The sequence below is a fragment of the Sarcophilus harrisii genome, chromosome 2, assembly GCF_902635505.1.
Source record: "Sarcophilus harrisii chromosome 2, mSarHar1.11, whole genome shotgun sequence".
In the NCBI taxonomy this organism is placed as follows: domain Eukaryota; kingdom Metazoa; phylum Chordata; class Mammalia; order Dasyuromorphia; family Dasyuridae; genus Sarcophilus; species Sarcophilus harrisii.
The window spans coordinates 347147430-347291608 of NC_045427.1; the positions used below are offsets into that span (position 1 = coordinate 347147430).

General features: G+C 34.7%; 1 protein-coding gene across 12 annotated transcripts; it reads left to right on the forward strand.

Annotated features, from left to right (window-relative positions):
- The first annotated feature begins 5837 nt into the window (after positions 1–5837).
- CDKL3 (cyclin dependent kinase like 3) lies at positions 5838–115121 on the forward strand. Of its 12 annotated transcripts, XR_004232071.1 has the most exons (14): positions 6447–6648; positions 7324–7620; positions 11523–11717; positions 31161–31339; positions 37205–37317; positions 41357–41496; positions 43703–43791; positions 56457–56610; positions 56747–57054; positions 58336–58432; positions 59356–59518; positions 60350–60447; positions 105200–105352; positions 114845–115121. XR_004232071.1 is itself a non-coding variant. In XM_031953045.1 (13 exons), exons 2-13 carry the CDS (start codon positions 7456–7458, stop codon positions 65423–65425), a joined length of 1899 nt encoding a protein of 632 aa, XP_031808905.1. In that variant the 5' UTR covers positions 5839–6399; positions 7324–7455; the 3' UTR covers positions 65426–65693. The 12 variants fall into 12 exon arrangements, 11 of the variants coding, with proteins under 11 accessions (XP_031808913.1, XP_031808905.1, XP_031808907.1 ...); XM_031953045.1 differs by lacking the exons at positions 6447–6648; positions 105200–105352; positions 114845–115121 and adding exons at positions 5839–6399; positions 65228–65693; XM_031953047.1 differs by lacking the exons at positions 6447–6648; positions 105200–105352; positions 114845–115121 and adding exons at positions 5839–6399; positions 65228–65693 and having other exon boundaries at positions 7435–7620.
- The last annotated feature ends 29058 nt before the right edge of the window (positions 115122–144179 follow it).

Sequence of the window (144179 nt, forward strand, 5' to 3'; positions counted from 1 at the left end):
GTATACGGGGTGGTGTTGCACAGAGAACAAATTCAGAAGCAAGCAAAAATCGTGTGGCTCAGATTCCAGAAGCAGAGCAGGGTTTCACTTCCAACATCTAGCTCAATCTGCAGAGGAATAACCAGGACAGGAATCCCTGACCAGAGAGAATCATACAGTTCTCTCACTGAACCAGCAGTATTTCCCAGCTGTCTGATAGGGGCTGAGTCCAGCAACAATCTATTGTTATTCCGAACAAAACACAGGTGAGGAACTTCCAGAGCTCAGACTGGAAGGGCAGTGATTAGACTTTGCCATAGATCAGACAACTCTGGAGAGCACTAAACTAAAAGCTTTCAATTTAGCAGTCTTGAACTGTTTTTGAGATCCTGAAATAAAACAATGCTTGATACCTTCTATAAGCAGAACCAGCCAGATCCTCCTTCCTGAAGAGCACAGAAGCCTGTCCAACATTAAATCTGGAAGCAGGAAATAAGCTGAACAACTGAACAAACAAAAAAGAATCCTAACATAAAAATCTAATATGGTAACAAAGACATGAGACAAAAACCCATAAGAGAATGACTTCAAAACTTCTACAAATACTCAAAAAAAAAAATATGATCTATCTACAAATACAACTAGAATTCCTAAAAGAGATGAAGCAAAAATTTTAAAAAGTTTAAAATGTGTTTAATGAGAGTCCTAGAAGAAAAAATTTGGAAAAGAAATGAGAGGTATTGAAAAAATTAGAATGAGCAATTTGTTCCAAGAGGTATATCTTACTTAAGCAATAAACTATCTAAAATTTAGAATGGACTAAATGGAAGCCAATGAGTATATGACAAGAAATATTAAAGTCTAAAGACCAAAAAGAGAAAATGTAAAACAACTTGATCCAAAAAACATGAAAGAGAAAAAAAAAAAAATAAGAATCACTGTACTACCTGAAAGCCACGTCTAAAAAGAACAGGAAATTTTGTTTTGTTTTGCTTTTTTTAATTTAGCTTTTCTGAATTGTCCCTCCAAAAAAACTGCTACAAATCTTTTTTTGTACATATGGCTCTTTTCCTACTTTTTTGATCTCTTTGGAGTATAGATATAGTAGCAATATTTCTTGTCAAAGAATATATACTATTTAAAAGTTTTGGAGTCAATAGTTCCAAATTATTTTTTCAGAATGGTTGGAGTTCACAGCTCTACCAAAAAAAAAACCCTGTTTTTCTATAGCCCCCTCATCCAATATGTCAAGTTTCCTTTTCTACATCTTAACCAATCTGATAAATATGAAATAGTACTTCAGGGTTGTTTTAATTCTTGTGTCTATGATTTGCAGCATTTTTTATTTGACTATTAAAAGCCTATTCATATCTTTTGACCATTTGTGAACTGGCTCTATTATAAATTTGAAATAGTTGCCTTTATGTCTTTATGTCTTAGAAATGAGGACTTTATCAGAGATGGATTTTTCCCAGCTTCCTACTTTAATTATCATTTTATCAAATTCATTTGTGCAAAAATAATTTTATATAATAAAAATATCCATTGAATCTTCTCTTGTTTGTTCATGAACTTTCCTCCCCTTCTATAGATCTGATAGGCAATTTCATAAAGACTTAAAGGAAAACTGCCTAGATCTCTTAGAAGCAGAGGATAAAGTATACATAGAAAATATCCATTGACTATTTCCTGAAAGAAATCTACAAATGAAAACTCCCAGAAGCAGCATGGTAAAGAGCTTCCACATCAAAGAAAAAATGCTGCCATCAGCCAGAAAAAAAATACTTCTGAAAATGAGGAGCTACAGTCAGATGATTGTATTTATTCATCACTATAAGGGTCCAGAGACTTTATATAACAGGTGAAAAATTATATGGGTTTGCAACAAGAATAAATTACCCAGCAAAACTAAATATAATCCTGTTGGGAGGGAAATGGATCTTTAACAAAATAGAAAACTTTCAAGTACTGCTGAAAAGTACATAATTGCATGAAAAATTTGAAATTGAAACATAGGAATTTAGAGAAAAAGTTGTACAAACAACAATGAACTCAATGAACCAAATAAGAATCTGTTAATTTACTTACAAATGTACAGAAATATGAGTTCTCTTTGAACCTTATCAGGGATCATGGCATCTAATTAGACAAAACCTTTCTTAAGACTGTAAGAATTAAAAGTAAGGGGAGGAGAGGAGGAAGGAAAGTTAGGGATAATCTCATTTAAGTGTGAGCAAATAGACATGTTTTATTTTCATCTGCACCATCAAAGGAGGGAAGAATACATACACACAGAATTGAGCACAAAAATATACTTCACTCAACAGGGAAATTGAAAAAGGAAAGAAAGAAAAGGGAGTTTTGAAGAAAGGGCAGATTAAAGGAAGGAAGATTCCTAAGCAAAACAAATTCTACCAACATAAAGTTTTTTTGAGGTTTCAAAGAATAGGAATCTGAAGGAGTTCCCATAAGCTGGGAACAAACAAGTTGGGCTAAACAAATTATAGGATGTAAATGTGAAGAAATAATATTGTATTATAAGAAATGATGAAGGGGCTGGTTTTAGAGAAACCTGAAAGATTTGTATGAACTGACAGAAAACAAAGTGAACAGAACCTGAGACCAATGACAATATGGTAACAACACACATCTTTGAAAGAATATTTTGATCACTGTAATGAACAGCTGTTTTTCAGAGGACTAATGATGAGATAATGCAGAATGACCACTTTGAACATTTGGACATGCCCAATGCAGAAATTTGTTTTACCTGACTGTATTTGTAACGGGTTTTGTTTTTCTTTCATTTTCAGTTAGAGGGAGACAAATGGAGGCTGTAAGGAAAGGTGGTAGAAAATTTTAATAATTAAATTTATTTTTTAAAAAGAGGTAGTTATTTTAAAAAAGTATGAGTGAGATTATCTTTTTTATTTGGAATGTAGAATACATATCTTTTTGAAAGAAGCTTTGTAAATAAAGTTGGACTCAGTTTATTTTATTAGAGCCCAGTAAAGAAAGAGATTTTCAGTCCAAAACTTTTTTCTTTCTTTCTTTTTTTTTCCTGGGTAGGACTTGAAGGTATATTTTTAGTATTCTTCACACAAGTATTCTCCCCTCTTGATATTTTATGTCTGGTAAAGTTGCAAAGCACCCAGAAATAAGAGTCATACATGAGGAAGCAGGAAAAGGGTGTGTCTTCAGGGTTTTATGTAAGCTGTAAAATGATTAAATGTTACTCCAGATGGCTCAGTGTTGGAAAGTAGTTGGAAAGTCCTGGAATCAGGAAGACCTGAGTTCAAATTCAACCTTAGATACTTGTTAGTTGTGTGGCCCCGAGCAAGTTTTTTAACCTCTGCTTTTGGAGAAGTACATGGCAAATAACTCGTGTGCTTGCCAAGAAAACTCCATGGACAGCATTGGTTTGCTCCATAGAGTCACAAAGAATCAGATACAACTAAATCACTAAACACTATCACAATTGTATGACTTTATGAAAGTATCACAAAGAATACATTAAAATTAATTTGGTGAGTACCATGAATAGTACTAGGTGAAAGTTTAGATCTGATGCAATTCAAATATTTATTATCTGCTTGGACATCTGTGCTGGGCAGGAAAGATATAAAGATTATTTTAAAAGACCAGTCCTTACCCTCAAGTAGTTTACTATGAACTTGTAATATATAACAAACAGTTAATAAAAAGTATATATAAATAGTACAAATTATTTGGGGAGCGAGGAGGTGGAGAACACTAACAAATGGAGGAGATGAGGAAGGGCCTTGAAAAGCATTAAAGATTCCAAGAGGAGGAGGTCAGGAGGCGTAGCATTCCAATCATTAAAAAAACAAAAACAACAACAAAAAAAACTCTTGCAAAGGCATAAAGGTAGAAGGTGGAATGTCAAGTACAAGAAACAAATAAACCGGTTTGGCCGGAATGTAATGTTTGTATAGTGATGTGAATTCCAGAAACCAATTAGGAGGACCTGAAATGGGAAAGTAGGCATATGAATAAAAAGAAAGAGATAAATGCGAAGATGTGAGGTAATTTCCTATTGCATTATTTTAAATGCTTCTAAATGCAATTTTGTGTCAGAGAATAGTTTGGGATTGTAAAGAGATGTCATTTTGCCATAAATCCAGGACACATAATCTTCAGTTCTGGTCCTATCTTTTTTTTTTTTTTTTTAACATTGTTTCCCTATGACATGTAAGTAATGGACTAACTCAAAGGGCTGCCCATCCAACTACAACAGCGATTGATAATCTGAGCAATAAATAGTCTCCATACAATTAGTTTTTCTTGTAGGGTTTGTTAATGTTGTTCATAATATTTTTACCAGTATGGAAATGATTGTGACTAATAGAGAGGAAACCCACATTTGTCTAAAAGCTTTCTAACCATATCTCTGACTAGCAGCTATAGAAAACAAACTTGAAGTGTGCAGTTAAAATAATTCCTCTAGAAAAAATAGGACGTTTTATTCACAAATGCACTCCATACTTCCCATCCCTAGGACACAGTAGATAACAATCATTTACCCTTATCAAAATGCCACTTAAAACAATGATCCAGAAAGTTTTTTTTCTCTCTTGTTTTGGTTTAGAACTGTGACTTCATCCACTTGGGGAGATTCCAGAGTGGAAACTACTTCCAGTGCCGGACTAAGCAATTTCTAGTACCCGGTAAATTAATTTTAAGAGTTGCCTGGGGGACCAAGATTAAATAATTTGCCTATGATCACAACTTGTCTTTGGCAGAGGCAGGATTTGAGCCCAGATCTTCTTGACTCTATAACCATTTTTCTTTCAATTTCTCCACTCTGCTTGGTTCCATCTAACTGCTCCTCAGTCTCCTTTACTGATTTTTCATACCTACTAATGTGGGTGTTTCCCAAAAGTCCAATCTGAACCTTCTTTTTGCTCTATAGATTTTCACTTGGTGATTCATCAGTTCCCATGACTTTAATTATTTTCTCTATGCAGATGATTTCCAAATCTAGATATCCTGCCCAAGGTCTCTTGAACTAGCCACTCACCTCCAGCTATTTCGTGGGCAATTTGAACGATAGATATCTCAAATTTAATATATTCAAAATAAAATCCATTACTTTAATTAATCCCCTCCCAAATTTTTGTTTGAGGATGCTATTATCCCATCACCTATGATCACAACTTTGGAATCATTCTAGACTCCTCAATCACCCAAACATTTCATACCAAATCTTGTTTTTAAAACACCTGTCCTATATATCTCCTTCTCTTGCTCTCATACAGCCAGCCACAAGTCTAGTTCAGGTCCTCATTAATTTTGGATTACTCCTCTAGGCTTTTAATTACTTGAAGCCTCTGTACATCAATATAATCTTAAACTGATGCCCAAGTTGATTTTCCTAAAGCACAAATCTGATCACTATCACTGTCCTGCTCAGTGAACTCCGGTGGCTTCTTATCTCCAATTTCTCCACATAAATTCCTCTTTAGCATTTGAAACTCTTCATAACTTAGCTTCTTCCTACCTTTTCCTGTCTTCTCACACTTTTCCTTCCCTCCACCACATTCTACATTGGCCTGATTGCTGTTAACTCTAGATCTACAAACTTCCTCTTCTTTGTATTGGCTGTCCCCCATTCCTGGGGATTTCGGACTCCATTTCCCTGGCTTCCCTCAAGTCTCAGCTCAAATTCCACCTTCTGCAGGAGTCATTTCTTTCCTCCTATCACTAGGTATTGGCGTGTTGTTTCCCCCATTCGGATGTGAGCTCCTGGAAGGCAGAGACCACGTTTTGGTTTTGGGTAGTTCTCCCTCCCCCACACCTCCACCCTTTCGTTCTATTCTCAGCGCTAATTACATGTATGTCTAACAAATTCTAATGGGCTGCGAGGTGCTTAATAAAGGCTTGCTGAGCAATGACCAGGCAGGCTTCCGGAGGCCGTGTCCACGCTACGCACCTCTGAGAGAGGGGGCTGCTTTTCCTTCTTTTGCAATGAGGGGAGGGGAAAGGAGGCAGGAGGAGGGCGGGAGAGAAAATAACTTTCTGGTGATTGAGGAGACTGCGACAACAGCCGGGGACAGGATGCTAAGCGCCTGAACGGGGAGCGCGGGAGTCAGGAGCGTCGCGAGCCTAGCTGCCCTGGCCCCGCCGCGCTCCTCCCCAGCTCTCCTGCCGCCGCCTCCAGGTTTTTCGTTTCGGATTCTCAGGCCCGAATCCTCACATTTCTGTCGACATTATCCAGGCACCGAGCCCTAGAAGCTCCATTCTGGCTCCAACGACCCCGGGCGAAAAAGCAGCATTTCCTCAGTCTATTGCGCTTTCCCCCCGGCTACTGCTACTGCCGTCCCCAGGGCCAGGGCCAGACCAGGCCGCGGCCCACCTTCTTTCCTCTTCTGTCCCTCTCGGCTTGCCGTTCCGAACCAGGTGAGCTCAAGAAGCTTCCGGTCCTGCGCGCGTCGCGTCCTATCCCCGCCCTGCCGGGGTTGCCATGGTAGCGGGTGGTGGGGCGGGCCGGCAGGGCGAGGCCGGATCGGCGAGGCCACAACCCTGGGGCCGGGTTGGGGCTGGGGCTGGGGCTGGGGCTGGGGCTGGGGCTGCGGCTGCGGCTGCGACTGCTCGGAGCCGGGCCCGCGGGGCCGCAGGATGGGCTGAGGCGGTGGAGGCCCTGACCAGGTCAACGGCGGGGGGAGCGGAGGGGGTGCTGCCGCCGGGCCGCGCCCGGCCGGGGCCGGGGAGCCGCGGGTTTGAGGAGGGGGATGGAGGATTGAGGCAATGTGGGAGCCTAGGTAATGGGAGATGACTCTGGCTGGGCGCGGGGGTGGAGATTTGGGACTCTGATTCGGGAGGGGACGGAGGCCTTTGGAAACTTGTGGGAAGAGGTTCTTACCCAAGGTGGGGGAGTGATGGGGGGTGCGGAGTCTCTGAGGACCTCATCTTGGAGGAACCGCCCGCCCTGGGGATGGGTCAGGTAGTGAGACTTGGAGGGGGGATGTGAGGGGCGTCTGGAGGATTTAGACTGCCCTAGGCCTGGGTGAAGAAACTGAGACCTGGCCCACCTTCTAGATTGGGCAGGGAGGTTCGAAGTGATGGGGGATGGGGTCCCCAGGTATTAGGGGATTATTTCTGAAGTTGTGGGAGAAGCCAGAGTTTGATGGTAGTGGTTGAAACTCTGTAAATATAGTTAGGAATTATATGTGTAATGGGAATAGAACCATAAGGTTATGAGGAGTGCCTGTGCCCCAAAAGAAAGAAGGGGGAAGAAGAAAACTTGCATTTTCCTTTACTCATCTTATATTGGGACTAAGTTCACGGATTCCGAAATATTCAAAATCCTTTGTTTTCTTTTAGGAAGAACTTCCGGTGCAAATAAATTTGTTCTAGAGATAGATTTCCAGCCTGGAGCAAGTGCAAATATAAACATTTATCTTTTTTTTTTTTTTTTTTTTTTTTTTAATGAAGAACTAGAAACCAGTCTTGAAAATGGAGATGTATGAAACCCTTGGAAAAGTGGGAGAGGGAAGTTATGGAACGGTCATGAAGTGTAAACATAAGGATACTGGGCAGATAGTAGCCATTAAGATATTTTATGAAAAACCGGAAAAATCTGTCAACAAAATTGCAATGAGAGAAATAAAGTTTCTAAAGGTTTGCTTCTTTTGCCTTAATTGCTATTGTAAGTCAAGAGAAATGACTAGAAAATAAGTCATTTCCATATTAGGATATTTTGATAAATTATGTGCTCTGTGTCATTAATTTTGTTTGCTCTTCATGATTCATGGAAAAAGTTCAGTAGAGAAGTTACAGAAAGTATTTTGAAATTTTAGCAAATAAAACTTAAAATGCATGCACAAAAATTCAAGATTTTAAAGCCCTACTTTATGAAAGAATCATTCAGATTAAGCAATTGAAAGTGTACAATTCTGTCTTACAATAATAGTGAAGGAAGATTCAATCTTTATTCTCCAGGAATTTGCAGTTAAAGGAAAACATACTTAAATAGTTAAGATTAATAGAGTATAAATGCCAAGTAAGTTGTACAATAAGCATTATAGGAAGGGGTTATTATTATAGGAAGCCTGTGGTTTGAGAAAGGTTCAGTTGGAATTTGAGTTTCATATGACAGATTGAGTAAGTTTCAGATAAGTTTCTGACCATGGTATTTCTGACCATGGTAACCATATGAGAGAAGGTGGGAAGGAAAGGAAATGTGTAGAGAGTACATGATTTTCTGTAGGTAAGTCATAGAAGATATAGTTGGAGAGTTAGATTGAGGCCAGATTGTGGAAGACGTTGAAATTTCATGCTAAGGTTCTTTTGAGTAGGAACAAAAACATATAAAGTAATAGTCGTGGAATTTAAACCAGACTTGCTCACTGCCTAAAATAATAGTATGCCATTCTTAAAAGTTTTTAAAAAGTGCTTTACATTCTTTAGGTAGTACAAGTGCCACTTACCCCCATTTTAGAGAAGAGGAAACAAACTAAGTGGCTTTCACCAAAGTCATACAAGGAGGTAATGACAGAACTGGGACTTTAATCCAAATCTTTTGACCCCAAGTCCATTGTTCCAAAGTTTCTAGCCTAAGTGACTAGGGGAATTGTGGTATCACTGCTGTCTAAGCACAGCTTAGTCTAAGGACAGCTACTTTGAAAGGGAAAATGAAATTTCCTTATCCAGTTTTGAGGTTGGAAGAAATGTACATTTGCATAGAAATGATCTTTTCAGTGGTAAAAGTAGATGGAATCTGGAGGAAAAAATTAGATGAGTATAATTGTAAAAATCAGGTGAGAACCTGATTATGAACCTTAACTATACATAATAATTAAACTACCCATGTATTTCATTTAGTAGGATATGAAGTGGAAAGATGAAGCAACACTTAAGAATACAATTATCTAGATATTTGTTTTAATTTGAACTATATACAAAACATTGATAGTTGATTACCACTTTTTTAGGGAAGCAGCTTTTTCTTTAATACAAAAATATTTTTTACCTCTTCTGGATTTACATTGTTACTCAGTTGTTTTTCAGTCTGTCCAACTCTTAATGACCCCATTTGAGGTTTTTCTTGGCAAAGATACTGAGATGGTCTGCCTTTTCCTTGAAAGGGAGATCATGCTGATATCATTTTGTAGAGAATACAAAAGGCTGTCAAAAAGATCTAGGTTCAAATATTATCAATAAAATTAACTGTATGACCTTGAGCAAATCACTTAAAATTTTTAACCTAAGATTTCTTTAATAAGTCATCTAACTCTAGATTCTTACAATGAAAAAATCATGTTCTTTGTATATTTTTAAGACCACTTTTGTAATCATAATATGTGCCTTATTACTGTTATATTTCGGTAGAAATAGAACTTTTCCCATAGAAAATACCTTTGTCTCTAGTTTTTCTTTGGGGTAGTGGAGCTGGTTATTTTTTCTGTTAAATTGCTTTGGAAAAAATGATCATTTTTCACAAGATATTTGTGATAATGTGTATTGTTAAGGCATTTGTAAAATTGTGTATAAATGTCATCATGGCTGTTAAATAAAACTTATTTTGAGACACTTCAAATGTGTTATCTCTGATTTGCTTACTTCTAGCATGACTTTGGGTTGACGGCATTGAATTTGAGTGCTTTTTCGTTTGAACTAGATAGAATCCTTACTTTAAATTTAAAGCCTTAACTGCTGATGACAATTTGAACTAAATCTAGTTTCTTCCAAGAGATATGATTTCTATAAAAGCTCTGTGAAACATCATTAGTGGGTATGCTTCTATGGAACACAACTCTACCATTTGCAGGAAAAAAAATAATAGAACTAGAATCAAAAAAGGAAGTTGGGCATGGTTTTGATTTCATTGTAACGTTTAAAGAAAATGTGACCACTTGTTCTGGATAATTTACTTATAGTATATCTATTTGCCCTTTCAAAACATACTTTATTTTCATTACCTTTGTCTTTTCCACAGAATGGCCCAAAAGTCTGAGTGGTTTTAATAAAACAGCAATCAGATTTGTGGACCACCTGGTACAATAAAAACCAAACCAGAAACTATATTCTTTTTTTTGATTTAGTGGTTTATGTTGCAGAGATCAGAAGTAATTATTCTTTTTACTGCTATCCTTGTGTTACCAGACATTATCTACTTGGGGAGCTGGGATAAAAAATTTAAAACTTTTTTTAAAATTTATGAATTAAAAGAACTAAAGAGTAATATTACATAATTTAGTTTTTAAAAATCCACCAAAAGGAGGCTTTAAAAAGCCCCTTGGAATAAATGTAAATATTTTGCCACAAATTGCTTAATAATTTAATAAATAGCATTAAAATGTACCTTTTTCAACTACTGTTTCAACTACAGTAGTTTTCAAAACTACAGTTTTGGTAAAATTGGGAAAGAATATTACCACCTAAATTTTTTCTTTTTTAGAGAATTGGTAATTTAACATATATAAACTTAGGATTTATAGTCAAAAGATAGTATTTGTTGTACGTGAAAAGCCAGTAAAAAAAAAAAAAAGACTTTCTGTACTTTAATGCTGGAAATGATAGAATGTTTGCTACAATGTAGGTGGTTTTTGTTTTTGGTTTTGGTTTTTTTTGGAAATTGATGAATAGCTCAGCAGTTTTTACCTCTATAAGAGTGTCCTTGAATATATGAATTGAGTTGAAATATACTTATCTCAGATGACTGAGTATTGAATGGATTATCCTTATTTTTGTTTTTTAAACAGTAAAAGATTTGAGAAATAACATTTTTGGCACCTTGAAAAACTTGTAACAGTGAAAGATATAATTATTTTAAGAAATTTTGGTGCAAAATCAAGATGGTTCTTATCATGGGAAATATTTTGTACATTTAACTGAGCAATGTGGACATATATATGGCACTATACTACCCACAGATAGCTTCACAAATTCCTATTAAATTGCTGTAGATAAGTTTAAATTATAGGCACACATCTAAAGGAAAAGTTTCATATGAGAAGTTTTTAAGTATTTTAAAGATTCTCTTGCATTTTGATAATTTGGATGACCACCCCCTACTTCTTACATTCTTTTTTAGTGTTCAGCATCTAAGTGAGGTTACAATAACTGGTAGTTCTTTGACATATAGACATCAAGCAGTAAAATTGTCTTTATAACATCTACTATATCACTGAAATCAATTAAAAATTTTAAGCTCTGTTGAAATAAAAGCTCTTATTTACTACCATTTAGTAAAGATGTTGGATTGGCCTCCAAGTGGAATTTAAAAGTTCACATTGATAATTCTTTAGCACTTTGCCAAATATCAATATCAGCTTACTTCTGCCTATAGTTATCCTGGAATAAGCAGATATGAAAAAATGAAGGGTCATATTGACAAGGAGACATTGCCTTTACTTAAAGAAGATCCTTCAATGGACCAAAATTCCCTTAATTTATGACTCAATTTGAAATACTAGAGGTAAAGTGATAATTTAATCTCAATTCAATATTATGTAGGAATTGTATACAAGTTAGAGTGTTTAGGATGATTTCTGAAAACCTTTTTTTTCTTTTGTTAATAGCAGTTTCGCCATGAAAATCTGGTCAATCTAATTGAAGTATTCAGACAAAAAAAGAAAATTCATTTGGTATTTGAATTTATTGATCACACAGTTTTAGATGAGTTACAGCATTGCTGTCATGGACTTGAAAGTAAACGACTAAGAAAATATCTTTTCCAAATCCTTCGGGCCATAGAATATCTTCACAACAATAATGTAAGTGCTTCATGGTAAACTGATATAATTTTGGGCTTACTATCTATACCCTCATGCTATTTAAAAGTTAATTTGTTATTAGGTTGCTAATGTTTACTTCCATAATGATCATAATAAGATTAAATGACTGTGGAAGTACTATTGGAAACCATATACAGATAAGCGGAAGGCTATAATCAAGGGGCCATAATTGGGGATCTAGAATATTTAACCAAGAAAAAATACTGAAACAATTAAGAATTAAGAAAAGGAAGTGGAAACTGTGAGCTTTCATGGTTTCAAGAAGAACAGGTCAGAACAAAATAACATTTTCATTTTTTGACAGATGAATCAGACTTGATGGGTCAGAATGCCTGAATTTTAGCAAAGCATTTGACTAGCTATCCTAGTGGACAAAATAGAAAGATGAAAAGTAGATATAGTTAAGTTAGATGGAATTGTAAGTGATCAAATTATGGAATCAAAAGACAAGTGAATAAAGAAATGTCATCAGAGAGGGAAATGTCTACAGGGGATAATTAAACCTTCTAGACCTATGTTAATTCTATCAGTGATTTGGGTGAAGGTATAGATAGGATACTTAAAATATCTCCAGATATTTTAGAGATTTGGTTAACATGTCAATTGATAGAATTGGGATTCAGAAAGCTCTAAATAGTATCTGATAATATGAAAGTATATTTCAACCTCAATTCAATAATTTTAGGGTTTGTAATACAAATTACTATGTTTCAATTAGTTCCTCAAAACCTTCAAAAATGAAACCAAGTTTTAAAAAGTGAGCTAATTCAAAATCCTCCACTTGTAGAACTAATTTTTTGAATCAAAGTACAAAATGGAAGAAGTGTGACTGTCAACAAGCATTTTTTAAAGCCTTTATCATGGGCCATGCAGAGTGATAAGCTTTAGAGATACAAATTTTGATATGAAGATGTGGGAGGTTAATAGATTTAGAAGGCATTATGAATCAGTAGTGTAATATCAACTCAAACTAACACTGTCACAGGTTACATTTATGGAATTATAGTGTCCAGAATATGAGAGCCTATAATCCCACCATATTCTGCCCTTGTCAAATTGAATCTGAAATATTTTGTTTGGTTCTAAGTGCCAGTTTAGGAAATATATTACCAAACTTTAGATGCATCCAGAGGAGGGTGAGTAATCATGATGGGTGAAGAGATGAGTAAAGACCTTGACATTTCATATGACATCAGTTAAAGGAACTTTCAGTATTTAGGCTTAGAGAAGAGAGGACTTGGGGGAGGGAGCACAATAATTTCTTTCAAGTATTTAGAAACCTGTCCTGTGAAAGAGAGAGGGTATTTTTTTCTGCTTGGTCTTAGAGGGCAGATTAGGGACCAGTGGGTAGAAAATCCCCAAAGCAGAGATCTTCTTCCTTGCATATAAAGAAAAGCTTCCTGACAATTAGAGCTATCCAAAAGTGGAATGGGTTGCCTCTCTAATTACTGAGTTCTCTATCACTGTAGGTCTTCATATGGAGACTGGATAACCACTTTTGGAAGGTGTTATAGAGGGGAATTCCTATTCAGTTACAAATTGGATTAGGTGATCTCTGAGGTCTTTTCTAATTCTGATTCTGATTACATGTTAATATGGTTCAAAATGAAGACATGGGGAACTAAGGTGTTCCTAATATAAGAATGAACAGTAAGGTCAATCCTAGAAGATTTTCTGAAGGAAGTAAGTGTTGAGCTATTGCAATAGATTTGAAGATCCAGAAATGTGGGTTATAGAGGGGTGGGTGTAAAGCATGGGGATATGGATTTTGGAGATGGCATCCTGTTTACCTTGACTTCCTGGAGTCTTCTTTTGAAAGAATTGAGAAAGAAATTACTTTGATGATATGTGGAAGCTTACTTAGGGAAAAATATATATATTTTATATATATATATATATATATATATATATATATAAAGAAATGTAGTGGTGTCTTGTATCCTATTTAGGACCTTTCAGTTCAGCAACATTTTATTAAATAACTTTTGTGTGTAGAATTACAAAGTGTAGATAAGGATGGAAATTATCCTCATTAGAGCTCATGATATAATAGGAAATGACACATAACTAATCATTAATAAAATAGCACAGAGAAAGTATCTTAGAGAGGTACAAAAGGAGGTATAGTATGAAATCCCATTGAAAGAAAAGTCATTGCTTTATTACTCACTATAGTGATCAGAGGAGGCTTTAGAGAAGAATTAACTAATATTAGGTTTTGAAGTATAGGAATGATTTTAATAGGCAGTTGGAGGAGTACAGCTAGTCCAGATATGGAGCTAAGTGAGCATAAGCAAAGAAACAGGAAAGTGCATAGCATGGTTAGTAGGGACAGCAGTCTAGTTTGTCTATGACAGACTAAATAGGAGAAAATAGTGTGTGATAAATTTGGAAAGAATACCAGGTTAGCAGTAGATTGTGGGCTATTGGATGCTAGTTAAACTCGGTAGATTATTAAGAAACTATTGAAATTTTTTGAGCAAAAAAATGGCATAATCCAATTTGTACATAATGGATATTGCAATAGAATGAATAACAGATTGGAGGAGAAAAAGATTGGAGGCAAAAAAGGTGTAATTTTGCAATAATGAAAGCAGATGGCAGTGAGGGTTTCTACTAATGTAGTAAGATTGGGAATATAGAAGAGGGAACAAATGTGATGTGAAGTAGAGATAGAATGAATGAAACTTGGTCACTGATTGTGGTGTGGGGAAAAATTGATGACATTAAGTTGTCAGATATTGGAGACTGAGTGAATGGCGTTACCACTGACAGTGAATTCAATGGGAGAGAGAAAGAGAAATTGTTGACTTGTTCAAATTTTTAGTTGGAGATAGGGGTCTGGCTGGAGCTTAAAAGAAAGGTTAGAATCGTAGATATAACTCTGGGAGATATCTGCAGAGGTGATAATTGAGTCCTAAAAAGTAAATAGGTTTCCAAAGAAGAATGTGCTTGAAGAAAGAGAGGCGAGCCAGAAATAAAACCTCTGGAATATCCATTAAGGTATTGGGAAGAGAATAAGGAGTTGGTGAAAGTGATGTAGGAGCAATTAGAGAAACAAGAAAATCAAAAAGTGTATAATTTCTAAATTTAAAGCAGGGTTAATCTAGGAGGGAAATGTAAGATATTGTGAAAAAGTCAAGAAGGACTGGAAAAAAATTTGCCATGTTAATTATTGTTAACTTTGAAAAACGTTAGTGAGGAAGAGAAGAATAAAATTTTCAGAGAAGAGCAAAGAAAAAGTGGGTGGGGAGGAAATAAAGATATTGTGTGTTAAATAACCTTCTAAACAGATTATTAGGATGTGATGGCCACTGGATTGGAGTAAATAGGAGGGAAGAGGGTGGAGATAATGGAATGGAAGTTGAATTGGGAGGAGGAGGAAGGAAGGGTACAAGAGATTACTTGAATAATTTGTAGACAGTTGAGAAAAAGCAGGTTGAAAGACTAAGGTTGAAGATGCATTAGATAGTATGTTTATTTGTCAAAGGATGATTAGAAGATCAGGAAGATTTGGGATCAAGAGCACATATGGAGGGGATTAACTTTACAAGAGATAACTTCATCTGAGACTGGGGTGAAGAAGAATAAATGATGCTGAGTAGTTGAGATTGGGAAGAAAAAAAATTGAAGTTTTACTTCAGATCTAATTTCATCGAATTGTATCACAGTGACACTGTCATTTGATCTAAATATGAAGTTAAGGAGTCACTGCAAAAAATGAAGGAAAGTCAATAATAGTAGAGTAAAAGTTATTAAGCAACATTAAAGAGCTAGTTGGTTGCACTTACCATAAATCATAGTGAGCAAATTCACATTTTTTATTTGCCACCATCTAAACCATTTCTGCTCAAAGCCTGCCACAATGTTTTGTACATATTATGTGCTTAATGTTTGTTCATTTGGTATTGATTTATGTGATCTATTATTTTAAAAATTTGAGTACTGTGTGCTGTGCTCTGACGTAGTTTATAACTGAGTTGGAAAGGACATTATGAGGAATATGGAATAAATAACAATAAAAGATAATATACAAATAAGTGATATAGACAGTAAGGATTATAGATGATGAGAAAAGGGGGAATCATTTTGATTAGTTAGTTGGAGCAGGCTTCAAAAAAGAACTAAGAACTAAACTTGGACCTGGAAACATGGGTAAAATTTGAATCTGTGGAAAGGAGGGAAAAAAAACTTACCAGGAAACTTTGTACCCAACTCTTATCTCTATCCTTTTGTATTTGGCCAAGGGCCTTCCTAAGGAGCTGTAATTCAATCCTTGATCTAAACCTCCTGCCTTTGGCCTCTAAGCTATGAAGACTTTACCACAAACTTTGAGTCAATTTCTGATCCAAGCCACCCATGACTGGCTTCTTTGCCTCAGAAACTTCTTTTTTGAAATTTATTCAATTTGAACTATAGTTTTTGTTTCCTGGCTGGTTGTTTGCCTGTTTCTGCTTCTTGCAACTGGCATTCTGGGACACATGCTATGAATTTGGATCTTGAGAGAAGGCTTTGAAGTATCCTCAGTAGACATCTCCCTAGAAACAGATATTCTGCCAGAACTCATTCTTTAATGATGAGCATATTCTCTCCCCTCATACCCTCCTTATCCTGGTACTTCTGAACACTGACTGCTAAGTACAAGCCTCATTTATCTTCTCCAACTAAATGTTCCCGCTCATCTTGCTCAGTTGTTGTATCTACCCCTTACTATGTCCTCCTTTAGATCTATACACCCCTTATACTGTGCTGCCTTGAATTCCTGCTCCATACTTAAGAAACATGCTTTCATCTTTTTAAAATATTTTTTCCAATTACATAAAAAGACAATTTTTAATACTAATTTTTTTCAAATTTTGAGTTCCAAATTTCTTCCTTCTCCTTCATCCCCTCCCTCCCTTATAGATTATATTTGTATATTCGTGTAAAAACATTTTCATATTAATCATGTTATTAAAGAATAGACCAAAAGAATAAAAATTTTAGAAAGTGAAAGTAGTATGTTTCATCTGCATTCAGACTCAATCAGTTCTTTCTCTGGAAGTGGATAATATTTTGCATCATGAGTCCTTTGGAATTGTCTTGGATCATTGAAATGCTGAAAATAGTTAAAAGTCATTCATGGTTGATCACAGTACAATATTGCTGTTACTGTATACTTTGTTCCTTGGTTCTACTCACTTCATTTTACATTAGTTCATGCAAGTCTTTCCAACCTTTTTTTCCAAAAGAATTCTGAGTGTCTCCATTTCTTATGCTTTTACTCAATTCTTAAGTTTCTGTAATATAGCATCTCATCTTTAACTTGACACTGCTCTTTCAAAGTCAGTTGTGATCTCTTAATTACCAAATCTAATACATTTCATCAGCCTTCATCTTTCTTCATATCTCTGCAAACTTTTAGCACTGTCCATTATCTCCCCTTGTGAATGCTTTCTCATCTATAAATTTTCATGATAGTCTCTCCTTATTCTCTTCCTAGGTTTTTGATAGTTCCTCCATTTCCTTTACTAGATGTTAATCTGAATCAGAACCACTAATTGGGTTGGGAGGGAGGAGGAGATATGCCCCAAGCTATGTCTTTGGCTCTTCTTTTCCCCTTAATAATATTTTATTTTTTCAAATACACATAGTTTCCAACATTTTGTGTTCCAAATTTTCCTCTTCCCTCTCTTGCCACTCCTCTTTCCAAGATAGCAAGCAATCTTATATAGATTAAATAAAGGCATGGCATTATCTTAAACATTTTCCTTTTTCACTCTTTCTATCTTCTGGCACTCACTGAAATCCTCCTCCTCCTGACACCATCCTTGACAGGATCCCTGACCACCCTTCCTGTATTATTTTCTTTTATTAACAGTTATTTTAAACTTAAATTCAAAATAGAAAAAGAAAAAAATTATTACCATGTGCAAAGCAGAACATAACAGAGAATTTAAAATATAAAACAATAAATTTTCCATTTCAAAAAAGCTTATATAATAAATACTACACATTGTGTTCAAAGAGAAATACTACACATCTTTGCTTCCTTGTAGATTTTTTTCTGTTCTCTGTTGTGTACTTTTTACTTTTATTTTTTTTACTCCTTTCCCTCTCCCCACAAAAAGGCTACAATTAATTGGATACATACACAGACACAGACACATACACATATACCCACACATACACATATATCTTCATAAATAATTATAATCATACACATATATTACACTTATATTCATGTATATAAGATATACTATGCTTGTTTGTCCTCTGTTTCTCTGAAGGTGGATAACATCTTCCTTTATAAGTGTAAATCCTATATTTTTCTTAATCCACCTGCTCATTTCCTATACTATAGCAATATTCCAACCTTATACTGTAGTTTCTCTCTCTATTTTATCTTTAACTTTGACATCATGATTACTACCTCTACATTTTTTACATAGTAAATTCTACTCCTAATCTTTTTTTTTGTTTGTGTGTATCTCTTACTTCCTCTCCCTTCTGACTCCTCGGTTTTATTTCTACCCACTACTTGCCCTCCTATTATTTAACTTACTCCAAGGATCCCTCCTTTGTCCTCTGCCCTTACCCTTTCTCCTTGCCTTCTTCTTTCTGTCTGAATTTAGTAGACTTTATAGTTTTCCAAATATATCTTTATCCCATTCCTGTTAACCTGCATTCTATTCTTTACCCTATCCTTATCCTATTTTCTCATCCCCTTATTTCATTATAAATTTATAAGATTTTTACTCCCTTCTAAATGTATGTTTTTCTCTCTTTAACCCATATCTGATATGAATAAGGTTCCTTTTTAAAATCCCTCCCTTATCCCCTTCTTCTCCTTGTTATCTTACCCTCTTATTTCTTTCTAAATTTAGAAGATTTTTATACCGTCAGGATTTATATGTATTGTTCCCATTCCCCATGAAAGTAGGGTTCTAGAATTACTAGCCTTCCTTCCCCATATAATTCATCTGCATCAGTTCTGCCTCTCACACCTCATCTGTAAAAGATAATTATTCTTTTTATCTTCTGTTTCTCTTGGATCTTTTATGTCAAATTTTCTATTAAGTTCAAATCTTTTTGCCACAAAATCCTGAAAATCTAGCAATTCATTAAATGTCCAATTATTTTTTTCTATTCAAGATTATGTTTAACTTTGCTGGTATGATATTTACAGCCACAACTCGAATTGTTTTGCTCTTTGATATATAATGTTCCAAGACCTATGGTCTCTTAAAATAGCCACTGTTAGGTCTTGTGTGATTCTAATTGTTTTTTGCCGTAATTAAATTGTTTTTTGTTGTTGCTTATAATATTTTCAACTTGAACTGGGAGTTTTGGGATTTGGCTATGACATTCCTGTAGGTTTTCCTTATAGGATCTCTTTCATGTGGTAATTAGTGGATTTTTTTTTTTTCTATTTTTACTTTCTGTTCTTGTTCTAACACTTGGGAAAATTTTTCTTTTATAAAGAATATATATGAATATATATATGTATATAATTTTTATTTCTTGTATTATTGCATCAGGATTCTTTTTCTGATCATAGTTTATTCCAGTCCAGTTATTCTTATGTTTTCTCTTCTTGATCTGTTCTCCATATCAATTGTTTTTCTTATGAAATATTTCACATTCCTTGGTTGAATAAATTGTGGTATATGAATATTATGGAATATTACTGTTCTGTAAGAAATGACCAACAGGATAATTTCAGAAAGGCCTGGAGAGACTTACATGAACTGATGCTGAGTGAAATGAGCAGGACCAGGAGATCATTATATACTTCAACAACAATACTATATGATGACCAGTTCTGATGGACCAGGCCATCCTCAGCAACGAGATCAACCAAATCATTTCTAATGGAGCAGTAATGAACTGAACTAGCTATGCCCAGAAAAAGAACTCTGGGAGATGACTAAAAACCATTACATTGAATTCCCAATCCCTATATTTATGCACACCTGCATTTTTGATTTCCTTCACAAGCTAATTGTACAATATTTCAGAGTCTGATTCTTTTTCTACAACAAAATAACGTTTTGGTCATGTATACTTATTGTGTATCTAATTTATATTTTAATATATTTAACATCTACTGGTCATCCTGCCATCTAGGGGAGGGGGTGGGGGGGGTAAGAGGCGAAAAATTGGAACAAGAGGTTTGGCAATTGTTAATCCTGTAAAGTTACCCATGTATATATCCTGTAAATAAAAGGCTATTAAATAAAAAAAAAAAGAAGAAATATTTCACATTCTTTTCATTTTATATATATATATTTTTGTTTCTGACTTCTTGCCCACTTTTAATTTTCTTTTTTTAACTAAAGTTTTTTATTCTCAAAATATATGCATGGATAATTTTCACCATTCACCCTTGCAAAAACCTTGTGTTCCAAATTTTTTCCCTCTTTTTCCCCAACCTGTCCCCTAGATCGCAAGAGTAATCCAATATATGTTAAACATGTGCAATTTCTCTATACATATTTCTACAGTTATTATTCTGCACAAGAAAAATCAGATCAAAAAGAAAAAAATTAGAAAAAAAGCAAAATGCAAGCACACAATAACAAAAAGAGTGAAAATATCATGCTGTGATCCACATTCAGTTCCTACAGTCCTCTCTCTGGGTGTAGATGGCTCTCTTCATCACAAGATCATTGGAACTTGCCTGAATCATCTCATTGTTGAATGTCTATCAGAATTGATCATTATATAATCTTGCTATTGCCATGTAATGAAGAACTATTTACCTTCTCATACCTTGTTTAAGATGTCTGATGTATTACTTCACATGAATGATCTGGATCCCTAAAGATCATGGCCATTTCTCTTGGCCAATTGTCTGGCTTATCACTAGTCATCCATGTTCAGATTGTAGAAAGAGAATAGCCTCAGGCTACAAAATTATTTCTATTAATGGTACACTCTCCAGATAAAATCATGGTTTCTGATACATGGTGTTTGCTGGTTAGAACATAATTCACATTTAACTCATACTTGGTCAGAGATATTTATCTCTGATTAGCACTTTTCAAATTGTAAGTCAATGGGTTATCTATCCATACTCAAATTTGTCTGAATCTATCCATGCCTTCACATGAATCCAGGCAAACTTTTCAGTGATAACACATCAACACATAAAACTTCAGTTTGTGGTTGAGATAAATGATCTCAGTATTAGTGAACCACTTACTGGCAACTGAAATAGCTATTGTAGCCATTTTCCTCCAGTACAAAACTGCCTTCAGACCATCTAGGCTGATGTCACTGTGTAACAATTGTTGTATGTTGTTGTATGTTAAAGGACACCCTTAAGAAAGTCAAAAGCCCATAGTGATGCATGTGAAAGACTATTAACATACTTCTTTAAGGTCTGTCTGATCATATTTGTACTAATATCCTCAAAAGGTATATCAAAACATTAATTCAGTATTAACTTTTCAAATTGTTTCTGATTCTTTTTAGTAATATATCCATAGAGCATTCATTAAGGAGCTTTGTAATCATGGCATAATCATTCATAAATTTTACATTAGACATTAAATCCAGAAATGTCTTTATTTCCTATAGTTCCTGACAGTTCTTAGTATGTGACCAAGTATTGTGTTCTGTCTTCTCAAAGTCAGTACTGTCTTAGTTCTTGACAGAAGTGATGCACACTAGTATTTGTCAATTTAAAGCTTTAGATTATCAACTTTTTGATGATCTAGTAGCTATAGTAGTATCCCTGTAGAAGGAACTTGGACAAATCAGTTGTTATCCCTGGGCCTTAATTTCTTCATCTGTAAAATAAGATAGCCTTCAAAGCTATGATCCTGTGATCCAGATAAATCATTGTCTTTAATTCATGTCATTCACCACCTTTTCTATGATATGTGGGAAAGTGCCAGAAATTCCTAAAGAGTATATACTCAAACTGGTAGAATCTCATTGAACAAATAAAAAGCTGGTTTGTTCTCTTTGTCTACCACAAGGATCTTATAATAGTTACTGTGCAGGTTCAACACAGAAACTGATTAGCAGACAATTAATGACATCCTTAATTCATAGTACAGTACAATCCATCTTAGTTCTCAAGAACCTTTAGAATTCAAGTTTAAATAGTTTAAGCATAACCAGGTTTTTTCTAAATTTTTTTAGACCACCAGTTCTGGTGAAGCATAGGGACTTTGAGATTCCATGATGCTATTGATTAATAGGTCTTTCAGATGTTTCCTAAACTCCTCCATTTCTAGAAGAGTGATTTTTCAAGACCCATCATAAAGACCAGGAATCATATAAGTAGAGGATGATGAAATCCCTCCTTATGCATATCATGTCTCCTATTCATGCAATAAAAAGATATCACCCCTGGAATTGCATTTATTCCTGAGATAGACCTTCTGTTTCTTGGATACTAGAGAATCTTTGAAATACTTTTCCCTTATCCATTCTTGGGATGGTGTATTCAGTGCTCATCATAGTGGTACTATATTGTCATGAAGCTTGGTGCCCTTTAATAGCTCTGTCTTTTCTCTTTCTGTACCATTTTACATAGAAAGCAGGTGGTCAAAGTATTCAGACATTCAGGTCTAGATTGCTGCCTGTAGTGTTTCATTGTCCCTATGTATAGACTGGAGTTGGTCCCAGTCAAAACAGAAAGCCCAGAAAAAGTGGCTGCACCTAGACATACCACATCTTCAGTGTCTGATCTATCTCTGATGCCCATAACTTTCCCAGGAAACTCCCAAATGTTTTAAACTATAACCCTATTAGGAGTAATCTTCACTCAGGCCACAGAGATTAAGCCTTCATTGACTATAGAGGTATATGACCCATAGTTTCTTCATGAAATGACTAGAACATAATTGTTACTGGATTCTACAGTCTAGAACAGCAAAGTATGACACATCTTAATCATCACTGTCTCTCAGTGGATCCAGGAAAGGTTGCTAAGCCAGGGATTACTTTCTTAGTTTCTTCAGGTATCTGTATCCACAGTATTCCCTGCAATTTGTGAAGTTAGTCTGGTAGACAGATTCTTGGAAGATCAATACTAGATTTCTTTCTGAGTTGTGTACATATTGTCAGTAGTTGCATCAAAATATTGTTCAGCCTCTATGGGTATGCTATTTCCATATAGTGTGGGGAAGAAATGTGCTGCCTTCTGCTTGGACAACTCCTAGGTTAGGGAACTTCAAGACTGTAGATATTCCCTTTGAATCTCTATCCTCTATCCTCTTCCAAAAGTACTTCCAAAAAGCAGGTTGATTTAGTAAAAACCAAAGAAGAAAAAGAAAGCCAAAGGAGGAAATAGGGCAGGAAGCCTCTATGGGTGCAAATGGACCTAAAAGAAGAGGTCCTATTACTCATCTGGGGTCATTTCTGTACATTCTGTACATAAAACTATTTAGGGCAGGAAGTCAGGTTAGTTACTAAATCCTACATAAAAATTCTAATTCAGTGTCTGGTTTGTAGAGGTAATGCTGGCTTATACTGGTAATGTACAAACTCTGGCAGATTCTACCAAGCTGGAAAAAAAAATGATCCTTATTTTTGTACAGCCCGTTTGAACACTCAATTTCAGTGATTGTAGCCAAGTAGTGGCAACAGCTAGCAAAATATAATAAGAATTGGATAGTTTTTGCAGCACCTACAAATATGGACTTTATTGTTTTACTCTAAATGTGAGATCATTGTTTAATCACTAACAAGTTGACATATCACTGAATTATATCAGTATTGGTGAATTTTTACTAATGAAACCAGAAGCCTAGGAAGTTAAAACCAAATGGAAGGATGGTTCACAGATTCTTCTTGGATAGGCAAATAAAGGAGTTGCTGCACTAAGTCTTATGTCTCTATTGGCAGCAAGAAATATTTTAGTCAACTGCAAAATCATCATGATGCAGTAGTGTGATGTGGTAGCCATAAAAACCAATGGAATCTTGGCCTATATTGACAAGCATAATTTTCAAAAATAGGGATGTGATGATCGCATTGTATTCTTGCTTGTCAGACCTCTGTTTAAGTTCATTGATAAACTAGACAGTGTCCAGAGGAGGGCAACTTATATGGTGAAGGGCCTTGAGTCCACATTGTTGTTGACTCATTTTACAGGAATATGACCCCATTTGGGGTTTTCTTGACAGAGATGCTACAATGTTTTCCATTTCCTTCTCCAGCTCATTTTACAGATTAGAAAACTGAGGCACATAGAGTTAAATGACTTGCCCAGGTTACACAGCTATTAAGTGACTGAGGTCAGAATTGAATGGATGTGTTCTTGATTCCAGGCCCAGCTCTGTATCACTGTGCCACCTACCTGCCCCATAATATGTCCAAAACACATGGTTGATGAATGACTGAGAGAAAAGAAGATTCAGTATCATATAGAGGAGATATATTAGACTTATTCTGTTTGACTCCTGGGAGCAATGCCTGAAAGTTTCAATGAGTTTAATTTAAACTTGATGTCGGGAAAAATTTCCAAACAATTTGAACCATCCAGCAGATAGCATTGGATTCCCTTTTCAGAGAAATTGCTCTGCCTCAAAGGTATTTTCCCTTCTTGGAGGTCTTCAAGCAGAGGCTGGACAAGCATTTGTCAAATCATTTATACAATTATATGGTAGGGTTCCTTTTGTGTAAGAATTGGATTAGATGGCTGTGGTAGCCATTGTGAACATTTGCAAAAAAGACCACCATGAAGATAATTGCAGCTTATGATATACCAGTTTCTGAACTGTTTTTCAGTTGAAGAAAATAAAAAGCTGGAGAAACTCTTCAAGAACTGGATAAGACACTCTAAATTAAATAAATATGTATATATATGTATGTATATATGTACATTTATTTAATTAAAATATATATAGTGACCTAAATGCAAAAGTAGGCATAGAAAGAATGAAATGAAAATAGTGAAAAATGTTGGAAAATGTAGTTTAGGATAAAGAAATGAAAAAATTTAAACCTCTTTCATGCCTATAATTTTATGTATGTTTCTTGAAGAGAGTTGGGAGGCCTTTGATGTGATGGCATCACCCAAAAGTGACTATAACTTAAGAAATGGCTGATTACCACTGTGAAAACTAGTTGTGTTTAGTTAGAATTGATTTATAAGAATAAAGATCAAAATATCAAATTAAATAGCAATAAGATAATGACAAATAGATAAAATATATCATAAAGATGACCACCATTTCCTAATAATATTTACCAATCTAAATTTGTCATTTTGTTAAGGGGGTCAGAAGAACCTGCTTCATTTTACAAATACTTGATTACCAGTCAGAAATAATACTAGTTTACAATATAAACTTGGCTAGAACATCATGAAATAAATTGACTCATAATGAGAAATAGCGAAGTAAAAAAAAGTTTACCAAAAAACTTGGCAAGAAATTCAGTTAAGCCATATCATTTCACAAAAGAATAAAAATGGAAGGACAAGAAACAAGCAAAATGAAGATCTGTCAAGATTTCTATAACTATTTTCCCAATAGAACATCCTTATTTGTAGTCAATACATAGAAAAGGTTCATGCTAAGTCAACATAATTTTGTAGGTGTTGGTATGATTTACAAGATATCTGAAAGAATGTAGGATACAAAACAAAAAGTAAATTAAGAAAATACATTTACATCTTTATAAAATTTTTATGATTATATATATAGAGAGAGCATCTTTATTGAAGATATGATAAAGGAACAGATGGGAAGTTTCAAACTTCTACATATTCTTACAGTCACACAGTTTACTAAAAAGTACAGATAATACAAAATAAAAACATTTTAATTTGGTAAAGGAAAATGCTTCCTTAAAGGTTCTTTTCCCACAAATTATCTTTCATATTATATATCAAAATCATTTAATAGTCATTGAAAAATGTAACAATGGAGAGGACTTTATTTAAACTCCTGATTACATCATTTGAGTAAGAAAACAGCAGAAAAATCATCCATGGAAAGTGATGTCCTCCAGATGCTTCTGTTTGTGGGTGACTTTATACTTATTGGAATATTGTAGAACATCCTAAATGAATTCATAGTCACTCAAAAGTATTAGACCTAACTTCACACAGGAAAAAACAAATAGGTGAAGGCTGCCTATTGTCTCAGACTATGATAGGCAAGTGGATGGAAGGTCCATAGAATTGATGCATCGTACATATATATTAGACAGGTGTGGAAGATGGACTAGGAATGGAATCTACAACTGAATAATAGAAACTAGCAGAATGAATTGCCTTTGGGAAATCACACAATGCTTTTAATCCAAGTTTGCCATTGAACAAAAACCTAATTTAGGAATTAAAATTTCAGGCCAGTGGCACCTAGAAGGCACAGTAGATAGAGCACTGGCCCTGAAGCCAGGAGAACCCGAGTTCAAATGTGACCTCAAACACTTAACACATCCTAGCTCTGTGACCCTGGGCAAGTCATTTAAGCTTCATCAAAAAAAAGTTTCGGGACGCATGAAGGACAATGGAGAGATGTCACTGGGCATAAATATGCTATAGCACATTACCAATGAATAATATGCCAAAAGTAGCATGAAATATAATTGATAAGATGGTGTAAAAGCAGAAAAGGAGGTGGGTTGGCCATGTAACAAAGCCAAAAGATAACAGATAAGCAACCCAAAAGCTATACTTGTATCTATTCAAGGATCTAAAAGATCTAGAAGGAAGATCCTCAGCATACTGGGGTAGACTCTGGAGTAGGGATTAATGAGATGATATGCACAAGAGTTGGACAGGTAGGTGGCACAGTAGGTAAGAGTGCCAGGTGTGGAGTCAGGAAGACTTATCTTTATTGGTTCAAGCCATACACTAGCTGTGTGACCTTGGGCATGCCACTTGATCGTGTTTGCCTCAGTCCCTCATTTGTAAAATAAACTGAAGCGGGAAATGGCAAACCTTTGCCAAGAAAACCCCAAATGGGGTCACAAAGAATTGAACATTACTGAAACCACTGAACAATAATAATATGCATCAGAATCACATAGGATGGAAAAGTATGAATGCAATCTGCACTTGTTAATAGAAGATGAGATCCCAGATCTATTTCAGTATCCAGAACTATAATATGTATATTGTCAGGATATCATAGTTTGAGCCTGGACCATATTAATTTCATCAAGTTGGCATTTTATAAATAAAGATCTTATTTTACTATCTCAAAATTTTCCAACAAATATTTCCAAAAAGTAATTGTTTCCATTGTAGTTACTTAGAAATTATTCTTTGGGATTATAGAATTAGTTGAATTTTTCTAAAACATATAGTGGAAATATTTCCAAAATTTAATACAATATGTCTTTGTCTTCCTTATATCCCTCTTCCCCACAAATAGATTATTCAAACAAAAGATCCTCAAAATGAAGCTATTGTGAATATAGACATGGCCTTAGAGTATGGAGGAAAAAACCTGAAGATACAATCCATATCTCCCTAATTTTATAATCCTTTTCTGAGTACTTGGTCATTCTTTTTGGAGTTTCATTTCATTCATTTTAATCTTCCATCATCTTCCATATGAAAGAAAGCAAAGTGCTCTGTTCAATAAAAGATTGACCATAAAATTGATAGGTGTTTTTTATTTTTGTTTTTGTTTTTATATTACTGTTTTTTTAATAGCTTTTTATTTGCAAGTTTTATGCACGGGTAATTTTACAGCATTGACAATTGCCAAACCTTTTGTTCCAATTTTTCTCCTCCTTCCCCCCATCCCCTTCCCTAGATGGCAGGATGACCAATACGTGTTAAATATATTAAAGTATAAATTAAATACAAAATAAGTATACATGACCAAACCATTATTTTGCTGTATAAAAAGTAGACTCTGAAATATTGTACAATTAGCCTGTGAAGGAAATCCAAAATGCAGGCAGGCAAAAATATAAGGATTGGCATTATTAATCAGAGAAATGCAAATTAAGATAACTCTGAGATACCACTACACACCTGTCAGATTGGCTAGAATGACAGGGAAAGATGATGCAGAATGTTGGAGGGGATGTAGGAAAACAGGGACACTGATAACATTGTTGGTGGAATTGTGAACACATCTAGCCATTCGGGAGAGCAATTTGGAGCTATGCCCAAAAAGTTATCAAACTGTGCATACCCTTTGATCCAGCAGTGTTTCTCCTAGGCTTATACCCCAAAGAGATACTAAAGAAGTGAAAGGGACCTGTATGTGCCAAAATGTTTGTGGCAGCCCTGTTTGTAGTGTCTAGAATCTGGAAAATGAATGGATGCCCATCAATTGGAGAATGGTTGAGTAAATTGTGGTATATGAATGTTATGGAATATTATTGTTCTGTAAGAAATGAACAGCAGGACGAATACAGAGAGGCTTGGAGAGAATTACATGAACTGATGTTGAGTGAAATGAGCAGAGCCAGGAGATCATTATATACCTCAACAACGATACTGTATGAGGATGTATTCTGATGGAAGTAGATTTCTTCGACAAAGAGAAGCTCTAACTCAGTTTCAGTTGATCAAGGATGGACAGAAGCAGCTACACCCAAAGAAAGAACACTAGGAAATGAATGTAAACTGCTTGCATTTTTGTTTTCCCTCCCAGCTTATTTATACCTTCTGAATCCAATTCTCCCTGAGCAACAAGAGAACTGTTCTGTTCTGCACACATATATTGTATCTAAGATCTACTGTAACCTATTTAACATGTATAGGACTGCTTGCCATCTTGGGGAGGGGGTGGAGGAAGGGAGGGGGAAAATTGGAACAGAAGTGAGTGCAAGGATAATGTTGTAAAAAATTACCCTGGCATGGGTTCTGGCAATAAAAAGTTATTAAAATATATATATATATATATATATATATATGGATATATATGGATTGAGAATTAAATGTAATGGTTCTTAGTCATCTCCCAGAGTTCTTGCACTGGGCATAGCTGGTTCAGTTCATTACTGCTCCATTGGAACTGATTTTGGTTCATCTCATTGCTGAAGATGGCCAGGTCCATCAGAATTGATCATCATATAGTATTGTTGTTGAAGTATATAATAATCTCCTGGCCCTGCTTGTTTCACTCAGCATCAGTTCGTGTAAGTCTCTCCAGGCATTTCTGAAATCATCCTGTTGGTCATTTCTTACTGAACAATAATATTCCATATTATTCATATATCACAGTTTATTCAGCCATTCTCCAATTGATGGGCATCCACTCAGTTTCCAGTTTCTGACCACTACAAAGAGGGCTGCCACAAACATTCTTGCACATAACAGGTCCCTTTCCCTTCTTTTAGATCTCTTTGGGATATAAGCCCAAAGCTATATCTTTGGGATATAGTAACACTGCTGAATAAAAGGGTATGCTTGATCGGTATTTTTTGCAAACATCCTCATTCAGCGCATCTCTGTCTGTCTGGGTATTATTAGCTTATCACTGTTTGCTCCACATTAACATCTAATTATTTCCAATTGTGCTGAATATAAAGATCTGACAAATAGATGGAAAATTTAGTTAATAGACTCTTTAACATGATTTAGACTCCAGATCTTCCCAAGATTGTCAGAAAGTTGAAACTTTCCATATTTTGAAGGAGGTTTAAATTCAAGGATATAAACTTGTATGGAATAGTGGTGGTGTAGATGAAAATGTAGTATTGATTTGCATATGCTTTCACCATATGGTTCTATAAAACTAAAGTTCAAAATATGACATAATGTCATTTTTTGTTTAATTAATCTTCACATGCATGTATGAATTTGGTATTAGATTTGGGGTGTGACCTAATAGGGGCAGAAATTGGGATCATATTTGTGATTCTCCTGATATAGGGAACTCCTTTTAAGGAACTTTGCCTGCCATGCAGTTTGTCTCCTTCTCTGCAACTTAGAGATCTGCCTAGAGTAGGGGGAATTTGTAACTTGTCCAGGGTCACATAGCTAGAATATGTCAGAGTCAATACTTTAATTTAGACCTTTAATATCTCATCTTATGTTATTTTTCATATATATATATACATATATGTATTGCATATATATTGTGTGTATATATGTTTAAACTAGAATTTAATTGGCATACATCATAAAGTTTTTGAATATTTCAGAGATATTTTGTGGATGGAGGTGAGTAATTAATAAAGTCTAGATCTTATTTGACAACTTCTCTAAGTTATTTACTCATCATAAAATGAGACAACTACCAGGTAGTTAGAAATGAGACTCCTTACCACTAGTCTATCCTTGCTCCAAAAGGGAGCCAAGCATAGTATACATACTTGAAACAACGTTAATCTTCTTGTAATGATAGCTCACACTTCCATAGCTCTTTAAGGTTTTTGAAGCACCTTGCTCAAAACAACCCTGTGAGATATAGTATCATTTTACAGATAAAGAAGAATGTTACAACCAGGATTCAAAGCCAGGACTCATAATTGGTGTTTATTCCACTTTATTATGCTGCCTTACTATATATTGTGGCCAAATTAGACTTTTCAGTGACTTTACTCATGCTGATCTTCTGAAATGTCACCCTTCTGTCTCTACCTATCAAAAAATCCTACCTGTCCTTAAAATGCCTTTATTAGATATTCTGAATGCTAACCACTGGAATTTACAAGGAGGCATTTGATAAATATTTACTTAATGAATGAATGTAGAATTTCTATATCCTTAATTCCCTTGTTTCTCAGATACTGAAAACAAATTCAAAATATGTTGATTTGATATAAAACTAACTTTAATCAGATCTTACCTAATTTCTTATATTAAAAAAAGAACAAAAATGTTAAATATATTGTAAAGTTTTAAATTTCAGCTTTTTCTGGTGTGTTAGAATACAAGAAAAATAACAGTTTAACATCAGTGATTTGGAAAAGAATCAAAAAGCTATGAGAAAAGGTAATACTTTCAAAACTGAAAGTACTACAAAGTTCAAGCTGAAGTGATATTTTAGTTTTCTTCTCAATAACACAGTGTTCTATAAACAAAGCTTTTCATTTCCTTTTAAGTAGGTTTGTATAATACATTTTTTCAAATGGCACTACTCACTGAAAATAAATCTGCCCTGTGTTATTATTTTTCTCATCTTTTAGAGAGAGACTAAGATGTAGGTTAAGTTACAGCAAGTTAATTGTACATCTAAGGAATGACTCTAGATTTCTGACTTTGAATAAATTTTCCTGTTTATTTCATGATATTTTACAGTAAATTGGAATGCTTAATTGTTTTCCTTTTTAGTGAATGTCACTTTTTGTGATAGTATATCTTTCACAAAATCCTTTTGAATGTGGGTAAATGGGATAGGGCACCAGGAACTAGAAACCTTATGTATAACATAGATGTTGAGTATCCTTTACATCTGCAGTGAAAAAACTCTTGTTTTATCAATATTTGCCCTCTAAGTTAGAGAATATCCCTAGATATTGAAGCTTAGTTTATTTAAATTGGTTCTTATTTGTTTTTAGATTATTCATCGGGATATAAAACCTGAGAATATTTTAGTATCTCAGTCTGGAATTACTAAACTCTGTGATTTTGGTTTTGCTCGGACATTAGCAGCCCCTGGAGACATTTATACAGACTATGTGGCTACCCGCTGGTATAGAGCGCCTGAATTAGTATTAAAAGATACTACTTACGGAAAGTAAGTATGTTTTAGTATATGATTCACTTTTCTTCCCTTCTGCATTTTCCCATAATATACTTTTCTTATCTCCATTGTATCCTTCCAATAAGATATATTTAACATGGTCAGGACTGGGAAGCATTTCTGGTCTTGTTACCATTTCTTCTGAATGGTTATAGCAGGAATGATGATAGCCACCTAGCTCAGATTTTCCTTAGAAGACATCAGTGCATACAGTAAACCTTTTAGTCAGTCTCTCTAATGTATACATTAAGCCTTTTATTTGATTGCTCTACTGTGTGTCTACTAATAACTTCTGTCATTATATTCTTGGGAAATTTGTATAACTAATTTACTTTATCACCAATTTAGAAATAAATTTCCTATTACATGTATTAAGTGCTTGATTAACAAATTATTGGTCTAATACATGACATCTCTTTGAAATATATATGTATATACATATATATATATGTTTAGATATAACAGAAGTAAGTAGGAGAAGCCCTGATTTGAAGGACTGAGGTATCTTTTATGGAATTGTACATGCATTCTTGTTATTCCATATGAGACTGCTTTATTCTCTGGCCTCAACCTCCTTTTCCCTTTCTGGGGTGTCGGATTCTACTTACTAGATCATCTCCCAGTAGACCTGCCTCTGTATTAACTGTAGATCCAAAAAAGTTTAATTCTTCTGACTCCCTAATGCCTACGTTAACAGAACAATCATTTGAAGCAAAATGTCAGTGCTATAATGTACTCACTGCCTAAGTGGAGTGTGGAGTTTGCCTGAGACATAGAACAGAGAATTCAGCTCAGTGACTTCTAAGCCTTTCAAGAGTGACCTCAGAACAGAGCCTTCTTAGATATGTAAAATTTCCCCCAAATGTTTGAAAGAACTGTTTAGTCAGTCATCATCCCTGAATCTTGCAGTACCCCTACACACAAAACATACACACACGCATACATTGTCTGTTGTCTGTCTATCTATCTATCTCTATATTTATAGAGAGAGAAAAGGAGAAAGGGAAGGAAAGAAAGGAGAAAAGGAGAGAGAGACTAGACAGAAAAAGAGAGAAAGAGCTGGATACTAAATAAGATAACTAAAATGGACCAGTACATTATGCCATGAATTCAAGATACCTTGGACTGTTTGGGGATCCAGTAGTTTTTAATATTGTACTTAAACATAGGAGATACAAACAGATACCATCAGATTCAAATGAGAGAAAACACTGAAAAAGAATCCTAAAAGTCAGTGGAGCTGTTTCTTCTCATTCTTCTTGTAGACCATGCACATGAACCATACCAGGTTGTCTCAAGTTCCCTGGGGGATATAATTGTGGCTGAATGAGCAAAAGGAACAGTCTCCCAGGTTACTTTAAACTGGTACAGTTGGTCTGGCAGAAAAGACTCTTTGAGCATGGAGAACATGCTAATGAAACAGAAAATGGCTTTGTGGGGTTCCAAGACATCTCTCAGGTATGGACTATTGAGGTCAAATGAGAGGCTACTCTGAATTATTCAAACTCTACTGCAGAAGATCAAGATAGGTCTGCTGTGAGATGGCAATCTCTCTTCATGGAGAAAGGGGCTTTGGAGTAGAGGCCAGAACAGCCTCATTCCATAAAAAGAAAGGGCCAGAGCATCTATCCTGCTCTGTGTGCCTTAGCACAGAAACCCAGAGGTTCCCCATTTCAACTCTGCTGCCTTGGAAAAGTAATTCTCAGTATAGGTTATACTCATATTTAATATAATCCAGATTTGGAAAGGAAAGTATAGCCCTTTATTTTGTATTGATATTTTGATCTGTGCAAGTTGTGCCCTTCTAAGAGCTTTAGAAAATGGCCTGATCTCTGTCTAACGTATTTAAAATTTGAGGCAATTATAAAATTTGAGAGCTAGATAAGAAATATAGAAAAACATGAAGGGAACAAGTTATATATTACATATTACATACAAATGCAAAGAAAAAAAAAGTTAAATAGAATCATCTTCTGTATTCTTCCTAGGAACAATTACTCTGATTGGGGAAGCTCTCCAGACTTTGTTTTGCTCCATAACTTGTTTTGAATTTGAACAAATTTAAATTTTTTCTGAAATCATTTGTCAGGTTAATGCTTAAAGAAAACTATTCATGGCATTCATGACTCTAATGCTCCTCAGAATGACATTGGTTTTTTTTATATCTAAAATGAAGCAGAAGTAATATGGATATTGGTGAATATTATAGTTATTGTGGCTTATTTCACTAGCCAAACAAGAACATCTTAATTAAGTCGAATATTATGAAAGCCTTCAACAACAATTAACTAACTTGATGATAACCATGCCTTAAAGTTATGTCAGATCAGTCAGCAAGCACTTATTAATCATTTACTATCTGTTTAGCACTGCTAAGATGATATGCCTTCCTTTCCTTCAATTGTTATGTAATGGGGCACCAATATCAATTACAAATATATATTTAGAGAATGTTCAGGGAGAAAAATACAATTCCCAGTGGCCCCTGGCTATTCATCTGTGAATGAGCAAATCAGAATAAATTTGGGGAGATGTCTCAGAAGAGGATGATGAGTTTTATGCATGGCATTCTGTAGAGTTACTTCAAGTTTTAAGGATAAAATTATTTTAGTTGTGAATTTTCACGAAAAGTAACAAGCTACTATTTGCTTCTTAAAAATAATAAGAAGTAATTTTCTTCTAACTTTACATTTCATCATTAAATAACGTGCATAATGTTTAGGCTTGCAGAGTTGTACAAACTGATGTTAACCTCTTTATTCCTAAATTTATTGTTATCTGAATTTAATTGTGTTGCTTCTATGGCAGGGGTCAGTGTAACATGATATAGAATAATTTTATGGGTGGTGTAAGTTCCTTGATTTTTCTATACTTTAAAAAATTGCTTATAAAAAAATCAAACAAACCTAGATCCTATTTCATGTTATTGGGAGTAATGTCTAGTGCTTACCTCATATTAAAAATGAATTAAGATTAACAAATTATATAGATATTACAAAGTATTTGGGAATGAGGTACTATGGTAATTATTGTTCTGTCCTTAAGTACATGATGAGTTACAGAACACAATTGTGTAAATTCAACTATATACATTAATATTGCAATTATTTTAATATAAAAATTTATTATATATATATATATAAAGATAATATAAAGATAAAGAAATAAAGTCTCCAGAGTTGCTACAGGACTTCCCAGGCAATTTAAATCAAAGCAAATTGATTTATATTTAAACAAAGCAATGATTACATTTAAATATAACCTGAAATTTTTATATTTAAAAATCATGTTGTGATTTGTTAAAATTATAACTTTTATCTCTTTATCTTGGTAAATTAAAAATTGTCATTTCTTTTTCTTTTTTTTCTTTTTTTTTGCTGAGACAATTGGGGCTAAGTGACTTGCCCAGGGTCACACAGCTAGGAAGTTTTGTCTGAGGTCAGATTTGAACTCAGGTCCTCCTGACTTCAGGGATAATACTCTATCTACTCTGACACCTAGCTGCCCAAAAATTGTCATTTCTTAAATGAAAATTTCTTGTTTAGTTCTTCTTTGAAAAGCTAATTAAGTATATCAAGAGAACTAATGAAAAAATGCATAGGAAGGTGACCTAGCAATATCACACCTAAAACTCTATTATAAAATGGTAGTCATCAAGACCATCTGGTACTGGCTAAGAAATAGAGTGGTAGAATGGTGGAATAGGTTAGATACAATGACACAGTAATCAATGACTATAGTAATCTAGTGTTTAATAAATAAACCCAAATGGTCCAGCTTCTGGGATGAGAATTCACTATTGACAAAAATTGCTGGGAAAACTGGAAAATAATATGTCAGAAACTTGGCATAGAACTATATTTCCCACCGCATTCCAAAATAAGGTCAAAATGGGTTTAGATTAAAAGGTGATACTATAAACAATTAGAGCAAGGCATAGTCTGTCTGTCAGATTTTTGGAGAAGGATGGAATTTATGATCAAAGAAGAACTAGAGAACATTATGAATTGCAAAATGGATAATTTTGATTACATTAATTTAAAAAGCTTTTTCACAAACAAAACCAATGCAGCCAAGATTAGAAGGGAAACAGGAAGCTAGAGGAAAAATTTTTACAGCCAGTGTTTCTGGCTTTATTAAAGTCCTCATTGCTAAACTATATAGAGAATTGACTCAAATTTATAAGAATATAAGTTATTCCTCAGTTGATAAGTGGTCAAAGGATATGAACAGACACTTTTCAAATGAAGAAATTAAAGCCATCTAAAGTCATAAGAAAAAAATTCTCTAAGGAACTAGAGGCTGAGTGGATACCCATCATTTGCAGAATGACTGAATAAGTTTTGGTATATGAATGTTATGGAATATTGTTTTTTAATAAGAAATGATCATCAGGATGATTTCAGAAAGGTCTGAAGAGATTTGCATGAACTGATGCTAAGTGAAGTGAGTAAAACCAGGAGAACATTGTTTACAGCAACAACAAAAATATGCGATGATCAGTTCTGATGGACACGGTTCTTTTTAACAATGAAGTGATTCAGGTCAATTCCAATAGACTTGTGATGGTAAGAGCCATCTGCATCCAGAAAGAGGACTGTGGGGTCTGAATGTGGATCACAGCATAGTATTTTTACTTTTTTGATGTTTGCTTGCTTTTTGTTTTCTTTCTCATTTTTTCCCTTTTTTGATTTGATTTTTCTTTTGCAGCATGATGATTGTGAAGGTATGTATAGAAGAGTTGCACATGTTTAACATATATTGTACTGTTTGCTGTCTGGGGGGGAAGAGAGGGAGAAAAAATTTGAAACGTGGGGTTTTGCAAGGATGAATATTGAGGACTATCTCTGCATATATTTTGAGTGAAGAACTATTATTTTAATGCTCTTAAATCACTTTTAATTAGAAAAATACAAATTAACACAACTCAAAGGTAACACATGTTACCTCATCTCTCACCTCTCAGATTGGCTAAGATAATAGTAAATGATAACAATAAATGTTGGAGGGCATATAGGAAAACTGGAACGCTAATGTATTGTTGGTGGAGTTGTGAATTTGATCCAACTATTCTGTAGAGTAGTTTGGAACTACACCCAAAGGACTATCAAACTGGACATACCCTTTCATCCAGGAGTGTTACTACTTGGTCAATATCCCAAAGAGATTATAAAAGAAGGAAAAGGACTCATATGTGCAAAAATATTTGTTTTTATAGTGGCAAGGAACTGGAAATTGAATGGATTGTCCATTCAGTTGGAATGGAAAAATGACTAAATAAGTTATAGTCTATAAATGCAATGGAATATTATTGTTCTATAAGAAATGATGAGCAGGCTGAATTCAGAAAAGCCTGGAAAGACTAGATTGATTGAAGTGAGCAGAATGAAGAGAGCATTGTATACAGTAACAACAAGATTATGTGATGATCAATTGCGATGGACTTGGCTCTTCCCAATAATGCAGTGATTCAAGGCAATTCCAATTAACATTTGATGGAAAATGCCATTCGCATCCAGAGAGAGAACTATTGGAGACTGAATGTGGATTGAAGCAAAGTATTTTCTTCATCTTTGGTTTTGTTTATTTGTTTGTTTTTTCTTTCTTATGTTTTTTCCCTTTTTGGTCTGATATTCTTATACAACATGACAAATATAGAAATGTTTAAAGGAATTGCACATATTTAACCTATATCAGATTACTTGCTGTCTTGGGGAAGAGGGAGGAAAGGAAAAAAATTTGGAGCATGAAGTCTTACAAAAATGAATGTTGAAAACTATTTTACTTATAACTTAGAAAAATAAAATATTATTGGGAAAAAAGAAATAGTAAAGTTATTTTCTCTTTTTCTGCTTTTAGACCTGTGGATATTTGGGCTTTAGGTTGCATGATCGTTGAGATGGCCACAGGGAACCCATATCTTCCTAGTAGTTCTGACTTGGATTTGCTCCACAAAATTGTGATAAAAGTAGGTAGGTATTACTGAAATTTTCTGTTATACTAAAAAATGAAAATGAAACAAACCACATTAATTTGTTTTTCACAATGTCTTAAAATGCAAAGTGTTCATCCTAGTTCTGTTCATAAAGAATAACAAATTTTTTATACTATAGCAGCAAATTATATTGTTCACAAAAATATCAGCAAATTTGTTCCCAGGCTTATGTATATTATAGGGGTATATATAAGATGCCAAATTATCTACTGTTGCAAATAACTTTATGCCAGAAAAGAAGCTATGTTTTTGGCCTAATTTGTTGCTAGTTGGTCCCATGAAAATGGTCCATTAAGAACTCTTTATATTTTGGAGGAAAGACATTACTTAAAACAACCTCAGTTTAAAAAAAATATTTGTGTGCCCTAAAGGCATTTTGTTGCCTAAAGGCATACAGACACATACATATATACCTATCTCTACTAATGGAATATACATACACACATTATTATTCATTCTTTCCAAAATATTGTCCTTTAAATTTAAGTAGCCAGATACTGGGGATATAGTGGGAATAGAAGTCATTAAATAAGATCTCATTTGAAAGGTAGCTTGAAGTATATAATTAAATTATTGTGTTAAACAAAATTACCTAGTTGTATAATTAAAATTAATATGTTTCAAATTCTTAAAGATTAAAGACTTATCTTTTTCAATTTATAAAAGTTTTAAAAACCGTTTTAAAGGCTGAGTTCATAAACTTTAATGTTAATTATTTTCATTCATGGTGCAAGTGTAACCTCTTATTTTGTAAAAGTGCATGAAATAATTATTGTACTGAAGATTCTAGACACTGAATTTTAATATGTAGATTTATTCTATTTATATAGGAGCACTAGAAGTTTTCAATTTTACCAAAAAATTATGTAGAGGCATCTAGATGGTACAATGGAGAGAGCACCAGCCCAGGGAGTCAGGAGGAGCTGAGTTCAAATGTGGCCTTAGATACTTAATACTTCCTAGTTGTGTGACCTTAGGCAAGTCATTTGACCACAATTACCTAAAAATAAATAAATAAAATAAAATAAAATAAATGTGTGATGATTTTCCTATTTTGGAAGGTTACTTAAAAAAATCATCTAAACATTTTCTAGCTGGCTACTAAAAGCTTTCTTAAAATAGGGAGTAACTTTTTTATTTTATTGTGATGCATTTTTGAAAACTGTCAGAATGGATTGAAAGTGAACTAAAATTTCTCATGTAGTTATTAAAAAGTTGTATTATTGAGCAAAAGCTCAAGTATCAAAGAAGCATCATTATAACTTTCATTATAACTAAAAATAGCCATCATCCTTTGTAATGCCTGAATATAGTAACATTTTCCTCCAAGTCATCATATTTAAATCTAGAGGGGACCTTAGAATTCCAATCCAGTTTTGTAGATGAAAAAAAAACAAGGCCTAGAGAGGTGAACTGATTTGCTCAAAAATATGTAACACATCATGGACATGGGTAGTCTAAAAGTAAAAACTACTAAGTTCCAGTCAAAGGCTCTTTCCACTGGATCACATTTTACTCCCTTATAACAAGTTTTATAAAAATGGGCACTACTTTGCTGTATCAAAAACTCTACTTATAACTAATATTTTAGTTATATTTTGATAATTGTGATCTTATTAATATGAGTACTATCTTCATCATTGCAGATCACCACTCATTCAAACCTTTTCATCCTATATGACTCTTGTGCATGTCCTCCCATTAATCCATCCCATACAATCTACCCCATATACTGAGGGTGTACTCATATACTCTCTTTTTAAATCATTGAATGGATACCAGCGTAACATTTAGGTTAGGTTGTCTTACTGTTATCTCTTGATTTTGTTACATGATCAACCTACCTTCTTTTCTGCTCTTCTCATCAGTTATATCTTTTATGCCACTTTTAGTATATAATTAATTGGTAATGCTCTGTAGCATATTTATGCCTACTAAACATCTCTTGTCCTTGTCCTAAGAGACTGGAGATATTTAATAATTTATAGCCACATTCACCAGAAGAATGAATACTGGTGTTAAAAATTTAGGCTTTTGTTTCAATGAGAAACTTGAGGTCATTAAAAGCATTGTGTGTGTTCCTCGAGGCAATCCAGCCAGCTAGCTTCCTATTATTCAATTGTAGACCCCGTTCCTTGTCCCTTTGCCATGTCTGTCTAAAATATAAATACTGATGGACCAACTCTATGGGTTTTTCATCCAGTTGCCTATCATAGTCTGAAACAATAGGCAGTCCTCATCTACTTGTTTTTTCCTGTGTGAATAATTAGGCCAAAAACTTTTGAGTGGCTATGTATTTCATTTAGGATGCTCTGCAGTATTCCAAGGTTTCATATAATCAGCATAAAGTTCTCCCCAAATACAAGCATTTGGAGGATATTGCCATCTAAAGGTAATTCCTCTCTATCATTTGGACAGTACACTGAACACCCTCTGTAATAATAGTAACATATTTGATAACTGTCTCCTGGTATTATGCCAGAATGAAATTCAGCAAGTTGAACAGAATTCTCTTTTGTAGCATTTTTTAAAATGATATATTTTATTAATATAATATATTATTTTACGTAATAATATATTAATATAACATTAATATATGTATAAGGGTATCTTTGAGAGAAGAACCTTCATTATGTCATTTTGCCTTTCCTAATAACAGTATTAGTACCAATAAAAGTCAGTGGAGAAAATATAAAGAAAAATAAAAAGAACTCCTGATTCTATGTCTGCCTTCCCATTGCTATAAAATCTTTATGAAAATAATATGCAAAAGCATCAAGCCATCTTTGATTAACTTTTGGGATGGAACAAGTTACTTTTCACAATACGGTGAACTTTTACCATTATCACATTTGGCTAAAAGGAGGAAAGAATGCAAGATTCCATTGTCCTTATTATTTGTTTAACTTAACATTTATTTATTTAATCATTATATAATTACCTTAAAATTTAAAAAGAATTTTGGAAATCATTTAGATGGTTCCTGTCTCTTTAAAAAGATATTTAGGGAAATTTGAATTGATAGCTTTCTTTTTTCTGAATGAGTTTTCTCTTTATCCAAGCAGAGGTATTCAAAATCATTCCACTGATTATCCTTATAATGTATATTTGCAGCATTTACATCTGTGGATTTTCATTGTAGGGACTTGGAGAAGAGGAGTTTCTGTAACCCGATCTTTTCTCTTTTCTTATGATCAGGGTTTTCTTAACACCAACTGAGTTCAATCTCTTTCTCCTCTTTCCTGTTTCCCTGAGTAATCATTCAGGAAAGAGTCACTGCTGCAGGTAGAGTCGCTGTGCAAGAATTAACAATTAAAAATAATCTGATCTGTAAGAGGTACAAAGCATCTAGAAGTGAGCAGTATGTACCGTCATCTATGCTAATGTGTTTCAATACTTGAAGACATCCTTTTTTTTCCCTTACCCATCTCTAGCTGTACAGTTATAAAATCTTAAAATTGGAAGAGACCTTAGCAGTCATCTAGTCCAAACTCCTTATTTTACAAATGAGGAAAATGAGGCCCAGAGAAAGTGAAGTGACTTACCCAAAATTAAATGTTAGCTTGTTAGTGGCAGACCTGAGGAATTATCTTGGTCCTCTGTCTAGTTTTCTTTCTATTACTCCATACTGCAGTCTTCTTTCCCTCATTTCATCTATTCATTTGGTAAATAATAATGAAGTTAAGATTTCCACATATAAATACTTCCAAGTTTTAATGTTTAATTTTTTTTTCTTTTAGTATCAAATCTATAACCTCCCCCCCTCAGAGAAGGAAAAAGAAGGTGGTTTTACATTAAATGATGTTATAACCTGTTGACAAATTAATTAGAAAACCTGAGATATTTATGCAATAAATTATTTCTTTGTCTCTAAAAATCAAATACATTTAAGCCTTATTTTTTACATTTATAATTCTAATTATTATTGCTTTATGTAGAAATTTAGCATTTTGATATTTAGTTATTTTGACTGTTGGCTGTTTTTTCAACTCTTTAAATTTTTTTTCTTCTTTCAGGTAATTTGACACCTCACTTGCAGAATGTTTTTTCCAGGAGTCCTATTTTTGTTGGGGTAGTTCTTCCTCAAGTTCAGCACCCTAAAAATGCAAGAAAAAAGTATCCGAAGCTAAATGGATTATTGGCAGACATAGTCCATGTATGTTAGAAGAGAGCATGAGCTTATTTCCCAGAACTGTTTGTAAATTTTAAAGCATTTTAAAAATCTTACTTTAATAGAAATGGAAGTATTCTAACAAGTAAAAATGTTATTGCAAAAAGTGAATATATCTACAAATGTATTTCTTAGATATAGCAGAGGAATTATACCTAATCCAATCCCTCTCTTTTGGCAGAGCTTAGACTCTTATTAAGGTCCTTTCAGCTCAGTATTTCTTTCTCTGCACCATGATGATTCTGTTGTAATTAGGACAAATCTATATAGCGAAAGATAAAAAGGTCTTCCATTCTGCTAGAGGAAGCAGGAAAGGAAAGGCTTCTGAGAACTCCAATGTTCAAATCTTCCTAAAAACTGGATGTTCCATACTTCATGTTTCTGGTTTCAGGTAGTCTGAATTATCTCCGTTTGTCACTGTAATGTCCTATTGTATCCTGTGAGGATGGCATATGGACATACATTGATGTCAAGTTTTTAACTTGAAATGAATTTAAATAAAAGCATTATAAAGATCTTTTAAAAAGCAGTTATTTTGAACTTATTTGGTATTTTTGGATTTCTATTGATTCCAAAACGTGGAAATGTAAAGTATAATTTAGAAAAGTTAGTAAACTTTGTAATAGAAGATAGCTTTTTTCAGAAATTATTGATTGATTACTGGAGAATATTGTTGGTTTTAAGATCATAGGTGCCAAAATATCTTTTTCTACTTGATTAATTCACTGAATTATGTTACTCAGATAATATCTGATAGGTAATGGTTTCTTAACTCTATTTTATGATTTATTATGCCTTTGAAGGGAAGAGTAAAATATTGCATGACTTGTAATTTTAAAAGAAACTTTGAAATGTAAATCATTTAAGAACATTTATTAAATTTTTATCCCTTTTTGTTATTTTTATTTATAAAATAGTTTTATTTGTAAACTATTATTTTTAGTTATTTAAAAATTTGTGGTCTCATATGTTATCCAGATACCTTGTTTATTCTTTCTATTGCCCATTTTTTGAACTATTTCTTTGATCTGTGTTATTTCTCCTAAAAATAGAGAAAAGAGTAGGACTGCCCTGCTAAAGATTATGTGGAAGAGGCCGAAACCTTACTAAAATGGAATTGCATGGTACTATATTGTCTAAGACTAAAAAGATTTGGGTTTTGGGTCCAGACTTGCCTTGCCATGTCACTAAATCTCCATTGCAGTTTTCTCAACTATAAGGTGGAACCATCAGTATTGCCCTACTTATTTATGAGTAGAGCACATGATAAGCAGCTGGTATAGTCGAAGAAGCCCTGGCTTTAGACTTAGGTTTGAATCTTGATTCTATTTACTGCCTATCTGCTCTTGGGCAAGTTTCCTCTCCCTGGGTTTCAATTGCTTCATATATAAAATTAAGGGTTGGGCTAAATGATTTCTAAGGCCCCTTTCAGCTCTAAATTCTATAGTTCTCTGTCATAGAATCTTTTACATTTGTAAGTTATTTTGTGGGTATCAACTAGCTTTCATATGTATTGTCTCATTATCATACTGGCTCACAATATCTTTGTGTTATATAAAAATAGCCTTAAGAATAACCTTTTAGGCCCATTTTATATATGAGGAAACTAAGCCTCCCAGATTTGAAAGTATCTTGTCTACAATAACATAGCTATTGTAGATTTAGGACTTAAATTCAGATTTTTTAACTTACAATAAAATGTTCTTTCCAGTATAATTTAAGACTGGAAATTTACTGTTTATACATACTTAATCTTGATCATTTTAGCCAAAACTAGTAATTCAGTCCCCAGAGTCTTTTTTACTAGATACAACTCTCCATATTTTTTTTTTTACTAATGACTTTAGCAGTGGCATTAGTGTTTTATGTTACCATGTTAGTTACATGCTTGACCTGTACAAATCTATCTTTATACCCTGTAGCACAGAACCTGTGATAATAGGCTTACTTAGTGTAAATTAGGTAGCTTGTCAGGAGTTGAGAGGGGAGAAGAGAATTCAGACCTATAAATTACTGAACCCTAATTTTATCTTTTTAATAACTCAGACCTGGGTAACCCCTTTCTTTCTCAGTTATTAAAAAAGAATATATATATATGTACATTTACATGTACATGTACAGGCCCATTGCCTGTGTTCTGTAAAGAAATTTGTAATTTTAATCTTATTATTTAACCTTCATTATTTTCCAGGCTTGTTTACAAATTGATCCTGCTGAAAGGGTGTCATCCACAGATCTTCTGAATCATGACTATTTTACTAGAGATGGGTTTATTGAAAGGTAGGCATTTAAAGGTTTTAATATTTTTTAAAAATTAAGGCTTTTCAGAAAACTGGGGAAAATTTTTACATTTAAGGGTTCTGATAAAGGTCTCATTTATAAAATATATAGAGAGAATTGACTCAAATTTATAAGAATACAAACCATTCTCTAGTTGATAAATGGTCAAAGGGTATGAACAGGCAATTTTCAGATAAAGAAATTAAAACCATTTCTAGTCACATAAAAAAGTTCTAAATCACAATTGATTAGAGAAATGTAAATTAAGACAACTCTGAGGTACCACTTACACACCTCTCAGATTGGCTAAGATGACAGGAAAAGACAATGATAAATGGTGAAGGGATGAGGGAATACATTGTTGGTGGAGTTGTGAACTGTTCCAACCATTCTGGAGGGTAATTTGAACTATGCTCTGCAGACCCTTTGATCCATCATTGTCTCTACTGGATCCGTATCCCAAAGAGATCATAAAAAAGGGAAAAGTATCCACATGCGTAAAAATGTTTTAGCAGCCCTTTCTGTGGTGGTAAGGAACTGGAAAATGAGTGGATGCCCATCAGTGGGGAAATAGCTGAATAAGTTATGGTATATGAATGGAATGGAATATTTTTGTTCTGTAAGAAACATTTTCAGCAGAATGATTTCAGAGAGACCTGGAAAGAATTACATGAACTGATGATAAATAAAGTGAGTAGAACTAAGAGAACATTGTATACAGCAACAGCAAGATTATATGAGAATCATCTCTGATGGACTTTGCTCTTCTCAACAAGGAGGTGATTCAGGCCAATTCCAAAAGACTTGTGATGGAGAGCGCCATCTACATCCAGAAAAAAAGGACTATGGGAACTGAATGTGGATCATAACATATTATTTGCACCATTTTTGTTGTTGTTTGCTTTTTTTCTTTCTCATTTTTTTCCCTTTTTGATCTGATTTTTCTTGTGCAGCATGATAAATGTGGAAATAGGTATAGAAGAATTGCACATTTTAACATATATTGGATTGCTGTCTAGGGGAAAGGGTGAGGGGAAAGGAGGGAGAAAAACTTGGAGCATAGGGTTTTGCAAGGGTGAATATCTTTGCATGTATTTTGAAAATAAAAAGGTATTATAAAAATAGTAAAATAAAAAATTAAAGATTTTATGTTGTGTTGACAGGTTTCTTTAGGGTATTGTGTATTGCAAATATCTATAATGTGGCATAGCTATATGGATGGTAATGTGTATTAGAGAAGAAAATGAAAAAAAAAATGAGTCCATACATATAAACTTTAGAGATCATAAACTAGTGGTAGTCAGTTGGATCACCAGAAATTTCTGTCTTTAGTCTCACTGGAAACATAGAGTTATTTTCCAATTCTGACTAATTAAGAACAATGATACTGCCAAAGTACATTGATGATTCCTTCTATACTTTTGTAGCACTGATTGTCCTCATACTGTGCAAAATAGCATCTCATTATTGTATCACAGGAACATAGCTTTAAAACTTAAAGGGATCTTTTGGATCATCTATTCTAAGCTTTTAACTTTAGAGAGGAGGAAACTGAGACCTAGAGACAGGAAGTGGTTTTTATTCAAGGTTACCTAAGTAGAAACATGCAAAGCTGAGATGTTAACCTATGTGTATGGGGTGGTAGGATAGCTAGAGTGCTGGGTGTAGAGTCCAGAAAACCTGAAGTCAAATTCAGCCTTAGACTCTTAGTAGCTGTGTGATGCTAGTATATCCCCTCTGTATGGTTCAGTTTCCTCATCTGTCTATAAAATGGAGGTGATAATAAGTCCTATCTCCCACAGTTGCCTTAGGGAGTCAAATGATACAATATTTGTAAAATGCTTAACACACTGCCTGACACATAGTAGGTGGTTAATAAATGCTTGTTCCTGGCCCCTTCATCTCTAAAATGAGGAAGTCAATGGTCTCTAAATCTTGGATCCTATGACTAAATTATTGTATAACTTTTATATATTCTCTATTCATTTGTTTGTTTCTTCATGAATAAACATTTAGTAATTGCACATTGTATGTTGAACACTGCTAGGTACTAGCCCAGGGAGACTTAGAATTTAGGCAAAACACAGCCTTGTCCTCTTGAAGCCTATAATTTAAATAAGGGAGGTTGATAAGGGGAGGAGTAAGGGAAGGAACAGCCAAGTGCTGTGAAATTTGAAGGAAAAGATACTTATCAATACAGAGTGGTACTCATGAAAGAAGAATGGAATTCAACAAAAAGGTAAAACTCAGGCATATAACATTTTATTAACAGGGATACCACTTGCTATTAGAGTGGGTCTAATGATCACCTTATTTAGCCAAAAAATAAAGAATTGAAGATAGGACTCATAAAAATGAGTATAAGTATAAGTATAGAATGAAGAATAGAACAGAGGAGGTGAGAAAATCATACCCTTAGTTTTAGGGATGACAACATCATAAGAGTGAGGAATCATTATTAGTTATATTAAAGAAAGTGAACATAACATAACATACACGTTGGATCAGGGCCAGCCCTCTCTATTTTTTTTAATAGCTTTTTATTTACAGGTTATATGTATGGGTAATTTTACAGCATTGACAATTGCCAAACCTCTTGTTCCAATTTTTCCCCTCCATCCCCCTACCCCCTACCCCAGATGGCAGGATGACCAGTAGATGTTAAATATATTAAAATATAATTAGATACACAATAAGTATACATCACCAAACCGTTATTTTGCTGTACAAAAAGAATCGGACTCTGAAATATTGTACAATTAGCCTGTAAAGGAAATCCAAAATGCAGGTGGACAAAAATATAGGGATTGGGAATTCAATGTAATGGTTTTTAGTCATCTCCCAGAATTCTTTCGCTGGGCGTAGCTGGTTCAGTTCATTACTGCTCCATTGGAACTGATTTGGTTGATCTCATCGCTGAGGATGGCCAGGTTCATCAGAATTGGTCATCATATAGTATTGTTGTTGAAGTATATAATGATCTTTTGGCCCTGCTCGTTTCACTCAGCATCAGTTCATGTAAGTCTCTCCAGGCCTTTCTGAAATCATCCTGTTGGTCATTTCTTACAGAACAATAATATTCCATAATATTCATATACCACAATTTATTCAGCCATTCTCCAATTGATGGGCATCCACTCAGTTTCCAGTTTCTAGCCACTACAAAGAGTAGCCCTCTCTGTTTTGAAAGGAATGCTTTGTGAATTTATTTATATTTAAGTCCAGATTCATCCCTAGGTCAATGATTTTAAGACTAGATGACTCATGGGTGCTTGGGAAAGAAATAAAAATTATCTTTAGTTGGTAAGGACGAGGTTTAGGTCAGATGAGGTCAGCTTGTCTGCCCTCAAGGATAGTATACAGATGTCATGGAGTTTCTCAGAATCTGGAAAACAAACTTCGTTGGCAGGTGGTGCTGGAGTAACAATTCCTTTGGAGTTAGAATGCAAGAGTGTTTTATTGAACCTCTTCAACTTAGCTCAGAGTTTTTTTGTTTTTTTTTAAACCAATGATTATGGGAAAATTTAAACCTTTGCATCTAACTTGAGAAAGGAGACTAAAATTTTAAATTTCTGAGCTTCTGTACTCAGAGATAGAGAAAAGGGATTAGGTTTCTATATGTAATATAGAATAGTTAGAGAATAGGATTAATTACAGAATATAAAATGCAGGATCAATGTCTAGTTTTCATAGAAAGTAACATTTGAGTTGAGCTTTAAAAGATGAGTAGTAGGGATTCAACAGGTGAAAGTAAGAGAGAAAAAGACAGAGAAACAGAGAATCAGACATTATACTATGAATAAAGGCCAAAGCAAGCAAAGGTCAGAAAAGAAGCGAACGTATTCTAGTGTGCCTGGAATAGAGTTTGTATGGATGATGAGAAGGCTGAAAATGTTGGGTAAGTTAAATTGTGATGAACAGACAAGTTTTCAATTTACTGAATTTATCCTGATATTAATTAATCAGAGACAATGCTACCTGTTGATTGCTTGGCTCCTTGCCATTATTATTTTGTTCTTTTAATTGTTTTCTCTTTTTATTATGAATGTAATAAAATCCAAATATTTTTATATACAGAAATGAATAAAAAATGAAATTATACACATAAGGAGGATTATAATACATACTTTTAAAAAACACTTTTGAATTCTTATTTTTTTGTTTCCTCTGAACTTCTTTTTATTTTTATTTTTATAAATTTAGTGTTTTATTGATATGCTTTTGTTCTTTTTACCCCTATTATTCCCTCTGACTCCCATTATATCTCAGGCAGAACCATAATAAATTAGTATGATTAAGTTAAATCAACACGTTGGCAATGTTATGAAAATGTATATTTCATTTTGTACATCTAGTCCATCTCCCTTCCAATAGGTTATCAGTCTTCTAAAATCATATTTGACACTACTCAAAAGTTCTGAAGTTTTTCAGAGTTGTTTTTCTTTACATTTTTTGTAGTCCTTATGTAAATTACTTTTATAGCATTTCTCTTCTTTTTTTTTTTTTTTTTTTTTTTTTTTGAGACAATTAGGGTTCAGTGACTTGTCTAAGGTCACACAGCTAGGAAGGGTTACGGGTCTGAGGCCACATTTAAACTGGGGTCCTCCTGACTTCAGGGTTGGTGCTTTATCCACTGTACCACCTAGCTGCCCCTTCTCGTTTCTTTTGAATTGATACTCATTCAAGTCTTCCCAAGTTTCTCTAAATCTATCCCTTTCATAATTTCTTATGGTGCAATATAATTTTTTTAATCAAACAATTTTAATTGTTTATTTTTAATTCAATTTTTTGAACAAATATCTGCCTTTTCTCTCTTCTGCCTTTCCCCTCCCACTTGAGAAAGCAAAAAATACCCAAACTATCTATCAACATGTATAATTAAGCAAAACAAATCCCCACATTGGCCATATTTTAAAAAAATCTCATTCTGAACTCTTGAGTCCATCATATCTCTATCCGGAGGTGATTAGACTTCATCTTGAGTTTTGTAGATTTATGGTTTGTCATTGTGTTGATCAGAGTTCCTAAAACTTTGAGTTTATTGTCTTGACTATATTGTTGTTATTGTATATGTTGTTGTTCTAAAACTGTTCACTTTACGCTGCAATGTATAAGTTTTCCTGGATTTTTCTTAAACCACCCCTTTTTAATTTCTTTACAGTACAATAGTATTCCATCATATTTTATACATATGAATGTATATATTGTGGCAATAATATTTGACTTATGTGCTACAGTTTGTTCAACAATTCCTCAATTGATGGATACTCACTTTCTTTCCAATTTCTTGCTGAAATCAAAAATTATCCTTCTGTCTTTGACCTTGTTTAGCTATAATGACATCACTGGGTCAAACAATATATACTGTTTAGCATCCTTTTGGGTATAATTCCAAATTGTTTTTCTTAATGGTTAGACAAATAAATAGCTCCACCTACTACACATCAGTGTGCCTGTCTTCCCATAATCCTTCCAACAATAGCATTTTTTATCTTTGCCAATATGAAAAATGAGGAAAACTATCAGAGCTGTTTTAATTTACATTTCCTTTGTTATAAGTTATTTGTACCATTTTTTCACATAGTAACTTTTCTTGTTCATATCTTTGGATCATATATCTGTTGGAGAATGGCTTTTGTTCATATATGTTTGTATTAGTTTTCTATCTCTATATTTCAGATTTGAATGCATTGTCAGAGAAATTTGCTGCAAGCATGATCATTAGAGAAATAAGGATAGAAGAACTGCACATGTTTAACATATATTGGATTACTTACTGTCTAGGGGAAAGGGTGGGAGGAAGGGAGGTGAAAAAAAGTCAGAACACAAGATTTTGCACGAATGAATGTTGAAAATTATCTATGCATGTGTTTTGAAAATTAAAAGCTTTAATAAGAAAGATAATAATAATGAATAAAAAAGAAATTTGCTGCAATAATTTTTATCTTATTCACTGTTTTCCTTTAAATTCTAGCTATGTTGATTTTTGAGTTTTAAAACCTTTAAAAATTTATGAAACAAAATTGATCATTTTATTCCACCATCCATTCTATCCATTGTTTGATCGATTTGGTCAGTAATTCTTTTCCTACACAAAGTTATGAATGGTATATCTTTTCCTACTTTATATAGTTTATATAGTTTCCTACTTTATATAGTTATATAGTTTATATAGCTAATATAACAAATATTGTAAGATATCAATCTAAAACTAATGTCTGCCAGAAAACAGTTTTCCAGTTTTTGTATCATTTTTGTTGATGTCCTTAAGTTGGCAATTGAACAGTTGGCATCCTTGAAATTATGTAAGCATATGCTGCCATGTGTAACTGCTTATGAGAACTGTTTATCTGTTATACTGATCACCTTTTCTAATTTTTTTAATCAGTAAGATAATTTTAAAACTTAAAGACATAATAAAGTTTGAGATCTAGTACTGCTAAGTTGCTTTTAGTCCTAAATTTTTTTTTATTATTGTCCTTGACCTTTCTTTTTCCAGTTGAATTTTACTACTATTTTATCTAGTTCTCTGAAGTATTACTAGTTTGGCATGAAACTAAATCAGTAAATTGTTTTAGAAAGTATTCTCATTTTAATATATTGGCAGGATCTAATTATGGAAATCAATTTTCCTCCAATTATCCATGTCTTATTCTGTTCCTGTATAGCCTAAAGCATGTTTATATTCATGTAAATCCAGAGTATGTCTTTGTAAATTGACTCCCATATATTTTATATATTTTGTAGTTACTGAAATGAATTTTCTTCTTTATATTTTCCTATTGGATTTTGTTAATATGGCTAACAATTTGGGGGGAGTTTATTTTATTTCCTGTTACTTTCCTAATGTTATTGTTTCAGTTAAATGTTAGTTGGATCCCTAGAGTGCTTTAAGTAAATGATCATATTTTCATCATCTTCCTTATCCTTTTACAGTACTTAGAGTCAGCCAAATAATAGCACCTTATATATTATCTCTCTCTTTTGTATCAGGTATATGTTTCTCCTTCTCCAGCTCCTGAAGATTTTTGAACAGAGGAGGGCATGACTAGATTTATATAGAAGGAATATTCCCCCAGCACTAGGAGAAAGGCTAGATTAGGGATTGAAGCGGATGGAGGCAGGAAGATATTGCAATACTGAAGGTGATAATGAGTGTCTAATGTAGGATAGTAATGGTGGGAATAGAGGGAAGTTGAAAGGATGTAACAGATATTGCTGAGGAAGCAATACCTGGTTGATTATACATCAGTGGTAAGGGAGAATGAAAAGTAAAAATATGTCCAAAATTTCAAACATGAATGACTGGGTGAATGGTAATTCCATTCCCCCAAAAGTAAGGTCAAAAAGAGAAGTGGATTTAGGAAGCGTCATTATGTTTATATTGTCTTTGAAAATGTGGACATGGAGCTCAGGAACCACAATAAGCCATGAAATAAGGATATGAACATTAATTATCATAGAACTGATAATGAAATATAGGAGTAAATGAGATTGCCAGGGGAAAGCAAAGGGACATGAAGGCAATAAAAAAGAATGAGATGGGAAGAAAATTAGCCAATCAACTAGCACTTATTAGTAATTGATTGTGTGCTAACCACTGTGCTGTGTGCTGGGGATACAAAAAAATGCAAAAAAGACAGTCCCTACTCTCAAGAAGGTCTAATGGAGGAGACAAAATGCAAATAATCATGTATAAATAAGATATATACAGAATAAATTGGAGATAGTAATAGAGAAGACACTTATTCTGAGGAGGACTGGAAAAGTCTTCTTAAAAAGGTGGGACTGTAGCTGATACTTGAAGAAACCCAGGAAAACTAAGAGGGAAAAATGAGGGACAGTATTCCAGGCATGGGAGGGCAGCTTGGGGAAAATGCTTGAAGCTGGGAGATGTGGGTGGTAATGTGCAAAGAAAGCAATGAGGCCAGCGTCTCTGGATTGCTTAGTATTTAGAAGAAAGGTAGAAAGAGAGAGGTTATAAAGGGCTTTTCAAAGCCAGAGGATTTTCTATTTAATCCTGAATGTAATAAGGAACTACTAGAATTTATTGTGGAGGGAGACGATATGGTCGTAGTGACATTTTAGAAGGATCATTATGATAGTTCAGTGGAAGTTAGTTGGAGTGGGGAGAAACTTAAGGCAGGAGGTCCAAAAGCAGGCTATTTCAGTAGTGCAGGCATGAAATGAGAAGACTTGCCCCAAGGTAGTATCAAAGGAGAGGAAAAGGGTATATATGAGAGAGATTATGGAGGTAGAAGTGAAAGGACTTAATAGTTAAATGGATAGATAGAGTGAAAAAAGAGTTAGGAATTAAAAAATAACAATTTAGATGCAAGCCTGAGTGATTGTTGGGAAGTTGGAAAGAAGTGAGGTGTTTTTTTTGGGGGGGTGGATAATGAAGTTAGTTTTAGACATATTGAGTTTAATATGTCTATAGAATATCCATTTCAAGATGTTTAACAGAAAATACAAGATACAATAGGGGTCAGGAGAGCAGTTAGGGCTGGACAAAGTAAATCTGAGAATCATCTACAAAGCAATGATGATTGAATCCATAAGAGATAATGAGATCACCAAATAGTAGAGAGGGGAAAAGAAAGAGACATTTAGGGACACCCATCGTTAGTGGACATGATGTAGCTGAAGATCCAGCAAAAGAGAGGTCAGACAGATGGGAGGAGAACCTGGAGAAAGTAGTGTCATGAAAACTAGAGAAAAGTGTAGATGAGAAGAAGGTGATTATCATTGTCAAAAGTATGGAAAAATCAGGAAGAATGAGAATTGAAAATAGCCATTAGATTTAACCCTTAAAAAATAATTAGAATTTGATATCTCTGGCCCTTTAATGGAGAAGAAAAGTTTCTAAAAGGAACAAGAATATCAAATTTGACAAGTCAAAAAAAGATGAAGATTAAAAAAAAAGATCACTAGATTTGTTGATTAAGGGATTAGGAAGCCATTAACAACTTTTGAGAGAGTAGTTTCTATAGCATTGTGGGAGAGAAGCCAGATTGCAAGGGTTTGAGGAGATAGAGATTGATGTATGAGGTGGAGAGATTAGGTATAAACAATTCTTCTGAAAAATATGGCTGCAAAAGAAGAAAAATAGGAAAGGTAACTCTCCAACTAAAGAAAATTAGGACATTGGAGGACAATGGAAAAGATTATGTAAAGACTGAGAAATTGAAAATGCTTCAGAGAGGGAATGACAGAGTAATTCTCTTATGCTATGACTAGAGGGAAAGAGAAGGTACTCAGAACTTTTGACTACATAGAGAAGGGGACCTGAGGCAACTTAATCTTCAATCTCCTCAATGAAGTAGTAGACTGAGTACTCAACTGTACTTGTGGAAATTTGAGCTGTGGTTAGAAGCAAGGAGATTTACAAAAAAGGGTTGGGATAGTTATTGGGGAGTGAAATATGGAGCTCATGGCACAACAAGGCTGCATCAACTGAAATTTGTATTAGATAAAAATCATCCTTGGTTTTGTGACTTTTTTTCAGTGATGCCCAGAAGTTCTGAAGTAGGGGTGGAGAAATTTTGTGTTGGGGATTTTACAGAGATGAAGATTTACAGGTCAAAAATTATGGAAGTTCAGGAATTCTAAGGTAGTAGTTAGAGAAACATTTTAGTGTTAGACCATGGGATTCAAGGCTGAATGTGGAGGCAAGTAAGATGATGTGTGGATATAAAGATGATGAGGTTAATCACGATAAAGTTGACAAAATAAATGTATTATGAATAACAGAGCAAGAAGGATATAGCAGTAAATTTTGTTTAGATAGTAGAATCTTGGAGACTCTGAAATCTGTGATATGATGATCTAAAGTGTTGGGATCTTGTAATCATTAACTCATGGAAATTAAGTAAATTGAGGACCTCTGAAGTTAGAGGTCAGTATTCGGCTGCAGTGAAGTATAAATAGAAGTCAGTAGAATTGAGATATTTGAGGAAATGTGAGGCCAGTTGAAAATATGAACATTAAAGCTTTTGAAGATCATGACTGGAATTGAAATAACAAGATTGTGAATAAGATATTGAAAGTATTAAGAAAAATAGGAGAGTTTTCTTGAGGGTAGTATGAAGAAGAAAGTTGGGAGAGTGACCTGAAAAGCTTCAGGTTTTCAACCTGAATAATAGGAATAGGGAAACATTAATATGAGTGGCAGGCATGGACTTCAAAAAGAATGGTTATTGATAAATAGCACTAGTGATGGAGAAATAGTTTAGAAGTAGTAGCAATAAGAAGTAAAGAATATTTTAGTCTCTTCTCCTAGCCCTATTTAATAAAAAGCCAGTTCTCCTCTGACTATAAAGTATATGGTACCCTCACAAGAGAACTAGATTTCTGTTAGAGTAAGGAAGGGATTGAAGGTTAATTGAAAAGCTCAAGGATGATATTTAAGAAAGTTCCAAAGGACATATTAGAATGAGATAGAAGATGCAAGTTACTCTGTTGGTTCCTCTCCTCCTCCTCTACTAAAATCAAAGGGACAGAAGAAGGGTTAACATACTTCTTTTTTACTACAGTTGTTGGACCTAGATGTATTCATATTAAAATTGACATTGGGAAGGATAGGGCTAATTAGAATAAATATTAAGCTGTTGGAGTAAACTTCTTCAGGGCAGGGACTATAATTTTTATAGTTTAAAAAATTCCCCACAGTATAGAGTGCAAAAGTATTTTCAGATACTTCATTGGCAAAATAGTTTTTAAACAAGCAACTTCATGATTACTACATATGCTTTAAAAAATAATGGGGGAAGTTGCTCATGAATTATGAACCTATTCTAATACCATTTGAGATGTTACATGATCTAGTAAATGGAGCAGTAGAGTTGGAAAAGAAGATTTTGGTTCAGATCCCACCTCTGGTGCTTCCTATGTATGGAACCATCTTCAAATCACTTAATATTTTTGAGTCTCAGTTCTCTCATTTATGAAATGAGGCTAATAATAGCTATAATACTTACCTCACAGGATTGCTATAAGGATCAGATATATATGAAACATTTTGTAAACTTTAACGTGCAATATAAATCAATACCAGTTGTTATTACAGCATTTAGTCATTTATTTTCAGACTCCAGGGAGTTCAGTTTTAAATTTAATCAAATCAGAAAGAAAAATGGGGGTTAGCTATATGGATAAGTTTTAGAGAGAGAAAAAGCTTTATTTTTGGTCACTTCTATATATATACATATATATATATGTATATATATATATACTCTTACTTATCCTCCAGATCTATATTATCTATGATCAAGTTGTTTCATGTGTATCAGACTCCTTGTGAACCCTATTGGGGTTTTCTTGGCAAGGCTATTGAGTGGTTTGCTATTCCATTATTTGCCGTTTCCTCCTGTAGCTCATTTTACAGATGAGGAAACTGAGGCAAAAAAAGATTAAGTGACTTGCCCAGGCTCTATATCTAATAAATGTCTGGGGTGGATTTGAACTCATAAAGATGAGCTTTCCTTATTCTAAGCCCCATTCTTTGTCCATTGTATCCCTCACTGCCTCAGATCTATATAAATATCTCTATTTTTTTTTCTATTTAATTCTAATACTACATCCCAAGTGCCTAATATAATTTTTCAGAACCAAAATACTTACTTCTGGTTTTGTTAACATTTGTTCTTTAAACTTAAAAGTTTTATGTAAACTGCTTGCATTTTTGTTCTTCTTCCCAGGTTATTTATACCTTCTAAATCCAATTCTCCCTGTGCAACAAGAAAACTGTTCGGTTCTGCACACATATATTGTATCCAAGATCTACTGTAATCTATTTAACATGTATAGGACTGCTTGTCATCTTGGGGAGAGGGTGGAGGGAGGGAGGGGAAAAATCAGAACAGAAGTGAGTGCAAGGGATAATGTTGTAAAAAATTACCCTGGCATGGGTTCTGTCAATAAAAAGTTATTTAATAAAAAATAATAATAATAATACATTTAAAAGTTTTATTTTGATATATTTTATTTTAACACATCAACCATTTTCCATTGAACAACTGTCACTTCTCCCATTATACCCTCCCAAAAAAAATATATTAAGCAAATTAGAGATTGTGACTTACAGTACATATTTCTTTCCATTTTTATAGTTTGGTGACAGAAAGGAAAGCTCTCATAGCATCTTATAGACTGGATGAATCTTTCTGAACTGTTCAATTGGCAATATTCACTTTCATGTGGTTTAATTCCCCTTCATTTTAAGACATACATCTAATAAGTATCAGAAGTAGAATTTGAATCCAGGTTATCTTGACTTCAAATTAATCATTCTGTCTACTGTGCTATGCTCTCTTTCTAGACAGTAGGCTTTAACAATTTGAAACTGATGTTTATATTTCCTGAGTTTTGTTGCTCATTAGGAGTATTTGTTTATTTTTCAGTTGTAAAACAATCCAAGCTTATAAAATTCCTATTTTAAAGATTTTGGAAGACTTACTTTTATTAATAAGCAATATATTTGAGTTAAATATAAATTGTTTTTGCCTTTCTCTGTACCTCCATTGCTTAGCACAGTTCTTGGCACATAGCAAGAAGTTAACAAATGGTTGTTTGTTACACAGTTGAGAGTATATTAGAGCAAATAGAGCATGAAGATTCAGCATTTTGTGCATAAATTGATTTGTGATTGCATTTTTTTTTATCAGATTCATACCAGAATTTAGGGCTAAGTTACTGCAAGAAGCAAGAATCAATTCATTCATAAAGCCCAAAGAGAATTCTAAAGAAATTGAACTCACTAAAGAAGACAGGAAAACAACCCATGGAAATACATTGCCAAGTAGTTCAATTATAGGAAAGGTGAAGATTTGTTTGTTTATTTTTCTGAAAAATATCACTTTGTATATGGAAAACTATAATATATAGAAGAAAATTTCTTAGGCCTCCATTGACTAAGTTATTTTCTATATTCAGAATTTGGATATATCTATTCTAGGATGGGGACAAGGACAAAAAGACCAAGGATATAAAAGTCCGAATTTTTAAAGTAAAAGGAGGGAAAGGAGACGTTTCTGAAAGTGAATATTACCAACGGGACAGTTCAGAAAATTTTTATACTCTTTCTCAAGATAATAAACCTGTAACATCTGAATCACCTATCCCTGCAAATCTCAACAATGATTCTAACAACATGAAGGAAGATGTCTATGGAGGCGGGTGTATGACTATGCCACCCATTAATCCTAATAGCAGTAATTTGACTGCTGCAAATCCTAACTCACATTTCACCCACATAATTACAAGGTGGGTAGCAACTGTGGAAATAATAGGGTATTAGTAAATGGCAAAAATGATTTAACCTTTTCTTTACCAGATATATTACAAAGAACTTATTCAATACCTCAAGAATCTTTAAATGTTGGGGTATGTAATTCTTTTTACTATGCAAATTCCCTTTATTACTTAGATGGTTATCAAACATTGCTACAGCTGAAAAAAATTAATCATTTTGTCACCAAACCAGTGAAGAGCCCCTCCAGTTAGCTAGATTGTCTTTTGGCAGTTAGTCCGTCACCAGGCCAGTTCTTGAAGCCTTTCTGGTTTGGTAGATCTTGCTAGAATTTGTATTCTTCTAGTATAGACTTTGAGACTTTGGGGATACCTTTGTGCATGATGAGCATTAAAAGAGGATTTTAGTGGTGGAAAGAATGAATAGTGCATATGAAATGTTTTGATTATGAAAGATGAAATGTACAAATTCTAGCAGTATTAGGTAAATCTTAGTAACTTAAGTAAATATTTATATTCATGTATGTCCCCACTAGTCAAAGAAAAACTAGAAATACTTTCTAACAGTCAAAAAGTTTAGGAAACCAATTCTATTTTGAGTCAATTTCATATTTATCATTTGTTTTGCTGTTTTTTAAGCAGCTATAGAAGCAGATGAGCCTGAAGAAGCCTAAGGAGATCAATAGATTGAGGGTCAGATATTCAGATCAGTTAGATTAAATGAGTAGATATCCAAGTAAGTCCAAGAAGAGAAGCAGAGTAAAAAGTGATTGGGTATTAAGGATCAGGTTAAATAGTAGACATATAATTGTACAAGCTAGGTATAAGCACCAGGAAATGAACACAATCAGGGAGAAATCATGAAGACACAAGTTTATAGGCTGGGTCTGAGTCCGGGGAATGTCAGGAACACAGGGTAAGTGCTTAGGGACAGAAGGGCAGAGTCTTCAGGCACAGGAAAGCTTAGAAACATAGAAAAGAAGCCAGAATTGAATAGGCTGAACAAGATGCCAGAAACCCAAGCACAAAGGTACATAGTCTGTAGGATCCATGGATCTCCATAGACAGGAGGAGATGAGTGACTTCAATATGAACAATTCTTAGCAGCCTAGTGACCAGAAGTTATTTTTTTTCTGCCTTGACTTTATGCTTTGCTCAGTGTGAATGAACAAGCATTGACATTAGTGCTAGTGTTGAGAAAGCGTTCCACACATTCTATTTATCCTGGATTGGAGCAGAAGCAGAGGTTTTGGCTTCTCCAGGGAGTTTTAACAGCTTTTCATATTCATTTCTCAGTAATAAGCCATCTGAAAAAGCTAAAAAGAGAAGGACTTCCTCACAGTCTCTTACACAGTCCATATCTAACAAGCAAGAGGATGCAGGCTCTGTACAGGTAAGTTCAAGGAGCTAATCATTTAAATTTGTCCTTTTTCTACATTTATACTTCATTTCCATGATTACATTTGAGGTCCTATTCCAATTTATTAAATCCAGTTTTGATTTTAAATAAAATTTTCTTCCTGAGACTTAAATCCACAGCAGAACCTTTACATCTCTAAAGATCAGTAAACCTGATTCTTCCTATTCCTCCTCCTCCTCCTCCTCCTCCTCTTCCTCTTCCTCCTCCTTCTCCTTCTTCTGCTGCTGCTTCTGCTTCTTCTGCTGCTTCTGCTCCTGCTGCTGCTTTTTTCCTCCTCCTCCTCCTCCTCTTTTTCTTTCTATTACTTCTCCTTTTTCTCCTCTTCTCCTCCTTTTTCACCTTTTTAAAGGTACAGATGGAATTTTCAGGTCAGCTCTTTTTGTTTTCTCTCACTAAAATTATTACTAACTGGATTTCATTTAATAGTTGCTTACAAAAAAATTTAATTGGAATAAATTAACAAAATGCACATCTCATTTTATATAATACATGGGAGGAAATCAAGCTATTCAAAACTGAAGTGATTTGTACGGTAGTGAAATGTAAACAATAGAACACAAGTTTCTGACTTCTGATAGTCATACACATAATTTTTATGCCTACTATGGTTTTTTCATATTAAAAGATATCTCTTTCTCATAAATATTTATTAGAACTGGAACTGTCATACATTTCCCTATATTTTTTCCCCCTTTATCCAATCCTGACTGTATCTTCTTGACACAGTCAGAAAATATGATAGTGAATTAGATTCTCTTTGGATTAATTTAAGAACAAAGAATCAGCTTAGCTGTTTTTCATGCAGATTCATGTGGATATAGAAGACTAACTTGGGATCTCTTCTCATCCTGTCATTTTATGAATAATAATACATATATATTTTTGTTATTATTTAGAATCAAACAGAGAAGAGCACACTTTATGAGCGAACAGCTCAAAATGACCATATAACAAATGGGAATAAAAGGAAACTGAATCTTTTAAGGAATGATAAGAAAGAGATACATTTCCCAGAGCTGCCTTTCACAATACAGTCCAAAGAAATTAAAGGAATGGAAGGTATAAATTTATTGCTTAGGTCTCTACAGATTCAAATGGCATTGTTTATAAGACTTTTTTTTTTTAAAAAAAAAAGTAAAATCTTAATTTTGATGTGTTGTTTATGAGGAAAAAAATGACAAATATCCAAGAGATTCAAACTTATATGTTTTTAATTATTGTCATGTTTAAGTGAAAATTAGAATATTTTCTCATTGATTAAAATTTTAAAAGGGAGTTAGAAAAAGCTTTAAAAGATGGAATATTAGATCATTGCTTTTATTGCTAAATATGGCAAGATAATTAATTCCTGAGTTGTTACAACATCTGTTCTAAATTTTTATTCATTATATGGCTTGGAACAAATAACCCTACTCAGTTTCAATAAATACAGTATTTACTTAATACTTTCAGAAGTGTTCTGAGAATTAATGACAAGTTTTTTAACAAGCGTTCAAATCCATAATGAAGTGTGCTGCCTTACATATAGCATTTGTTTTATTAAGTTAGAGAACAGTGACATCTGGTGATAAATTACTGTAATAGCAATAATGTTATGCTTAGTACACAAGGAAACGCATTCCTGAACTACTTACTTAAAAATTTAGCTCAGAATTTAAAAAAGAATATCTTTTATATTTGGCAGCATATTAGTTTTCTAGAAGAAAAATTTATCTTTGCATATTTACTATCAGGAATAACAAACTAGGTTTTGATATCTTGATAGTAAGCCAAGAAACTGAAAGTAAAAGACATTTTCATGCATTAGAATTTGTTAGCAAAACCCGTGAAAAGGAAAAAAAATTCAGGCTAGGAATTATAAATAGTAATGATTCTGTCTCTTTATAAAAGTTAAACAGATAAAGATGCTGAAGAGGGAACCAAAGAAAACTGACACATCTAAAATACCATCTTTACTTAATGTGGATCAAAACCAGGAAAAAACAGAGGTAAAACTATTTTGTACATAGTTATTAGTAAGAAAGTCTTCTTGAGCATCTTAATTCAATGTATACATTTGGTCAGCTAGAAAGCTGGAAAAAATATCAAATCCTAAATTCTTTTAAGGCTGGTAACAGATCATCATTTGCTTGGTTTAATAATTCCTTCACAAAAACTTTACTCTGATTCCCCATTGTGATGTGGAAGTAAATGCTATTGGAGCACAAACTCTGGTATAGGTCCTAGAGTGCAGGGACAACTTGGAATATGGGTTGATGACAGATTATATGTGATGTCTGAAGACCAGTTTAGCAATGTGTCAGAGTTACTCTTTATCATAGTTTTGCCTACCAGGTAATGAATTTTGGAAGATTACAATAGCTAGAGACTATTTGGTGTTAAGGCATAGGAGAAATTGGTGGAGAAAGGATGAGTATCCTGATAAAATCATAAATCCCTTAAGCATTGAAGGATAAAAAGTTATTGACACAGTTCTTACTATTGCATAGTGATTTCCAGCCACAATTAAACCAAAATGATTAAATTTGTATGGATTTTGTGGTATGCAGGAAAAATAGCACATTGAAAGTTACAGAGGCACACATAGTCAACTAAGTGACTTTAGGGGACATGTAGAATAGTGTAAACTATGATGGGGCTCTCCCTGGACACATTTGTTAAAGAGACAAAGTTTGCTCTCACCTCCTCCTATTTGTATTCAAATTCTATCTTTTTCCCTACCTTTTTGTGTAGCAAGTATTGCATTCATGGGAGACTTTTTTTCTTAGCAAGCTCTCAGTGTTCTCTATGAAGTGTTATCCTGAAAAAAGGGTATTTGAATTTTATTTATTGATACATGAAGACTAAAGAGCCTTCTAAACTTGAAGGAATGAATCTCTCAGAGTAGGAAATAATGGGAGAGATATTTTGAGAGGAAAGGGCTCTACCTGGTAGCTCTCAAATCACATCAACTTCCTTGTATAATCAGGGTGCTTCCAATTTCTCATGTATCTACTTAAACAAGCAAAACTTGGATTCTCCTTATAGAAACTTTTCTTCCTTCAAAGCTCCAGAGGCATATCCTTATACTATCTGTAGATCTTTGTTGAAGAAGAAATATATTTAACACAGTCATCCTAGTTTTCCACAGACTAGACTGTTCTAACGTAACCCCTATAATTCCCTAATGTAATAATATGTTTCCAAATGCTATTGATTTTCTAGAATTAGATTGAACATTCTGATCTATTTTGAGGAAACCCCACATGATTTATTACAGCTATGGTAGCTATATGGATTCAATATCCTATGGGATACCTTAAATTGTCCAGGATATTTTATGGCAGGGAGCATTTTCCCAGGATTGTTCCATATCAGCCTAAAGTATCTTTTACATAGCTATTTTTATTGTTAGACTCAGATCTTGGGTGTTTTCTCTCTTTACAACATCGGTAAGCTGTAATATTCAAGGATATGCCTTGATCTTGCATTTGTTATAAATCATACATCCAATTTATATGTAGCTGGAGGTTTTTCAGAGAAAACCCTGATCAGTTGAGTGCTCCCCATCTACTTGATGAAGTTATGGGACATGACTATTTAAGGGAAAGGGGCACCTTCAATGAAGATGGACATGCATTTTGTCTTGCTGAGCAATGTGTGCTTTGCTGAGACGACTGAGAAATTCTTGTTTGGTCCCTATTACTATAAGGATTGCATCAATGATAAACCAGCAGCTTCAAGACTGGAGGATCTGTCCACTCTTTGGTCTATAAGGAGAGCACAGGAAAATGGTTCTACTCACGTGACTCTTTGAGGCTCTTCTTTTGGGGGATTTTTCTAGCTTCCTCTCTCTTTTGAACTTCTGAGAAGGAAAAAAAGGGTATTTCTCTTCCCTTGCCCAGTGGCATTGGTGGCTCTCTTGAGAGGCATGTAATAGTGCCAATTGGCTTATGCTTGTTTAGGCAAGCCTGAGCAAGGACCTGGAGTCCCTAATGCCCTCTTTAGCCCATTTCATTCTCTTAGAGGAAATCAGCAACCAGAAATCTTGAGAGAAGCTCAAGGAGTTGAGAATTCCAATTTCAGCTATTAGCCAAAGTGAGAAGGACTTCTCCAAGGAGAAGGCCAACACAAAGATCATTCTGTAGCTCAAGGACTAAAGAAAGCCATTCATGTACTTTGTGAATTGTTCAAATATTGTAGAAAGGTGAATGTGAAATATTTGTCCACCCATCCCACCAAGGGCCTTTACCTTGGAGTGGTAGTATAATGAGTGTAATAGACCCAAAAGAATTGGGACAACCTTTTTGCTTCACTCTTCTTATAGACCACAAATGAGGACTCCTTCCTTTTATTAGCCAGTCATCTTTGGCACAACTTTTCAAGCCACAGGGATCAATCAAGGATCATGTCATTTCAGTAAAGCATGTAACCCTCAACAAGATATCAGAGCATATATCTAGCCATCAGTGGTACTCTTTTCTGACAGATTCATATAATCTTATCTGGTAGAGTTGAGAGACTTAATTTAACTTCTCTTCCACTAGTTAAATATTTGCTGCCCTAATAAATCAATCTAAGGTTCTTTCAGCCTACTTTTTCATATTCCTAATTCTGGATTACTCTCTGAGGAACCTGAAAGACTCAGATATTGTCTTTTTAATTCCTTCTCCTAAAGATTCTTAGCAGATTTCATATGGCATTGTTATTAAATCCTTCCTAAGTGCCATGGAAAAATTCCCATCAATGTCTATACAGCCCAAATTAATTTTTTTGTGAGAACCTAGACCTACTATATTTGTTGCCCTAATCAATCTAGGGTTCTTTCAGCCTACTTTTTCATATTCCTAATTCTGGATTACTCTCTGAGGAACCTGAGAGGTTCAGACATTGTCTTTTTAATTCCTAAAGATTCTCAGCAGATTTCAAATGGCATGATTAGTAAATCCTTCCTAAGTGCCATGTAAAAATTCTCATCACTGTCTATACAGCCCAAATTAAATTTTTTGTGAGAACGTAGACCTTCTATAGCTAGCAGGCCTGGAGATTATACTCATTCCCAAATATACAGTTATACAAACCACATTTTTTAAAGCTGTCATAGGTTACCATCTATCTTATTGCTTAAAGGATTTATTTGGACCCAGAATAATTGGGAATGAACAAAATTAAAACAGTTAGCCATAGCAAAATCAGAAAGGAAATTAAGAAAATTAAGGAAAAATAAAAACAAGCTTCCTCCTTACTGGGGAAAAATCTAGCCTTAAGTCATTTCCCAGAGAATGCACAGTTCTTTCAGTAGGGATTAGAAGCTTGGACTAAAAGTCACCCTTATCCTGAAGTGAGAAACAAAACTATTCTGGATAAAAATTCCTCTCATGGGGTTCTTTTGCATAGAAGATAACTAATAAATCTCTGCAATGGGATTCCTCTAAAAACTAGGACAATCCAGATGAAGGTTCTGATGAAAATTTCTCCAAAGATATTTTGCAAATGCATAGGGCACCTAAAATTTCTTACAAACATGCCAGCTAAGCATAGGGCATTCCAAAGAGAGGTATAAACTTACTCTAACCTACTAAACCTACAAATAGAGGTATAAACTTGCTCCAACCTACTAAAAGAGACATTCAAAAAGAAATCAAATTCAGAAAAATTCCAAAGCTAAATGTAACTGCAAAGGGATTAAGCATTTAGAGTTAATTAGAACAAGTTTATGAGATATACCTTGATGCTCAGGAGGCCTCACCAAGGACGAGAGCCTTTAGGCTCCTCTAGACAGATTCATAGTAGGAGGACCTGACCCCAAAGAGACTAACTAAGATTTTTCTCTCTCTTTGAATCTGCCCTCTGGCCCAGGCTAGAACTCTAAAACAAATTTAGTAATGTCTCACGTCTAAAATTTCTTCAAAATGTGACAATATTTTCCCTTTTAGGAAAAGCAGAGTGTGTGTGTGTGTGTGTGTGTGTGTGTGTGTGTGATATAGAAGAAAATTTAAGAGTTTATTTCCTCTGCTTCAGCAAATACTTAACATATAAAAGACAAGAATATAGTAAGTACAGAAAATATACAGCATCTCAATCAAAGAATTACACTCCCCCTAAAAAATAAAAGCCCTTTGTTTAATGGCTGGATATATATTTCACTTTCACCTTAGACCTGAACTGTTTGAACAATTCAGAAGGTCCAGACTTCCTGGCCAGCCAGTACATTGACTTGTTTAGTCCTTCAACCACAGGTTAACTCTTAAGTGGTGGCCTTTTTTCTTTGGGAAGCTATTCTCTCTCTAGTCAGCTGATGCTTGAATCTGGAACTCTGGAGCTCTCGACCCATGAGATTACCACTAAGACTAGAAGAATCTTCTTCACAGGATTGCTGGTTGCTGGTCTGTGCTCAGGAAAGGAAACAGGCAGAAAGCATCGAGGGACGCCAGGTCCTGTCTCAGGCTACCATAGCAAGCCTAAGCTGATCATGATTATCATATGCTTTCTTTTTTTTTTTTTTTTTTTTAATTCAGGTTTATTTTCAGCATCAAATCTCTTCCTCTCACGACTTCCTCTCTCTCCTCCCCCCCCCCCCTTTCCTTGAAAAAACAAGAAAAACGATCCCCTTCTCTAGCCTTGCTGGAAGTCCAAGGGAGAAAAAGTGCTCAAAGAGGTCCAAAAAAAAAAGGGCCCTAAAGAGGTGGGCGGAACCATTTTCCTTTGCTTTTCTTAGAGACCACAGAGTGAGTAGCCCCTTCTGATTCACAGATTTCAGTTATATTTGATACACCATCCCCCCCACAGGGACCAATCAGGAATGTCTGTGTTATCTCAACAAAGTGCACATCCTTCAGCAAGAGACCAGAGAGCAGGTCCAACTTTACTGGAAGGGCTCAGTTGATCAGAATTTCCCCTGTTCAGACCCCTGCCACATGTGGAACAAGAGACATTGTCGGTGGAAATCTTTTTAGTTTTCTCCAAAAAAATTCAAACTGGTTTTAAACATTGAAACAGGTGTCTTTTTATTACATGATCTTTTGTATGTGATAAGTTTGCATATTATTTTGAATGGTGGATAAATTAAGGAACACATGGAATTAAGGTGCAACAAATTAATGGTAAAATGCATGTGTTTTTAACACGTTGGACCAATAATGTTTCATAGAATTAAACTTCTACACCTTTCAAAAGAAGAAATGGGGCAACTAGGTGAGAGAGTGAAAAAAGCACCAGCACTGGAATGAGAAGGACCCAAGTTCAAATTGGCCTCAAACACTTACTAGTTGTGTGACCCTAGGCAAATCCTTTAATCTTATCTCCAAAAAAGTTTTTAAAAATATCTGTTATTTCTATAATGAATCTAAACAGAAGTGGGAAGAAAGGAGAATCACTCTCCCTTCCATGATTTGGAAACCCTGAAAGGATAATTATCTTTAAAAAACAAGAACAAACAAACAAACAAAAATGACCTTGGACTAAGTTGTAATTTTATTTCAAAGAGTCAGAAGTCATTGATACAAGTTGTAGTTTATTTGCCCTCTGAACTTTGAAAGACAGTGCCAAATGACTGCATTTGTACTAGCAGTAAATTATGATGCAAAGCTATTTCCAAATGCTTTTAATAAATTAATGTTGGAATTAAACAAAAATAAGAAACTTTTAGACCTGTAATTTGTCACACTTAGAATGAGATGGGAATATAACATACTTTTAGAACCTTCGCTCTCTTTTCCCCTCTCTCCCCCTGAGAAAGATTGACAATTTATTCTATCCCTGGCATTTATGTTGTCTTGATTTGAATCACTTAATTATATTCCACATAGGTAAATTGCAAATTATAACCTAATATTTAACTGTAAAGATGTATGTATGTATGCATACATGTATGCATGTCTGGAGGTGCAGTAACTGTCTCAGGCTACTAAATGTGTGTTGAAGCTCCATGGGCCTAGGACCTGAAAATCTTTATGTACTTCCTTCAGCACCTAACTATGGAGTAACAGAGGAGAGGAAGACTAGAACCCATAGTAATCTTAAATTGTAATTGATGAGGATAAAGACAGCATTTTGCTCATATTTTAAGTGATTTTAAGGTATGAAAAAGTGGGAAAACACAAATGAACATAGTTCTGGGGTCTCCTAACCCCAGGTCATATAAATGACTTAACAATAATACATGTTTAATTGTCTTGTTCAGTTTAATTCAATACACATTTATTAAGCACCTGCTATGTACATGGCACCGAATTAGGGATGGGGAGATAAAGATAAAATACATCATGCCCTCAGGGAGATACTGTCTTTGTGCAATAACTCACAAGTGCAAAATAATTTTTAAAATTTCTCTTTGACTATCTTCAACCAGCCAAAGAATCAACATTCTCTCAATTAAGGGCCTGATTATATTTACTTTTTTAAAATATAGGAATTACATAAACTAAAAGGAAGAACCTTCCAGATGTAAAGTAGAAAATGCAGTACGTGAGATCTTAAGGAATTTCACTATAGTTAAAAAAGTCCTTTTTTATAAACATTGCATATACACAGATACTGACTAGAGAATTCTACAGATACATCATAGCCCCAGTATCATGTGTATATTCATCCAAATTTGTTTGAAAAATTGCTGATTAATAAATTATTCATATTTTCCTAATTTGAACCTTAATTTATAAAAACTGATTGACAGGTGCATCTTAATTTAAAAAAAACTGCATCTTACATTAAGTTATAGGATTTGATGTGATCATCTATCTTCTCAACTTTGTGTTTTTGGTGGTCATTCTTAGCATTTGATTCAGTAATGAGGAAGAAAAAGTTCCCAAATTTCTAATAAGGTAAGATCATCATTTCTGGAAGTATCAAATATTGCTGAACAAAACAATAGAGTTGACAAGCATGGAACACAATTTTTGTTTCTGCACATGAAAATATTAGAATAGCACTTAAACACACTGTAGATTTTAAGTTATAGAAAAGTGAAAAAACACAAATTCTGGTGTCTCTTGATCCTATCAGCATGCTAATCATTTAGTAGAGTATAAATGACTTAACAATAATATAAGCAGGGTTTCAACAGTAGATAATTTCCATTCTTACCCGTGGTCCATACTAGTGAGGTTTTTAATTTTAGGGAGAAGAAGCCCATTGTGAAGGGAAGAATTTGAAAAGAAAATTTTTTCTCATTGTAGTAGACTTTGTATTCAAATAACCCTAAAAAGGGAGAAGTTTGACAATTTAAAATTTTTTTATTTTGTTTTTTTGAGCTTGGCAATTTTAATACTAAAATCTACATCTTTTTTATTTTGTGTACAATAGAAACATAATGTGAGTTGTGAAGACATCTAGCTATCTGAATATCTGCCAACTCTCTGTTTTCTTAGCAAAATTGTCACTCTTTTCTACTTCCTCCTTCAGAAGAGCTCTCTTGATGTGAAGTTTTGAAATGGAATTATGACACTTTCTGTTTTTCTGCTTTTTATTTATTGTGATTACTCAATAGGACACAAATCCTTTAATCAGATATATACAGTATTGATGATTTTTGCCCTTTGATAATCACACAGTCCTAAGAATCAAATTCTGATTTACATTCAGGCTTACTTAAGTATGTATAAGTATTTGGTAACTATCTAATCCATTATTCTAAAAAAAAAACCCAATAACTAAACATATATTACCATTATTATGGATTAAAATATATTCTGATGTTCACCAATAAAAATTAATAAAATATGTGAAGTGATATGGTACAAAATCTTAATGAAATTCCATTGTCATCTTAAACACTTTCTAGTACAATTCAAAGCTGTAAATGATTTCCCTTTGACTATATATAATTTTACATTATGTAAAATCCCATCACTACTCCATAGTGTGACTCATATAAAATAATATTAAAATCCAAAGGAAATACATCACCAAAAAGCAAGACTATATTATTCCTAAGCATAATAAAATAATCTCTGATATTTTTTCAGAACTGTATTTGAATCTGTAGGCAGATAATTGAGATTCAGGATGATTCTCACAATATATAAAGATTTAAATGTGGAGAAAGCTAGTAAGAATCAGTGCTGATTGTACTAGATCACTGAAACAGTTTGAAAGCAATGGTATGTATGAAAGTACTTTCTCCTTATCCTCTTTTGTCAATAACTGATGAATATATAGTCAAGGGAGAAGAGCACCATATGTTTAGTAAACGGCCTGTAACTTGCCTTTTCAGACACTCAGATGGTCTAGTTTTAGACCCACTTGTTTACTGTATACCCACCTATGTTTGAAATGTAATATCTTCCCCATTTTGTAGTGTAGATCAATTTATATAAAACTGATTTGTAACATAGTCTCTTAAGTTTATTCATTAAATAGTTCATAAACAATGTGTATGCTTATAAAAAATGAATTGGAATGTTTTCCTTGTCATCCTGGAAATATAAATGAAAGAATTTTGCACCCACAGGTTAGTGTGAAAATCACAGAAGAAAATAGTTTAATTCAGTGCTGTTTTATTATCTCTTTTCAACTAAAAGTTTTTGTTAGAATTAATAATAACCTAAAATCATGTAACTAGAATGCCCTTCCAAATAAGTATATTCTTAGCATTAGCTACCAGATAGACAATCTATCTTTGGAAAATTAAGGTTATTTAAAGGAAATACACAGTAGTATAAGTCTGCTAGTTTGCCCACATCTTTACCATGTACAAAAACCATGAGATCAAGTATCTTTACTAGTAACAGTAACTTCACTTCTCAATTATGATAATTAAAGGTATGAAGGGTTTTTTCTTTTTTTGCATTTAAAAAAGTTATGCTGCAGTTTTAAATCCTAGGTACAAAGATGCTTAGCAATTTTTTAAATTGTCAATTGTCTCAAAAAGTGGAAATAATATTTTTTAGATTGGATAAAATTTAGTTGTTAAAAAATTAAAAGATATTACTGGTGACCTTTGAGAGAGCAGTTAATTATGTATTGAAACCAAATTGTAAACAAGGAGTGGTCAGTGAAGAAGTGGAAGCATGGATATTTGTAAGTTAGAAAAACATTTTAAAATTAGAGTAGCATATAAATTTAAGGGCTGCTTTCCTTTTGTCTTTGTTTTCTCAAAGCCTAGCATAGTAGTTTACACATAGTAAGCACCTAGTAGATTTTTGTTGAATTGATATCTAATGGATAGAGTTGCTCATTAAGTTTACAGATAAAACTATAAGCAGATGGAAATTAGACATTTAATTCCACCTTAAGTTTTTTAAATGGTGTCTCAAAATGAAAAGGGAAATGTCAATGTGGGATTAGGGAATGATAAATAAATGATTCATATGAGAGGTGAAAAGGGAATTAATGTAAACATGAAAAAATTTTTAATTACTGGGAATAGCTTCTCATATTCTGGACCTTTCTCTTTCTTTACTTGTTAGACTATTTTGTAATAGAAATTAGGCAATAATATGGAACACTAAATATTAATGAGGAATTATTTCTCTCTATATAGAATATAGATATGTATTTAGAAAAAAAAATAATGCCCTCTTATCAGGATTCAATTTTTCAAACATACCAAATTAGATGGAATTAGGTGACTTTGCTTCCAGAGGTGCCAGGTTTCCCCCTTCTTGGAGTTTTTTAAGCAGAAGTTAGACAGCTGGGTAGTTGGATACAATATAGTTGGGATTCCATATATGAGTTGCACTAAAAAAGCTCTCGAGATTTCTTCTCTCAAATTCCATGATTCTGTGAATAAAATAATTTTAAAGTTTTGGATTATCTCCATTAATGATTTTAATATGTATAACCTTATAGAATTTAATGAAGTTTCTATTAAGAGAATTGCAAAATCTTAGAACTGGAGACCTCAGAGGCCATCCCATCCTACCAAATGAAGAATCAAGTTGGATCTGGTAAAACATGCCAACAATAGTTATTCAACTCAAAGACCTTCAAGGAAGGGAATTCACAAAATTATCACTAAAGAATAAGAAGTTATCATCTGTTTCACTTTGGGCAAAGAGAAAACCTCAGAAGATATCTAAATATATAACATACTGATCCCATTTCTCAAAATCCTCAACTAATTCCTTCTCCTCTCCAAGTATAGTATAGCACTGACAATATTACTTTTGCTGCTTCTGATGGTCTTTATATAAATGTTTATATGTTCCCTCAAGTTCCTAAATTCCCTTGTGTGTGTGTATGCATATATATATATATATATTCAAATTTATATGTATATATATATACATATAAATTTGAATGAACCTTTCCAAAGATTTATTTCAGTTTGTGTTTCTATCTCATCAAGTCTTACCTATAGCTATGAGGTTAAATTTGCCTTTTTATGTTAAGATCCCTAGTTTATATCATTAGCCATATTGTATACATATGTTCCAGAGTGAACAGGAAGGAATTCCTGAATGAAGCAGTATTTGAGTTGGATTTTAAAGGGAAGGTTAGAATTCCACTGGCAAAAAAGAAGATATTATGGGCACAATGAACAATTTAAGAAAAGGCAGAGGAATGGGAAAGCATAAAGTATATTTCAGGAGCAGATTATAATCCAGTTTGGTTTTAGTATATACGATGTGGAGGGAAATACTATAAAATAAAGCTGGAAAGTTGGTTGGGTTAACAGCTTGAAGAAAGTCTTGAATGCCGAGGGAAGAACTTAAATTTTATTTGGCAGACAGTATAAAATCATTGAAATTTTTTGAGGAGTTACATGACTAAATCTGTGCATGAGAGAGATTATCGGACAGGACTGAAGGGTGGAGTCAGTAAAAGTAGAAAGACTTGTTACAAATAATAGTCTAGAACAATAGTTATGACTTCTACTAGTGTGGGAGAAGTGGAAATAAGAATATAAGAAATTGTGGTGATAGAACTGATAAAGCCTGATAAATATATATGAAATATGAGGGGAGATGAGTTAAAAAATAGTACTATGCTTTCAAGTATGAGCAATTAGATGATACCCTAATAGGAACAATGGATTTCGAAGTAATTCAGTAGACATGAAAGGTTCATAATATCCTTGATCAAAATCTAGTAGGGACCTCAAAAAACATGTAACTCATAGATCAGAGGGAGAAGTACATTCTTTATATGGTAAGTAGTATAAGGAAAGGCATGGAAATGAGACAAAATAGGATGAGATTAACAGACAAAAGTATTCTGATAGTGTAATAGTCAAGGTAAGAAAAAAAAATCCATTAGTGTGGTAGCAATGAATATGGAGGAGAGGATTCAAAAATTTCTGAAGTAAAAATTATCAGGACTTGAATGAAATACTTACTATATGCAAAGCATTGGAGGTACAAATAGAAACTCCATGTTCTCAAGGAATTTACATTCTAATTGGGGAGACAACACATGTGGAAGGTTTCAGCTGCAAATCAGATGAAAATGCCACTCTTAGGATGCAGTGGCAAAACAGGTGTTAATTGCCTTTTTAAAGTAATTTCCACTAAAATATCAGTTTCTGATGTTGGACCGTTTGATGGTGCCAGGAATTTGACAGCCTTTTTTTTTTTTTTTTTGGAGTCTTCAAAAGATGTGGCTATTCATTTTCGAAGAGGACCATGACAACCCAGATGACGGCTTGTGTGTGAACTGTATTTAATGCAGCAGAGTTGCTCATGGTCATCAGCTTTACTCCCTCTGAATCATCAAAGTCCAATAGCAGGACAAGAATCAAGAAGATTGGTAACAGTCAGTGCAGTGAATGAGCTTGGTGTCATTGATGCCTGAACAGGCTCTAAATGCTCCACAGTGCCTACTTCAGCAGGCTTTGGAACAAATTGTCCTCATTCACCTGCAGGAATAGTTGCCAGGCTGCATCTCTACAATGGTTGCTCTTGGGGATGGTGGCCATGGATACTAAACTGGAAGCACTGCTATTTCGAAGAGTCTGGGTTCATGGTCCTGGTACATCTCAAGGTCTGAGAAGCAATGGTGAAGTAGGTGGTGGTGGTGATGGTTGTGGTTTGACTTGCTTGCTATATGCTGCAATCCTTTGCTACTTCAGAGTACTTTGAAGGTTTAGCAAAACTGGACTGTCTGACCTGTGCATGGTAGTTGCTTGGAAGATAGTGGGAATAACTAGCTCATTCACTGCAGCCATATCCCATAGTAATCACCAAGCAGACTGGTGTTCTGAAACCTGTTACCACTCCCAAATAATATTGCTTTTGTAGTATTTTGCCTGAATTCCTATTGATGGCAGTTGGCCTCTTTTCCACAATGATTCTTCCCTTCCTTGGTGGCTACAGAGGCTAGACTAGGAGCAAGAATGATAGTTTAGGGGACACTGCTATCCCCAGGGTCTCAGATTTAGGATTCTGAATTATCTCCCATCAGGATCCATCTTGAATTTTGAGGATCTTTGAGACATTCTGAAAGGAATATTTGACAGACATTTAAAAATTTGGTACTTGAGCTCTAGGGAGAAGTTGAAAATGGAGATATAGATTTGAGGATAATACACAATGTGCAATTTAAACCATAGGAGTAAGATCTCTAAATGAGGAAGTACTGATAGAAAAGTTGGCCAAGAACCAGAATTTGTAATACATATATTTAATGGATGAGAGGAACATAAAGCCAGGAAAGGAACTGTCAGAATGACCTTCCCTCTTATATTTGACATAGGGCCTGGTTTTATAATCCTGATTCACTTATATATCACATATTTGTTCTGGTTATTTAACATATATATTCAGTAAGGGATTGTGTCATATCTAAAATTTTTATTTCTTCTAACAACTAAGTCATTGCTCTCTCCACAGAAGGGACTTATGTTATTGAATGAAAGATTATATTGTATCATAGAAGTCAACTGAGGAGAGACTATCAAAATAGCAAGGTGGTCAGCAGCGTCAAATACTGCAGAGCATTTTATCAAGACAGAAAGGCTTGCCTAAACTGACTCCCAAAAGGACAGTCTTTAAGGTTGTGTGTCCCTTCATATATCAGATGTTCTTTATAGCATTTCCCATTAAATCTAACATGTCTTTCCTCAAGTACAAATATGATTCACAAAGAATCTCCTAATTGGAACTCAAGCAAAGAAATTCAATTAATTAGCTTCAGCCTCCTCCAGAGAAAGAAGGCAAGGAAATCTTTTTTCCCCCCTTTCTGAGAAGAAATCACTTCTCTTTCTTCTTAACTTCCTTATGTGTGTAAAGGAATGAATAAAATTGTTCATACTATGAGTTCCTTATGTAAGATGTATCATAATGTAAGGTGTGAGTAGTATAGCTTCAGGTGATGTGTTTCCAGAACCTTCTGATATTTAACTATGGCATTATCCAGTTAGGCTCAGTCTGCATAACAAGTTATATTTTACATATATTTCTATTAATACTCAGCATTGGAAATTTCTCTGGAGCTATTTCTTTTTCAGTTATTAAATATATTGAATTATTTTTTTAAAAATACAAAAGCAAGAAAATCTTTAAGAACTCTTACCTGAAGTACAATTTCTACTACAACTTGATCCTTCATTTTACTCCTCACTTTAGGTCATTATGCCCAAGATGTTTGGATTAGTGGTTAAACATCCAATTGAAAATAGCTGCAACTGCATTTTTAAAATATGCACAAGAATGGCTTTCATGATTTGAACAACTAGTCTGGTAATGCCCTAATAGCATTCCTTTTGAAAATTAGGTTTGGAGGTAAGGCCATCTTTACTACTCATATTAAATGAGCAATTTTGGGTTGGCATAAAGGTCTTGTGATCCTTGTTAAACCAAGACACCAGCTTCAGAAATTTATTTTACTTATGACCAAAGTACAGTAAAACTTATATGTATCTATCTTTGGCCTTGAAACCAAGAGAGAGAAATGAGAAAGAGCACTCACTAATTTGGAATCTGAGGATCTGGGTTCCTACACTACCTTGGGTACTTCCTGTGTGATTTCAGATCAGTTAACCTCCTTATCACTATATTTCCCCATCTTAATGATAAAAGACAGCTGAAGTAGATGATTCCCAAAGTCCTTTCTAATTCTAAATCTCAGATTTTGTGACCAAAAATATGTTCTTTTGAGAGCAAGAGAGATTGACAAGTCAATCTGCTTGTTGGAAAGATTGACACCCCGATCCTCAAATTTCCCATTCTTGGCCTAATCTACTTTCTTGATGCCCAGTCTCCATTCTGAGGTCCCAGCCATTCCTTTCTATTGATTTTTTCATTTTAATGAGATTTATGAAGTCTTAGACCTAGAAAGCCATCTCTTTCCACTTCATATCAGAAATCCCTTTTATTAATGCAAGGGTTCACCTAGTATCTGAATATCTCCAATGACAAAGGATTCTGGACTTCCTTCCATGTGACAATCCTTTTCACTGCTGGGAAATTTTAATAAGATAGTTTTAATCTTTCAACATCTTTTTATACCTTTCTATTAGTATGGGTCTTTCTATTATGGTGTCTGAAAATGTGGGCCATTCCAAATTGTTGGCAAATAAAAAAAGCAACATAGACATGCTTTATTTGTATTTCACTGACCAAAGTTTCCAATTTGATGACATAAAATAATGAAAGTCATGGCATAATTTAAGGGAGAATATTTTTTGTTGGATACTGTCTGCTGACAGTTTTATCCTATATCACATAAACATTGAAATCCCATTATAAATAGCAACATACCAATGATTCATTCCTGATAAATAATACAGAATGCTAAATTCACTCATTTTATCTGTGTAATCTCATTGAAATTAAAATCTGGGGATAGATAAAGTATATATTACTATTAAAAAGGCTTCAAAGGAAAATAAGCTTCAAAGGAAAATGATGTAGCATATCTCCTCCTCCACATCCATCTCTTGTTTTTGCTATATATGATGTTACCCAGCGCAAAGAACTGAACTGCTCATAAATTCCTGATATATTTGTGTTGTGTCCTGCTTTCTAGAGTCCCCAAGTTGGGGTGACAAATATACCATGCTTTCTAGAGCCCCCACACCAGAGTGATTAAAATATTGTCTTCTGCTTTCTAGAGCCCCCAAGTTGGGGGAAAGCACAGTATGTACAGTTGGGGGCTCTAGAAAGCAGGACACAAAACATTTGATTTGTTCAATTTCTTTTCCTAAAATGGGACTATTTAATTTATTTCGCTTATTAATATAGGCAATTTGTATTTTTGTAAGTATTCATCCATTTCACTTAGATTTCACATTTATTAACTATAGTTGGGCTAGTTGGGCAAAATAGCTCCTAATTATTGCTTTAATTTCCTCTTCATTGGTGGAAAGTTCACCCTTTTCAATTTTTGATTCTAGCCATTTGATTTAATTTCCTTTTTAAAATCAAATTAACTATAAAGGTTTATCTATTTTAATTTTTTCATAAAACCAACTCTTAGTTTTATTAGTTCAAGTTACTTTCAGTTTTATTAATCTCCCCTTTTATTTTCAGAATTTCAAATTTGCTATTGTATTGGGTTTTTAAAATTCTTTTTCTAGCTCTTTTAATTGCAAGCCTAATTCATTTATTTTCTTTTTCTCTATTTTATTCAAGTAAACATCTAGAGATATAAAATTTCCCCTAAAAACTGTTTTGGCTGCATCTCATAAATTTTGGTTATGTTGTCTCGTTGTCATTCTCTTGGATGAAATTATGGATTGTGTCTATGATTTATTGTTTTACCCACTCATTCTTCAAGATTAAATTATTTAGTTCCCAATTAATTTTTTATCTATTTTTCTCTGGCCCTTAATTACATGTAATTTTTATTACATCCTGATCTGAAAAAGACACATTTATTATTTCTGCCTTTCTACATTTGATTTTGAAGTTTTTATGCCCTAACACATAGTCAGTTTTTGTGTAAGTTCTATATATTACCAAGAAAAAAGTATATTCCTTTCTGTCTCTATTCAATTTTCTCCAAAATATCTTTTATAAAATTCTATTTACCTCCTTAATTTCTTTCTTGTTTATTTTGTGGTTAGGTTTATCTAATTCTGAAAGAGGGAAATTGAGATTCTCCACTAGTATAGTTTTGCTATCTATTTCTTCTTGCAGCTCTCTTATCTTCTCCTCTAGGAATATGGATGCTATACTTGATGCATATATGTTTAATACTGATATTACTTCATTACCTATGGTACTCTTTAGCAAAATGTATTTTCCTTCCTTATCGCTTTTCATTAGATCTATTTTTGCTTTTGCTTGATCTGAAATCAGGATTGCTACCCCTGCTGTTTTTTACCACAATTGAAGCATAAATAGATTCTGTTCTAGTCTTTTATTTTTACTCTGTATATATCATTCTGTTTTGAATATGTTTCTTGTAAACAACATATTGTAAGATTCTGGCTTTTAATCTAGTCTACTATCCCCTTCCATTTTATGGAAGAGTTCATCCCCATTCACATTCACAGCTAAAATTACTAATTCTGTATTTGCCACCATCTTATTTTCTCCAAGTTAAACTTTTCTCTTCTGTTCCTCCTTCCCCTCCTCCCCAGTGTTTTGCTTTTGACCACTGCCTCCCTCAATCTACCTTCCCCTTTTACAGCCTCTCCCCCTTTCTTGTCCCTTTACCCTTCTACTTGTGTTCCTTCTCTTAGTCTTCCCCTTTTGTTTCCCCTCTCCCATATAGGGATGAGATATATAGGATGAGACTTCCATATAGGATGAGACAAGTTTCTCTATCAAACTAAATATGTCTGATATTCTTTCTTTGAGCCATATCCAATGAGATTGAGATTCACACGATTCTCATCTCCTTCCCTTCTTTCCCTCAACTGTAATAGGTCTTTTTTTGCTTCTTCATGTGATGTAATTTACCCCCATTTTACCCCTCCCCCTCTTTCTTCTTCTTCCAGGATAATTCCTTTTCTATCCCTATTTTCTTTTTTATGTCATCACAGTAAAGTCAAATTATACCTACATCCTCTGTTATACCCCTAAAAAAAATACAGTTCTCAAGAGTTAAACATATTTTCCCATATAGGGATATAAACATTTTAATCTTTAAAAACATAGTTGTTTTTTCTTCCTTTTTTGCCTTTCTGTATTTCTTTTGAGTTCTTTATTTGAAAACCATATTTTCTATTCAGCTCTGGTCTTTTCATCAAAAATAAATGAAAATCTACTATTTCATTGAATGTCCATCTTTTTCCTTGAAAGATAATGCTTAATTTTGTTGTATAGTTGATTCTTGGCTGCAGTCTAAGCTTCTTTGCCCTACAGAATATCATATTCCAGTCTCCTCTATCCTTTAAAGTAGAAGTTTCTAGTCCTGGGTAATCTTGATTGTGGCTCCTCAATATTTGAATTGTTTCTTGGCTGTTTTCAATATTTTCTCCTGGATCTGATAAATCAGATAAATCTGATAATTTAGCTACAATATTTCTCGAAGTTTTATTTTGGGGTCTTTTTCTGGAGGTGATTAGTGGAGTCTTTCAATGGCTATTTTACCTTCTGGTTCTAGGATATCAGGATAGTTTTCCTTGATGATTTCTTGAAAGATGTTGTCGAGGCTCTTTTTTTCATCATGGTTTTCAGGTTGTTCAGTAATTCTTAGATTGTCTCTCCTGTGTCTATTTTCCAGGTTAATTGTTTTTCTGATGAGGTATTTTACATTTTCTTCTATTTTTTTTATTTTGTTTGATTAATTCTTGATGTCTCATTGACTCATTCACTTCCACTTGTTCAGTTCTAATGTTTAGTGAATTATTTTATTCAGAGAGCTTTTTTATCTCCTTTTGCATTTGATCAGTTGAATTTTTAAATAGAGTTTTTTGGTCATTGGATTTTTTTTTCCATTTCACAAATCTGTTTTTCAAGTTGTTTTCTTTTTCCATTTCACCAAAACTAATTTTTAAGGAGAGATTTTTTTCAGACAATGTCTGTTTCCTTTTCCAGAGCTCTCATTTCCTTTCCCCATTTTTCTTTTAATTCTTTTTTAAAATCCTTTTTGAATTCTTCCAAGAGAGCCTTTTGAGATGGAAACCAATTTATATCATCCTTTGAAGCTTCATCTGGAGACAGTTTGTCTTTTAGTGTCCTCAGGATTTAGGGTCTGTTCTTTCCTATCTCCATAAAAGCTATCTGTGGTCAGAGCTCTTTTTATTTATTTATTTATTTTTTTTTTGTTGTTGTTGTTCATTTTTAAAGGTTGAAGTCTGCTGTTAAGGCAAAGGGAAGATTGCTGTAACTCCCCCTGTCTGAGACAGACCTTTTTTGAAGTTCTTCCAAAATATCTTCTGCTGGAAATTTTTTCACTCCAAATATTTGTAGGTTCTGTCACTCCAAAACCTGTTCACAGGTTTAATTTGATGTTGATCTGAGGGAAGCTAGGAAGAACTCAGACAAAAACCTGTCTATCCTCTGCCATCTTGGCTCTATCTCCTCCCCTCCCCACCCAATTCCTGATACCCTTGGGAGAGGCATCTCTTCCTGCACTTCCTTCCTTTCATCAGAAACTCTGAGCTAGTCCAGGTCTGCCATTTACTAGCTGTGTAACTTTAGGAAAATCACTTCATTCTTCTGGAACTCAGTCTATTTTGTCTGTAAATAAAAATAATCTTTTTCCTGACTTTTTCTCAGGGTTATTGTGAGGATTGAGTGAAATAGTGTAAGTGCTTTACAAACTGATAGACAAATATATTACCAATAATGAGTAAATTCTGAAAACTAGAATCTTCCTTATTCCCCTGGAAGTTCTGCACATCTTCAAGTCTGAAGGAAGTTAAAAATTGCATAGGAAAATTATTAGACCTGGCTGGTTCATACTTATCTTCTTGTGTCTAATATTTTGAACACAAAGAAACATGGAGTTCCTGCCTCTGTGTGTGTGTGTGTGTGTGTGTGTGTGTGTGTGTGTGATGTTTCTGTTGGTTTTCTGGAGGTCTTGGGATCAGCTGAGTAATCACCACAAGAATAGCCAGAGATAAAGTCCAAATTCTTTATTGCCTCCTTGCCTGGGGCTGGGCAGCTTTCTGGAGAGCTTTTCAGACCAGCCTTAGTCTCAGTGGAGAAATGCAGGAGGAGAGCCTGCCACCAAGGTGGTATGAGATGGGATGAATGAATCTGGCTCTGAATCCAAGGACTTGTGCTTCAGTCTCCAGCCACCAGAAAGGTGGACTGTCCCTGTCTCTCAGTCCTTTCAGGCTGTAATATGCTCTATTACAATTACATCATCGTAAGTGTGAATCTTGTAGAAGTATATTAAGTACTAAGTACATGTACTGAACTAGAGAACTCACATGCTAAACTAGATAACCATTGTATTATTAATTACACTGAGTTAGCACCTTGTAAGAATACTTGTTTTAAGTACAAGAGTTCTGGTCCATAACATGTGTGTGTGATGTGTGAAAGAGAGAGAATAAAAATGTAGGAAGGAAAAAAGAAAATGTTACTGTGAGAATAGATGCCTATCCCCATAATCATGATGATGAAGTTGCCTCTTCTCCTCAGTAACCATAAGACCACCCATCTCCGAATGGTTATCTTGACTATGTATAACTAGCACACATTGTCAAAATAGTTGTCAGGCAGCATTTTTCCCTGAGAGGTAGGTGTTTCCTGCTATTTGGTTGAGGTTTGAGTTTGCTTAGTCTCTGATTTGAAATTTCACTGTAAGCACTGAAAAAAGTTGACACTGAGTCAAAATCTCACTGAGGATGATGCAGAGGATTTATCTCATACTCATGATCTTCTAATAGTAAATGTTTCCTCAGAAAGATATTTTAGTTTGCCCAGTTGAAGAACTTTTATTCTGAATTATCCAGGGGCAACATCAGTCTTCTAGGTAATATTAATGGGTAGCTCCCTTCAAGTGAATCTTTATCATTTCTCCTGCTCTTTAATTACATACATACAAAGAATCATGATAATGTCATAAAGTTGAATGGAAGTAACTTATATATTTTGTCTTCAGTGCCGTTTATATCTGTTTAAGAAAGATCTCAAAGTAGTGCAAGCTACTGTTTGGTAATCAATTCTGCACAACAACAGAATGCCTTTTGTTCTAAGTTTTAACATTAGCAGCGATTACAATTCAATAATAGATAAATTGGTTTGATAGTTTAGTCCCCACTTTTACATTCTCTGGGAGAAAATGTAAAAAATACAGTTAAAGAGGGGGAGGAGAAAAAAATGAAATTCCAATTTTTTTACCTTCTTATTTTTAGTTATTCTTTATCACAAGGTTATTACTTTAAAGATTTTGAGGCAATGTAGTTCAGGGACAAAAGCATTGACTTTAGAGACAAGGAGTCTCATGTAACCTCTAATTCTTTGTACCTGTGTGATCTTGGGCAAGTCTGTTAACCTCCCCAGGCCTCAGTTTTCTCATCTGTAAAATAAGGGACTTGTATTAGATAGTTTCTAAAGTTGTTCAATATTTTATGTCTATGACTCTATGATCTCAGGAAAAATAAAAGTAATTTAAACATTTGTAGCACCAAGGTGAAAACTTTTCTTTGGATTTATGATCTAAGAATGCTTCTTAAATACCTAATCCCTCTGAAGAATTACAGAATCAGAAGAAATCATTTAGTCCAATCTATTACTAACCAGGATACTATTGATTCTAACTATTGGTATCCTTAAAAGGATCTAAATACCCTTTCTCCAGAAAAGGCATGAATATTATCTGACATGTCCTGTCTTTAATGACATGATGGTTCTTTTAAAAAGTTTATAAACAGTCGTTTACACAATGTGTTCTTGAATTTTTTCAAGAAGTCTTCACCGTTTTCTCTTTTTTCAAAAATCAGACTGTTTAGATTCATAGCACCATATTATCCAAAAATTTTCTGAATAGCACTAATGGTTGAATAAAGTTTTCAGAATCTTGGCATGTAATTCTTATGGAATTATTGATTGAACTTATTGTGATGTCATAATCTAAATGTTCTCTTGCTATTTTTTCACTTATGGATAATTTTTAAAGAAATGATCTTTTAAAGATGATGGTTACCATATAAAACTCAATGGATCTAGTAACATATGAGCTGCATTTTATTTTAGCCCTGTTAGGGGCGATCTCATCCTGAGCATGGTACCTGGCTTTAGTTAACATTGACACCTTAAATCTTAAATATTTGTATGAGAATAGGCAGCTAGTGTTCGCAGGTAACAGCAGCTCTTTTCTTTTTGAAGTGTTCTGTCCAGTGTTTTTGAAAACTAGCCATTTTTAATAGCTCTCTGTAAAGTACTGATCTATGCTAAGTGACCAGGAGAAGAAAAAAATCCCAACAATTCTAGTTTGTTTTGAAATAAGTTTTTAAATTGAAAGCAACTTAATTTTTTAAAAAAATTATTAATAGTTTTTTATTTTCAAAATATATACAAAGTAGTTTTTAATATTCACCCTTGTAAAATCTTGTGAGCAAATTTTTCTTCCTTCCTTCCCCTTAACTCCCTCCTCTAGACAGCAAGTAATTCAACCTATGTAAAACACATGCAATTCTACTATACATATTTCCATGTTTATCATGCTCACAAGAAAAATCAGAACAAATAACCAACAGGATGATTTCAGAGAGACTTGGAGAGAATTACATGAATAGATGCTAAGTGAAATGAGCAGGACCACGAGATCATTATATATGGCAGCAAGACTATACAATTCTGATGGACGTGGCTCTTTTCAACAGTGAGATGATTCAAACCAATTCCAATTGTTCAGTAATGAAGTGAACGATCTACACCCAGAAAGAGGACTATGGGAACTGAGTGTGGACCACAACATAGCATTTTCATTCTTTGTGTTGTTTGCTTGCATTTTTGGTTTTTTTTCCTCAGGCTTTTTTTTTCTTTCTAGATCCAATTTTTCTTTTGCAGCAAGATAACTAAAAATATGTAGACATATATTGGATTTAATATATATTTTAACATATTTAACATATATTGGACTACCTGCCATCTAGGGGAGGAAGTGGGGGGAAGGAGGGGGAAATTTGGAACAGAAGGTTTTGCAAGGGTCAATGTTGAAAATATTACCCATGCATATGTTTTGTAAATAAAAAGTTATAATAAATTTTTTTAAATCAGATCAAAAAGGGGAAAAATGAGAAAGAAAAAAATAAGCAAACAACAACAAAAATGGCAAAAATACTGTTTTGATCCACATTCGATCCCCACAATCTTCTTTCTGTGTGCAGATGGCTTACTTCATCACAAGTCTTTTGGAAGTGGCTTGAATCACCTTGGTGTTGAAAAGAGCCACATCCATCAGAATTGATCATCACATAATCTTGTTGCTGTGTACAATGTTCCCTTGGTTCTACTCACTTCTAGTGTGAGGAGATCTAGATCTACTCATGTAGATCTCTCCAGGTCTCTCTGAAATCATCCTGCTGACTTTTCTTATAGAACAATAACATTCCATAACAGAAATATGTCATAATTTATTAAACCATTTCCCAACTGATGGGCATGCACTCAGTTTCCAATTCCTTGTCACTACAAAAAGGGTTGACACAAACATTTAGCAACTTAATTTTTGATAGGTAGTCTGTGGAAGATTGGAATACTCATATTTTCATAGTATTTCTCTGATGAAGCAATTTACTTTAGCTCCTTGGGCTAAGAAGTATAGGATGAAATGCTGATTATGAGCATGAAATCTTAGAAACTGATTTTAGAGGTCACTGAATCCAATCATTTTTGTAAGCAGGATCTCTATGTAACATCCCTGGCAGATTTAACCTTTTGCTGAAGACCTCCCCACTACATTCTAAGTTAACACGTACCACTTTTGAATAGTTCTCATTGTTAGAAAGTTTTTGTTTTTTATATTGAGGCTAAATGTACCTTTCACCACATTCCAGTCATTTTTCCTAATTCTGCCTAATAAAGCCAGATCATCTTATGATCATAGAGCTGGAAGGAGCTTTAGAAATTGTCCTATGGGGCAGTGGATAGAGCACCAGTCCTGAAGTCAGGAGGGCCTGAGTTCAAATCTGCACACAAACACAAACACTCCCTAGCTGTATGACCCTGGACAAGTCACTTAACCCCAATTGCCTTAGGAGGGGAAAAGTTGTTTTATCCAATCTCTTCATTTTACTGATGTGGAACTGGAGACCCTAGAAGGTAAATGATTTGCCCAAAATTACATTCTAGTTGGCAGTATAATCAGTTTTTTAACTCGGTCTCTCTGGCTCCCAAATCCAGTATTCTTTCCACTGAACCATGCTGCCTTCAAGCAGATTCCCTAATTTGGCATCTACTTAACAGCCCTTCAAATACACAAATAAATGATTTTTCCTCTCCTCAATCCAGTCTTCTTTTCACTGGACACATATCTCATGGTAGTCTGTTTCTTTACCATTATTCCAATGTACTCCAAATGGTTAATATCCTTTCTCAAATGTGGCATGCAGAATGCCACAAAACAGTCTAGGCTGATTTTACCAAACTACACAGACAGACCTTTTCCATTTTTGAACACCAAAACCTCTGTAGAAAGAATGTTGAATTTGTAGTTATCCAGATAGTTAAATACAAGATATTTTCAGAGGGAAGACACTAGTAGTTGTTAGAAGTCAGGAAGGGTTTTTTGTGGATGATAGGGATGATTCTCTTTTTAGGAAAGAAAGGGATTTTATGAGGTGGTGGCTAGGAAAAAATACCTTCTACACATTGTGAAGAGACAGGAAATGGAGTGTCATGTGGGAGGTCTGATGGATTCTATCCTTGGAAGTTCTTTGGGCTTTAACAGAACAACTTTGATCTTAGTTCCTTTAATCTTGGGCCTCCACTGCACTCCCCAGATATCTTCAGCTATGCATTTTGGTTCCACTCAACTCGTGCTCACTAGAAATCTTGACTTACACAAGGATAGATCTTAAAGGAAGTCCTAAAGTCTATAACTATCTGTGTCTTTCAATGAACTTTTTTCCAATTACCCGAACTTAATGGTTAGCATATCCACATCCTTATACATTTCCTTATCCAGTGATTCAAAACCTCTTGCATCATGCTCTCTGAAATGCCTGCTACATAGTTAGAAATGTGTTTTCATTTTGAACATGTTTTTATTCCTTTTATCTCCTGACACTTAGTGGGGCCTTATGACTCTGCATCCCTAGCCATCCATTCCAGTATTGAATGTACTTTCATTCATGTGCCCCAACTGGGTGATCATGGGAGGAGGTGGAATGGGAATTAGAATACTCTGTGCTCTCCAAATTCCCCATTTCCAGAGTCTCTACCACCATTACTCAGCAACCTCCCTTCCTCTAATGTCTATATTATTATTCAATCTAGGTGCTAGTGGCCATTATCTATTATTCCCAAGGATAATCTCTTTCCTTCATAAATGAGTTCAGTGCATGACATAGTCACTCCATAATTCCTGCCCTTACAATATAGAACTTCTGTCTCCTGCATCTGTTCAGCCAAACTGACTTTCTCTCTGGCCTCCCACATGACACTCCACCTCCTGTCTCTTCACAATGTCTAGAAGGTCTTTTTTCCTAGCCACCACCTCATAAAATCCCTTTCTTTCCTAAAGAGAGAATCATCCCTATCACCCACAAAGAACCCTTCCTGACTCCTAACAACTACTAGTATCTTCCCTCTGAAAATGTCTTGTATTTAACTATTTGGCATAAATGTGCATTTGTGCAAGTGTGTGTGTGTGTGTGGGGGGGGGGGGTGTATACATTATATATATATATATATATATATATATATATATATATATATGTATTTTTATTCTCCATTAGAATGTAAAAATTCATTTGTGAATAGAGGCTATTTCATTTTCTTAATATGTGTCCCCAGTGCTTAGTACAATGTATGGCACATAGCAAGGAATTAGTAAATACTTGTTGACTGAGTTCAACAAACATTTTTATGTCCCTTCAGTTAGCCTAGTTTGGATACTCTTAATTCTTCAGTTTCATGACACACTTCTCTACTCTACCTCAGGTATATACAGAGATGATCATATTCTTGATAGTGCCATCACCCACAAGTGTTTCTATTTTGATGTTCATAAATTCAAAAATTCCTTTATCTGTTCATAATTATTTTTGCCATTATTATCATAACTATTTTTGATCATTCCATCTTTTCCTATAACTTATGATCTCATTAACTTTTTTTTCATCTTCACTATGACCTCAATACTTTCACCTCTTAATTTTCTCCCAAGCCAACTCCCTTAATGCTTTCCCAAATTTTTCTTTAAAAAATTGTAAGAATTTTCCTGCAGAATAAGAAATCAAGTTATTCTCCAATTGATAAATGGTCAAAGGATATGAACAGACAATTTTCAGATGATGAAATTGAAACTATTTCTACCCATATGAAAAGGTGTTCCAAATCATTACTGATCAGAGAAATGCAAATTAAGACAACTCTGAAATACCACTACACACCTGTCAGATGGCAGGAAAAGATAATGACGAATGTTGGAACTGATGTGGGGAAACTGGGACACTGATAGATTGTTTGTGGAGTTGTGAACAGATCCAATCATTCTGGAGAGCAATTTGGAACTATACTCAAAAAGTTATTAAACTGTGCATACCCTTTGATCCAGCAGTGTTTCTACTGGGCTTATATCCCAAAGAGATATTAAAGAAGGGAAAGGGACCTGTATATGCAAAAATGTTTGTGGCAGCCCTTTTTGTAGTGTCTAGAAACTGGAAATTGAATGGATGCTCATCAGTTGAAGAATGGCTGAATAAGCTGTGAAATATGAATGTTATGGAATATTATTGTTCTGTAAGAAATGACCAGCAGGATGAATACAGAGAGTCCTGGAGAGACTTATATGAAATGATGCTAAATGAAATGAGCAGAACAAGAAGATCATTATACACTTCAACAGCAATACTATATGAGGATCAATTCTGATGGAAGTGGCTATCTTCATCAATGAGAGGATCCAAATCAGTTCCAATTGATCAGTAAGGAACAGAACCAGCTACACCCAGCGAAAGAACATTGGGAAATGACTGTGGACCACAACATAGCATTTACACTCTTTCTGTATTGTTTGTTTGCATTTTTGTTTTTCTCCCCAGGTTATTTTTACCTTCTTTCTAAATCCAACTTTTCTTGTGTAGCAAGACAACTGTATAACTATGTATACATATATTGTATTTAACATATACTTTATTTATTAATTATATTTATAACATATATTTTAACATATTTAACCTGCCATCTAGGGGAGGGGATGGAGGGAAGGAGAGGAAAAGTTGGAACAGAAGCTTTTGCAAGGGTCAATGTTGAAAAATTACCCATGCATATGTTTTGTCAATAAAAAGCTATTAAAAAAAAAAAAAAGAATTCTCCTGAGAACCAGGAAGTTTTTTTTCCCTTTTGGCAATTTCCTTTGCAGACAGTTATATTTTCTTAGAGATCAGATAGTTTAAGATCTCTATTTGATCTTCTCTTAGTTTGGTTATTTTGTATTTTTTAAAGCATTCTTCTCTTTTGTGTTCTAAGTTTTGTTGGTGTATATCTGTGCACAGTAGATTTGGGTACTTCAGTGGTTTCCTTTTATTTGCTATCTTGTTAATTTTATTTTTGTCTGCTTTTAAAAATCAGATTGGTTAAAGGTTTATCAATTTTGTTAAACTTTATTATATGTTATAGGCCAGAACTCTTGTACTTAAAACAAGGATTCTTACAAGGTACTAATTCAATGGAATTGATGAGACAATGGTTATCTAATTTAGCATGGTGGTTAATAGTTCTCTAAATTCAGTATGATTGATTTAATCTTACAACAAATAATTGTTTCCTAGTGATATAATGATTGGTTTATACACAGTGTAGAGCAGTGGTTCTCAAAGTATGGTCTATAGAATCCTGGGGATCTCTGAAACCCTTTTAGAGGGTCTACAAATTCAAAAATAGTTTTTATTTCCAATATGGTAAATGTCTATAAATTTGTAGTTTTAGAACAATAACACACTTTGGAGAGATTCTCAATAATTTTTAATAGAATAAAGATACTGAAAACAAAAGTTTGAGAACCACTGGTGTAGAGCATATAAGCTGGGAGCCTCAGCCAGATTCAGAGCTAAAGAAGATAAGTGGACTGGAGGCTGAAGCATAAGTCCTTGAACTTAGATTCATTCATCCCATCTCATACCACGTTGGTGGCAAGCTCTCCTCCTTAGTTTCTCCACTGAAACCAAGACTCCAGAAGGTCTCTAAGAAAGCTAGTTGAAGCCCTAGGCAAGGAGACAAGATTTTGAAGGAGACAATAAAGGATTTGGACACCTGGCTACTCTTGTGGTGATTACTGAACTGAAATGAAGGCTGCTTCCAAGACCTCCAGAAAACCAAACTAAGAACACTACAATTATATATGCTTTAAAAATTTTTTTCTGAATAAACAGAATAGAAAAAAGAATGATAGAAAAAGAAGATAAAACAAAGCAAAACAGAACATGTCATATGCCCAGCAGAACTTTAGAACTAAAAACTTCAGTATTTAAAATATATAACAATAAATTTCCAGTTCAAGAAAGGATATAGAATAGAAGAAGAAATGATATTCATGAGTATCCATCTTTTCTTTGCTTCCTTGTAGGTTGTTCTTTTATTCTCTGCTGTGTAGTTTTTTTACTTTATTTTTTTTCCTCTTTCATTTCTGCTCCCCCTTTCTTCCCCACCCCAACCTTCCCCAAGCAGGCTATAGTTAAGCACAGATATATTTAATAGACATATACATGCACACATACACACACAGACACACACACACACACACACACATATATATATATATATATATATATATATATATACACATACTCATATATAAGCAACATTCATACAGATCTACATATTCTCTCTCTCTCTTTCACACACACACACACACATTTACCCATATGTAAATATGCATCTAAAACAATATTAGTATGGCTGACTTACCAACATAGATTTCTCTTTTCATTGAATCTTTTAAGTTTGACTTTCTCAAAGATAATGATTATTAGCGATATTTTTTTTTCCCTAAGAAATTCAAGTCCTGATCCTTGTTGTAGTGTTAGTGAATATCTTTTCTTTGCTCTCCCTGCTAATTCTTCTACTTTAATTCTGCTCCTTAACTTGTCTTGCTATTAGTTAACCTCCTCCCAACCTAGCCATAGATTCCTTCCTTGTCTTTTTCCCACACTGCCCACCCCTCCCCTGTTATTTCTTTATAGATTTTTGATGGTGATATATACCCTTCATGGTATATATGTAGTGTTGCCTATTTCACCCATTCCCTATGTGAGTAGGTTTTCAAAACTACAAGCTCTCCTCCTCCATCTACTGTCTCTATGTCTATTCTTCCTCTGAACCTCATTTGTGTAAATATATCTTTTGAGTTACCCAGTTGCTGATGCCAATCTTAAACCTCTGGCTTATATTTTCATGTAAAAATCATAAGTATTTGACCATGTTAAGTTCCTTGAAATTAATCTTGAATATTGGCTCTTGTATGATGTTATCTATTGAGTTTGGGTTTGGTTGAAAGTTCTGAAAATGCGTTCATTGAATATCCACTTTTTTCCATTCAATATTATGGATAATTTTGCTAGATATGATATTTTTGGGCACAGGTCTAGTTCTTTTTATTGCTGGTATGTATGATTCCAGGACCTGCAGTCTTTTATTGTGGCTACTAATAAATCCTGTACAATTGTAGCTCTAGCACGTTTGAATTGCTTTTTTTCTTGTTTCTTGCAAAATTTTCTGTTTGATCTGAGCATTTCAAAATTTGGCAATAATATTCCAATATGTTTTCATAAAGGATCTCTTTGAAGTGCTATTTGGTGGATTTTTTTCTATTTCTAATTTTCCCTCATGTTCTATCCTTCCAGAGTAATTTTCTTGGATTGTTTCTTACATTCATGTGTCGATTCTTTTTTTTTTTTTTTTTTTTTTTTTGTCACAGGTTTCAAGTAGTCTTATTCTTATATTTTCTCTTCTTGATCTGTTCTCCAGATCTGTTGTTTTTATTATAAGATGCTTTGCATTCTGTGCAGCTTTTTCATTCTTTATATTTTGTTTTGTTATTTCTTGGTCTCTTACAACTTTACTGGATTCCCCTTGTCCAATTCTAATTTTCAAAGAATTATTTTCGTCTTTAAGACTCTGTATCTCCTTTTCTAGGTCGTTAACTTTTTTTCATAACCTTCTTGTTTTTCTTGGATAGTTTTTATTTTAAGTTGGACAACTATGACCCCTACCCAAATTGAAATCAGAGATCTCAAGGTTAAAAAGCAAAAAGGATTTATTACAAGGTCTCAAGAAAGGGCAACTCCCAAAAGACAAGGTATCATCAGTTGAGGAGTGCAAAGTATATACTGAAGAGAGTGGATAGCCCTAGTGTGGAATTCCCCCATTCCTTTTTGACCTTTTCTCCCATTGACTGGGGAATCCAGGCTCATTCTATAAGTGGAAATCTACCCAGAGACTAAAAATCTGCCCATAGAGTAACTAAAAATCTACACAGAGACTAAGAATAAGTAAACTAATGATACTAGCAATGATACACTCTTTACCATATTAGGAACTTAATGATAATGTGGTGAAAAGGAAAGGGGGAAGGGAAATATATATTTGCCAAAGATAAGGTAACATAACTTCTAATTGCAAAGCTTCAAGTTATAACTAGGGCATAGGTTGGGTCTTCACTCAGTTTATTCTATTCAATTTTATTTTATTTCATTAGTTTTCCTCAGTGTCTTTCATTTGATTTTTAAATTCTTTTTTGAGTTCTTCTATAAATTTTCTCTGGGCAGGGAGCTATTTCATGTTACCCTTTGGGATGCAAGAAGCTCTTTTTATAGTGTCCTCCTCTGAAGATAAACCCCAATCTTCCCTTTCTACATAATAAGTTTCTAAGGATTGGGTTATTTCTTCTTTGCCAGTTCATTTTTTTAATGGGGAAGTATTAGTATAAGCACCTCTAATCTTGGAGTGGGCAGATGGTTCCACTATCTTCACTTCAGTTCTCCTCTTTGACCTGGAAATCCCAGCCAAAATTTCCATCCTCCTAAAGTACTGTTAGCCAGCAATATCTCTGCCCCACTGTTTGTATATTCATCTTGGGTGCTGGTTGCAGGACCTTGTCTCTGCAGCATAGCTGGACCTGGTGTTCCTAATCGGCAGAGTTTCACTCTGTCTTCTTGGACTCAAACCTCCAACTTCTCAAGTTGCCCGGGAGGTAAAAATTTTTGTGGTTCCTGCTGAGGCTTACCAGGAAGGGCTAATCCCAGGGCTCCCCACTTGGTATTTCTGCAGAGCTAGACTGGAGATATTTGCTTCATAATAGTTAATACCTGGTCCCAGGTCTTTTTTTGGATCTTCTGGAATTGTCTTTGCAGGACCCCTGTTCTGCTCCAAGTTTTCTTGATTTTTCACCAGTTTTTGTTTTCCTTGGGGTGTAAATTTGTTCTGTTTGTGAGGGAAATCTGCAGAATTTGAAATTTATTGACCTACTCCACCATCTTCCCAGAATCCTCCCCTATATGCTTTCTTGAAATGGACATTTATTGTTACATATTTTGAATTCTCCCTGATGTTCTGTTAGATATATGACAATATTTTGTTTTGTTTGTTTTCCTTTTCTGTCTTTCCTTATTTTGTTGTTAGTTCAATTAATAAAAGAAAGAAAACACACAAAAATGAATTTTTTACATTCAGCTAAACTCTTGATTTAAATTCATTCCTTCTTGCTTAATCATCTAGAGACACAATAACTGAGTGCGTAATGATTGGTATTTGAATTACTTTACCTTTAAATTTTGTTATGAGCTGTCATCTTCTCATAATAAAGGTGACGTTTTAATATAATAGGTTTCAGAGATGCAACTTTAGCTTTGCAAGATGGAACCTTCAGGAAAGAGATGAAACTAGGAAATGAAATGTCTCATAGATCTCATTAGAGCTTTAAGCCAAGTCTATCAACGGATCTACAAGGTACATTGACTGAGTCTGTCCTGACCCTGAAAATTTTGTTTCCTAGCCAGCTGGAAAGTGGAAGGGCATGTTTGGTTGGGAGATGCATAGAAATTCATGGGTTGTTTCTCTCTCTGGTATGCAGTGTCATTTTTTGTAGGTTTGTTTTAGTATATTTTTTGAGTGCCAGATTCAAATTCTGCTTTTTATGATAGAGGCTCTACTGGTTGTAAATATTTTTTTCTGGACTCAGATTTTGTTTAATAAATACAGATTATTGATAGTTTTGTGCCTCTCTGCATGGTTGCCTGGTCTTTAAAAGCCAAGCCTCTTGTGTTTTATAAATAGATACAGAGGATAATTATTATAATGCTTAGTGTTGTTTGGACCCTTACATAATGGTTTGTTCTTAAGCTTTATTATAGGATTGTAAAAGCTATAATCATTTCATAAAGGCAACTTAATGACACCCTGCTCTCTAGGAGCATCTTTTGCCCTACTTCCTCTCAAAGTAGCTAAAAACTAATTATTAATTGAGCTTTATATTTTCTTGGGGAGGTGATCATTATAATCATTCCCATTTTGTATATGCAAAAATATTCAGCATAAAAATAAATAAATAATTTGCTTAGCTTCTCAGTCAATATCACCAATTGAAACCCATGATGGCATCTTAGGGAAGAGAAATGAAAGAAAGGAAGGAAGGAAGGAAGGAAGGAAGGAAGGAAGGAAGGAAGGAAGGAAGGAAGGAAGAAAAAAAGAAAGAAAGAAAGAAAGAAAGAAAGAAAGAAAGAAAGAAAGAAAGAAAGAAAGAAAGAAGAAAGAAAAAGAAAAGGGAAGGAGGGAGGAAGGAAGAAAAGAAGGAAAGAAAGAAAAGGAAGAAAGGAAGAAGAAAGAAAGAAAAAGAAGAGGGAAGGATAGAGAAAGGGAGAAAGGAAGAAGGAAAGAAAGAAACGGAAGAAAGGAGAGGAGGGAAGGAAGGAGGGAGAAAGGAAAGGAGAATGGCAGGGAAGGAGGAAGGAAGGAGAGAAGGAAGGAAGGAAGGGAAAGGAGGAGAGAGGAGTAAGGAAGAATATATGTTGTTCAAAGGTTAACTTAGGTTTGTATTCTACCTGACCCCTGTTCCCAGGGAAGAAGTCCTGGCAGTAGATCAAGGAGCACTGACTGAGTGGTAGGAGAAGGCAGTTCTTCAGGTCTGTGATCAGAATCAGGAAGTGTCATCATCTTTGCCTTGGCCTGTATGTGTCTGGTGTTCCTGCTTACTGTCACCTTTATCCAATGAAAACCCCACTGTTAATGGTAAAGATCTGACATTACCTACCACCATATAGACTAATTGTTTAGGGAAATTAGGTAGTGCAGGGGAGAGAATATCGGGCCTGGAATCCAAGTCTTCCTGAATTCAAATTTGACCTCAGATACTTAGTAGTTTTGTGGCCTTGTTTGACTCAGTTTTCTCATCTGTTTAAAAAAAAAAAAAAAAAAAAAAAAAAGGCTGGAGAAGGAAATGGCAGTATTTTTGCCTAGAAAATCCCAGATGGGTCACGAAGAGTGAGACATATCTAAAAACAACTGAACAACAAGGACTCAGTCCTTCCAGAACTTCCAGATTTAGTCACTCCTTCAAAAAACGGTTACAGTTTGATTTGTTTCTAGTTTTGATTTTGTAATAGTCTTCCCCTTTTGATGTGGTTAGTGGCAGTGCAGAGTTGTGAGAATCCCCTCTGGTCAGTGCAGGTCCAATGTGAAAGAATTGATGAACCCGAAAAGTCTGAATGGCAAAAGGGATTATTTATATTGTCACTGAAAAACCAGCTTTGCTAGGAAGACAGACTTCTTAGTGGCAAAGTCCTGTCAGAAAAATAACAAAGATTATCACTGAGAAGAGGGTATCTTCAGAACAGGCAAGAATCCTGGCAGGCAGCTGTGCCAAGAAGAGAGGTCCCTTGGCAAAGCATAATCCTACTTCAGACTTCTTCAAAGATTTGGAATTGTCTTTTATTGGCAGTCAATGCTTCCATTGAAAATTGAATGAGAATCACTCAATGTTGTCAATGCCCCCAGGTCTAGATTTCCAGTTGAAAAGAGAATACTTATCTTGGAGTTTTAAGCCACTCAATAGGAATATCAGGTCCAGATCTCCAAGTGAATAAAATTACTTTGAAGGCTTTTCCCCAGAGCCTGGAATTTCCTGAAGAAGATGGGCCATCCCCAAAAGATCAATGGAGGGTTATTTGACCAAGATCTCCAAACTGAAGGATGCTGCTTAACTTGGAAAAGGCATCTCTGGGAAAGCATACTTTTCCCCAGACTTTTAGGAGTCTAAGACCCCGAATCTGGTTTCAGAGTTCACTCCTGTCACTTTCACCTTTACTACTATTAGTATTATATCCAGTTTCTGGGATGCCAGAAATCAGGGTTGACTAGTAATAATCTTTAGGTAATTTAAATGGAGGAATGTTTTCCTCCAGGAAAACTTAAAGACCAAGAGTGTGGTAGGAGTAATATAGCCTTTCTCCCCAAGCAAGTTTGGCTAAAAGGTATTGAGGCCTCCTTGGAGAATTGCTTGGTTCAGGGGACTAAAGGATCAGCCTATTGATGTCATTTCCTCATTATCTGAATACAAAGTAGCCTTGAGGAGCTCATTCTGGAGTTATGCTGATGCTTTGCAGGGAGATCATCATGGATGGCTTAGGCAAGAGACTTTTGATCAGCTGAATCAAACAGAGGTGTTCTCACTACCCAGCCTTGATGAATATTCTTCAGCTACAACTAAGTGAATCTCTTTTTTGTTCATTGTTCAATGACCCACAGGTACCTGATTTTGTTCAAATATCAAACTTAAACTACCCCAGGACTGTCCTGAATCAGGACCAACTCAGAGCTATAGCAATAAGACAAGGGGAAAAAATGGAGGGAATAAACATAGGCAAAAAAGAAACAATATGACTATTTTTTTGCAGATGATATGGTGATATACTTAGAGAAGCTTGGAGAATCAGCCAAAAAGAATCAAAATAATTAATAATGAGCAAATTTGCAGGATATAAAAGAAATCCATTGAAATCCTCAGCATTTCTGTAGATGACCATTAAAAACCATGAGGAAGATATAGAATGACAAATTGCATTTAAAGTAACTGGAGAATATATTTATAAAAAACAAACAATTTTACAGTAACAGCAAGATTGTGTGATGATCAATTATAACAGGTTTGTTTTTTCTCAGCCATTCAGTGATCCAAAGCAATCCCAATAAACTTTGGATGGAAAATGCCATCTGCATCCAGAGAGAGTACTAGGGAGACTGAATGTAAATCAATACATACTATGTTCCCTTTTTTAAAAAACTTTTTCTTCTTTTTCTTTTTTCCTCTCATAGTTTTCCCCTTCTTTTCAGATTTTTTTCTCCCAACATGATTCATAAGGAAATATACATACATATGTATATATTATATATAAAGCAAACAAGAATGCACATGCATAGCCAAAAAAAAAAAAAAAAGTTTTTTAAATGTGTAACTGGTGAAAAAAAATAAAAACAAACAAATAAAAAAACCCAAACAACTTGGAAGTGTGAGAGATGATTAATGGTGTAGTTTCCTCAGTACTAAATATTGCTTCTACCAGAAGGAAAAACTCAGTGTTAAGATTTCCATTTTCCTGATAAATCTTTATAGGAAGATACACATACCATAGACTCCCTCTCATTGAATATTTCTAAATATGGTATAGGGTTATGCATAATGAGCAATTGGGAATTCTCCATCTCATGATTAGACTAGAGGCAATATGAATAATTATGATAATGAAGGATTAGGATCACTTTGTTAGGATTAGTCAGTTTCTCAAGGAAGATTGTGGGGGGATCTGGTTGATCAGTGACAAGATGGACATGAACAGGGACAAGGAGCCGGGTTAGGAGATAGGATAAAAAGAAGCCTGTGAGCCTCCACAATTTTCACTCCTTGGATGCTGCTGCTGCTTGAGCAAAGAAAGGCCATGCCCTTTCTCACAATGAAAAATTAATGAGCTGTTTACGGAAAGAGCTTTTCTGTTCTTCAACTCAAACTCTGGATTTTCTGTTCTGATGGTTGGCATCTGGCATAGAAGTCTGCTTTTCAAGATACATGAAGGAACTATATGAATATAATGGTAAAACTGATTATGAAAATAAAAACATGTCTAAATAATTGAACTTAAGTAATTAATCACTTCATTAAGTAATTATGTTAATCCATTAATTTACTAATCCAGTGCTATAGTTTAACTACCAAAACATTACTTTATAGAACTAAAAAAAATAGTAATAAAATTCATCTGTAGAAATAAACATTTAGGAATATTAAAGAGAAAATATGGAAAAAAAAAAAAGATGGAAAGGAAGGGACCTAGCAATACCAGATCTCAAATTTTACAACAAAGCAATAATCATCAAAACAGAGAGAGGATAGCTTAAATGGCACATGGGAGAGAGTACCAGTAAGGAAGTCCTAAATTCAACTGTGACCTCAGAAACTTAATAGCTTTATGGCCCTGGGGAGTCACTTAACCTTGTTTGCTTCAGTTTCCTAATCTGAAAAATAAACTGGAGAAGGAAATGGCAAAATGCTCCAGTATCTTTGTCAAGAAAACCTCAAATGGGATCATGAAGAGTCTAATATGACTGAAATGATTCAACAATTACTAAGAGATCAATTAGTAAAATAGTGAAATATATCCAAGTAAACCATTTAATAAATGCAAAAATAGTAACTAGAGACAACTGGGTTTAAAACTCAGTATCTGACAAAAACTACTTGGAAAATTGGACAGCACACTAGCTGAAATTAGATTTAGAAAGTACCTCATACCATGTACTAAGATAATATTCAAATAGATACTTGATCTAGATATAAATGCTCATATCAACAAATTAAAACAAGGAAGTGATTGTCTTTCAGGTCTATGGATAGGGGAAGAATTTGTGCCAAAAAAGGAATAGTGAGGCTCATAGAAGATAAAACGAACAAGTATGATTACCTACAACTTAAGTTTTATACACATAAATCCAATGCAACTAAGATTAGAAAGGAAAATATTAACTGGTGAAATCTATACAGTAAATTATTCTGCTAACGGTCTCATTTTCAAGATATATAAAGACAATTCACATTTATTAAGAATAAGAACCATTTCCTAATTGATATATAGCCAAAGGATTTGTCTAGACAATTTCCAAGTGAAGAAATCCAAATTATTTATAGTTATATGAAAAATTTTCAACTTCACTAATTAAAGAAATAAAAATTAAAACAATTCTGAAGTTTCTATCAAATCTGCAAAATTGATAAAAATGGAAAATGACAAATGTTGGAGGAACTATAAGAAAACAAGAGCATTGATGCAGATGCAAATTAATACGGCCTTGCTGGAAAATCATTTGGAAGTATTCCCCGCAAATTGTTCAGCTATATATATAATATGTGTGTATATATATATATATAAAACCTTTGATCCAGTAATATCATTACTAAACTTATACTTCGAAAGAAATAGAAGAAAGAGGAAAAGTTCTAGAGGTTTAAAAAAATTGTCAATTTTATTTGTTTTTTATGATGGGAAAGAAATGGAAACTATGGAAAATTATGGCATATGAATATAATGGAATGCTATTGTACTATAAGAAATAAAGTGTTAATTTCAGAGAAATCTGGCTAGACTTGTATGAACTGATATAGGATGAACTGAGAACAATAATACACTATATCAATGGCTCCTCCTCCAAACTCTCCTGTTTCTGTAGATAGTATTTTCCTGAGAGTAGAGGACCATTCAAGCTAGGTTTTGACTTCAACAATCTGAAAACTAGGAGAAACTTTTCTACTGAACAATTTATAGGAACCAGGAAAGACAAATAAGTTTCACCCATTCTATGTAATGCTAAAAGGCCAGTGCTTCTCTTCCTTGTACCTTAGTGTCTCCATTTGTACAACAAAAGAGTTGGAGTGGATGTTCTTTATTATCTTCATTATGTAGAAGAAACTATGAGAGGGACTGCTGTTCTGAATAAGTTCCTTGCAGACAGAAATTGTTTCATTTTTGTCTTAGTATTTTCAACATCTAGCTTAATGTTTTATACATAAGTAAGCATTTAATAACTACTTATTGATTGATCAGATTCTGACCAAAATGGAGGATCTGGTTGTTAAAATGAAATTGATGGAAATTTGGAAAAGAAGTAACTATTCTATCTTATAGTTTGTGACAAAGAAAAAAGAAAACAGTCCAACACATCTTAGATTTGAAAAGTAAATTTTGAAACATTATGAAATTAGCTCTTCTTTTCTTGTTATACTAAAAGATAAGTATGACCTAAAATTAAAATTTTAGTGAAAATTGGTCTGAGAATATTATACTAATATAATACTAATGACAGAATTGCAAATTCTGGTGAGGAAGAGAGTTTTTAAAGATTCAGGTATGGATTCACTACCAACTTAGATTTTTAAAAGATATATTCAAAAAGAAAAGAAGAATGAGAAATTGTTGAGGAGAAAGACATCCCAACAAGATTACGTTATATATACACCCAGTCGGTGTCATGGGTTTGGCAAAAGAATTTGCACACTCAGTTTGTCTCCAAGTTAAGGGGCAAAGATTTATTATGCTGCCTAATGGCAAGCTAAAGTTCCAAAGGAGTTTTTAGCAAAAAGAGGGAGAATCAGGAAGATAATTGTGATGTCAAATGAAGTGAGCCAAAGTCCAAAGGAGTTTTTAGCAGATTCAGAATCAAGAAGATAACTTTATAGGAAAGAGAAACCAAGATTAGGTTGATAAGCTAATATTATGATTTAGAAGTATAATAGCAGAGTGGTAGGAGTAGGGTAGTTCTTATCACTGAGTTCTACAGCTTACTGACCAACTGATTGGCCAGCATTGTTTGTGGCACTCCCAAGCCTGGCTAACCTTAGGGCTTCTCAGGACTTGCCACTGTCACTTTCTCACACCTCTTCATTCTCCCCTCAATCAATCCAAACCCAAATTCATTTGGGACAAAGGGACAGAAGTCTTCTTCTGGAGCTATATCAAGTGACAAAGGATGTAGAGCTGGTCCTGCCTCTAACTGAGTCGAGACTGAGAAGGAGAAACTTGATTGTGGTGGTAGCCACATTCCAGGGGTATTGAGATTTAGGATTAAGGGACCCATGGTATTCAGGTTGGAAAGTTCATGGCCTGGAATTTGGAAGAAAAAAAGTTCACTAGTAGTAGAAGAGAAAACAATTATCTTGGAGAAAGTGGAGGATAATACCAATAATAAAAAAGAAAGCTGGGGTGAGGCAGGCCTGAATAATTGTTTGATCAGTGAAAATAAGTTTTCCAAGGCATTGGAGAGCATTTTTTCCTGAGTACCTTGGTGTAGGCCAAAAAGAAATTTCCACTGCCTGACCTCTGAGATTAGAAGTTGGGTATTTGAAACCATCCAGAATGAGAAAAGGTATACCCCCTTTCTTTAGCAAAGTTCTATTCCTAGAAGATAAATGAGAGAATGTAGGAATTGAGGAGCTGGGGAATTAAAAGTGCCATGGTCAAGGGCAAACAGGCAGCAGCATGGGAAGCTGAATCTGCAAGCCTGTTTTCCTTTGCCTGAAGTGAATCCCCCTTTACAAAATATAGCAGAAATCTTTTTAGGTCCGTAGACAACTTACAGTATTTGTTGAATTTCCCCTGAATACTTAATGGGGGAATGTTTGACTGTGAAAAATTCCCTATTTTTACATATAGACCCATGAGTATGCGTGACATGAAAGACATATTTGGAGTATATTGCAGATGTTCACTCTCATTTCTTTCCTCAGTTCTAAAGCTCTGGTGAGGGCAACAAATTGGGCTTTCTGAGCAGAGGTCCCAAGAGGGAATGGCTTAGCTTCCAAAGTGCCATTGAGACTCACCACAGAATAACCTGACTTCCTTTCCCGGTTTTCAAGAAAACTGGACCCATAGTCCATCTGGGTTATCAAGAAGAATGTCCCTCAAGTCGGGTCAACTAAAGTTGACAAAATCTAAAGTATCCTCACAATTGTGAATAATATCACCCGACTCAGTGCTGTCAGGGAGCAGAATGGCAGGGTTGAGAGTATGGCACACCTAGAGAGTCAAGTTAGGAGTGTCTAACAGGAGAATGTGATATCTGGCTAGCAAGCCACTGATAACCTTTGGCTTCCAAAATTCTCTGAACCTGATAAAGGGTTAAAAACCTTCAATGGTTGGCCTAGGGTGAGCTTGGAGGCTTCCTCAATTAGAAGGATTGTGGCAGCCATTGCTCTAAGACAGGAGGGCCACCCAGATGATAAATAACCAGGTAAACTTCTTTGAGAAGTAAGCAACAGGTCTGGGATCAGTTCTCAGTAACTGAGTCAAGACCTCTAGAGCCTAGCCCTACCTTTCATAGAGGGGATTGGCAATAATCCAAAAGTTAGGTATCCAGATTCTACAAATCAGTTATGCCCAGGAAAATATGCAGCTATTTCTTTGAGGCAGGTTCAGGGAGTGACAAGATCTCCCTCTTCCTCTCCTAGGGTGAGTGAATGGGAGGTGGGAGTTAAGTCACAGTCTAAATACTTAAGAGAATGACAAGGTGAGCCTTAGATAAAGAAACTTTATAGCCTCAGGAACCTAGAAGGTTAAGGATAAATTCACCCAGCAGCCAGAGAAACCTCTCAGGTTGGGATGCAAATAATGAGGCTGTTATTATTTTATGGTATTCTCTTCTTTAAAATATAATGGTTCTCCCTGGAAGCAGGTTTCTTGGGGAGGTTTTCTGGAGGCAGCCTTAGTTTCGGTTAAAAGTAATAATCACCCAAATGCAGCTAGGTGCTAAAAGTTTAAATCTTTTATTGTGTCCTTCAATATAGCCCAGTTAGTTTTCTTTGAGACCTATCTCTTTGCTTGGTTCCAAGAGCTCTTGCTCCTAATCTTTTGCCTCTGCCAGCTTCGGCTTCTCTTCTTCCAAAGGTCTCCAGGCAGCACCAAGGTGAAAGTTGGAATGAATCTGTCCTGCCTCCGAGAGAGGGCTTCTGGCTCTCAATCTCCCAGAGTGCTCCTGTCCGACTCTTGTCAATGTTCTGAAGTGACTGACTTGACTGGCTCACTGAAGCTCTATTTATGCTCGGTGTAAAAGGTTGACTCCTCCTCCGAGAGTGGGATTGTGGGATCTGAGAGTGGGATTATGGGTTTCCTCCCAGAGTGCTCTCTGGCCCTAAGAGCTTCTTGCTTATATGAGCTCTCTAAAGGTGTGAACACAAGCATCGTTTCTATCAATTCCACTTAGTACCTTGTTTCTTCTGGCCCATAACATCTCTTTGTAAGATCAGATCAATCATACTGAACCATGCTATATTAGATAATTATTGTCTCTATCCACTCTAATGAGTTAACACTTTGTAAGGATTCCAACATCTCCCCTTTTCTTTTGATTTAGAACATAGGTGGTCATGACCTCCCTGACTTCTCAAGGAGGTGAGAACCCCAAAAAAAAAAGGTGATCACGCCTTCCCTGACTGCTCAAAAAAAGAAGTAAAAATACCATAAAAAGAAGGTGGTCACGCCCTCCCTGACATCTCAGGAAGAGAGATGAAAACACTAAAGGAAATAGGAAGTCAAATTAGGGGAGGAGAGGCTCAAGCCAGGAGGGGAGGTGTGAGATCTGAAGGCAGCAGCAGGGCATCTAATTGTGTGTCCCAGTTAATTGTCTCACTCTACAAGCTGGAGGGCAGTTGAAAATTCACAGCTTGAAGCCTAGAGGAAACAAATCTCAGGAACAGATTAAAAATGGGGTGTCATCCAGGTTTGAGATGGTGATGTTTGGGAATGAGGCCTTTTGCAAAAAATACATCAGGTACAGTCTGTGGGCTGCCTTAAGAATGCTGATAGCCCACTCCACTATGCTGAACAAGCCCCACTGCCCACAGAATTCCCTAGCTAAAAGTAATTAAGGAGGTAATTACTGTCAGGGACATAGAATGCCATTCAAGAAAATTAGGAGAGAAAATGCTAGGAGCAAAAAAAGTTCTCATCTTTAATAAAAGTGTTAATAAAACAGGCTGGCAGTTTTATTGGCCAGCTGGATGATTGTGGCAATAAAGATGTTCTCATATTTTAAGTATCCCACCCAGGGGGCTAGCATTGGTATGCCTTTAAGAACCAAAGAATATTTCCCCAAAATCCTCACTTTTGTCTCCTTGAAGGGGTGGGGACTGTGTTTGATGTGCTGGCATTGTAGCCTAGAGTGCAAGACCAATAGTGCTTGGTCTGAGGGCGCTTGAACCCAGCCAGAAAGAGAAAGGATGTACTCCCTTTTTTTTTCCAGACAGCCCCATGAGCATTCAAAATATGAAAAGCATATTTTGGAGTCAGTAAAAGTATTCATTCTCATTCCCTTCCCTAGTTCTAAAGCTCTGGTTAAGACGGAGGTCTCAGGAGACAATGGTTTAGTCTCTAGGGTGCCAGTGAGAGTCACCACAGAATGACCTGGTGCCTTTGTATCCCCATTTTCAGGGAGCAGGATAACAGGGTCAAGAGTGTGACATACCTAAAGAGTCGGGTCAGGTAGGTAGTCCCCCACCAAGCCATTGATGTCCTTTGGCTTCTAAAATGCTCTGGACCCAGTGGGGAGTTAAAACCTCTAATAGCTGCCCCAAAATTATTTGTGAGGCTTCTTCAATTAAAAGGGCTATGGAGTCACTACTCTAGGCAGGATGGCCAGACCAGGGAAACCAAACTCAATTTAATCATGCTTCCTAAAAGGGCTAGAAGCTTCGGCTCCTTTAAAGAGATAGATAGCAGGTCTGGGGTGGGCATGGCCCTGCCTGTCCAGATTGCAAATCAAAATAAAACCAGGTAAACTTCTCAAGATCTCTTAACCATATAACTAAAAGTTTGTGCTTAAAAAATATCTCTGGAGGTCTGAGAAGAGAAGATTGAGTCTCCAATCTCACCATTAAATAGTACCCCAGTAAGGGAACAGGATAGGAGCATTTACCAAGGTTACCAAGCTGGCGAGGTAGAGTAGAGGTCTCCAGACAGGTCTTGAGCCCCCCTACTATCTCCATTCTATGGGGGGAGAGGGAGGAGAGATCAGAGTTGCAAAGCGGGAGTGAAGGAGAAAGAAAATCAATGTTCCTATCGACTGTTGATGTTGTGTTGGAACTGGAGGGAGCGGGAGCTTGACAAAGCCCCAAATTCCTGCTGGAGGGCAGGACATTGGGGAGATGGCTCAACCCCTATGGGCAATCTCTCTTCCTCCAATGCTCCTCCTACTCAAATTCAAGAAAAGGACTGAGGAGTTTAAAGTACAGATCTCTGTAGTTCTTGGGAGTAGCAGCCAAGAGTAGAGACATGTCTCCAAATCTTGCTTTAATTCCATGATTTCTCTCCTCGGCTAAAGTCCGATTCCTCTCATTAAAGATTCCAACAGCTGTTTGTAACAGTTGAGTGGGAGAAACTTGAGGGCTCAAAATTGGCTTCTTCATTTTCCTCAGTACATCTCCCCAGGATAGATCAAGAAGGGTGTTGGCCTTGGACCATCAAAAAGTTGGGTGGAGTCCTCAGAATGGCCAGATTTTTCCTCAGTCTGGGAGAAATTGGGCATTGAAAGAGACACCTCTGCTCTGAGTGTCTTTCCCAGAGAATTAGTTGTTTCTGTCAGAGGGCAGATGTTAAAATCAGTATCCTATAAAAGAGGAAAAAACAAAGTCCCAGGATTTCGTTTAGGTGAGAGAAATAGAATTTCTGAAAGGAATTTAGGAGTGCATAGAGATGCAAAGGAAGGCTCCTTTGTCTTCCTTTGCTGTTTTAATTTAAGCTTTCCAGTTTTGAGATTTTTCAAGCTGAATTTGTCTCTGCATAATGAAATATTCTTAAAAGCAGAGGTGTTTTGTGCCATTTTTGCCAGGAAAAAGCCTTAGTTTCCCCGATACTCTAGCTCCTCATCCATCTTTAGACATTTCTGGAGATGGAGAGATGACAAATGCTCCCTAAGTAAGGGGGCCTTTTTGGTCAGAGAATGCCGGTATTCTCGTATCAGGCATCCCTGAGAGAATACTGAATACTGCTCAAACCTGGGGCTCCGATGACTCAAACTTCTTAAGTGTTTAAGTATTCTAACTATAGAATGGACAACAACAACAACAACAACAACAAAAGGCTTTTACCTCATCCAGGTTTTCAGGGATCTCGGTCAGGGAACCAAATGATGAAGTTAGTGACAGAGAGTTGTAGAAATCCCTTGTTAGTCGAATCAGGTTCTTTGTGAAAGAATTCATGAACCTGAAATATTAATTGGCAAAATGGAAGTTTATTATTGGATAGGAAGCCAGTTTTACTAAGAGACTGACTTCTTTAGTAGCAAAATCCTATTAGGGAAATTAGTCCTATTAGACTGGCACTGAGAAGAGAATGCTTTCTCAACAGGCAGGATCCAGCTTTGAACCTTCTACAAAGAATGAGTTCAGAAATTGCCCTTTAAAAAAGGAATCTTGAGGCTCAGATTTCATGTTGAAAAGAAAGCCACAGTTCCCAGGCCTCACTTATCAATGTCCAACCCAGATCTCCAATTGGAATTTAAAAGGGTCTGGCATCCTCAAAAGATCAATGGAGTGCTTCTTGACCAAGATTTCTAATTGAATAATAACACTTAACTTATCTGGGGAGACATGCTTTCCCAGGAGGTCCTGAGAGACTCCAAGATCAAAGGGAACACAGTTTCACTCCCTGTTCACATCACCTTAGGAGGGGAGAGGTGGGTGGAGCTAGAGTACCAGGGCAGGACAGAAAAAGGTTTTCACAAAGTCAAAGAGAAATTCAATGGATTTACTTGCCACATTTAAAATCATCCTGGATTCAGCCATTGTGATGCAGTGTTGAGGGGGAAAGGAACCCCAAAGAAATGGGGCCACAAAACGTTTTCATGGGGTGTCTCAAAAGAATTTTCAGGCTTAAACCCATTTCCTAGTCAAGTTCTTATGTTATAGATAACCTAATTTTATGGCCCAGAGGTAGGATCAAGGAGTGGTCTCTGGAATTTGGTTCTCACTGACCAACAGATTATCTATCTGACAGTCAACAATGAACTGAGGAGTGGTCTACTCACTATTTTCTCAGGAGTTTGGTCTGTAGGACTACCCTGAGGCCAGGAAACTTCAGAATCAGACATATCGTTATTCCTACATTGGGTATGGAAGTTCCCTGAGGTAGACTTCAAAGCCAGAAGATTTAGAATGACTGACTTATTGTTAGAACAGAAGCCCCCTAAGGTTAGGGGACCTCAAAATCATTGGTGTCTCCCCTAGAAGTTTTGGGGAGAGGCAGCTGAACTCCACTTTGAGCCATCTGTCTTCCTGTGCCCTTCCTAAATGCTCTTTGGGCATGAGTCTGAGAGTTTCTGCCAAGTCCCTGGCCATGGCATCTGAGACACAAACCCCCAAGGTTCCTGGATATGGCAGTGGCTAAGTTTAAGTCTGTTCTTTGATCCCCCTTGGCTCTGTAATCTCCCTCCTCTGCCACAGTTTGTACCCTAATATTGAAAACCTTTAAAGTTGTTTCCAACAACTGTCTGGGAATTTTGAAGATCCAGGGCTAAAGTTCTGCAGCTTCCTCCAAATGAATGGGGCAGACTAATAAAATACATGCTGAGGACAGGGGTCCCCTCTGGAGAAGTGGGATCCAAGCTAGTGTATTTCTTTAGAGCCTTTACAAGGTGCTCCTGAAAGAGGATAGTGCTCCTTGGGTAACTTAAGTTTTTCATAATTAACCTGCTTAATTCCTTTCTCCATACCTTCAATGAGGCAGATTAGAAAATGATCCATTCTTTCTGTCTCTGCTTCCTTCCTGATAATCCCACCCAGGGTTTGAGACTGGGACAGAAATAGCCCCTGGGGGGTATTTACCAAAGGAGGAAGAAGACTCGGCTATATCATCTCCAAATTTCTGGTCTGGATCCCAGATTCTTCTCCTCTATGATGCAGCAAGAGGAGATGATGATGTTAGCATCTCCCCAGGTAAGATCAAATTGGAGGAAGATAGTTTTAAAACCCTCAGTATATCTAGTAGGGTCCTCAAAGTAATGGCCAAGTTTCTCCTTAATCTGGGAAAAGTCTGACTTTGAAAAAGGCACATGAACCCTGATTCTTCCACCCTGAGAGTTTGCTACTTCTCTCAATGGACAGAGTTTTGAAAGGATGGCTGAATCAGGATCCTTAGGGAGAAAAAAAAAAAAGGTTCCTGTTTGTTATATGGGGGGGACTGAGGAGTGGGGATTGGAAGGTTTCAGAAACCATTTTAAAAGGTGAGGATTCAGAGAATTCAACTACTAAGTTGAAGAAATATTGCACATCATGATAAAAGGATAGTCCAGGAAGGGTTTGTTGGGCTTCCTGAGAAGGATTGAACAAGGGGGTAAATGGGGGATCCCTTGCCCCTGGAGAAGTAGAAAAGTGGGGTTCATCTAAGAGGTCAGTGTTCAGTTCTCTTCCAATAGGTTTAAAGATAGAGATAAACTGCCCCAGTTTTGTCATAAGCCTTAGGATTCCTAGATATATAGCCTCCTTGCCTCCCTAGTGTCCCAAAGAGGGTGAAAATAGGTGGCAAAAAATTGTGGGAGGTGGAGCCAAGATGGTGAAGAAGGCACACATGACTTTCTAAGCTCCTCTCATGCCCTCACAAGCAACTATTAAATTCAGCCTCAAAAATAGCACTTGACTGCTAAAATTCATGAAGATTAGACGCACACAATTTACCAGCCAAAGATAATTTGGAAGATTGCCAGGAAAGGTTTGTCCTGAGGGGTTAGGAACAGACCAGCGCAGGCAGGGAGAGACTAGTGTCTAGAGCAGAGCAGGGGCGGGGGTGACCTCTGCAGCTAGAGACGACGCTTCCATAGGCTAACAGCTCTGCCTTAATTATAAAGCAGTAAACTGGCAGAGAAATTAAAGCCAAAGATAGAGGGTACTCTCTTAAAGAAACGCAAGAACGTAACAAGATCTGGCTATAACCACCCAAAACCAGAAGTAACTCACCTCAGACAATAATACAGCCCTGCAGCCACATCCTGCATTTTGGGACTTTTGCGAGGGCAGTTACAAATCTGCAAGGCAGCAGGGCACTGCCCAGGGCACTCTCTAATCTGCACAGTGGGGGGCTCGGCCTGGAGCAATAGAACTTCCCCAACATGGACGGACACAGACACTTCTGGTCCCTGCAAGGCTATTCACTGCTCAGCTGCTAATACCCACAGCCCCAGGATGGGCTTTGGCTTGGGGTAATGAAACTTTCACTGCTCAGTGTCTAGCCCCAGGGCAGTCGTTAACCCACACAGCGGGGGGTTCTTTACAGGGCACTTTCCCAGCTCAGCCCTGCAGGCCTGACTTACTTCCGGATGGGGAACTCTTTCCCAGACCACTCCAGTGCCTCACTGCTCTTTGTAGCTGGTTGGCAAGACAGTTACTCGTCAATACACCTATCCCTGCTCTGCAGAGGAAGTTGCCAACCTCCTGGTCCTGAAGGCAGACCCTACAGGCTTTTAAAAATGAGTAAAAAAATCAAAAGGTCAACCCCCAGGAGACTAATAGCAGACGTCTCCAGACAATTGTTGGTCCCCAACATAAAAGGCTCTCCTAGAAGAGACTATTAAAAATCTTAAAAGAGAACTAGAAGAAATATGGGGAAAGGAAAGAGAAGCTGTGCAAGAGAGCAACAACTTCCTGAAATGTGAATTGGAAAAGGTAAAAAACTCCTGAGAAGTGCAGGGAAACAGAATTTGTGAATTGGAAAAAGAAAATAACTCACTAAAAAAAAAAAAAAAAATTAGTGAAATGAAAAACAATTCCATAGAGCAAAACAACTCATTTAAAAACTCAATTGGACATATACAAAAAGAAGTAAAAAAATATAATGATGAAGATAACACACTAAAAATCAGAATTGAACAAATAGAAATGACTGAATCATTGAGACATCACAAATCAGTCAAGGAAAACCAAAAAAAAAACAAAAAAACTAGAAAAGAACGTTAAATATTTACTTGGAAAAATAACAGACCTGGAAAATAGATCTAGGAGAGATAACCTGAGGATCATTGGACTTCCCAAAAATTATGATGAAAAAAAAGCCTAGATACTATTTTCCAGGAAATCTTCAAGGAGAACTGCCCAAAGTAATAGAACCAGAAGGCAAAATAGATGTTGAAAGAATTCATTGAACACCTTCTGAAAAAGACCCTAAAATAAAAACTCCAAGGAGTATCCAAATTTCATAACTATCAGACTAAGGAAAGAATATTACAAGCATGCAGGAAAAAAACAGTTCAAATACCGAGGTGCCACAATAAGGGTCACTCAAGATCTGACTGCCTCAACATTAAAGGATTGAAGGGTCTGGAATCTGAGATTCTGAAAGGCAAAAGAACTTGGAATGCAGCCAAGAATAAACTACCCAGTTAAGCTGAGCATTTTCTTCCATGGAAGAAAGTGGACATTTAATGAAACAGAGGAATTCTAAATCTAAACAAAAAATTTGATCTCCAATCATAGAACTCAAGAGAAGCAGAAAAAGGTAAAAGGAACTCTTGAGAACTATATTTCTGTTGTGGATATACATAAAGATCACATGTATAATTTGATTTTACTGATATAACATAAAAAAGGGAAGTAGAAATAGAAAGGGGATAGTGTCAGAAAAGGGGGAGATAAAAATAGGGAAACTACATCCCACGATGAGACAAAGGAAACCTATCATAGATGAGGGAATTTAGAGAGGGTGAGGAACATTGTGTGAATCTTACCCTCATCAGAGTTGGCTCAAAGAGAAAATAATTGACATATTTGTTTTACAGAGAATCTTCTCTCACCTCATTAAAAAGTGGGAGAGGAAAAGGGAAAAGGAAAAAGAGTAATAAGGGAAGGATACAAGAAAGGGGGATTCAAAGGGAGGAAAGAGGGATCCAAAAGAGGGAGAGCTGTGTGACGCAAGTGGGGCCTATAAGTTTAATACTAGGGAAGGGGGAAAGGGGGGGCAAGAAAAATAAAAGCACAATCCAGGGATATTATGATGGCAGGAAATACAGAATTAGTCATTTTAACCATAAATGTGAATGGGATGAAATCTCCCTTCAAGCGGAGGCAGATAGCAGACTGGATCAAAAGTCAGAACCCTACAATATGTTGTTTAAGGAAACACATTTAAAAGCAGGGAGGCTACAGAGTAAAGGTAAAAGGCTGAGCAGAATCTATTATACCAGGGTGAAGCCAAAATAGGAGCCATCCTTATCTCGATCAAGCAAAAGAAAATTGATCTAATTAAAAGAGATAAGGAAGGTAACTACATCCTGCTAAAGGGTAGCATAAACAACGAAGCAATATCAATATTAAACATATATGCACCAAGTGGTATAGCATCTAACTTCCTAAAGGAGAACTTAAAGATAGTTACAAGAAGAAATAGACAGCAAAACTGTAATAGTGGGAGATCTCAACCTTGCATTCTCAGATTTAGATAAATCAAACCACAAAACAAATAAGAAAGAAATTAAAGAGGAAAATAGAATACTAGAAAAATTAGATATGATAGATCTTTGGAGAAAACTGAATGGTGACAGAAAGGAGTATACTTTCTTCTCAGCAGTTCATGGAACCTACACAAAAATTAACCATATATTAGGACATAAAGACCTCAAAATTAAATGCAGGAAGGCAGAAATAGTAAATGCTTTCTTTTCAGATCATGATGGAATAAAAACTACATTCAACAAAAAGTTAGGGGTAAATAGACCAAAAAGTAATTGAAAACTAAATAATCTCATCTTAAAGAATGATTGGGTGAAACAGCAAATTATAGACACAAATAATAATTTCACTCAAGATAATGACAATGATGAGACATCATACCAAAATTTGTGGGATTCAGCCAAAGCGGTAATAATGGGAAATTTTATATCTTTAGAGGTTTACTTGAATAAAATAGAGAAAGAGAAGATCAATGAATTGGGCTTGCAACTTAAAAAGCTAGAAAAAGACCAAATTAAAAATCCCCAATCAAATACTAAACTTGAAATTCTAAAATTAAAAGGAGAAATTAATAATACCGAAATTAAAAAAAAACTCTTGAATTAATAAATAAAACTAAGAGTTGGTTTTATGAAAAAACCAATAAAATAGATAAACCTTTGGTAAATCTGATTAGAAAAAAGAAAGAGGAAAATCAAATTGTTAGTCTTAAAAATGAAAAGGGAAAACTTTTCACCAATGAAGAGGAAATTAGAGCAATAATAAGGAGTTACTTTGCCCAACTTTATGCCAATAAATTTGATAACTTAAGTGAAATGGATGACTACCTTCAAAATATAGGCTTCCTAGATTAACAGAGGAAGAAGTAAATTGCTTAAATAATCCCATCTCAGAAAAAGAAATAGAACAAACAATTAATCAACTCTCTAAGAAAAAATCCCCAGGACCAAATGGATTTACATGTGAATTCTACCAAACATTTAAAGAACAATTAACCCCAATGCTATATATACTATTTGAAAAAATAGCAGGGAGATACATACAGAGTAAAGGTAAAAGGTTGAAGCAGAATCTACTATGCTTCAGGTGAAATCAAAAAAGCAGGGGTTGCCATCCTGATCGCAGATCAAGCAAAAGCAAAAATTGAGCTAATTAAAAGAGATAAGGAAGGGCACTATATCTTGCTAAAGGTTAGCATAGATAATGAAGCAATATCAATTTTAAACATATATGCACCAAGTGGTGTAGCATCTAAATTCTTAAAAGAGAAATTAAGAGAGTTGCAAGAAGAAATAGACAGCAAAACTATAATAGTGGGAGATCTCAATCTTGTACTCTCAGAATTAGATAAATCAAACTACAAAACAAAAAAGAAAGAAATTAGAGAGGGAAATAGAATATTGGGAAAATTAGATATGATATATCTTTGGAGAAACCTGAATGGTGACAGAAAGGAGTATACTTTCTTCTCAGCAGTTCATGGAACCTATACAAAAACTGACCATATATTACGACATAAAGACCTCAAAATTAAATGCAGGAAGGCAGAAATAGTAAATGCTTTCTTTTTAGATCACGATACAATAAAAATTATATTCAACAAAAAGTTAGGGGTAAATAGATCAAAAAGTAATTGGAAACTAAATAATCTCATCTTAAAGAATGATTGGGTGAAACAGCAAATTATAGACACAATTAATAATTTCACTAGATAATGACAATGATGAGACATTATACCAAAACTGGGAAGTAGCCAAAGCAGTAAAAAGGGGAAATTTTATATCTTGAAAGGCTTACTTGAATAAAATAGAGAAAGATAAGATCAATAAACTGTGCTTGCAACTTAAAAAGCTAGAAAAAGACCAAATTAAAAACCCCAATCAAATGCTAAGCTTGAAATTCTAAAATTAAAAGGAGAAATTAATAATATTGAAAGTAAAAAGAAAACTATTGAATTAATAAATAAAACTAAGAGTTGGTATTATGAAAAAAAACAATAAAATAGATAAACATTTGGTAAATCTGATTAGAAAAAGGAAAGAGGAAAATCAAATTGTTAATCTTAAAAATGAAAAGGGGCAACTTTCCACCAAATGAAGAAGAAATTAGAGCAATAATAAGGAGTTACTTTGCCCAACTTTATGCCAATAAATTTGATAACCTAAGTGAAATGGATGACTACCTCCAAAAAGATAGGCTTCCCAGATTAAAGAGGACGAAGTAAATTGCTTAAATAGTCCCATTTCAGAAAAAAAAAAAAAATAGAACAAGCTATTAATCAACTCCCTAAGAAAAAATCCCCAGGACCAGATGGATTTACATTTGAATTCCACCAAACATTTAAAGAACAATTAGCCCCAAAGCTATATAAGCTATTTGAAAAAAATAGGGAATGAATGAGTCCTTCCAAATTCCTTTTATGACACAGACATGGTACTGATACTTAGCTAACCCAGGTAGGTTGAAAACAGAGAAAGAAAATTATAGATCAATCTCCCTAATGAATATTGATACTAAAATCTTAAACAAGATATTAGCAAAAAGACTACAGAAAATCATCCCCAGGATAATACTCCATGATCAAGTAGGATTTATACCAGAAATGCAGGGCTGGTTCAATATTAGGAAAACGATCAGTATAATTGGCCATGTTAATAACCAAATTAACAAAAACCATATGATCATCTCAATAGATGCAGAAAAAGCATTTGATAAAATCCAATATCCATTCCTATTAAAAACACTTGAGAGTCTAGGAATAAATGGACTTTTCCTTAAAATAATCAGTAGCATCTATTTAAAACCATCAATAAACATCATATGTAATGGGGATAAACTGCAACCATTCCCAATAGGCTCAGGAGTGAAACAAGGTTGCCCACTATCACCATTACTATTCAACATTGTATTAGAAATGCTAGCTTTGGCAATTAGAGCTGAGAAAGAGATTAAAGGAATTAGAGTAGGTAATGAGGAAACCAAACTATTACTCTTTGCTGATGTTATGATGGTATACTTAGAGAACCCCAGTGATTCTACTAAAAAGCTATTAGAAATAATCCACACCTTTAGCAAGGTTGCAGGATACAAAATAAACCCTCATAAGTCATCAGCATTCTTATATATCACTAACAACAAAGAGAAATTCCATTTAAAGTAACTACTGACAGTATAAAATAATTAAGAATCTATCTGCCAAGGGAAAATCAGAAACTTTATGAGCAAAATCACAGAACTCTTTCCACACAAATAAAGTCAGATCTAACTAACTGGAAAAATATTGAATGCTCTTGGATAGAGCGAGCAAATAGAATAAAGATGACAATACTACCTAAACTTATGTATTTATTTAGTGTTACATCAATCAGACTTCCCAAAAAATATTTTAATGACCTTGAAAAAATAACAACACAGTTCTTATGGTAAAACAAAAGGTCAAGAATTTCAAGGGAATTAATGAAAAAAAATTCAAATGAAGATGGCCTAGCTGTACCAGATCTAAAATTATATTATAAAGCAGTGGTTACCAAAACCATTTGATATTGGCTAAGAAATAGATTAGTTGATCAATGGAATAGGTTAGGTTCAAAGGACAAAATGGCCAATAATTTTAATAATCTAGTGTTTGACAAACCCAAAGACTCCAGCTTTTGGGATAAGAACTCACTGTTTGACAAAAATTTCTGGGAAAATTGGAAATGAGTATGGCAGAAACTAGGCATTGACCCACACTTAACACCGTACCCCAAGATAAGGTTAAAATGGCTTCATGACCTAGGCATAAAGAATGAGATTATAAATAAATTGGAAGAGCATAGGATAGTTTACCTCTCAGATCTGTGGAAGAGGAAGGAATTTATGACCAAAAAAAACCTAGAGATCATTATTGATCACAAAATAGAAAAATTTGATTATATCAAATTGAAAAGTTTTTGTACAAACAAAACTAATGCAGATAAGATTAGAAAGGAAGCAATAAATTGGGAAAACATTTTTACAGTCAAAGGTTCTGATAAAGGCCTCATTTCTAAAATATATAGAGAATTGACTCTAATTTATAAGAAATCAAGCCATTCTCCAATTGATAAATGGTCAAAGGATATGAATAGTGAAGAGATTGAAACTATTTCAAGCCATTTGAAAAGATGCTCCAAGTCATTATTAATCAGAGAAATGAAAATTAAGGCAACTCTGAGATACCACTACACACCTGTCAGATTGGCTAGAATGACAGGGAAAGATAATGCAGAATGTTGGAGGGGATGTGGGAAAACTGGGACACTGATACATTGTTGGTGGAATTGTGAATACATCCAGCCATTCTGGAGAGCAGTTTGGAATTATGCTCAAAAAGCTATCAACCTGTGCATACCCTTTGACCCAGCAGTGTTACTATTGGGGTTATATCCCAAACAGATTTTAAAGAAGGAAAAGGGACCTGTATGTGCAAGAATGTTCTTGGCAGCCCTTTTTGTAGTGTCCAGAAACTGGAAACTGAGTGGATGCCCATCAATTGGAGAATGGCTGAAAAATTGTGGTATATGAATATTATGGAATATTATTGTTCTGTAAGAAATGACCAGCAGCATGATTTCAGGAAGGCCTGGAGAGACTTACATGAATTGATGCTGAGTGAAATGAGCAGGACCAGAAGATCATTATTTACTTCAACAACAATACTATGTGATGATCAATTCTGATGGACTTGGCTCTCTTCAACGATAAGATGAACCAAATCAGTTCCAATAGAGCAGTAATGAACTGAACAGCTACACCCAGGGAAAGAACTCTGGGAGATGATTATGAACCACTACATTGAATTCCCAATCCCTCTATTTTTGTCTGCCTGCATTTTTTATTTCCTTCATAGGCTAATTGCACACTATTTCAAAGTCTGACTCTTTTTATACAGCAAAATAACTGTTTGAACATGTATACATATATTTTATTTAGCTTATACTTTAACATATTTAACATGTATTGGTCAATCTGCTATCTGGGGGAAGGGGGGAAAAGTTGGAACAAAAGGATTTGCAACTGTCAGTGCTGAAAAATTACCTTTGCATATATTTGTAAATAAAAAGCTATAATAAAAAAAAAAATAGGTGGCAAAAGTTCCTTAAGGAACTTTCCCAAGAAATGGCAAGAGATTCTAAGTCAGGCACACCTGGCATGGAAAATTTGCAGAGCGAAGAACTCAGAAGACCCAAGAAAGCTTCCTAGGAGCTTCAGCTATAGGATTGGAGTAAAAAGAGTTTATCATAATAAAGAGAGAATAAAATTTGGGGGGCCCCATATTTGGTGCCAAAAATATTGAGAAAGACATCCCAAAAAGATTAATGTTCCCCTGGCTGATGTCATGGGTTTGGTGAAAAAATTTGTACATTTAGTTTGTCTCCAAATTAAGGGGCAAAGATTTATTATTTTGCTTGATAGCAGGCTAAAGTTCCAAAGAAATTTTTTAGTAAACAGTCAGAATCAAGATAACTTTATCGGAAAGAGAAACCAAGTTTAAGTTGATAAGCTTATATTACAGTTTAGACGTACAATAGCAGAGTGTTAGGGGTGATCTGGCTCCCATCATTGAGTCTACCGTTTACTGACCAACAGATTGGCCAACATTGTTTGTGGCACTCCCAAGGGCAGCTAACTTTAAGGTTTCTCAGGCCTTGCCACTTTCTCACACCTCTTCAGAATGAAGAATGACTATAAAAACGTGACATTCTATGAGAAAGGTGCCAGGTAGTTCTAAGTCATAGGACCAACAGTATGACAGACTAGACATTTTCCCCAAAATACATTAACTCTCCAGACTCCCCAAAGAATAATTATATGTTTAACATAAAGAATTTACTAATGAATCCATTAGATAAAAAGGAGAAAACCCCAACAAGGTAAAAATCCTTAGGAATTAAGGGAATAATGGGATAATGCTAATCTTTAAATGGATCACTCAGTACCTTTCTCACACCAGCCTCCACTCTCTGGCAGGAATACACAGTTTTGTGGGCTTGTGCCTGTGGCCTATATTGTGAAACCACTCCTGCTTCAGAGATTTTGCTTGTATCATCTGCCAGCTCCCCCACTCCCCAATAAACAACAGACATGATTATGTGTGCTCAATCATGTGAAGAAGAAGGATGAGGAAAAGCGTTTTGCCATCTGCCTGATTTTGCCAGGGATCTCCAAAACTGCAATTCTGCCCTGAAAACCATTCCTACCTGCCACCTATCTTGCAAAAAGTGTCAAATCCACCCAGCCAGAGAAGGTAAGGAGAACCAAGACTGTGGGTGGTTGTGCTGAACTTGAAGGAAAGGGAACTAAAATCCATCTGGGACCAATCCCAATCATCTAGAGGTTACTCATGACAGAGCCTCAGGATAATGCACAGTGAATCCCCCCAATCTGGGAGGAGACCAAGGTACCTTTGCAATCTAACCCTAGAGATATATCCTCCAGCCAAAGAAAAGAGGTCAAAATCGGTGATAGGGAATATAAGAGAAAAGGGGCTGAAATATCAAAGATTTCAAGAGGAAGAAAACACAGAAAGATAAATTGAGAGATTCTTAAATCTCAAAGCTAGAATGAGTTCTAAATACCCAAAGAAAATATGGAGTTCTAACAATTATTACATGACAAAAGAAAATGAACCAATACATGAGTGAGTAAACACAGACTCCTATGGAATCTCAGAACATAGAACAAGAAATTCCAAAATGTCTTAAAAGAGAAATGAAATTCATAAAAAAAAAGAAATTAGGAATGAATACAGTTAGAATTTATAGCTCTCAACCCAGAAATAAAAAAACTCAACTAGCAGATTAGGAAAAAAAAATGAATTTGGAATTCTTTCAAAGAAATGAAAGTGATTAGCATATTTGTAATGCAAAAATACTGAAGTGGAGGAAAATTTGGTTGTACAGAAGGAAAAGGCAAAATGTTTAGCAAATACATGGTCTCTGTACAAGCCAAAGCCATCGTCCTTAAAATAAGGATTCACAGAAACAACTTAAAAATCATTGATTTCCTAGAAAAAGAGATTGGGAAATAAATTACAAGTATTTATTAAGTACCTACTATGTGCCAGGAACTGTGCTAGGAATTTCTTCTCTAAGTCTTCTCTAATAGTCTAATGAGGGAGACAAACATTTATATATATGCAGCATAAATATAAAGTTAATGTATTTGTAAAGTACACACATATGCAAAATATATAAATACAGGGTAGTTTGGGAATTATATCACTGGAGGTCAGAAAATGCTTCATGTAGAAAATGGGGCCTTCTATATTGGATTGCTTGCTGTCTAGGGGAAGGGGGTGAAGGAGAGGGAGGGAGAAAAATTTGAAACACAAAGTTTTGCAAGGGTCATTGTTGAAAATATCTTTGCATGTATTTTGAAAATAAACGGCTACTATTAAAAATGTTTTTAAAAAGAAAAACATATTTTTTTAAAAAAAGAAAATGGGACATTTATTAAGAAATCTGTATTTTAGCTTATAAATGAGGAAGAGTGGGTCCCTATTTATATAATCAAAAAAAAGTTTTTGAGCAAATAAGCTATCTCTCACCTTACCTTGATGAAGTGACATGCTTATAATCAAAGAAGTAGTAAGTAGCAAAGCTGGAATTTGGACCCCCATGTTCTGATTCCATATATAGCATTCTTTTTATCATAATTATATGTTTAAAATAGAGAATTTACTAATGAATCCAACTGGATTAAGTTATATAATACTATAATTTAATCACTTATTTACTACCTTGCTATTTAATCTTTTATGCATATGGTACTTGCTTCCACAACTAGAATCTTAGGACAGGCACCATATTTTGTAAATACGACAAATACATTTTAATTTTTTAATCTGCTGTATCAATTATTCTAGGAGAGATAGGAGATAGTCATTTTTCTTCCCATAGTCTGCTGGGCATAAGGCCTTATACAGTTAATATTGGGATGGAAAAAATAAAATAAGACTGGAAAGATTGTGAGCTCACAGTTACTTTAGACTGTGGAGGGTAGAGCAGATGACCATAGATTATTACACTGGAGCTGCTGCTATAAGCAAAATTTATTTTATTTATTTATTATTAATGGAGCAGACTTCTTTCTTTGAAGTGGATAGATATCCAGGAGGGTATAGGTCCCATTAAAAGAAATCCTATTATTTCTTCATTTGTTCTTTCCTGTCATAAGCACAAACCAATGATATAAGCTAATGAATAAAATATATCAAGAGTTAATTATCCCCTTTAATAAAACACATGCTATCTTTAGGTCATAATATATTCCAACTAGGAGGAGGGAAGATTCAAATAATCAGTTGAAAGTGTTTTCTATTTGCTTGTACCTTAGTCTGGAAAGGAGAAACTATTTTCCCAAATCAAATATAAGCAGAAGGTTGAGTTCAATTTAACAAACACTTAACATATGCACAATTGGGTGATGAAGAAATCCAAAGGTGAAATAAGGATTTAGAGATGGAAGAAACCTTAGATATCATCTATTTTTTCTTTTTCTTTTCTTTTTTTCCCCTGAGGCAATTGGGGTTAAGTGACTTGCCCAGGATCACACAGTTAGGTTGTGTTAAATGTCTGAGGACAGATTTGAACTCAGGTGGTCTGACTTCAGGGCTGGTACTCTATCCACTGAGCCACCTAGCTGCCCCCTTAGATATTATTTATTCTAGCTCTATGAGGAATCTAAAGCCTAGAGAGGTTAAGTTACTTGTCCAAACAGAGGCATAGATTCCAAATTTAGTGCTCTTTTCCCTATATCATGTTAGCTCCAAGGAGCCAACAATCTCATGGAATGGGGACAAGAAAAATATACATATAATTATAATCATTACAGTTAAAGTAAGATAAGCACATAGAAGTCCAAATGGAACAACATAAGAAATCTTTCAAGGAAAAGATTAATTATAGATGAATACAGAACATCTTGTTCAATGTACTTAAACTCAAGATGTCCCAAAATGAATTGATTCTTTCCCTTCAAAGCCTCCCCATTTCCAAATTTCTCTCTTACTTTCAATGGCATCACCATTCTCCTAGTCACATAGGCTCACCAATTAGGTTTTAACTCCTCATTTTCCCTCCCCCTCCCCACATCCAATCTATTGCCAAAGCTAGTCAAACATAAAACCCCTTCTCTCCTCTGACATTATGGCAACCTGCTGATGGGTCTGTCTGTCTTGAATCTCTCCCCATCCCAATTCATCTTCCACTCAATTATCAGATTAATCTTCCTAAAATGCACGTCTGATCATGACATTTCCCTCCTACTCCCCAACTCCCATTCAATAAACCACAGTGACTGCCTATTACCTCTAGGATCAAATGTAAAATCCTCTACTTGGTTTTTAAAGTTATTCATAAACTGGGCCCTTCCTACTTTTCCAGTCTTTTTTACCCTGTACTCTTCTTCAGTGACAATGGCCTCCATGCTGTCCCTCAAAAACAACACTTCATTTCCCAACTCCAACCATTTTAGCTGTTCTCCCATTTTCTCCCTCCCCATGTCTACTTTCTGGCTTTCCTGATTTCTTTCAAGCTTAGCCAAAAGTCTACCTTCTGCAAGAAGCCTTTATTTGTCCCCATTAATCCGATAATTTATCCTGTATATATCTTGTTTGCTGTTGTCTCTCCCTTAGATCACTAACTTCTTAAAGGCAAAGATTGTTTTTGCCTTTCTTTGTTTCCCCAGCATGTAGAACAGTGCCTTAATTAATATTTCTTAAAGGAAGGAAGAGAAACCAAATGTAAAACTTTACATTCATTTCTCTCTTAAATTTTACTAAGTTGGTTTCAGCCCATCATGTCAAAATTATTTAGAATCATGATTTTCTCACTTATTATATTATTCCTTCCAGGTTCATGCCATCCTCAAGTTGTACAAGTATGTATGTCTTCTTTGCCTCACTTCTTTATTCTGTAAGGTGATGCAATAAAAAATTTCAAAACAACAAAAAACAAACCAAATACTTCTTGACTTGAATTGATTTATGGCTAGGCTGGGAAGATTTGGGGTAGAAGACAAGCTTTCGTGAAAGCATTGGTACCTGAGGTAAACCTTCAAAGATGGGTATGTAAGAAACAAATTATGTTATCAAAAACTCCCCTGAGTCACTGATGAGTGCAGGAAAGATTTATTTTACATTCTTGTAAGAATGGGTGCCTTTGAAACTCCAAATACAGCATTTTATTTCATATCCTGAAGCACAAGTCCCTCCTCTGATTCCTCATTAATTGGATGTTACTGAAATTACTCAACATGAATCTCCATTCCTCATTATATAGTTAGTCTCTGCTCCCAAGGAGTTTATATTCTAGAAAGGGCGGAGGGGGCGGGGGGGGGGGGGGGGGGGGGGAGGGAGTAACAAAGGAGGGCTAAGGGCAAAGAACAAAAGATTCTTTTTAAATCCCAGGCCACCAGCCCTGATTACAAAAATCAATCCCTACCCCTCCACCCCCACCCCGAGGAGCTTACATTCTAGAAGGGGAAGATAAACTTCCACCCTTAATTATTCCTTGATGTCCTTACAGGTTTCAGTTTTCTAATTTGTTTCATTTCTCAAATTTAATTTTCATAACTGTGGAAAACAAACGCTCACCCATTTCTCACAGGTACAATTTCAGTAGGCAAGGATATTACCAAAGATCTTCCATACATGGGAGGCAGCCTGGGCAAAAGTGTAGAGCTAAGAAAGGGCAAGGTAAAATTGAGAAATTGAAATTTACTTTGTTTGACTGGAACTTAGAATACATGAAGGAAAGTAGAATATAATAAAGTAGGTTGAAAGGCTTTAAATGACAACTCAAGGAGTTTGTATTTTATCCCCAAAATGAGAAACCACTGAAAGTTTTTTGAGCTAAGAAGTGATGTGATCACATTTAGGAATTATGCCTATTACTTTGGCATTGTTGTGAAGAACAGAAAGAGAATAAACTGAAAGTAAGGCAGTCTGTTAGGAGACTGGGGAAGGTAAGAGACCATGATGACCTAAATTAGAATGGTCATAGTGGGAATGGAGTGATATGGAGAGACTCAAGAATTATTACCAAGGCGGAATGATCAAATTTAACAACTATCTGGAGAGGGGACAGTGAAGGATGGAAGACAATAAAAGACAATGTGAGGTTTTAGCCTCACATGGAGCATGGTACTATCTCATCTACAGAAATGGGAGTTTGGAGGAAGAACATGTTGATGTTTTAAACATCAAAATGGAAATCATACCACATAGACACAAGAATAAGGTGGGGTGGAAAGTAGTGGAGGGAGGGGAGGCCATTCATTATTGTCTTCCTCAGGCTCAGGAAAGGAACATCTACTGCTAAGAGATGGGCCTGTCAGTGCTCCAACCGGAAATTTCCTGACTCTTTTTCTGGTTCTGATTTCAGAACCAGAATTTGTTTAATGAGATTATTTTGTATTTTTCTTGGGCACTGTTTATCATAAGTGGTGAGCTGTTCACCAAAGACAATCCATCTCTTACAATTATAATAGCCTTCCTTAGGTAAACATGGAGAAACTTTGTAAACAATATCCAGGAAATTTCCTAATATCTCCTAATTGAACTGTGCACCGCTGCTCTTTTATGTATTTATATATAGTCCTCACATATGCTCCCCTGTCTGAAGGGAGTAGGATGCCTGCTTTCTTACTATGCTATTTTTTTGGTGTATGTGTTTTTTTCTGAGATAATTGGGGTTAAGTGACTTGCCCAGGGTCACACAGCTAGTGATCGCTTTGGCGCCTTTCGTTTCAAATCCCTGTTCTCGAGTACCAGTTGCTGCAGCTGTCCTGATTGAGAGCTCATAGCATAAAGCCCTTTGATCTCAGAGGCAAAATGAATGAGGCGGGAGACTCATAGAGTGTAAAAAGAGCTCCACTTTATTATGCCATACATCCTTGTAGATAAACATTTTTGCAAGCGTGATCAGCATGTGAACAGTAGGCAATCCCCAATCACCATTCAGAAAAGCAGCTTGTGGCCTTTGTGCATGCATGGTATCTGCCAATGAGAGGAGAGCCAATCCAGCCATTTCAGCAACCCACTCACAGACGAGAGGCCCTGTCAAGGCATCCTTGCTTATCCCTCAGATGGATTCCTTTCTCATGTCGCACATCACTGCTCCTTGCACATCAAGGGCATTTCTGCAATGAGGCAGAAAACTTATTGTGTACCAAGAGTCAAGGTGGCTTCTATACTCTCTTTTGGCAGAGTCCCATACCTTAGCAGTCTTATTCATCCCATCAATGATCAAACTCCTTTGACAGTCTGATGAAGTCTATTGACTCTTTAATTAATTAATATTTGTAGGAAATGCCACATTTATGTTAGAGGTTAGTGAGAATAAAGATGTAATTTTTTTTCCATATAAGTTCAGAGATCTTTCTAAAAACCATTCATAAAGCCCTTAAGCATCCCATAGACCTTGGGCAAGAACTGAGAAATACAACAAGAAAACAAATAACTAAACCCAAAATAATTTAAGAAGAGAAAGAGCTCAAATAATAAGGGGAATCAGGAAATGCTTCCTATAAGAGATGATAACCTGAACTAGCAAACAGACTGAACAATGACATGGAAGTACCAGAACAGATGGAATGCTGAGTTTGGGGCACACAGCAAGTAAGTCAGCTGGAAATGAAGGGAAGAAATGTAAAATCCAAATGGGAGGTTGGAGCTAAATTATGAACGGCTTAAATACAAAACCAAGAAGTTTTTATTTTATCCCAGAAACTACTGGAAGCCACTGAAGATTTCTGAGCAGGGAGTAATACAGTAAATGTTTTAGAAATAGTATTCTGTCAGCTAGCAGAGGATTGGGAAAGGAGAGCAAATAGAAGCAGGGAGACCAATTAGGTTAGGCACGTGGTGCTCGGGCTCAGAGGGAACCTGATAGCAGAGATGCAGGTATTATTGTCAAGATCAACCACTAATTGGATATAGAGTAAGAGTAAGAGCCTGAGAATGAGTTCAAGGCCTGCTCCTTTTAGGAGTAATCCTACTGGAACATCTCAGCTATATGGTAAACTTGACAATTCTACTTCTTTGGGAATTTATTATATATAGCAAAAGCCATGTGCTGATAACAAGATGTAATATACTATAATATTATTGTTTTATATGACATTCTTGCTCCGTTAATTCTTCTGTGAATATAACACTTTTATGATTAACTGATGGGAAATGTCACATTCAGACCAGTGTTAGCATCTTTTTTGCCATGTCTAAATAGGAATTTTGCCTTTCAAGGTTTACTAAAAATTCTGTATCCTTTCCTATTTTATTTTTTATAGTTATATTTTGTTAATTGCTGCTAAAATCACCTAAAGCATTTGTTCCTTTGGGGTTCTAACAGAAATATAACAGTTGTTTGTGTTGATGAAAGACTACAATTGAAATTGAGAAAAGAAAGAAGAAAGACTCATTCCAGATTAGAGAAGTCTCCTGGAAACCTTGTGTTCTACTTCTGGACCAAGTCAAGATTGATGGCATCATAGGTCTAAAAAAGCCCAAGGTCTAATTTTATGACCACTTCCAGTGATTAAGAACTCCCAAGGTCTAAGCATTATGAGATAGAAAAATTGGTTACTATTGTAACTCTATATTGTAACTATAGTAGCTCTAGTGGGTCCAATGTATAAGCTTCCCATTGTTGAAAGGCTTGAATGATTTTTCACTGATGAACACATCCATTTTTGGACTGAGATGTTCAGAAACATTTCTTTGTTGTATATCTGCTTGTATACACAAGAACAGTGTAAAAAGAGACATCTCCAACGTAGTAATATATGACCCTTATGAAAGATCATGCTTACTATAATCAATGTTAATTGAATTGAATTTACTCTTTACCTATCTCCTGAACCAAAAAAGCCTTCATTACTCCAACACACCTACTTTTCTATATCAGTTTTCCATTGTTTGTAATCTCTTGGTTCCTAGTCTTTTTGAAAAGCAAAGGACTAAACTGTCCTTGATATTATAGATTTTATAGGTCTGGGGTCAGAGGATTATAAATTTGAAAGCTGCAAGAGACCTTACAAGTCATGTGCGTACCCCTCTTTTAACACAGGAGTAAACTGAGGTCCAGAATGGTGAGACAACTTGCCAAAGGCTCACAGCAGCATATCGAGGATATGAATTTAGGACTTCTGTTTTTAAATCTGTTGCCTCTTCCCCTAGAAAATGATAAACTCCTTTTTGACCAGGAGCCAGGTAGCATGTGTCAGGTAGCCTAGCTGAAGAACAAAAAACAGCCACAACAGGACAGATGGCAGCCCCTCCTAAACACAGGAAAGCACTGTTTTTCTGCACAAACAGATTTTGAACAGTAGTATCATGGGGGATTAGAACTTTGTACTAAGGGATAGTTCCCTTGAAGAATTACATACTGCTGACCAGCTCTGACACTCATTACCAGAATCCACATATATAGGACAAGGGACAGCTTCTAACAAAATAGTGAACTAAAAAAAAACTAGTTTTTGGCACTTTGTTTGATCCCTTTTAGCATTCCCAGCTTTTCCCCCATGAACCTGGTGCCCTCATGGCCTCTGTGGTTTCCCATCTTCCCATATTCCAGCCAAGCTTATCCTTCCCAAGAGAATCTCGTGCCCCTCTCCTGTTCCTTGTTACACCTTACTCTCTTTCCAAACATATATGTATTATATTCAATCCCTCACGCCTCTGATTTCTGCCCCCAAACTACTGCATGTTCATGAATTATGAATGCTAAATGTGAGAAATGTACAGGCATTTGGGGTTTCTACAGTTATGAAAATTAAATTGAAGAAATGAAACTTAAATTAGAAAACTGAAACCTATATGGACATCAAGGAATAATCAAGAATGGAGATTATCTTCCTCCTAAAGAATGTAAACTCCTTAAGGGCAGGGAATGACTTCTGTAATCAAGGGTGGTGCCCTGAAATTTGAAAAAAATCTTGTTCTTTGTTCCTAACACTCCACTGTTATCTTCCCTTTTTAGAATATAAGCTCCTTGGGAGCTGGGACTAGCTATGTAATGAGCAGTGGAAATTCATAGTTTCTGTAACATTCAATTAATGGTAAAACAGGGGAGGGACTTGTACTTCAGGAAAGGAAATAAAATGCTGCCTTTGGAGTTTCAAAGGTGTGCTTACTCATCTGGACACCCATTCTTGCAAGAATGTAAAATAAATCTTTTGTGCATTCATCGGTGAGTCAGTGGAGTTCTTGATAAGATAATTTTTTTTTCTTACATAGGGATGTCTTGACTCATCTCAGGTAACATAAGTGCATTTCCATAAGGTCTTTCTGAAAACACAATGCCTTAATCCAGCAGTGGGTATTTTGGCATTGGAAAGAGATTTAGGCAGATGCTTCCTGAAACACCCCACATCTTATTTTATTAAAATGGCCATTTTCCCCTTCCTAAATAGAAAACTACTAATGGTAATTAATGCACATAATCAAAGGAAAGCATATCAACATATCTCCCTAAGAGTTTAACAAGATTTCTCAAAGTGCCTAGCACAAGACCAATACACAAAGAGTATTCAATAGATATTTTTGAATTTAATTGAGTTGAAATGCTTTCCCTGGATGGAAAAGTGTTAAGAAAACCCCATCCCAGACTTTACTGTGTCTATTTGATGGCTTTCCATCTTTAGCTGTGATGTATATCTGTCCAAAGAAAGCCAGGTAGAAAGCTTGTTGCTATGTGAAAAGCATGTTTCTGATTATCTTAATGTGCCATTATGGGTTTTCTCTTTTTTTAGAATAAAGGCTATTAACTTATGCTGCAATCAACTGCTCTCTGCTCTTTTCTGACAAGAACAGCTCCCGAAATAGAAAGTTCTTATGATGCAAAGCAGGGAAAGAGATTTAAATTTATCAAGCCAGATAACAAAGGAGAGCATCAAATAAGGTATATTCTAGTAGGAAGGAATGCTGACTATTCTTTTTAAGGGAAAGAAAGGATTTGAAGGACTGTGCCATGAAGTTATTTTTCTGATGAAAGGGAAGGGAATAAGCATTCATATAGTACCTTCTATTTGCCAGCTATTGTGCTAAACACTTTACAAATATGATCTCATTTGACCTTCACAACAACTCTGTAAGGTAGGTTTTGTTATTATCCTAATTTTACAATTGAAGAAATTGAAACAAACACACAGACGAGGTCATTTGCCCAGAGTCACACAGCTAATAAGTATCTGAGGCTGGATTTGAACTCAAGTCTTCTTGGCTCCAAGTGTAGTGCTCTATCCCACTGTGCAATCTACTTACCTAAAGACATTTAGATTGATTTTTCTATCCACCTTCACCCCCATACCAATCTATCACTTCTGGATTAGGAATCAAAAGATAAAGTCTATGTCTTGCCACTTATTAACCACGTGACCTTGAATAAATCAGATTCCTAAATCTCAGTTTCTTCATTTTTAAAATGGGAACAGTCTGTTCTCTTTATATCTCACAGGTATTTTGTGAAAATCAAATAAGACCATGGATATTACAGTGTTTTATAAACTCTAAAGCGAGATACAAATGTAAAGGATTATTATGAGAAAGCAATATGGCTATGTAAAAATAATCACAGTTATCACTAAAACAATCAGACTTGGAATCATTGTATTATGAATTCATGGTGAAATGATACCCAAATCACCATCCACCAATTCCTTTATTTTCAGATCTACTTTCCAAATGGGTGGCATCTGTGTAATGATGCTTTGTTTCCACAGAGGTTGTGTCCCTGATATAGAGAATGAAATGCAACTAAGCTAACATTGATAATACTTTCTTTTTCATTTAATTTTTTTCTAATTACATGTAAAAACAATTTTTAACATTTGTTCTCCAGGAGAATTAAATCAGTTCACAACTCCAACAATGCATTAGTGTCCCAATTTTTTCACATCCCTTCCAACATTTGTCATTTCTGGTTCCAATCATATTTGTCAATCTGATAGATAGGATGGTACCTCAGAATTGTTTTAATTTATATTTTTCTAATCAATAATTTAAAACATTTTTATACCTTTTAAAAAAGATTTGATTACTTTGTCTGAAAACCGCCTGTTCATATTCTTATATCATTTGGGGAATGATTTATTCTTATAGATTTGAATCAGTTTACTATATATTTGAGAAATATTACAAAATTTCTTCTAGTTTTCTGCCTTCCCTCAAACCTGATTACACTGTATTTATTTATGCAAAACCTTTTTAATATAATGTAACCAAGATTATCCATTTTACTTCTCATAGTTATCTCTCACTTGTTTTGTCATAAATTATTCCTGTATTCAAAGATCTGACAGGTAAAATAATCTACGTTCTGCTAATTTGCTTATGATATCACCCATATATATATAAAATTATATACTCATTTTGACAACAGCATATTATCATATCATCTGCAAAGAATGATAGTTTTGTTTCTTTATTGCCTAGTCTAATTTATTTTTCTTCTCTAAATGCTATAGCTAATAATTCTTGTACAATATTAAATTATAAGTGGTGATAGTTGACATCCTTGCTTCACCCCTAGTCTTAGTGGGAAAGCTTCTAACTTGTGCTCATTACAAATATTGCTTGCTAAAATAACTGTTTGAACATGTATACTAATATTGTATTTAATTTATACTTTAATACATTTAACATGTATTGGTCAACCTGCCATCTGGGGGAGGTGTGGGGGGAAGGAGGGGAAAAATTGGAACAAAAGGTTTGACAATCGTCAGTGCTGTAAAATTACCCATGCATATAACTTGTAAATAAAAAGCTATAATTAAAAAAAAATAATGCTTGCTGAATATTTGATAGATACTACTTATCATGTTTGCGGGGCAGCAAGATGGCACAAGAAATAAAGCAAAATCTAACTTAAATCCAGCCCCAGACACTTACTTGCTGTGTGATCCTGAACACTGTTTATCTCAGTTTCCTCATCTATAAAATAAGTTGGAGAAGGAAATGGCAAATCATCTCAGTATTTTTGCCAAATCAAATTTTTTCCACTTCAATATTTTGCCAGTATTTTGTTGCAAAGAGTTAGACACGACTAAAATAGTTCAATAGCAACAAAACATCATTTTAAAGAAAGTTCTGTTTATCCTTGTGCTTTCTAGTATTTTAAAATAAGAATGGTTGTTGCATTTTGTCGAAAGCTTTTTCCACATATTATTGTTCTGTAAGAAATGACCAGCAGGATGATTTCAGAAAGGCCTGGAAAGACTTACATGAATTGATGCTGAGTGAAATGAGAAGGACCAGATATATTTCAACAACAGTACTATGTGATGATCAATGCTACCTAATCAGTTCCAATAGAGCAGTAATGAATTGAACCAGCTACACCCAGGGAAAAAACTCTGGGAGATGACTATGAACCACTACATAGAATTCCCAGTCTCTCTATTTTTGCCTGCCCACATTTCTGATTTTCTTCACAGGCTAATTGTACACTATTTTAAAGTCTGACTCTTTTTGTACAGCAAAATAACGGTTTGGTCATGTATACTTATTTTGATTTAATTTAATTTATACTTTAATATATTTAACATCTACTGGTCATCCTGCCATCTAGGGGAGGGAGTAGGGGGAAGGAGGGGAAAATTGGAACAAAAGGTTTGGCAATTGTCAATGCTGTAAAATTACCCATGCATATTACTTGTAAATAAAAAGCTATTAAAAAAAAAAAAAAAAAAAAAAAAGCTTTTCCCACATATTATTGTTCTGTAAGAAATGACCAGCAGCATGATTTCAGAAGGGCCTAGAGAGACTTATATGAATTGATGTTGAGTGAAATGAGCAGGACCAGATATACTTCAACAATAATACTATATGATGATCAATTCTGATGGACGTGGCCCTCTTCAACAATGAGATGAACCAAATCAGTTCCAATGGAGCAGTAATGAACTGAACCAGCAACACCCAGGGAAAGAACTCTGGGAGATCACTGTGAACTACTACATAGAATTCCCAATCCCTCTATTTTTGTCTGCCTGCATTTTTGATTTCCTTCACAGGCTAATTGTACACCATTTCAAAGTCTGACACTTTTTGAGCATAGTTCCAAATTGCTCTCCAGAATGGTTGGAAATTTTCACAGTTCTACCAACAATGTATCACAATCCCAGTTTTCCCATATTCCCTCCAATATTCCTTATTATCTTTTCCTGTCATCTTAGCCAATCTGAGAGGTGTGTAGTGGTATGTCAGAGTCATCTTAATTTGCATTTCTCTGATCAATAGTGATTTGGAACACCTTTTCATATGACTAAAAATAATTTCAATTTCTTCATTTGAGAATTGTCTGTTCTTATCCTTTGACCATTTATTAATTGGAGAATGGCTTGATTTCTTATAAATTTGAGTCAGTTCTCTATATATTTTGGAAAAGAGGCCTTTATCAGAACCTTTGAATATAAAAATGTTTTCCCAGCTTATTGCTTCCCTTCTAATCTTATCTGCATTAGTTTTGTTTGTACAGAAGATTTTAATTTAATATAACCAAAATTATCTATTTTGTGATTAATGATGATCTCTAGTTCTTCTTTGGTCACAAATTCCTTCCTCCACCACAAGTCTGACAGGTAAACTATCCTATGTTCTTCTAATTTATTTATAATATCATTCTTTATGTCTAGATCATGAACTCATTTTGACTTTATCTTGATATACTGTGTTAAGTGTGGGTCAGTGTCTAGTTTCTGCCATACTAGTTTCCAGTTTTCTCAGCAGTTTTTGTCACATAGTGAATTCTTATCCCAAAAGTTGGGGTCTTTGGGTTTGTCAAACACTAGATTGCTATAATTATTGACTATTTTGTCCTTTGAATCTAACCTATTCCACTGATCAACTAGTCTATTTCTTAACCAGTACCAAATGGTTTTGATGACTGCTGCTTTATAATATAGTTTTAGATCTCGTACAGCTAGGCCACCTTCATTTTTTTTCATTAGTTCATTTGAAATTCTTGACCTTTTATTCTTTCAGATGAATTTTGTTGTTATTTTTTCTAGGTCAGTAAAATCATTTAGTGGGAGTTTGATCTATATAACACTAAATAAATACATTAGTTTAGGTAGTATTGTCATCTTTATCATATTTCCTATCCAAGAGTACTTGATATTTTTCCAATTGTTTAGATCTGGCTTTACTTGTGTGGAAAGTGTTTTGTAGGTTTGTTCATATAGTTCCTGACTTTTCCTTGGCAGAAAGATTCCCAAATATTTTCTACTATCAACAATTATTTTAAATGGAATTTCTCTTTGTATCTCTTGCTGTTGGATTTTGTTAGTGTTGTATAAAAATGCCTATGATTTATGTGGATTTATTTTGTATCCTGCAACTTTGCTAAAGTTGTGCATTATTTCTAATAGCTTTTTAGTTGATTCTCTGGGGTTCTCTAAATAGACCATCATATCATCTGCAAAGAGTGATAATTTGGTTTCCTCATTACCTACTCTAATTCCTTTAATCTCTTTTTTATCTCTTATTGCCAAAGCTAGCATTTCTAATACAATATTGAATAGTAATGGGGATAGTGGGCAACCTTGTTTTACCCCTGATCTTACTGGGAATAGTTCCAGTTTATCCCCATTATATATATGATGCTTACTGATGGTTTTAAATAGATGCTACTGACTATTTTAAAGAAAAGGTCATTTATTTCTATACTCTTTAGCATTTTTAATAGAAATGTGTGTTGCATTTTATTAAATGCTTTTTCTGCATCTATTGAGATAATCATACGGTTTTGTTAATTTGATTATTGATATAGTCAAATATGCTAATGGTTTTCCTAATATTGAACCACCCCTGCATTCCTGGTATAAATGCTACTTGCACATGGTGTATTATCCGGGGGATGATTTTCTGTAACTTCTTTACTAATATTTTATTTAAGATTTTTGCATCACTATTTATTAGGGAGATAGGTCTATAATTTTCTTCCTCAGTTTTCATCCTACATGATACCTAGTTTAGGTATCAGTACCATGTCTGTGTCATAAAAGGAATTTGGAAGAAGTCCTTCATTCCCTATTTTTTTCAAATAATTTATATAGTATTGGAGTTAATTGTTCTTTAAATGTCTGGTAGAATTCACATGTAAATCCATCTGGTCCTGGGGATTTTTTTTTTAGGGAGTTGATTAATAGCTTGTTCTATTTCTTTTTCTAAAATGGTACTATTTAAACAATTTACTTCCTCCTCTGTTAATCTGGGCAATCAATATTTTTGTAGGTATTCCTCCATTTCACTTAAATTATCAAATTTATTGGCATAAACTTGGGCAAAGTAACTCCTAAATTATTGCTCTAATTTCCTCTTCATTGGTGGAAAGTTCTCCCTTTTCATTTTTAAGACTAACAATTTTATTTTCCTTTTTCTAATCAAATTTACTAAAGGTTTATATATTTTGTTGTTTTTTTCATTAAACCAACTCAGTTTTATTTATTAATTCAATAGTTTTTTTTTTTTTTTTACTTTCAATTTTATTAATCTCTCCTTTTATTTTTAGAATTTCAAGTTTGGTATTTGATGGGGGGGGTGGTATTTGCTCTTTTTCTAGCTTTTTTAGTTGCAAGACCAATTCATTGATCTTCTCTTTCTCTATTTTATGCAAGTAAGCATCTAGAGATATAAAATTTCCCCTTATTACTGCTTTGGCTGCATCTCACAAATTTTGGTATGTTGTCTCATTATTGTCATTCTCTTGGAAGAAATTATTAATTATGTCTATGATTTGCTGTTTCACCCATTCATTCTTTAGGATGAGATTATTTAATTTCCAATTAGTTTTTGGTCTATTTTCCCCTGGCTTTTTATTGAGTGTAATTTTTATTGCATCATGATCTGAAAAAAAATTATTTACTCTTTCTGCCTTTCTGCATTTGATTTTGAGATCTTTATGTCCTAATATAGGGTCAGTTTTTGTATAGGTCCCATGAATTGCAGAGAAGAAAGTGTACTTCTTTCTGTCTCCATTCAATTTTCTCCAAAGATCCATCATAACTAACCTTTCTAGTATTCTATTTACCTCTTTAACTTCTTTCTTATTTATTTTGTGGTTTGCTTTATCTGGTTCTGAGAGAGCAAGGCTGAGATCTCCCACTATTATACTTTTGCTGTCTATTTCTTCTTGCAGTTCTTTTAACTTCTCATTTATGAATTTCCATGCTATACCACTTGGTGCATATATATTTAGTGTTGATATTGATTCATTATTTATGTACCCTTTAGCAAGATATAGTTTCCTTCCTTATCTCTTTTAATTAGATCAATTTTTGCTTTTGCTTGATCTGACATCAGGATGGCTACCCTTGCTTTTTTTACTTCACCCAAAGCATAGTAGATTCTGCTCCAGCCTTTTACTTTTACTTTGTATTTATTACTCTGCTCTAAAACAACACATTGTAGGATTCTGGCTTTTAATCCAGTCTTCTCTCCATTTCTGCTTTATGGAAGAGTTCACCTCATTCATATTTGTAGTTAAAACTACTAATTCTGTATTTCCTGCCATCTTATTATTCCCAGCTTATACTTTTCTCTTTCCTTTTCCCCTTTCCCTCCTTCCCAGTATTTAACTTATGAGCACCACTTGCCTCAAGCAGTCCTCTCCCTTTAGAATTCCTCCCCCTTTCTTATATCTTTCTCCTACTATTTCTGTTTTTCCTTCTATTTAGCCTACTCCTTCCATTTTCACCTTTCCCCTCCCCCTTTTCAATAAGGAGAGAGAAGTTTCTCTGTAAATCAAATATGTCTAGTATTTTCTCTTTTAGCCAAATTTAATTAGAGTAAGATTTACACAATATTCATCCCCCTCCCTTTTTTCCCTCAAATATAATAGGTTTCCTTTTCCTCTTCATAAGATGTAATTTTCCTCATTTTACCTTCACTTTTTCCTTTTTCTGGTACAATCCCCTTTCTACTGTTAGTTCCTTTTTTATATTATAACAGTCAAATCAAATTATACATGCACTCTCCATATATACCCATAACAGAAATACATTTCTCAAGAGTTCTTTTTATGCCTCTCTTAATTCCTATATTTGGAGGTCAACTTTTTTGTTTAGCTCTGATCTTTTCATCAGAAATAAATGGAATTCACCTAGAAGAAAATGCTCGATTTAGTAGGGTAGTTTATTCTTGGCTGCATTCCAAGTTTGTTTGCCTTTCAGAACATCAGAATGCAGGCCCTTCAGTCCTTTAAGGGAGAAGCTCCTACATCCTGGGTAATCCTTATTGTGACTCCTCAGTATTTGAATTGCTTTTTTTCAGGCTGCTTGTAATATTTTTTTCTTGGGTCCAATAGTTCTGAAATTTAGCCATGATATTCCTTGGAGTTTTAATTTTGGGGTCTCTTTCGGAGGTGTTTGGTGAATTCTTTTGATGGCTATTTTACCTTTTAATTCTATTATATCAAGGCAGTTCTCTTTTATGATTTCCTGAAAAATAGTGTCTAGACTCTTTTTTTCTTCATGATTTTCAGGGAATCCAATAATCCTTAAATTGTCTCTCCTTGATCGATTTTCCAGGTCAATTGTTTTCCCAAGTAGGTATTTTACATTTTTTTCTATTTTTTTTATTTTTTTGTTTTTCCTTGATTTATTCTTGATGTCTCATTGAGTCATTCATTTCCATTTGTTCATTTCTGATTTTTAGTGAATTATTTTCTTCATTTACTTTTTTTTTCTTCTTTTTGTATTTGTCCAATTGAGTTTTTAAATGAGTTGTTTTGTTCTATGGAATTTTTTTCCATTTCACAAATTCTGTTTTTTAAGGAGTTATTTTTCTTTTCCATTTCACAAATTCTGTTTTTCAGGGAGTTATTTTCTTTCTTCATTTTGTCAAATCTATCTTTTAATATGTCTTTTCCAAACCTCTTGCAAAGTTTTCCTTTCCTTTCCTTTTTTCTTCTAGCTCTCTTTTAAGTACTTTTTAATTTCTTCTAGTAGAGCCCTTGTGCAATGGGCATTATGTTATACGACTTTTAGGGGCTCCATCTGGAAATAATCTGCTTTTAGTCTCCTCAGGGATACTATCTGTGTTTGTGCTGGATGTTTTATAACTTCTCTGCTGATCTACTGACTTGCAACCAGGGCAGAGTAGCTAACACTGGTGTAGATTCCTCCTTGTAGATTCTCTACCCTGGAGAATGCACCCTACCCCGGGAGTATGCACAGGCATTGGTGCTCTGCCTGCCTTCCCCTGGCTACCTCCCTGCATGCCCGATTGAAACAGACCTTTTCTGGCTATCTTTGAAATTATCTTCTGCTGGTAATTTGCTGCACTCCCAATATTTGTGGATTCTGCCAATCCAGAACTAATTCAGAGGCTTAATTTACTAATTAGTTGAGGGTCCTGGGAGAAGATCAGAAAGAAACATGTGTCTTTTCCACCATCTTGGCTCTGCCCCTCACCTAAGAAATTTTTACCTGACCCGGGTATGTAGGAAATATAAAGTAAGTATACATACAAATGAAACATTTACTAATAATAAATCATAATTTCACAACTCCCACATTCAGTTATGAAACATTATCTGAAGTTATGATCCACAGTTTAAGAAGCTGGAGTCTAATTTTTGGTTGATATTGGCTTCCTTATATCTTTTATTTGTGAGGCAATCGAATAGGATATTACTAGATGCTCATCATTTTGCTAACTGAGATGGTTTCTAGGGTCTTTTAGCCTCTTTAACAGTTGCTTTACACAAGTTAAACTTATGTAGGAAGTGGCAATATTTCATATAAATGCCTATTTATTTATATCCTAATTTTAGATATTATTAGCTTGCCTGAAGAGCTCAAATTGGAATTATTATAACAGCAAAGATATCTCCTTTTCATCAATTTTTAAAAATCCAATATTGATTTTAATTTTGTTTTAAGTAGTCAGTAGTTTAACCACACGCACAAGTGATTTTATTTATTTATTTTTTTAATTTATTTTTTTATTTAATAGCCTTTTATTTACAGGTTATATGTATGGGTAACTTTACAGCATTAACAATTGCCAAACCTCTTGTTCCAATTTTTCACCTCTTACCCTCCACCCCCTCCCCCTGATGGCAGGATGACCAGTAGATGTTAAATATATTAAAATATAAATTAGATACACAATAAGTATACATGACCAAACTGTTATTTTGCTGTACAAAAAGAATCAGACTCTGAAATATTGTACAATTAGTTTGTGAAGGAAATAAAAAATGCAGGTGGGCATAAATATAGGGATTGGGAATTCAATGTAATGGTTTTTAGTCATCTCCCAGAGTTCTTTCTCTGTGCGTAGCTGGTTCAGTTCATTACTGCTCCATTGGGTATGATTTGGTTGATCTCATTGCTGAGGATGGCCAGGTCCATCAGAACTGGTCATCATATAGTATTGTTGTTGAAGTATATAATGATCTCCTGGTCCTGCTTATTTCACTCAGCATCAGTTCATGTAAGTCTCTCCAGGCCTTTCTGAAATCATCCTGTTGGTCATTTCTTACAGAACAATAATATTCCATAATATTCATATACCACAATTTATTCAGCCATTCTCCAACTGATGGGCATCCACTCAGTTTCCAGTTTCTAGCCACTACAAAGAGGGCTGCCACAAACATTCGACGCACAAGTGATTTTAAAACAAAACTCCTTATATTAGTTATCTGATTCTTGTCTGTTGAGATGTAGCCAATTTTCTTTTTTGGAGCTATGTTTTGTGTTCATTTTGTCCTCAGCATTCTGACTATGTTCTTGAAGGAAATGTTCATAAAACATAGGTGTAAAACTTCTGAGAAAGCTTTGGCAGCTTTCATTTTTTAATCTTGAGCCATACATATTTTCCAATATATAGTTCACCATCCTCTTCTAGGACTATTATTTGTCCTTCATTCTCAAAAAGAACCATGAGATCAGGAAAGTGATGCCATGATTTGCAAGTTAATTGGATTTAAATGAGGCCTCAAGGGCTGTGCAAAGTCATCAAAGTCTCTTTCTCCTCTCATTTGGGTCCAGTGGCAAAATATAAAACAGGACAACTTGAGATGGCCCTGGATGCATTGGGAGACTTTGATCTCTTTAATTAAGGTCTTCTAGGACTACTTTTGCACTGAAGTCACCAAAATATTGAGGTATATATTGACTTTGAAAAATCTTGTTCTTCATAGAATTTATCCACTTTGTCCTTTGCAATAAATGTAGACATATACACTGCTTATGCTCAATGAGTACATTCAGAAGAAATGACCAAGTGTCTCAGAAGCAGTTCCTTGCTTTTAGGGTTTTCCAAGAAAAATTTGTGAATAGATTTTCTGTTTAGTTGCAACTTTCTCATGTGTTCTAGTCTCACCATATAATTAGAATATCAAAACTGCCACTGAGGACTGTCACTCAGGACTGCAACCTGTATTCAAGTATAGGAAAAGCAACAGAATCTAACTAACAACCTCAGTGTTAGTAAAGAGACCCCTGTAATCTCCTGTAATTCAACCCCCTTATCATCTGTGGCTTGAGAACTCTGGAAATAGCTGCTGTACCTATTGATTCAGTGGCTCCCAAGGTCTACTCTGGTTTGCTGGGACCAGGGCTGAGCTGACCTGGCCTGGATGGACTGTGCTCCCCTCTCACCCAGATGGAACAAATTTTTTATGCTGACTTTCTAAGTTGTCTTGGGATGGAAAATTGTTTCACTCCATCTTTTTGTGGATTCTGCTGCTCTAAAATTTGTTTAGAGGGATTTGGGTGGGAGCTCCCCTGCTTTTACTCTGCCATCTTGACTCTTCCTCCTCCTAGCAAATATTTCCTTGTTTTATTCCTCACATTGGTTTTTACCAAGGTATGGCTAAATGAAGTTACTTCTGTTGTTACATCTTCCAATAGGTGACCTTGATGTTTGGATAAAAGAGATTTTGATGTTAAAAACAAAACAAAAAATGAAACAAAACTATAAGGTGGTGCTTTGTTAAATCAAATGCTTTATTATATTCAGTAAACAATAAACACCATTTCTCTCTGCTTTAAGAAATAATACTGCTCATATTCACATAGTATCCTTCTTTGTAAGATTTTAAAAGCTAGCTCTTATTCTAGTCTAGTGTTGCCTTTGATAACTATTTCTCTCTTTCTGGCAAAAAAGTCAGATGTTTGTTGACTAAAGTGCTTTTTGGATACTAAGAACCACGTGTTCCTTAGGCTATCATTAAACTTCGGTTTGATTCATTATGCTTTTAAATGTGATCTCCTTGTCCAACAATCAACAAATGGATATACTGCAGAAAGAGGTGAATTATAATAATTTTGACATTTTTGTTGTAAACTAAACTGGAAGAAAAAGGGAACTTTCAGCTAAATAGCTCACAAGTATTCCTTGAAAAAGCAAAAGCAAAAACAAAAGATTTTCTGTCTTGGAATCAGGAAGACCTGAGTTCTAATCCTTCTTTAGTGTTTAACTGTGCAATCTATAAAATGGGGATAATAATTGGGATTTTTGTGAAGATCAAATAAGGTGAAATATAAAAGGTATTTTTTCAACTTTAAAGTACCATATCAATATTAGTGATTATAATAAATAATAATAATTATTATTAGAGCTGGTTTTTTGCATTGCAAGAATAAGAAATATTATTTCATGGAACATGTTGCAACTCTAGTGACAATTATTTGCAAAAAAGGGAAAAGAAAATATTTTCAGCTCATTTACTAATATTGCTGAGATGAAGTCATAGAAAAATTCCATGAAAAACTTGATAATCAAATCGATGTATACTGTAATGTTGAGTATTTTCTTTTCAAAGGTGGAAAAAGATGATTGGGAGAAATATATGAGAAAGCATCTTTAAAAAGGAATGAGAGAAGCTAAAGACTTGAAGATTATGCTTCACACCACTTTATCATGAATGCTTTTTTTGATCAAAGAATTGGTAAAGGCTGGACATAGTAAGCATCAAGTAATACCATAAAGAATAAACTACATTACATTTTAGTAGTCAGGAAATAAATAAATAAATAAAAAACAAGAAAAATAATGATGAAAAAATAAGGTATACAATTAAAGTGATTTAATCATGAGTTATTTAAACAAATAACTGAAAATTTAAAATGGGAAATATACAAAAGAATGAAAACCCACTATGTAATAATGTCATCCAGAAATTTAATCAATATAAATCAATTATCACAACAAAGATACTGAAGGAACCAAAAAAAATTATAGACAGAACAAAAACTGCATGATTCCTACCCTTTATTTCCTTTATTTGGACTTTCTTCCACTGTCATAAGAAGTAGTTTAGTTAGAAAAAGAGCTGCTATGTTTTGTTTCTCTTTGTTTCATTTGTCATCATGACCAAAATAAATATATCACTTAATGATTAAACCTACTAATGAAGAACTTCTCTATCTTAATAGATTGATATTCAGAGAGTAGACAGAGTTGCTACTTGGATCATTCAAAGCTTTTTCAGCTCGATGTAAGCTTCTAGAACACTTGGCTACTGACATTGGCTAAGATGACAAAAAAAGATAATGCTAAATGTTGAAAGAAATGTGGAAACACTGTGACTAATATATTGTTGGTGGAATTATAAACTGATCTAGCCATTCTGGAGACCAATTTGGAACTATACCCAAAGAACTATAAAACTGTACATACCCTTTGATCCAGTGGTGTCATTATTGGGTCTATATCCCAAAGAGATCATAAAAGAGGGAAAAGGACCCACATGGGCAAATATATTTGTAACATCTCTTTTGTGGTGGCAAGGAATTGGAAATTGAATGAATACTCATCAATTGGTGAATGGCTAAATGAGCTGTGTTATTTGAATATGGTGAAATACTATTGTTCTGGAAATACTTACATGAGCTGAGGCTTAGTAAAATGAGCAGAATGAGAAAATTCTATATATCAACAGCAAGATGTGTGATTATCAACTATGACAGACACTTTTTTCCTAGCAAAACAGTGATCCAAGACAATTCCAAAAGACTTGGGATAAAAAATGCCATGTACATGCAAAGAATTATAGAGACTGAATGTGGGTTGAAGCATACATACTATTTCCACTTTTGTTGTTGTTTTTCTTTTATTGTGGTTTTCCTCTTTTGTATTGTCTTTTCTTTCACAACATGACTAATATGTAAATATGTTTAAAATGATTGTACATATATAACCTATGTTAGATTGATTGCTGGGTTAGGAAGGGGAAGGGGAAAATACTAAAACTCAAAATCTTACAAAAATGAACATTAAAAACCATCTTTACATGCAATTAGAAAAAATAAAATACTATTAAATGAAAAAATTAAAAAAGAATAAACCTGTCGTACATCAAGTAACAACTATGCCATGTTAGAAACATAAGTTATTTTGTTTACCTGAATTACAAACTTTGGGTTGCCCTTAAATCCAATAATAAGCTGTTGCTCATTACTAATTTCAGAAATTCTTTTGAAAACAATATCTTTTGATAAAGGAATTTTATGAATTTTATCACCATACTTTTTCCCAATAAACTATTTCTGACATTTTAATAGCAGAAAGTAACATGAGATCTATCTTGTGGGGCTTTTTAGTTTTTTTCAATTAAATAAGAAATTCCTTAAGATACAAGTAAATACTTTTCAACAACAGCAACAAATTTATCAAAATATTGTTTTTCTTCATTTGAAGATTTTAAAAATCATTCAAAATATTCCTTTAGTTTATTGTAGTCCCTTTCATGACTAATATTTATATGTCATTTTAGTTTGACTGGTTTCATGTTTTCTATTGTCAAAACTTCATTACAAATTAAGCAAAGAGATTTTTTCATACTATCATTATTAGAAGTAAATTGATAGGGGCAGCTAGGTGGTGCAGTGGATAGAGCACCAGCCCTCAAGTCACTTAACCCCAATTGCCTTAGCAAAAAAAAAAAAAAGTAAATTAATATTGCAAAATTATTTGACTTGTTTTCTTTTTCTTGTCAACTTAGTTGTACTACAATCTGATAGTGTAGGTTCTGTTGTATTCTCATCAGTATTTTTATCTCTTTCTGTCTGAATTTAGCTGCTTATCCATAACTAAAAAAATATTTTTGTACTAAAATATAAATATTGCTAATAATTTTTAAATATTAGTTGTAGTTTATGAAATTACATTTGTTTGTTAAATCAGAATATCAGTTAAAAACTGATATTCATACTTACATACACATACAGACAGCTGTGATAATATATAAAGGACTTTTGTCTTGCTGTAATTAAACATATTTCTGTAAAAGAAAGAGATAACAGCAATTTTAAAAATCAAACATTCTAACACAAGGCAATCCAAAAATATGCTAATTTGATATTTACATGCTGAGGAATGATGGTGGGAAAATATTGAAAAATCTTCATTTTCCATAATTAAATTATTATGTTTCTATAGGAGCAGAAAACTTTCTGTGTACAATAAAAGCAACTGCAATCCATAATATTCAATAGTCTAATCTGAGCCAAAATATTTGACATTGCATGGTATGACACTATAAGTAGAGGAAAGCATGTTATATGTTCTGAATTAAGGTTACAGTGCTCAGGTGATGAACACAAGGAAATATTGCCAGAAACATCTTGGATTCATTACGTGTTTGATTTTGAATTAATTTATTATCATTGTATATTCAAAACTTTTTTACTCTTGCCAAAGTTTTCATGATCCCCACATTCAGTTACACAATCCCCTGTGGGGTCACAACCTACAGTTTAAGAAGCTTTAAGAGAGAGTATCTAAGAATCTCAAAGTTAAAAGACAAATGAATAGCACTATTCTCTTCAATTTATAGAGCTGTTTTTCAGGGCATTTCCACATTATTCCATTTGGTCCTCATAATATTCCCTGAGAGGCAAATCAGGCGGCTAGAATCATTTCCTCTGTATATGTGAGAAAAGTGACACACAAAAGTGACATTGACACATGATAACGACATTCCAATTTCTACAAATTCATGCAGTCAGTTGCAAGAAAAAAAAAGATAAGCCATTTTGTTTCTTTTTAGTACAGGAAGTAGAATAAGTAGGGCCTGGTTCTTCATTGTTGACTTGGCACCCTGCTGCAGATGTTTTTAAGTTCTCAGGGCTGTGTTCAAAGGTACTAAGTTTTTTGTCTTTTTATATGTCAAGCCCACAACCTGGTCTACAAAATAAAAATGATTATCTAGTTAACGAAAACTATTTTGCATCAATCAAGTACAGGGTCCCAAGTCTTTTCTGCCTTAAATATCTTACAGTCAAATGGAAACAAAAAAAGCTAAATTTAGGAAATTAGAAAAAAAGAATACACCTATATCTATTTATACATATATCGATATATACATATATATCTATACACTAACAAGTTAGTGTATTTATTTAGTGTAATAATAGTGTATGTATTTATACATATATAGATATATACATATACATCTATATACTTAACTTGTGAGATACAGAAAATTGAACCATCAACAAAGTTCCATTTATGCAGCATAATAGCCCTTCCTGTAAAGTCTGGGTTAGCTCTCTGGAGCCCTCAGGATTAGCCAGAGTCAGGATAAGCAAAAGTCCTTGGTCTTCAGAGGGAGAAGTGAAGGAGATAGACAAACCGCCACAAGCTCACCACTAACCTCCCTTTTCCTAGTCCGGCTGCAAAGTGAAGTTCTCTCTCCTCTCATACTCCATGCCCTAATCCTTACCTACAATTCTCTTAACCTCAAATATTCAGCCAGCATTAACTGAGAGAAGAGCACTTCCAAACATATGCTAATAGAGTCATTGTCCAATAGGTAAATAGCTTTAAATGCTTGGTTGTCTGATTCAAGCATACTTTTTAAGAGTTTCAGCCCTTTATACCTTCGCATTAATATTTCATTTACAAAATGTAAAATCACTTTCCCCTCTGCTTTTTAGCTATATCTGGACCACCAGGGTAATGTAAATCTCTTCTTTTCTCTTTATCGGCAAAATTAATTTCTATATATATTCATCAGGATTACTTATAGTGCCAAAATAATTCTCTTTATTAAACTGCAGAAGTTAGAAAAAGGGCTAGATTATATTTACCAAAAAATACTTGGATGAAAAGTCTTGGGAATGTATAGTGGAAAATTTTCACAGCATTTTTTTTAGTTGTTGTTTGCTTGCTTGTTTTTTTTCTTTCTCATTTTTTTTTCCTTTTTGATCTGATTTTTCTTGTGCAGCATGATAAATGTGGAAATATGTTTAGAAGAATTACACATGTCTAATCTATATTGTATTACTTATTATTTAACGAAGGGGGAGGTGGGGAGGGAGGGAGAAAAGCTTGGAACACAACATTTTGTAAGGATGAATGTTGAAAACTATCTCTGCATGTATTTAAAAAAAATAAAAACTATTATTATTTAAAGTTAAATTACTATAAGACAAAAAAAAATAAGAAAGAAATTTGTGGCTCTTCCCCAAAAAGCAGAGCAAGATCTCATATCAAATAAAAATTAAAGATTCTATGTGTCAACAAGAAATATTAAAAACTACATCAAATTACTGAAAAATAATAGAAAAAAGGGTAAGATATCACATATAACTATTAACTTGAAAAACAGAGCAAGGAGAAAGAATGTAAGAATCACTACAAATCCATGACCAAAAAAAGAGAGCCTAGACGACATATTTTTAAAGAATCATAAAAGAAAGCTACTCACATCTCTTAGAACCAGTAGACAAAATTAAAATAGAATCCACAGGTTACTTCCTGAAAGAAACCTCATAGCCAACTCTCTCAGGAAAATTATAGCCAAAATTCAGAGCTTTTAGGTCAAAGAAAACTGTTGAAAACCAGAAGGAAAAAATTCAAGTACCAAGAAACCATAGTTTAGATCATACAAGATTTATTAGCTACCATTTTAAAGAAGTAATGAGCTTAGAATATGATATACGAGGAGGAAAAATATAGGCTAATCAATCACCAAGAATAATTCCACAGAAAAACTGAAAAAATCATGAAAAGAGAAAAATAGATCTTTAATGAAATAGAATACTTCTAGATATTCTTGATGAAAAGATCAAACATGAATAGAAGTTTTGAAATATAAACATAAGAGTCAAGAGAAACATGAGCAGCCATAAAGAACTAAACAAAGGATCATTTACATTTTCTTAAAGCTTTTCATTTTCAAAATATATGCATAGTTTTCAAAATTCATCTTTTCAAAACCTTGTATTCCAAATTTTTTCTCCCTCCCTTTTCCTCTTACCCCCTTCCTTAGATGTCAAGTAATCAGTATATGTTAAACATGTGCAATTCTTCTATACATATTTCCACACAAATGCTGCACAAGAAAAATCAGATCAAAATGGAAAAAAATTAGAAAGCAAAAAAATCAAGCAAACAACAAAAGGTGAAAATACTATGTTGTGATCCACACTTATTCCCCACAATCAGAGGACTCAGTGTTGATGGCTCTTTCCATCACAAGTCCATTAGAACTGGGGAGTTTCTTCAGATCTTGTCATTATAAGGGATCATGGAAGGAGCCTTAGGGGATTTAAAATCGTTTTTTATGTTTTAGTACTATGTAAAAATACATGAAAGGGAAGGGGAAAGAATATACTGGAGCAGGAGAAATAGAATGAAGGATGGGGGAAATTATCTTACCAGAAAGACTTAAACTTTTCATCTGAATTGATCACAAGAGGGAAGAATACACTCAGTTGAATGAAGAAATACATTTCATTCAATAGAGAAAGAGGAAGAAAAAGGGGAGAAGGGAAAGATGGATAAGAAGAGATTAAGAACTCACCTAAACAAAACAAACTCTAACTCTAGAGGGTAGATGATGAAAGGGATTTGAAAGGAAAAAAAGAAAGGTAATTGGACACTAAATGAGATAGAAGCATAAGGGAGGAGAAACAGACTGCATCAAACATAGGGCATTGGTGCTGGGTATATTTCTCCTCTTTTACAACCCTCTGATGATAATAATAAGAGGATAAGGGAGACAACCTATGATCAACATAATTACTAAGTATATTCAATAAGACTCATAAGGAAACATACTACCTACCTCCTAACAGAGAGGCAACAAAATCAGAGTGAAGACTGAGACAGGTATCTGATCTATTTATCTATTTTCATATATATATATATATATATATATATATATATATATATATATACACACACACACACACACACACACACAGAGAATCATTACAGGGATTGTTTTTATTAGATCAAGTATATTTGTTATAAAAGTTTTTCTTCTTTTTTAGTGGAGAGGTTAGAGGTAAAAGTAAAAGGGAAAGAAGATGGATTTTCATCAACTGAGAAAAATAAAATAAAGTTTTAAAGAGAGTATAGGTTTATCAAAGACATTTGCTTCAATTTTTTTTCAGAGTTATGATTACTAATTGTATTTCACTCCATTCTATGCCTCCCCTGTTTATTCTATTCTCTTCCTCCTTTCACCCTGACTCTCCTCAAATGTTTTTTAGTCTAACTATTCCCTGCTCAAATCTGCTTTCCCTTCTATGAGCACTCCCTTCCCCGCCTCTCTTATCCCTTTCATCTCCTACTTTCTTATAGGGTAAAATAGATTTCTCTACCCAATTGAGTATGTATATTAGTTCCTCCTTGAGGCAATTTTGATTCAAGCATTCCCCACCACCTCCCCCATTTTCCCCTCCACTCTAAAAGCTGTTTCTTGCCTCTTTTATGTGAAATAATTTACCCTGTTCTATCTCTCCTTTTCTCTTTTTCCCACTGCATTCCTCTTCCTTACTCCTTAATTTAATTTAATTTTTTAAAAAAAGACATCATTCCATCATATTTATTTGTATTTTCTGTCTATAAATACTCTTTCTAACTGCCTTAATAATGAGAAAAATCTTATATATGTTTATCTTTTTATGTTTTTCTTGAACCTTGTATTTAGAAGTCAAATTTTCTATTCAGCTCTAGTCTTTCATCAAGAATGCTTGAAAATTTTCTATTTCAACAAATAGCCTTTTTTTTTCCTTGAAGGATTATACTTAGTTTTGCTGGGTAGGTGATTCTTGGTTATAATCCTAGCTCCTCCCCCCCCCCCCCCCCCCCCCCGGAATATCATATTCCAAGCCCTCTGATCCTTTAATGTACATCCTGCTAAATCTTGTCCTATCCTGAATGTAGCTCCATAATACTTGAATTGATTCTTTCTGGATGCTAGCAAAATTTTCTCCTTGACCTAGGAGCTCTGGAATTTGGCATGATATTCCTGGGAGTTTTCATTTTGGAATCTCTTTCAAGAAGTAATCTGTGGATTTTTTTTTTTTTTTTTTTTTTTTTACAATT

Bases quoted from the DNA above. Each gene is read 5' to 3' on its own strand.
- CDKL3 (XM_031953045.1), top strand. From the start codon at position 7,456: ATGGAGATGTATGAAACCCTTGGAAAAGTGGGAGAGGGAAGTTATGGA. The intron at 31,340-37,204 runs GTAAGTATGTTT...TTCTGCTTTTAG, and splicing joins AAAGATACTACTTACGGAAA to ACCTGTGGATATTTGGGCTT. The intron at 41,497-43,702 runs GTATGTTAGAAG...ATTATTTTCCAG, and splicing joins TATTGGCAGACATAGTCCAT to GCTTGTTTACAAATTGATCC.